The following is a 144,179-nucleotide window of genomic DNA, read 5'->3' as shown; positions in this document are numbered from 1 at the left end:
TGGCTTATATAGAGAGCATTTCATCTTGTTCATTTTGGCTGGTCATCACTGCATCACCTTCACTGATTGCATCAAATTTATCAGTTAAACTACTCAAGGTGTCAGGGCTGGAGTACTACCATCGTTCACCTCTCTTTTCTTAGAACTTCTATAAATCGGTTCCACTGAAATTGGTACTGGATTGCTGTTATGTTATTGACTGATGAGTCTTGTTCTGTAGCTTCATCTATAACATGAGATTATAATGATCTTGAAAGCAAGACAGGGGTTTATTTCATTCTCTTTTAAACTCTCCTATCAATATTTTTTGAATGAAAAAGGACAGTTTTCATCTTTACTTATGTTCTTTACTTATTAATCTTTTGGTTATCTTATCTAAACTACTTCCTGGGGACACCTGGGTAGCTCAGTGGTTGAGCATCTGCCTTTGGCTCAGATGATGATCATGGGGTCCTAGGATCGAGTCCTGCATCAGAGTCATAGCAGGAAGCCTGCTTCTCCCTCTGCCTATGTCTCTGCCTCTTTGTGTATGTCTCTCATGAATAAATAAAATCTTAAAAAAAATAAACTGCCTCCTAATCTTCTCTGCCATTATTTGAAGCTGATCTTCCTCAATGGTTTCTATAGGTTTGTTTGGCTGCTTTGCTCCCTCTGCCTTCTCATAGCAATTTGCTCGTCCTCATTAGAGTACTTAGAACACTATGTTATCTCTGTACTCTAGGAGTTCACAGTTTAGCAAGTAAGATACAAGCAATACAATTCAAATATCATGTAGTAGTAACATTTCAGAAAACACACTGTTTTTGAAATGCCATGAGGGCATAAAGATCCAATTAATTTTTCCAAGACAGTATCAGCAGAAAAGGGCTCATAAAAAAAAAAAAAAGATACACTTGTACAACTGTGTAAAAGGAGTCTTGAAGAGTAAATATGAATTCTGTGGCAAAGTAACACTGGAGGGGAGATGCTGAAGAAGAGGAGGACAGAAGTAGAGATACAATTGAACTAAAACCCAGGCAAATAGAATGAATGAGAGAAGACTATTGACTGCCATGAAAACCAAATAGCTCTATAGGCTGAAGCACAGGCTACCTGGTCAAGATGGTTGAAGAACATTTGAAATGGGCCAGGACCAAGTTAGTTCCTGGAATGTCTCACCGTGTTTTCAGAGTGAGCAGTGGCCCAAGGTGATTTAGAGCTAGCTCTGAATCAGAGGGCAATAAAAATTCTTGCTGGCACACTGACTTTTCCTACCACCCTAAATTTATTTACCCTCTGGAAAACAAGCTAGGGTGAATTGCACATGGTAACAATGGAAAAAATGAAATAGTTTCAGCCCAACTAAGTGTCTGGTTGTGCCTGTTCCTTTTGAAGCTTAATTATAACCATCAAAAGAAGCTTCTATAATGTTAGCTAACACTACAATACCAGGGGAAAGTTCGCCAAAGTCTTAAAATCACAAGGAAGCAGTGTTGCCCAGGTCAGGAGATCTAGTTCAAACAAATCATTACTCAGTTTCCCCTAAATTTAGGGGCAAAGCGTCTGCAAGATTTTTACTTCTAAATTCTCTAATCCCATTATATCGGCTATCTACATTCTTTCCCAAGCCTATCGATTCTGGGGATTGGGGGACAAGCTACCTGAGGGAAGAATAAGTGAGAGTGCCTCCCCATTGCTTAACAAAGTTTAGCCAATAAAATTAAAGAGCTTTTAACTCAGGATTCAAGGTTCTTCTGTGATCTGGCTACCTTCTGTCTCAATTTCATCCCCCAGTATCCTTGCTGAACAGCAGAGGCTCAAACCACTAAAATCCTGAGTACTATCTCTTCCTATACTTTTGCCCACTAATATTTTCTAAAACACATTGTTGCTACTTCTGCCTATCAGAATCCAACTCAACTTTCCCAACTAAGCTAAGGTAAAGCCTATACTAAAACATTTTCTGCAGTTTCTCAGGAAGGAATCAATTTTTCTCTTCTAACTCATATTAAAATAAATATAAGCATTTTATTTATAATAAAAAGCATTTTTACCTTTCATGGCATATAGCATGGAGTATATTCTAAGTCTATACCTACCTTATAGAAGTTATTCATTATTACTTAAGATACTATATAATCTTTGAGAGTAGAGGTTTATTAGACATATGCCAATCAAAAATAGTAGGAACTATAACTAAGAGTTGAATAATAGTAAGAAAAATAGGCAAAGCTAAGTAGCTATGTTTGGTGAAGAATCAATGTTTCTATGATTCATTGTGTTTGGTTATGTTGCATATAGAGGGCAATGTCTATGACTTGGCCTCGTTGCCTGTGTATAAGAGAAACAATCCTGTATCTATCAGATAGTACAATCCAGTAACTCCTTATCCTCTTAATTCTGATGCAGGTAAATTTTGCACCATACCTTTTATTACAAATTGTTTTATGTAAGATAGTCCCAGTTGATATAACACATTACCTCTATGTATAATAACTTACACAAGAGGAAGTGCTTCTCAATTGTGTAAAGACCAGGTGACTATCTCTGATTTACATACATCCTTTTTCCAAGCAGTGGTGAAGAGACCCAGTCTCCTTTTATTTTGGGCTTTCTTATGTGGCTTAAATTTGCTATGCTCATTTGCATCAAGGTAGTAGGAGAAAGAAAAATATTGTGGGGCACCTGGATGGCTCGGTTAGTTAAGTGTCCAACTCTTGTTTTTGACTCAGGTCATGATATCAGGGTGATGAGATAGAGCCCCATGTTGGGCTCCAAGCCCGCACAGAGTCTCTTTGAAATTCTCTCTCCCTCTGGACTCCCACTCATTCTCTCTCTTTCTCTGTCTAAAATAAATAATAAAAATCTTTTTAAAATAAAAGAAAAATACTGTGAAGGGTTCACACGTGATTCTTCATCAACTTGGCTTTAAAGTGAAACATCAATCATCGCTGAGAACTAGTCACATGATTACACTTAAATCCAAGAAGGGTAGAAAAACCAATTTCCTTGTTGGGCTTTCCCTTCCCGGCAATGGTTCTATATTCTATCAGTGGAGTATGAATTTTGTAGATAATTAGTCCTGATGGCTACCAGATAACCATGCATACCTGTTTTCCCACTCTTAGGACATACACACTTGACTTCCCATAAGAGGCATTCTAAAGTGTTATCCAATCATTGCAACCAGCAAAAAGTCCTGATTTCTGAGAGGAGCTCTTTATGGAGACCTATACATTGTAAGGTATGCTGCCAAGGCCTATCTCCTCTCCTATACTAATACATAACGGAGCTTGAACCGGGTCACCACAATTCAGGCCCCTATTCAGAACACAAGAGTGATGAGATTCACATGCCTATCACTGGCACAAAGCACTGCCCAAATCTGCTTACCTGGACTAGTGAAGTCTCCTGGCCTGGTAGTGGGGCACAGTCTTTGACAACACTCTGATTTTATTACCTAAAGAAATGCCCTCTTCCCTAGTTCTTGGCAGTTTTTGGCTCTGCCCTCTGATAAGGATCTTATTTGCCTTTCCCCCACCAAGAACCAATCTAAGCCAGGGATGCCTGCATGGCTCAGCTGTTGAGCGACTGCCTTCAGCTCAGGTTGTGATCCCTGGTTCCTGGGATGGAGTCCCACATCAGGTTCCCACTGTGGGGGGCCTGCTTCTCCCTCTGCCTACGTCTCTGGCTCTCTCTGTGTCTCTCATGAATAAATAAATAAAATCTTAAAAAAAAAAAAAAGACCAATCTAAGCTAGGGTTTGGAAACACATTTACCCCTGGGGCTACACTACTTTCAAACGTACTTCTCCATGGTCAAGTTCAGAGGCTTAAAGTTTCTTTAAGGGAAGTGATTCTTTTATCTTGGCTTATAGTTTCTCTGGCAATTCAATTTGAAAAAAAGAAAAAAAATAGTTTCTTTAGCAATACAAATACTCAAAATTTAGAAGTTTCCTGAACTAATTCCTTTTACTTGTTTCCATTCTGGGGAGTACGTTCAAAGTCCTTTACTATAACTGAGGCCTACTTTATGCCTTTTCTTTCTTAATCTCCAGTCTTCAGCTCTAAGTTTAAGGGAGGATAGTTTGTGTCCATCTGAAATAATGAGCTTAGGTGGGAAAGTCTTATCTTTAATATGATCGTGGCAACAAACCTAAATGACTTTTTCAATGGAGAAAATGCACATGGCTTTTGTTACTAAGGGGCTTTCTCATTTTATTTCTTACCATGAGAGGTCTAGAAACAAAAAGCTTCTTAATTTCCTTGGAAGCCTCACATTTCTGGGTGTTTTCTCTGTGCCCTTTAATTTTTACTAGTAAGCCTCCAAATACTTTTCTCAACTCAAGTCTTTCTTATCATATGTTAAAATAAGAAAATAAAAACCGGGGGGGTCCTGAGTGGCTCATTCAGTTAAGCATCCAACTCTTGGTTTTGTCTGAGGTCATGATCTCAGGGTCATGAACATGCAGCCCCTCATCAGGCTCTGTGTTCAGCACAGGATCTGCTTGAGATTCTCTCTCTCTCCCTTTGCCCCTCCCCCTGCCCATGCTCTCTCTCTCTCAAATAATAAATAAAAAAAATCTTAAAAAAAATCAGAATACACTCTCACTGTGACTCTTTCTGATCCTCTTCAGAAAGAATTACAGTGCTGAGGAGGCATATGGGGTTGCTCTTGATTCATCATGGTGTGGCAGTTGTAAAACCCAGTCTCAAAGTTGTTCACATTCTTCCCATCAAGCAGTAAGGTCCATAGCCTGTATCCTTCAGCCTGGGCAAGTTTGGGAGTTTGTCAGTCACTAGAGTATGCCAGAAGTGAGGCTGTGCAAGCTCTGAGGATAGGTCATATAAGTCACCACAATGTGTACCTGGCTGTCTTGGAATGCTTACTCTTGGGATGTTCCTCATTGGCGTGCACATTGAATAGATTTGAAGTGTGCCTTTTGTTCAATAAAGTGTTAGGCAAAATGATGCGTAAAGAACCCAAAAAATTAAGGGGCACTTGGGTGATTCAGTTGGTTAAGCATCTGCCTTTGACTCAGGTCCTGATCCCAGGGTCTGGCACTGAGCCCCATTTTGGGCTCCCTGCTCAGCTGGGAGTCTGCTTCTCTCTGCCCCTCCCTCTGCTCATGTGCTCTCTCTTTTTCTCTCAGAAAATTAAATAAATCTAAAAAAAAAAATAACCCAAAACCTTTTTGATGACATTGAACAACCCTAGACTGAAGGAGACAGGAAGAAATGAAGAGGTCATGTTTTGTGTAATATGGTATAAAACATCAATGGGCAAGAGGCAGCCTCTGAAAACTACTCATCTTTAAACACAGGCCATTTTTTTGTGAGGTGTGTGTTTTTGATGGGTAAGGGTGAGAAGATAACACAGAATGAATAACCAAGAGACCAGAGGATAGGACTGAAAACAGAGAATTACTCCCAGGTAGCAGTGTGGGTCTTTATCAAAAACTAGCAACTTGTGCCCAATTAGCTTCACAATTAGTGAAGATCTATAATGAAGAAGTGGCATGGTAAAAATTATATTTAGACCGAAAGATTCTGGCTGAGTGCACTGTGCTGATGTGTAATGTTGAATGCATGCTGAAAGAGTGGAAGCAGGGATAGTAATTAGAAGATTATTGTAATAATTCAAAAGAAATAAGACAGTGGCTATACTGAGGAATTAACAGGGTGGTGATGAAAAGTGGTTAGCTTTGGGGTATATTTTGAAGATGGAGCCAAAAGACTTTGCTGACGGATCAGATGCTGGGTGTGAGAAAAAGAGTGCAGTCAAGGATGATTATAAGGTTTTTGGCTTAACGACTGGAAAAACTGGAGTTACCATTTTACGAGCTGGTGAACAATGAGGAAGAAACAATTGAGGAGGGACAGAATGTCAGGAGCTCGGTTTGGGACACAGTAATTTTGAGATTTTGGTTGGATATTCAAGTAAAAGTGCTGAGTGGGCTGTGGGATACAAGACTCTGGATTTTGGGGAAGAAGTACAGATTGGGGTACAATCTGCTAGTGGGTAAGATCGCTAAGAGAATAAATATGGGTAAAATCCAGAATGGGTCCAAAGGCTGAGAAGCTGCCATTGCCACTCGAGGAAGTAAACTCAGAGAAGCTGAGATGGAGCATCTTGGAAGTGTGATGGGGGAAAAATGTCCTTCCTAGAGGAAGAAGATTTTAATTGCATGAAATGTTGTTGATATGTCCACGGAAGTGAGGATTAATCAATAATGGAACATTATTCAGTCCTAAAAAGGAAGGAAATCTTGCCATTTCCAATAACACATTATCGATATCATTCTTCATATTGGTCATTCATGTCCTCTCTCTTTTTGTTTTCAGTCAGGTGGACTAGAATTTTCTCAGTTTTATTAATCTTCTCAAAGAACTAGCTTTTGATTTTGTTGCTTTTTCTGTACTGATTTTGTTTTTTTTCACTTCATTACTTGAAAGTGGAATTTTCAGGAGCAGGAAAGGAGATTTTCAGGAGCAGGAAGCATATTCACCACAGGCATGGGGGAGGCACCATCTGCAGGTTGATGGTAGTGAAAGGCCAGCATGGGTCTTTCAGGATTGCTTCTATTTTCTCTAAGAGGAAGTTCTGAGAGTGAGGATGCTGAATGAGACACACATAGTGCTTTCTGACTTGAATTCAGCTTTGTTTAACATTGACCTTGATGACCTCACTTTATTTCCTTTTCCCCATTTGATGGTTATAGTTTTGACATACTTTGTACTTTTAATTTTTCATTACACCTTTATATTTCTTTTGTAATGTGACTTTTTAACAGTTTTCCTTTTTTTGTACAAGGAGAGATTCTAGTTCTATATTTATTGCAATGATTCCTCTTTTAATTATTTCTAACATCTTAACTATTTGCATTTTGAAAAAATCAGATTTGGTGCATTTTGAAAAAATCAGATTTGGTGCTCTGGTTGTCACAGACAAATTAATTGAGTTTGAATATTTCAGATAGGAGTTGTAGCTGAGACCAAGACTACATTTCAGAACACAAGAATACTTGTGAAAATGTGAGAAAAGTAGAACTGCTGCAATTTTGTCTATTTCTCTATAAAATAAAGTATTCTTATACACTCACTTTTCTTTATGTATGTCAGTCAAAAAAGCACACACATACACACACACACAAAACCACAGGAAATAAGTGCTGGTGAGGATGTGGAGAAAAAGGAACGGTTGTTCACTGTTGATAGGAATGCAGACTGGTACAGCCACTGTGGAAAACAGTATGGAGTTTCCTCAAAAAAAAAAAAAAACTAACTAAAAATAGAACTACCCTATAATACAATAATCATACTACTGGGTATTTACCCCCAAATTGCAAAAACACTAATTCAAAAGGATACATGCAACCCTATGTTTATTATAGCATTATTTACAAACTACAGAAGCAACCCAAGTGTCCATCAATAGATGAATGGATAAGGAAGATGTGGTATATAGTTACAATGAATATTATTCAGCCATAAAAAAAATGAAAATTTGCCATTTGCAACAACATGAATTGAGCCAGAGAGTATAATGCTAAGTAAAATAAGTCAGTCAGAGAAAAACAAATACCATATATTTCACTCATATGTGGAATTTAAAAAACAAAACAAATGAGCAAAGCAAAAAAGAGAGAGACAAACCAAGAAACAGACTCTTAGCTAAAGACAAACGATTGATGGTTACCAGAGGGCAGGTGGGTGGGGGTTGGGTGAAATAGGTGATGAGGATTAAAGAGTACACTTACCATGATAAAAAAAAATTAAATTAAAAAATCTCATTCATTGAGTTGTCTCATTTTGAATCTCAAAATTCTGTGAGATACTCATCAACAGGTAAGGTATTATCTTATTTTACATATGATACAACCATGTGCAATAACTGACTATCAAGGTTGTAAATAGCTTGATGATAGATACTAACCATCTAGTATTTCCTAGAATCAGCCCAAAGGGCACTACATTGACACAATATCAGCTTGCAGAATTCTTATGTGGAAGACAAAATATGTAGTCCCTTAACAGATGTGTTATGAAGGTATATAGATGCTCCCAGGAAAGGTATGATGATTCTTCCCCTTACTCAGGAGTTATTCTGTAAGTGTGAACTCTGTAGAACTTCACCGAAAAAAAGACACAAAACTTCTGCTTGACTCATTAGGATGCAACCCTGCAATATAGGACTTTTCCTCTCCTAAAACTTAGTCACAATGCTAACAAGTCATAATTTCCCATGGAATGCTGATGTAGGAGGAGGTTCAGTAAATGTGTAATCATTGGAGCTAAGTTATTATTACACACACATATGAAAGTCTTGCTTTTTTTTTTTTTTTTAAAGATTTATTTATTTATTTATTTGTTCTTGAGAGATAGAAGGAGAGACAGAGCCAGAGACACAGGCAGAGACAGAGCCAGAGACACAGGCAGAGGGAGAAGCAGGCTCCATGCACCGGGAGCCCGATGTGGGATTCGATCCCGGGTCTCCAGGATCGCGCCCTGGGCCAAAGGCAGGCGCCAAACCGCTGCGCCACCCAGGGATCCCCGAAAGTCTTGCTTTGATATTATATTCGTCTTTCCTTAAGAACAGTCTCCTGAGTCCCTCTCTCAATGCCAGAAACGGCAAAAGGAAATTGAGCAAGGCCCTGACCACAGCAATGTACACATTCCATTCTTATTTTTGGTCACACGGGTATTTCAACAAAAAAAAGAAATTAAGAAGAACTGTTTAGTCATGTCAATGTATAAATACCTTCTATTTGATAGTCCTAGTGGCTCCTAAGATATATTATATCAAAAACTAAATTCCTCTTGATTGCTATTGAATCTGCATTTTTCCATGTCTTCTTATTTGATTAATAGTATTATGGATGAGGGATCATCTCAGACTTTGATTTGATTTATATCTATACCTTGTCTTTATATCTGATCATTATTCAGTCACTAAGATGGCATCTTCTTCCTTAGTAATATTTCTAAGAAGGAGGAATCATAAACCATGAAGTTGGCAAAGATCTGATTTCAAAGATCCAATAGTAATCATATAGATGGTGAATATGTCACATAGTGCAGAAAATTCTGAATATATGAGTACTCTATAACTTTTAAATCAATTCCAAATATTTAGTGGCTTTTCCCATTTTCCAATCATTCCTTGATAATTACTTCTGTCATTTTCCGAATCCTGCTAGTAAGGGCCCGATCTACTTACAAGCAAGTTTGAGAAAAGTTGAAATCTTCAAAATATAAAGCTGAAATTCTCCATCTACCAAAGGACCAGATAATCTGAGGAAGTTCCTCCTTCCTACTCCTGTTTTTATGCAATTGCCATTGTGATGATGGGAGATGAAACAAGACAATCTAAGAATGCTCTGCTCCATCTTAGTTTAAAAAATACTGTGAAAATGTTTTAGAACCAAACATCATATTAGCATTTATGACTTCAATGGTGTGGTACAGCTCAGGTGACTAATTCTTTATTCATTTGTTGAATAAGCACCTACATTATGCCAAGCACTAGACTGGGGATAGGAAATGTAACAATAAACACCAATATGCAACGTCCCCTGCTCCCCTGAAGCTCATGGTCTAGTTATGGAAAAAGAGGTTAGTAAAATTATCCTCGTGATATGTGCTTAATTTTCTGAAATACAGACATTTATCAGTATGAAAGGTCCAATAAACAGGTCAGATTTAGTTTGGGACTCAGGAAAAATATTCAGAAAGAGAAGGAAGCCTGAGAAAAAGCTTCCTATCTCACATGGGTCCTCCTTTTCCTCCCCATAACTACAAGCAAAAATACTGTAATCTCCTATTTTATTCCCAGATCTGGCTTCCATCCTATAGTTATTTCTTCTGGGAGTTGGACTGTGACTCACACATTTCTGCTTCCTCTGGATACTACCCAAAGGACAATATCAACCTCAGTTTAGCTGCAGGCCTTAAGAGATCCTTCTCCCTCCCAGCTCCTCCTGGAGAGCCTGCCTCTCAGGTGCTATTTTGGGATTGGAAGAATCGGATACCTACAGAATCTGTTCTCTTCAGGTCACTGATCAAACTCTGTTTTGCCTCAAGTGGCACAGTTGCATGCTTATAGAAGATCAACATAATTCCTAAGGGCTGAGAAACATTTTAGTTCTATAAAGCTTGCACCTAGGTACAATTTTCCTGCAAACTCTGTAAGGGCAGTCATTAAACCTTTGCTTGAGTATTCTTAAGACCGGGACTGGACTCCTTTTCAGGGAAGCCCATTCCACTGTTAGATAACACAATTAGATAAATCCTCCTTAATTTTAATTGAGACCTGCCTTCCTGATGATTCAGTTATCTTAATTTCCACCTTGAAGCCACACAGATCACAGTGTGTCTTTCTGTCCCTTCATAGGCTCTTTCCCTCTCTTCCCCTCTCTTCCTTCCTCCTTTCTTCATTCTTTGTTTCTTTCTTTTCTAAACATATTTCATGCTCTATATAAATATTCTTCTCTACAGGCTAAATATCTGTAGTTTTGCCTTTTATTTTTAATTAAACATTTTTTTAAGACTTTGTTTTTTAAAGTAATCTCTACACACAGCATGGGGCTGGAACTTACAGCCCGGAGATCAGAAGTCACATGCTCTACCTACCAAGCCAGCCAGGTGCCCCTGCAGTTTTGCCTTTTAAAAATGGAATATCTTCTAGTACTTTCATTATTTTGATCAAATTTTTCTATACTATTTCCAAATGTCCTGTTTTTCATAAAGTTTCATACCCATGTGTATATACATACAAATATATGTAATATTCCTATATATATAATCTGATATATATTATGAAATATGTAATATTCCAGAAGCTACTTCATCAAAATAGAACTTAACACAGCTATCGGTTTCCACAGTTCTATTTTGATGAAATAGAAACTGGGGTTGTGAGATGGATCCCCATCTTCAAGCTGCGAGCTGAGCATGGAGCCTGCTTGAGATTCTCTCATCACCCTCTCCCTCTAACCTTCCACCATCACCACCCCCCCATTTGTGTGTGTATGTGTGCGCGCGCACGCGTGCTCGCAAGGTCTCTTTCTCTAAAAAAAAGAAAAAGTCATAAGAAATTAACTTGACTTTTTTGTCTTCTGTCCTGTGAATTATTGCCCTACCTATCATAACCACAACTACTTGGAGCAGAATTTTATTACAGTTTGGGCTCTAATAGTCCTCAGGAAGGACCTCTTTCCAACCATCACAACACCAAATAACCTAGAATTTTTGTAATAACTAAGGATAAATTCATTCTTCAACTTGTTCTCATTCATCATTAATTTAGAAGAATATGTATTTTTAAAATTTTTTAATTCTAATTAATTAACATATAGTGTTATATTAGTTTCAGGTGAACAATACAGAGCTTGAACAATTCCTTACATCACCTGGCGCTCATCGAAATAAAAACCCTCCTTAATCCTCATCAACTGTTAACCCATCCCCCACACCCCTCTCCTCTGGTAATGGTTACCAGTTTGTTCTCCACAGTTAAGAGTCAGTTTCTTAATTTGTCTCCTCCTCTCTCTTTTTTAACCCTTTGCTTGTTTTGTTTCTTAAACTCCACATATAAGTGAAATCATATGGTATTTGTCTTTTTCTGACTTATTTTGCTTAGCATTATACTCTCTAGCTCATCTATGTTGTTGCAAACAGCAAGATTCCATTCTTTCTGATGGCTGAGTAACATTCCATTGAATATATGTACAATATTTTCTTTATCCATTGATCAATTGATGGACACTTAGGCAGCTTCCACAGTTTGGCTATTGTAAACTATGCTGCTATAAACATAGGGGTCCATGTATCCCCTTGAATTAGTGTTTTTGTTTTCTTTGGGTAAATCCTAGTAGTGTAATAGTAAAAAAAAAGCATGAAGCATAAATAAAAATAAGGTAAGCTATGTAATATTAAAATTACTATTAATCAAAATTTTAGAATATTAGTAAACTAGTAAAACAGGTAAAGTAAAAGAGAAAATATTTCCAACATACATATCCAACAAGTGGCTCACAGAAATACATGAAGAACTCCTACAGATGATAAGAAAAATACAACTGCCCAATGGAAAACATGTGCAAAATAAAGGAAGAAGTTATCAAAAAACTAATAAATTATGCATCATCTCCATTATCCTTTACATTTCAGTTGTTTACCACTGGTTTTTTAAAAATTTTTTATTGGAGTTCAATTTGCCAACATATAGCCTAATACCCAGTGCTCATCCCTCCAAGTGCCCCCCTCAGTGCCCATCACCCAGTCACCCAACCCCCTGCCCACCTCCCCTTCCACTACCCCTGTTCATTTCCAGAGTTAGGTGTGTCTCATGTTTTGTCACCCTCACTGATATTTTCACTCCTTTCCCTTTATTCCCTTTCACTAATTTTTATATTCTCCAAATGAATGAGACCATATAATGTTTGCCCTTTTCCGATTGACTTACTTCACTCAGCATAATACCCTGCAGGTCCCTCCAGGTCAAAGCAAATGGTGGGTATTTGTCATTTCTAATGGCTGAGTAATATTCCATTGTATACATAAGCCACATCTTCTTTATCCATTCATCTTTCAATGGACACCGAGGCTCCTTCCACAGATTGGCTATTGTGGATATTGCTGCTATAAACATTGGGGTGCAGGTGTCCCGGCGTTTCACTGCATCTGTATCTTTGGGGTAAATCCCCAGCAGTGCAATTGCTGGGTCATAGGGCAGATCTTTTTTTAACTCTTTGAGGAACCTCCACACAGTTTTCCAGAGTGGCTGCACCAGTTCACATTCCCACCAACAGTGCAAGAGGGTTCCCCTTTCTCCATATCCTCTCCAATATTTGTTGTTTCCTGTCTTGTTAATTTTCCCGATTTTCACTGGTGTGAGGTGGTATCTCATTGTACCACTAGTTTTTGATCTAATGTTATAATAAATCCTGCTCTTTTGCTAAGGTGAAGCACTTAAGAAAAAAATAAATCGGTTCCTTGGATTATATTTACTTTCAAACAGTCTTCATCCTGTTTCTTTCATATAACACGTTGCTCTCCTAAATTTTTTGGCTATTTTAGAGACTAGCATACATTTCAGTTTTCCTATTTTAATTTCAAACTCAAAATGTACAGTTCTAGCCATACTTCTCTTTGATCTGACATAGAATCAATTTCCCCTAATCATCTGCATACTGTTATTTGCAAGTTTATTGTCTTGCTGTTTGATCTATATATTAAGGGCTTATTTTGTTTCTCTATTCTTTTTTTCTGTGGTGTGAAGTTTGGGATTAAATGGGGATTGCACACATTTAGAATAGAATTTCTTTTTCTATGGCATATTGACCTGCTTATCCATTACTTCTCACTTCAAAAGTAGCATGTGTAGTATGATCCCATTTTTAGTTCTATCACACTTTTTAAAAAAAGATTTTATTTATTTGACAGAGAGAGCACAAATAGGCAGAATTGGCAGGCAGAGGGAGAGGGAGAAGCAGACAGCCTGGTGCGGGCTGAATGTGGAGCTGGATCCCAGGACTCTGGGATCCCAACCTGAGCCTAAGGGAGCTGCTTAACCAACTGAGCCATCCAGGTGCCCCAGTTCTATCACACTCTTAACCTACATATTTAGTCATTAAGAGAGAAAGAGGAAGTGTTGGAAAGATTTGCATCTAAAATTCATGACAGTAAATCTTGGCTGTAATGTTTTGTTTGGTTTTACTTTTTTAAATTAAAATTTCCTCTTCTGTATTTCTGAATTCTTCTTGAAGAGTATATATTACTATTTCAAAGCAAAATCATTTTAAAATACAAATTTAACACTTAAGGAAAGTGAACCATGGTGTAAATTGGTCTTGTGGTTTGCATGGTATTTCAATGAACCTCTTTGGCTGCCTACACATACCAGAACTCTCAAGTAATTCCTAATTTGTGTATATATACAAAATATGTATCAGCCATCAGAAAGAATGAAATCTTGCCATTTGCAACAACATAGGTAGAGCTAGAGTGTATAATGATGGATGATCAATTTTTAGTCAAGTCTGTCTCTTTGAGTTGATTAGCTTTCTTTGGGTCAGGAAAAAATGAACTCTGCAGAATTACATGAGTAATATTTAGTCTGTTAGGTAGAAACATTTACCAACTCTTATCCAATATGAGACCTGAATAAGAGCTCCGCATGCACTATGTTAGGAGATTTCACCGTCTTGGGGAAGAAAATAGATAAATAACATCAGGAATTGCTGAAATCTCTCTTCACCCCAAACTGTTTCCCTTAAATAGATTCAGAAACAGGAATTCCTATGGAAGGAGTGAAGGAGAGCTCTCTTGCTCCTTCATAAGGCTTTGTTTGCATTTGCTACTCACCTGGACATCCCTATTTAAACTTTTCCGGAACGTCACTTCTCCTCAAAATCAGCAGTGTGCTGTTATTTTCATCATTTGAAATGATGAGAAATCTGTAGCTCCTGGAGCGTTAGCAACTTGCCCAAATCACATTGTTGCTATGCGATGAGCGGGCCAAAAAGGCTACGCAGTTATTGGTTTAACCGGCAGGCAGTATGCTACTGCCACCTTCTGGAAAAGTAGAGTATGTTACAAGTCCTACAAGAGCTTATGAATGAGGTCAGGCCTTTTAGGCTGTGCCTGTGGCAGATGAAGTAAATGTCTTACAAGTCATACTAGGATATATGTTTATATATAACACACAAAAGATAATGGTTTTTAAACAGTTCATGTTTAAAAATGATTTATAGAATGGTTTATAAATGATTATAGAATAGAGGCAGGATTATGGTTGAGAGACTAGAATGGAAGTAATAGTTAAGAAGAATATAAAAATAACCCACCAAAACATGATGAAGACTTGCATTAAATAAATATTCATGGGTCTAATTTATATCTAGGATGAAATAAGAAATTATATAAAAGTTGCATATTGAAATTGAGTTTGAGTGAGAAAAGAGAGACATTGACTTTCATTAAATCAAAACGCATGGAGAAAAAAAAAACAACAAAAAAAACAAAAACAAAAAACAAAACGCATGGAGAAGTCCATTTAGAAAGAAAAAAAGGACTTATATTAGCTATATCATTAAAGATTCTAGAAGCCCATGAGATTAAGATGTGTAGTATCTGATACTAAGTTTATGGGTGCAGTCTCATTGTGTGAACACTTGAGTTATAAGTATACAGACAATAGAGCAATTATAGATGTAAGTGGGATTATGAAGCAGAGAAAGATGGGGAAAGAGAAGTTGGCAATGACAGAAGCTTAGGACAGATCAACAATTAGAGCATATAGAATAAAGATTGTGACAGAGGGAGTTCAAAATTCAAAACAGTTGCTAGAGAGAATAAGAGAGCGAGCACAGGCAGTGGCTGCCAGAGTGAGGAATGCTAGGGGCAAAAGTTCTTTTATGTTGGCAGTGAGAGGATATAAGCAGCAATGGTCAGCTCTTAGAGGATGCACTGAAAGGAGGGAAGTCTTACACTTAGATAAACATGCTGCCCTCCTTTCTTTCTTTGGAAATGTCTACTGTCAAATGACAGAAAAATACCATTATTAAAGTCCTTTTTACTGTTGTGAATGGCACCTTTAAGTAAATGCTTTATTATCCACTACAATTTTTGTATTATTACAGAATGCAAGTCTTATCTTTTGGAAATCTTTTAAAAATATTGATTGAGTTATTTGAGACAGAGTATGTGCATACACATGAGTGCAAGGAGGAGGAGGAGCAGATGGAGAGGAGAGGCAGAAAGAGTGAGAAAATTTTCTAACAGATTCCCCACTGAATGTGGAGCCCTATGTGGATCTCAAGTCCTGAGATCATGACCTGAACAAAATCAAGAGTCAGACACTTAACTGACTGAGCCATCCAGACGCTCCAAGAATTCTTTTAAAAAGTAGAATAACAACTACTAAATACATTGACAAAAGTACTCCAGACTTCAGAATGTAGTATCAAAGGAAAATCATTTTATTTAAAATGATAAATCTTTCATGATAAAATGATGATAAATAAAATGATTTATCTTTCATGTTTCTAACTTTTTATTAAAACTATATTCTGGATGTCAAAAAAGTTAGAAACATGAAAGATAAATCAAGCTTGTAGAGACAAAAATTAAAATGTTTGAGATGAAAAAAAATCTCCTGTATAACATTCATGGCAGTTTAATCATTACAGAAGAAAAAATTCGGAAACATGAACTCAAGGCAAAGTGTTAGAAAACAATCCTCCCTGGAGTCCTGTGTGTTCCTGCGTGGCCCAGGACTCAGAATAGTGGAAAGAGACCTGCTATAAAGATAGAGAATATTTCATTTCCTCAGGGCAATTTGCTTTTCATATTCTAAAGATGATAGACCAAAATTATTTTTCCCTTTTTTACTGGAGCCATGTGTCTGCTTAGTAGTTAAGGTCAAAGAGCTAATGGAACAGATGAAAACTCTGACCATAGTTTCACAAGGATATTCAGAGGCAGAAGAGATGCTCTTCCCAAGGTAGCAGAGAGCAAGCTGGCTGAAGGGAGAGAGCGTATTAGAGTATATTAGTGTGTATTAGTCTCCTCTCCATATTAGGAATGCATAGGAATATAGGAATATATATATATATATATATATAAACAAGGATGATAGATAAAATAATTTTAAATATAAAACAAGGATATATATATATATATATATATATATATATATATATATATATATAACCCAAAGAAGAGCATGTCCTGATAGATTTCAGAGGTTAAAATGTGTCAAGAGAATAAAAAAAAAAAAAACAGTGGGATATTCATGAACACTACTGACATAGGCCTCCTATGGAGAAGAGTGGGGCTTGTGGGTTGGGTGTGTGTAAGTGCCAGAGGTGTGTAAATGCCTCTGTCTGAATGCTGAGTTCAACAGAGAGGTTTGCAGTAAGTGGGTGACACAAATGGCTGGGAAGAGCATGATGCTCCTTAGTTCCTAATAACTGTTTTTTAAGAAATGCCATAGGAATATAGAAGAAATTTCTCTTGTGTTCCTTGGAAAACAACTTGGAGCATTTGTACCATAGATTACTACACTGTTCCCAGTATCAAGAGGCTGATGAATCCCAATATTTGTCTTTGACTTTTGGCTCAAATGTTCATTTTGTTCTACTTTTGAGAATTGAGACACAGATTCTTGGACCAAGGATAAATCAGGCTTTCAGAAAAGTATTTATTAGGGAGGGAAGAGGTCTAAGGAACCTTCAGTTATCTGATACAAGCTCAGCAGGGGCAGGTCTCTGTCACTATCACATGTTAGTAGGGATGAATTGCAAGAGAAGGATTGTCATGATGGAAAGAAAAAAATATTCTCTGGCATCCAAGTCCACTCAGCATTTTCCATCATTTTGAAACCTAATTTTCCCATGAGACTTCCTAAAGGAAAGAATCAGAATCAACATTTCATGAATAAAATGTCAGAACTACAAAAACTTTTAAAAATTATTTTATCTATCATCCTTGTTTTATATTTAAGGAAACTAAGAGTCAGAGCATGAAGGAAAGGGACGACAAATAAAAGCCAGGTTATTGGATTTCCTGCCCGGTTACCCTTCAATGATTCTAAGATGCTATGGAAGATATTGTGACCTATGCTACAATCTCTTTGTAAATAAATTTTTCAATAAGGTCTGAGAGTGTGATCTACAAGACCCATCAATCCTCATCTTATTCTGTTAACACTCTCATGCTTTGGCCCAATTCCTCATGACTGGGGATGATGTGGGGTTTACACATTTCTGTCATTGCTCCTTTTACAAAATTACAAAATGATTGTTGGGTTGAGGGCTCCAGTCTGATGCCAAGAGGAGAATTTTACTCCCTGTGAGCTGTACTGGCTTACACAGAGATCAATCTGAAGCCATAGTTTTGTGAGATCTCAGTGTCTAATCACTGGTAATCATGTCCTATATGTCTAAAAACCTAAACACTGATTCTTAGCAAAAGGATCCAAACCTGCAGTCACCTCATCCTAGCTCAGAGTTTCAGGCATGTAAGAGATTGAAGGTATCTGGGAGAAGGCAAGCCAGAGGACCTGAAACAGCACAGAGTACAGGGAGTCTGCTTTCTACCCCAGCGGGCTTTCTATTATTACCACATGCTTTTCTGAGTGGAGACTGATTAGCATCTGTGCAAACTGAAACAAATTACTGGCTTTGAGGCGGATGCACTTGGTAGAAGAGTCACGTAGTAACTGCTGTGGACTAAGCTTGTCTTTGTTCTCTTCTTTCTCCCCCAAACAGTACTCACATGCTCTCAATACAGAAGATGCAGGGGTTTTCATAGGTTACAAAATCAGTGCCACAGATGGGTTGATATAAATCAGGGCAGGGGTTCACTGTTCCAGTGAACCAACTCAAGTCTACTTTCTTATACGGACATTTCACCTGAAAATCAGTTGAAAAAAATAATAATGGTTACAATTGCTCTCACAGACAGGTAGATAACCGCTGGACTTGATTAGGAAAATCTAAACACAGTCAGGATCCCATCACAATCACACAAAGCTCTTACAGCTGCCCCTCCACAAACCAGTATAGGAAGGACAATTGATGTTCTTCCATCTGACAACCACGATGCCCTTATTGTGAGGGGCTTCCTGACAGTAACTGGGCACAGAGGCCTGCTACTCTACAAAGTAGACAAAGAAGAGTGGATAAACAGCATATATTGGGGAATATAGCTTCTTTCTCAATCTCCTTTATTTCCAGAATATTAGACATGAGAATAGTCTTAGGGATTTTCTGTGCCAACTGGGCAAAAAGCCCTGAAAGCCCATAATTGGAAAAGGGGCTTCTCTGAAATCCATATGCTTTGATTTAAAATACTTACCATTTTTTATCCATTTTCAAAATCCCCAAGTCAATTCTTTTCTCAAAGTTGTGAAATGTGAAAGCAGTTAGCATAATGCCTTGACTTTGTAGAGAAAACGAAAAACAAAGAGACATGTCTCATCAGGGACCCGAACCCCTGTAGGCTCATGATGCTGGTGTCAATGGCAGCTTGAAGCAGTGACTCAGGGTTGCTGGAACTTGAGTTCTGGGGGCTCTATGAGTATCTGAGACAGATTGATAACATACCTCTGATACAAGGTGGGAGGGAGTTTTGGCTGAATGTGTAGAGAAAGAGGGTTCATATTTGAGCTTAGAAACTCTTCTCTTTCTTTCCATATGCAACACCACCAGCATGGCCAGGCCCCATCATCTACCTCTTGTATATCTGTCACCCAATTAATCCCCCCACTTCCTCTGTTCTCCTGGAAATAGTTGGTGCTCAAAAATATATCCTAGGCAGTAGGGAGGGTTCTCTGGTTGTCAAACGATCAAATCTTGGTGTGGTTCTCAGTTTGGACACTCTACTCGGGGCTCTTGTACCTGCAGTGTACCTGCCCGTTCATGTGAGTGGACTCTGTAGAATGCCAAGATGCCATTCCTGAAATAAGGTTATAACACAGTAATTCTAAAGAAAACTCAGATTAGACTGTCAATCCTGAGAAATAGAGTGGAAGAGTACCTTAACAGTTCCATGTGGTGGCCACCAGTTTCGACGGCCTGAAACTAAGACATAATTGAAAATAGTTGCAGAGTATAATATCTGGTGAATCCTAGCTTAATCTGTTGGCAGAATTAAAGAATTCTAATTTATTACCAAGGAAGCTTGCAATATGAAAACATGGTTTTATCTATACATGCATTCATTTCCTCCCCCGCAAAAATGTGGAATAACTCTTCTACTCCTGATTGATAATCAGTAAGCAATCACTGCTCTCATAAATGTTGCCAGTCCAGTATACCAAATACGTTTTTGATTAATAGTAGCTAGCTTGGGCTTGAGAGGATTCAGGACCAGTAGTCAATATGTAAAAAAAAAAAAACATTAAGAAATGCTGGAACTTTAAAGAGATCATTAGCCCAATCTCTGTATTTTACAGAGGGAAAAGACTCTTGCTAATGCCCAGGAATTTCTGGTAATACATGAAAATTCAAGCTCTTCAGTTCTTAAGGCTAGGTATCTTTAAAACTCCCTATAGGACTCTTCTCTAAAAGAGGACAAAAAAGGTAACACCAATTCAAATTCATGGCAAAGTATTTTTAAAAGTTTTGAGTCTTTGAGATGTGCTGTGGACATATTACCAATCACTTTAACATCATACCTCACTGAAGCCCCCAAGCCCTCTGGTCCCCATGAGTTAAGTTTTATAATCTGTACTAATAGATGGGAAACAAAGGCCCTTACACTTGGCTCAGAGTCTTTTCTTGGGACCACACTCCATTGGCTTTCTCTCTATAGATACAGATACATATAGTAAAATGATACTCTTACATAAATAAATAGAAAATAATTCTAAAGCATTCTTTTGGATTACAATATCAAGCTCACAAATCAACCATACATAACTGCCAGAACCAGTCAAATTACTCACCAGAAGATAATGCCCAATGTATCAAGATGAAGAACAAAAGTGAGCAGAATACTGGAAGATACTTGGCCATTTTTCCTCCTGGTGTGTGTATCCTTAGAATGATGCTTTGAGATATTGCCTCAGGATGTTCCCCTCTAGAACAATCACCAGAGCAAAGTAATCAAGATATAAAGATGATCTGTGAAGTGAATATCCACCTCTAGCCTTCCCACTGTAGCCACTGTATAACACGCCTGGAAAGCCTATCATTTCTCCCTTCCCCAAGAACAAATGTTCAGAAAAGCTTAACTTGGTTAGTCATAAATAAAAATATAGAACTCAATGATAGATCTGTGACTACTTAGAAGACAGAAGTAAATCAGACGTTACTCTTTGGACAGAATTATATTATTTTAGTGTGGAAGTGTTTTAAGTGTCTTGACAAGGTGACCCGTTACCTGAAGATTCACCCCAATTTTTTACGAAGAAAATGATAAGGCCATTAGAGGCTTCTAGATAGTAAGGCTTTCTCAACAGAGGAAGCAGGTCTGTACTAGTTCATGAAGCAGAGACTACCCCTTTGTAGTAGGACAAAGATAATATTTTAGGCATAGGTGGCTGTGCTGAGAATCTTCTGACATGGAATGCTTATCTTTTTTGGAGCACTCTGACAGAGTACATAGGGAGAAATGCTGTTCCATCTCATGGGGGCCCCAAAGTTATTTTCATCTAGACATCCAGCAAGGGAGAAGTCAGTGAGCAAGTGGTCTTGTGGGATCCCTTGTAGCAGACTTTCCAACCCTAGAGAATGGTATAGGACAGTTCTAGGCCTGACCAATGGACCACCTTGAACTCCCCTATTTTCTAATCCTACAAAAGTGACCTGGTCCTCCCTATGTGCTCTGGTGGCCTTCATCACTGTGCTGTAGCATATATGAATAGGCATCTGACATAAACTCTTTCCCAGAGACTACGGTGTGATCTGTGATATCTGAGACACAGTAAAGTCTCCAGGGTATTCTACTCCCCAAGATGGTTGGAGGTTCTTGGCACAGGCTCTGGAGCTGTCTATCCTGCATGCTCCTGGGACAATCTAGGACATGTTTTTGCTAAGCATACGCATCTCTTCCTGACATCGTCCCTGGATTCCTGCAGGAACGGAGCAGCAATAGTGGTCGATCTAGCTGTACTACAGCAGGATGCCAGATGCCTGCTTCCCTGCCACATATATCCCCTTTGACCCACCTCAGAAAGAAGAGAAAAGGAAGAGAGATGTAACATCTTCTTTTGTGGCTCGTGCCTCTTTTGAGAAGCAGGTAGGAGGGCTTCGGGAGTGGGTAGGGTAGCTATGTAGGAGAGAGAAGGCACTGAGGCATTGTGTGCTGGGAGGAGCAGGCCCCGGAGGCCCAATATTCAGGGTAAATCAGAGTCAAACCTCAGCAGGAGGCATTGGGAAAGGAAGCACAGAGCTTCCTAGAAGCCTTGGGGGTAGGAATGGATCACTGGACACTGGACAGGGCAGCCCTGGACAGGCAATCCAAACAGGCAATGCATGAGGAAAGAGCATAGCAGAAAAAGCAGAGTATGTTCCACAATAAGAATGATACCTGTGACCAGCGTGAAAAATATAGAAATAGCTGCATAAGAAAGGAGGCTGGTGATGCATGAGGGCTCTGGACGCCATTTGCATTTGGTCCAGCCTTTCTCTTGAATTGATCCAGAGCCTTTGCAACTTTGTAACCTGGAAGATTTGTGGTCATGGCTGAGTTTCCTCTTGCTGTCTGAACTTCCTGCCTCCATCTTCCTTCTTGTAAAGAATAGTTGTTCTTATACCAAGGAAATAAGTGAACTTGAGAAAACTGGAAAAATGGAAATTAAAAAAAAGAAATAAAAAGACGCGAAATCTGAAAACCCAGAGATAACTGTTAAACATGTATTGGATATTAGGGTTCCATTTTTAAAAAATTAAAGTTTTGTAGTACTGTATATTGTTTTCTGCCTTTTCCACTTAGAAATGTACTGTGACATTTTCTTGATTTTTAAGTGTAGTCATACAGTATATAAATTTAGGTGCCTGGTACCATATGCTGTCACATATATGGGTTTTTATATATTAATATTCTCCCATTGTTGCTCAATTAGATTGATTCTAGTTTTCATTATTATTAGCATTGCTAGAATAAATAAATTTTTATTTACTTCAGTTAATTTATTTCTTATTAACTTTAATAAATGTGCTTAAAAACAAACTGACTGGAAAATTCCAGAAAGGACCTGACTAACCTAGAATATGAAAGAGGTGTTTTTCACCCAATCTGTGGACTCCACGCGTATAATCTAACGTGGAGCATTTTGAAATACAATGCCACCTTACTAAGTGAATCATCTGTCATCTAGTTCAGAGAGATAGAGGGACTCCATTGCATAAAAAACATTACAGAAGAAAAAGTAAAACATCAAAGGAAAGGAATGAGGCTAAAATATCTATAGCTTTTCCAAACTCCCACAAATTCCAGTTGAATAATATTGGGTGAGGAGAATATATAAGATTAAGGAATCACACCTCTCTCAGAGAATCCTGAGTCTATGACTTCCTCATCATCTGTTATACCCAGGGCTTAATTCTAAAAGCTATAACGTGGAGCTTTTTCCTGGGTGGCAGTCTTCTCTTCCTAGCTATGAAATGATTTGATTTGTGGTCATGGCTGAGTTTCCTCCTGTTACCTGAACTTTCCGCCTCCATCTTTCTTTTCATTCTCAAAACCCACACCTTACTGTACAATCCAAAGCAGGTGCTTATCACCTTTCAAGGATACCAAAATCTTCTACAGGATTTAACATACAACTCCACTGTTCTCTGCAGAAAGGAAAGTTTTAGCTCCACTGCTCAAATTACAGAGCTTTCTTGTCTAGCCCATTCTGTTAACCAATTATCTTACCACCAGAGCACTGAGCTGCTTTCCTGTACGTCCCAATAGCTGTCCTTCCCTCACAGAATAGCCACCACACAAATGTCAGTCCAGGCTATAGGATAAAGCCTTTTTCTTCTCAAGGATTTTTTGGAAGCCATAGGACAGCATTAGCCAGACTCACATAATCTCCTGCCCTGGTCTTGAGCATTGATTTGGGTAACAGAATTCCTGACCTGTTCTTTTGGCCTCAATAACCGTCACATTCCTCTCACCCTGACAAACATTTAGACAGGCTTCTAACTGATCATTTACTTTAGAAATCTTATCGTTATAAATTCTTTCTCTGGTGCCTCGAGATGTAATTCTTTTTGGAAGCCCCTGGCCAGTTTTACAACCCAGAAAGGTCTTTCTTGAGGACCCAGGAAGGATCCCTTTGAAATGCAGCCATCAGGAAAGACTGTGCAGATTCTCTCCTAGTTTCTGTGAAAGGGCGGAAGCTAACTTCTTGTGGACACTTTGCTCTAAGTTGCGAAAACTATTTCTGTCATAAAGATATGAGAAGTTTATATTTCCTTCAGATAAAGCCAATGAGCTAACACAGCATGCCTATGATTTTCCTCTAATCTCCTCTGTTGCTTTCTCACTAACTCACCCAGACCTTAAGAATCCTCCTCCCTTTTTTTTTTTTTTTTTCCTCCAACAGCACTAATCTCATTCTGAGCTCAGGCTTCTCTTACCTATTCTAACAGCACTGGACATGCCTTCCTTACCTATTTAATTTTGTCTGATGCAATCTTCGTTTTAACAGGAGCATCCCACATGCCCAATAAGTCAAATTTTCTTGTCTCTTTTCTTTGGACTGAATCACTGTTTTGTTGCAATATCCTAGATTTCTTTTTAAGACCAATGCTCAACCACATATACAAGTGTCAGCCTTCCTATCTTGTGTACCTGCAATTCTAGCATAAAACGGAAGCACTTACTTCTCGTTAGTCTTACTTCTTTCTTTTATTGCCCATTTGTTTGCTCTTTAGCATTCATAGGTCCTCCCTGAACTACCCACTCACTGGCCTGCTGTTCCCTGTTGGTAACTTCTGATTGCTACTGCCTGTCCCCTAGGATTAACCAAGAAGTGGAATTGAGACAGGTCAAGGTTTCCTTTTATTGTCTGCATCCTTTGTTCTCCCTAAAACTCCCACCCCTGGCTATACAGATGTACATGAATTTGTGTTCGAAAAGGATGGAGAAAGGAAAATCTTTAAATGGAATTACCGACAAGGGGGAGAAGGTAAAAAGCTTGTAAGATAGAGATGAGTTTCTTCAAAGAGGAGAAGGAAAATGAGTAATCCTTAAGGCAAGGCTCTGATGGCGAGCTCACCTAGTGTCTGATCTGATTCCTCTTCCCTTAGGCTTCTATTTCTTTTCAAAGACTGATTTGCTTTTCTTCATTTCATTTTGGGGCAGCAAATCCTCTCCACAATCTCTTATGGGATGTCTGGAGGAGAGGCTCTGGCCATCTAAATCGTGAGGGCCCAGCTTAAGCGTGGGCACTTTGAGTCAACTCTTTGTGGTGTTCTGATCAGTGTGAGTTGAAGACATCCCACTTTCTTTTCAGGGTTGTTCCTGAGAAACACACATAGACACACACTTCTGCTTGCCAAAATTAAACATTAATCCTCAAATGGTACAAGTTTTCAAATTATATATTGTGACCCTTCAGTGGGTTGTAAAATTTATTTTGCTACCACCACTATTTTAAAATAAAATATAGTGGGATCCCTGGGTGGCGCAGCGGTTTGGCGCCTGCCTTTGGCTCAGGGCGCGATCCTGGAGACCCGGGATCGAATCCCACGTGGGGCTCCCGGTGCATGGAGCCTGCTTCTCCCTCTGCCTGTGTCTCTGCCTCTCTCTCTCTCTGTGACTATCATAAATAAATAAAAATTAAAATAAAATATAGTAAAATGGAATGAATAGAGTAGAATAACATACAAATTACAATGTAACTTCAACAGTGTGTTTGTTTTTCTAGGTGGTGAAGTAGATTATATTTTTTTCCCTGTGAGTCACATTCAATAAAGTTTAAAAACCCCAAGAATAAATCTACAAGGAAATAAAAATTTGCTATCTGAAAGCTCTGTACCTTTATACCTCTGTATCTGCTATCTGTGCCTCTTGCAAGAAGAAAATAAGGGTGTGTTGGCTTTGTTCTTTTTACGTTTCCTGCCAAAAGCCAGATAGAGTGCTTTGTTCTTAGCAATTCAACAAGCATTTCTATGTCCCTACTTGAAACCCTTCTGTCTTCCCCTTCATAGTTACTAGAACATCAGAGGCACTTAATAAGCTTGTTTCTTGAAGGACTTAAAGAAAACTTCCTCCAGTTGCAACATACCATATTATCCCCAAGAATCAAACTAACTGTACCAGCATTTGGGAAAAGCAAAGTGTTGTGGTAAGTGTTTCAAATGACACATTGATGTTATGAAAAGTCTAAGCCCTCAGGTGTTGTATAGTCTAATGGGGTTGGCATAGAGGAAAAAAGCAGATGAGAAATTGTAATTCAAAATGTACCATGAAAATAGGTTTTCAAATCAAGTAGTAGCATTATTAATGCTGGATAAATGTGGATACATATTTGTTTTAAGGCATAGGATGTGCTCTATCTTAATAGTTTTCCCCTAATATTGGTATACAGTAATATACATTTTACAAGAAGCACTGCATTGAGAGGATTCCACAAATTATAGTACTCTTGTTTCTTTTCATTTAGCTCAAAATACTTTTAGTTTCTCATTTGATTTCTTCTTTGACTCAGGGTTTATTTATTGCTGTGATATATACTTTCCAAATATTGAGGATTTTCCAGAGATTTTTTTTCTTATTCAATACAGTTGTGGTCAGAGGACATATGCCATATGACTTGAATTCTTTTAAATTTATTGATATTTGTTTTATGGCCAAGAAAGTGGTCTATCTTGGTAAATATTTCATGTGTACTTAAGAAAAATGTTTACACTGCTGTTGTTGAGAGGAGTGTTCTCAGGTCATGTGGTTGATATTATTGTTCAATTCTGCTACACGATTGTTAATACTCTTATTCATTTTTGAGAGATGGATATTGAAATAACTGGTATGATCATGGATTTGTTTATTTTTCCTTGCACTTGGATTCATTCTTTTATTTGCAAATCTTGAAGTTCTGAAGTTCTGTATTGAGGTTCATAAACATTTAAGATTTTTATATCTCCTTACTTGACAACTTTATCATTATAAAATTTATTTCTCATCCTTTGAATTATTCTTTGCTCTAAAATTTATTTTGCTCATATTAACATTGCCATTCCCGCTTTCTTTTGGCTAATATTAACATGGTAAACTTATCTTATCCTTTTATTTGTATCCTATTTGTGCTTTTAATTTATTGATTAATTAATTTATAAGGATTTTGTCTGAAAGTAATCGCTACACCCAACATGGGGTTTGAACTCACAACCCTGAGATGAAGAGTTGTATGCTCTATTAACTGAGCCAGCTGGGCACCCCTGTACTTTTTTTTTAAAGTGTATTTCTTGTAAACACACTTGCTTTTTTTTTTTTTAATCTAGCCTTGCTTTTTAAAAAATTCCGTCTAGCAATCTCTTCCTTTAATTGGAATGTTTAGACCATTCATATTTAATATGATGACTGATATACTTAATGTCAGGGTTAATTTTATATGTCAACTTGGCTTGTGCCCAGACATTTGGTCAGACACCAGCTGAGATGTTACTATGAAGATATTTTTCAGATACGGTCAACATTTAAATTAGTAGATCTCATTATTATTGTTTGTAATTAAATTATTTATTACTTAAGGTCAACATCCATGTACCCACCATTCTAGTGATGAGTTGGAATGGCTATCATCCTAAAAGGCTCCCCCATGTTATTGCCTGCTATACACTGAATATTTATGTCTCCATCAAATTCTTATGTTGAAGACTAGTTGCCAATGTGTTGGTATTATGAGGTAGGACTTTTGGGTGGTGATTAGGTCATGAAGGCAGAGTCCAGAGAGCTCCCTTTCCCCTTCTGCCATGTGAGGACACAGCAAGAAGACAGTTCTCACCAGACACTGAATCTTCTGGTACCTTGATCTTGGACTTGCCAGACTCTAGAACTACGAGAAACAAATGTTTGCTCTTTAAGCCTCCCAGTTTATGGTATTTTTGTTGCAGCAGCCCAAATAGACTAAGGCACTGCCTTAGTCACAGACTCTATTCTGATTTATATGTTCATCACTCACATGCATATTTAATAGTTTTACTACCTATAAATGTCTCCTTAAAAAAGATATTTTAGCTTTTAGGATTTCCTTTTTGGGACTGAAAATTCTGCCTCTTGACTGCCTTCAGACTTGAGTGGCAACATCAATACTCCCCTCAGTCTCCAGCCTGCTGAACTACTTACCAGGTTCCATAATCACATGAGCCAATTAAAGTAAATCTTTTCCTTTTTCTCTTTTCTCTGTCTCTTTCTCTCTCTACACCCACATTCACATGCACACAAAACACATAATTTGGTTTTCCTGAAGAACCCTAACTAACACAATGACGTTGAGTCTACCATTTTGCCACTTGCTTTTTTATCATTCCAATCTGTTTTTCCCCTCAACCTCCTTTCTTTGTCTTCTTTTGCACACATGAATATAAGTAGCTTCTCATAGTGTACCTTTAAGTAGTATTATACCAGTTAACTAAGCACAGAATCTTAGAATATTTTCATTTGTCTCTTCTATTGTCACATTGTCATGCATTTTATTTTCACATATGAAAAGTAAAAATAAAGTTCTGGCAATTTAGCTACTATGGATGAAATTATGTCCCCTCCAAATACGAATGTGAAAACACTAACCCCCATTGTGACTGTCTTTGGAGATAGGGCTTTAGGCAGCAATTTAGGTTAAATGAGATCATAAGATTCAGGTCTTCCTTCAGTTCTTATTGTACCTTTAACAATTCTTGATTATATAGTCTTTTTATATTGTATAGTAATCAACTCTTCAAAAGAGTGTCTCTGACTAGTCTACAAACTCCTTAATGGCATGGATTCTTTGCCCATTTGCATTGCCTTTTTCTACACAACACATTGCTTGACCTATAGTGATCTTTCTATGTGTGTTGTTAGAAAAGACACACAACTCTACAAAATAGCTGGCAAGCATTTGGCCAATCTTTACTAAAAAAGCATCATGCTTAGAGAACCTGGATGGCTCAGTCAGTTAAGCATCCAACTCTTGATTTTGGCTCAGGTCATGATCTTCAGATTTTGAGATTGAGCCCTGCACTGGGCTCTGTGCTTGGCAGGGAATCTGCTTGAGGTTCTCCCTGTCTCCCCCCGCCCCACCCCGCATGCATGATGTCTCTCTCCTTCTCAAATGAACTATAAATCTTTAAAAAAAAAAAAAAGAGCATTGTGCTTTGGACAGATGAACTTATAGGGCATAACTTTGTTCCTATTTAAAGACTTAGTGTTAGAAAATTCTCTTTACTAAGGAAAAATATCTCCCTTTGGATGTTAGATTAATGACATGACTTTCCCTATGGAACACCAGAAATGAGAAAGCTCTGATCTCTATCTTATGATACTCCTGCATATGCCCTCATCTTTCCTAGCTACCTTGAACTTTCCTTGGGCCTTTTGTGACTTCAACAATTTAATCAGATTATATGGTTCTTAATATCTCCCCAACGTGATCAACAAAATGCCTTCTTTGTGGTTGCCATTTGTGACTGAGTCCTCTTTAAATAGATATCTAATGTCTAAATACATTCCTGGTCTGATTAGTTGATAATATTATGAATTCTTACTCTATCTTTCTCCAAAGCTGAATTATACACTTTTTATTATTGTTGCTAAAGGTACTAATATAAGACTTGTGGTCAGATCCATCCCTTGACCCATGTTTGCTTAAAAATCATGAGGTTTTTTTTTTTTTAAATGGGATTCTAAGAGTAGATTCTTCTCTCACCAGTGTGCATACAATCTTCCAGTTCTCAACCTGAGTAACAATAGAGGAAATCTTTCTGTGTAACTCATTGAGGGAAATGACCATAGACATTCTCCTTAACAGTCACATCCAGAGACAAACTTGAAAGATTTCTGCTAAGAATCTTTTATTGAAGAATCAAATCCACATATTTGCCCCCATAACCATTTAAAGAGATTGGTTCTCTACATGGAATCTGCCAAAGGGAACCTGGGATCCAAATCTCAGCACTGTCCATGCTTGGCCAAAAAGATTGTACCACGACTCTTCCTACAAGAAAAATCATTTTTTTTAAAAGGAAAGTTTTAGAGATCTTAAATTGAAATTTTAATATTCTTAGATCAAGCCAGCCAAATGAGCACAGAGCATGAAAGGTGAATAATTATTAGCTGAACTCCAGCATGGTGGAAAAAAGAATTTAATGTAGTCAAAGCCAGTATCAGAACCCCCCAAAAATCTATAAATATCTCTGTTACCTGCCATATAATAATATTATGATGTTGATCAAGTCTCCTTTTCCAGCTTCAGTTCCTTTCTACCACTTTCTTTCTCTTGCCCTCTCTCTCTCTTTCTCACTTTTTACTTCTTTTTGTAAAATATTATAATTAACAGGCAGCCTGGGTGGCTCAGCAGTTTAGCGCCACCTTCAGCCCAGGGCCTGATCCTGGAGACCCAGGATTGAGTCCTGTGTCAGGAGCTTGCTTCTCCCTCTGCCTGTGTCTCTGCCTCTCTCTCTCTCTCTCTCTCTCTGGGTCTCTCATGAATAAATAAATAAAATCTTAAAAAAATATTATAATTATCAGTGAACCATGTGACTGTTAACACTTTGTAGGAGCATCTCACTTAATTAGGTAGCTATGATGGTTTCTGGCTCTGCAGGAAAGGCTGTTTTTGCAAATAGTACATTAAATTCAGAACTTACACAACAGCATTGCAAAACAAACATTTGTTGGAATAGCTTTTTCCATCAGATCCACAGAGAGGTCTGTAGTCCATGGTACATATATCAGAATATTTGGTGCACTCAATATCCTTCAGTCCAAAAAAAGGAAAAAAAGAAAGAACAACCTCAAATTATTAAATCATAGAAAATAAACTGTTTTAAGGCCTATGAGAAGTCACTTAGCCCTCAATCTCATATGCAAAAAGACATATCTTCTTTAATTTCCAAAATCTGACCCAGTAATGGTGACAATCTTGTCACAGTAAGACATAGCTTAGCTTGAGGTTAGGGCTTCCCTCCCAACTCATTCTCCACAGGGAACTGGTAAATAGAGTACATCCAGTGGATTCTATCTTGTACTTAATTTCCAAACCAGTCCTCTCCTTGTCACACTGTTATCCACTTTATTTAGGCCCTCCTTATGTCTTGCCTGCATAGTTGCAGATGTCTGCCAGTTTGCTGCCCAATGTCTATGCTTAGCTAAGATTTCAGTCACCTGCCACATTGATGTCAGAGTGATTCTTTAAAAACCAATTTGTTGTTTGTTTATTATCAGATCTTGTTTTTTGATTAGGTAACTAATTCCCCATCTACAGAATATCCCCTTATAAGCTGTGCTTACCTCTCTCATCTGCTTGACCTGTAACTCCAACTAAATTTGAATTCCCAGAGTGTTTCGTGCTCTCCTAAACATCCCTGTGCCTTCGCTTACGCTGTTTTTCTGTCTCGCCTGACCTTACCCACTGTGTCCAACACAACAACTCCTAAGACTCCTAGTCCTCCTTAGAAGTCAGTTTAACTCTTTTCATAACAGTTTCTTGACAACATTTATCTCTCTTACCCATCAAATTGAGTCAGATGTCACTCCTTAAAATGAACTGTCTTTACTACCACAGCACCATATTTTTATTTCTCTTGTCACATCAAACTGTATTGAAATTATTGACATCCACTCACATAGTTCTTTACTCCTGAATTGTCTTTATAGTTGTTCTTGAAATTTTTTTTTGTTTTTTAAAAAATAACTTCCTTTATTGTTATGAGAGTGTCCTTAAGTCCCTAATGTCCTCTTCTTAATCTGCTAATTAGCTGCAACATTAGAAAACAACCACATCTATACCAAACTGCCCCAGTTAAGGGGTTATGAGTAAAATTTGTGGAGTCTTCCTCTGGAGAAGTAAATTAACTATGCTCATGTCTTTTGTTTGGCTGGCCTTATAACTTATCTATGACTATACATACTCATAGATAATTTCTAGAATGTCTATTTTAAAACTTTCATAAAGTGAGGAATTATTGTAACCCTTCATATTAGGAATAAATGAAACTTCCTTGTATACTTACACATGCAGTATCCTGAAGTTTCCTGACTTCAAATTCTTTGTTTCTGAAAGAAGATTTTATTGAATAGGTAATTCATTACTTGGCATTTTACAACCTACAGAGTAAAATACAATCATATGTCATTCTGTGTTGCCTGTTTTGTAGTGAGAATGAGGCGCTCTGGTTAATATTCTACCCGGGTTGATGAATATTGACCATTAACACCTTCATGTATGATCATTTTGTAAACAAATAAAAATATAAGAAAGTAAGATCAACTCTAAGAGGAGATTGGGCATTTAAAAAATTAGTTCATAAATATTCAGATGAAAATTAAAGGCATAGTATAGTGTGAAAAAATTTTTGCAGTTAAGAAAAAAATATATTCAAATTCATTTCTGGCACTTATAGTCTGTAATTTTGTTACAGTCACTTCTTTCTATAAGATTTCTGTCTTCTTTTTTTTTTTTTTTTTTTTTTTTTTTAATTTTTTATGTATTTATGATAGTCACAGAGAGAGAGAGAGAGGCAGAGACACAGGCGGAGGGAGAAGCAGGCTCCATGCGCCGGGAGCCTGATGTGGGATTCGATCCCGGGTCTCCAGGATCGCGCCCTGGGCCAAAGGCAGGCGCCAAACCGCTGCACCACCCAGGGATCCCAGATTTCTGTCTTCTAAGAGGAGGCTATGAGATGATAAAATCAGTAAGCTCTCATCAGTCTTTAGTCTCTTGCATTTTTATTAGTACCCGAGTTTGCATATCCTGAGAGACTTTATTCTGAATAACACTTGTTGTTACACTTGACTATAAATTTTCAGAAGGATTAGAAAAGAAGGAGAAAATGATGAGAAGGAAGAAGAGCTCATTTCTGTAAATATTCAGTCTGTATTAGCTGTATAGCTAAGATTTGATGTGTTTTATCACAGTGAATCCTAAACACTATTAAATTTCTATATTATAGATGAGGATACTGAAGCATGTAGCAAATTGGTTTTTCTTTTTTGCCTAGTGTCACACATCTTTTTTTTTTTTTTTTTTGTCACACATCTTCTAAGTGTAATCTGGATTCTAGACCAGATACGTGACAACAAAGCCCATGATTTTGATGTAATGAATTCAAATTCCTGGAATGGCTGGTAATAACTATTCTTTCATTTTCCTAGAAGCTGAGATGTTTACAGTTAGCAACTCATAATTTGTGGGGCTGCTGGTGGTAGGGGTCTCAACTATCCATTTGTACTCTCAATCTCCTCCCTAGACTTTTCCAGATAATTGTAAGAAGCAACATGGATTTTCTCTGGGGTATGAAAGATAGATCAAAGTCTTGTAAAGTACCTGTGGCAATTATTCAATAGGAAAGACACAACAGAAAATTATGGAACTTTGACCAAGATACATTTTCTGCCTGAGACTCAGCTTCCTCAAATGTAATGTGAGAATAAAAATGTCTATAGGTAACGCTAATGGCTGAGGAACAGTATATAATGTGAATGAGAATTTGGCTGGATAGCAAAGAAATATCTAGCTAAATTAATTAATTAATTAATTTTAACAAAGTAATGTCCAAAGGGTATTGGAAGAGCATGACAAAAGGTAGGATTTATCAAACCACCTTGTTGGAAACCAAGCAGGTTTTGGCCAATGTGGACTTTGTGATCTTAAAAAAAAAAAGAGGGGATACAAACTGAGTATGATACTTACAGAGTTTGTGCGCAAAACATGCATTCATTACTGTAAGTGTTATGATCTGTGCCACATATTGGTTGCAGGTGCCTTGGGCATGCAATCTGAGAGCCTTTTCCTTTGTAGCTGGAGCAGTCCACCTATAATTGGAACAAAAAACAATGGCCCACATTGTCTTCCTTCCATTCTATAGTCTTTCTCGTATCAAGTTGGTCAGAGAGAAAAGAGTGGAAAGAGTACTAGCCTCTTCAACTTTTTAGCAAACAACTAGAAGACCTTACATGGATCAGATGCTGTGCTACACAACTAGATCAGACATGAAACATTAGAGGTAACTGTTTAAGAAGGAAATGTTAGTCTCTCCTTTTCGAGTTACAGTGAGAATACGATGGAATACTGAAAGTGAAAAATACTCAGAAAAGTTTAAAATGTCACCTAAAGGTAACAGTTTACTTTATCAGCTGTTCACCTTTTGCAAAGAGATTCCTTTTGTGAACTTCTAAGAAAGAAACACCACCAGGAAAAGTGGAGTAACAATGGTTTTACCTCCCTAGGAATTATTTCCATTCACAGTGAGCCAGTTTAGCTCCTTTCACAGCTCCATTTACACATCAGCTCTGGTATCATTTTTACCAAGACCCCACAGAGAAGTTTACACTCACCTCTCTTCCTATTGCTTGTCATCAAAAGAGAGTGGCATGCGGTGCATTTGAATAAAAGGAATCAGAGAAAGAACAAATTCCATAGTTAGAGGTGCAAGACTGAATTCATTGTTCACAGTGACTAAAACCTATTTCTGACATCCTTTGCCCAGGCCAGACCTAAGAGAGTTCACTTCTTTAGTCAGGACCAATTCAGGATGAATCAGTATGTGATTCTGATTAAAACAAAACAAAAAAACAAAACACAAAAACACAACACAACACCAGGGAAATTCCTGGTCTTTGGAGAAAGGGCTGTCATAGGTATCCAGGAATTTCTGTGAGCATGTCCAGGATAGGGTTGAGTTAAAGTCTCAAAGCTGCATAAGTTCTTTCTGAAAGGCAAGTCATAAGCCTGATGTCTTGATCAGGAACTGAGCAGGTTTCCCACAGTTCTTTTATTCTTTTCTTTTTTATTATTATTAAGTATAGCCAAGGCAGTATGTTACATTAGTTTCAGGTGAACAACATAGTGATTTGACAAGTCTACACTACTGACTATATTCCCTATGCTGTACCTTTTATTCCCATGACAATCTTTTTATTCTTCTTCTCCATCTCTCTTCCTCTTTTACGAGGTCTGACTGCCACCCTCTCTTTGCTAATCAGGCCAATTCAGTTAATTTTTCAATTTTCTTCTGACTTTAACATTCTATTATTATTGAAGATTGAACAAACTGCAGTTAACATAAAGTCATTATCATTGAAAGGAATCCTAACTTACCAGGTGGAGGGTCAGCCCATGCGGTGGCTACAAGAGCAAAGATGGCAAAAACAGTGAGACTCTTCATAGTGATGATAAGTGAGGGTGGCAGGGACATGCTGCTCTGAGGCACACATACACGTATATATACATATATGCACAAGGGAGGGTCTCATCTTCAACAAGACTGACCTGTACAATGATGACTGGTTGTTAATCCAAGCTAGAGTGTTAATTTCATTTGTCGAGGAAAGCTTCCTTATTTCCTTGATTTATGGGCAGCTGAAATCGTTGTACCCTGAACTCACCTACCTGAACTGTCTTGCATAATAATCCTCTGGTTTCTTAGCAAATACAACAGCATGTCTATATTTGAGAACCAGTAGAATCATAGGTGGGGTAAAGAGACATTAGATGAAATGCACAAAAGTTGAAATAGGAAATAGGAGCAATGAGAACATTTCATGAAAATGCACAGTAAAACACAATATGAATACTAAGTACTGTAATACCTTTTCTGGAGTTTGAAGATAATTTACAGTGTTTTATGAAAGCTTGTTGAATGACTAAAAGAAACTTGTGAAATATGCAGACCAGGATTATTGCTACTTAGCAGATGGGACAACAAACACAGAAAGTTTAAGAGTTTTCTATTTAGTCAGAGTTAACAGTTGGAAAAGCCAGTTCTCCAGAATCCTAGACCTATACTTCTCTCATAATTTTTTTTTTTTTTTTTTTTACTGAGATAGGCTACTTCAGTAACAACAACCAATATTTATACTTAAAATCCAATTTTTAGTATAGTGTCTCATGCTTCTTAAGATCATAACCATGATATTCTGTTTAACACATTCTCCTGCGCCCATATCTATATATGTACGTCCACCCACATAACTGACATTTTTTCAATAGTGATTGAAGGCCTGGCCTAATGATTTCTAATTACTTAGCACTTTCATCTCCATTACCTCATGTGAAGACATCAGCTCTCCAGAAGATAGAGTTAATGTGGATTTAAGATACAGTTAATTCTCAAAGGACAAACTCAAAGATTGGAGGAGTTAAGCAAATTGCCCAAAGCAGACAGCAAGTAAGTGATAGAATCTTGACCCAAACCAGATTTTCCAATTTCAGAACTTATGACCTTCCAGTAACTGGTTGTATTTGTTTCTAATTTTTTAAGTTGTGTCCCACTCATTCATACTTTCCATTCTCCAATACCACCTCTTTTTCTCAGAAATAATTCTATAATTTTGGCTTGTGCTATTGTGAAATTTGAATACTTCTACTGTATCCATATTTCAGTGCTTCTTCAGCATTTGAAATATGTATACTACAATGAGATGTGCTCCAGAAACTTTTCTTAATGGGATAAATGATCTTCTTCCCAAGTCATAGTGGAGCACCTGCTTAGAGTGATCAAATTCTGAGTAGATAACAGAAATGAGAAAAATGGCTCAGTCATAGTAAAGCTGGAAATGTCAGGAGCAAGCACCTGGGTCTGTGCCTTTCAAACTTTTCATTATTGTTATTTAATTAAGAAATGGAACTTCCCCTCCTTCCTGAATGTAATTTTGTGAGGCAAGCAAGAAATGAAACAGATCTTTTAAAAAGGCAGACACTAAATAGAAACAAGACAGAATTAAAGAGTCCCTACGTTTCCACCACACAAATCCATGCAAATCCATTTGGAAACTGATCTAGAACACACACACGACAGGAAGTGAGGCCCTGGGAGGGAGAGTATCTTGTCCACTCAATGGACACTCAGTGAAACAGATCCCCAGACCACTCAGTGAAACAGATCTCCAGATTCTAGTACAAGATTTGCTCTGTTATGCCATATCTTCTCACACCATTACACCGCCCTATGTCACCATGGGATTTCTGCTCCTACTTGCTTTCCCAGAGAACATGAGGAACAATCTGCCACCTGGGTCCTAGACTCCATTCTCTACTGCTTACTAGATATCCTCTTCCTGATATCCCATAGGATCTTCCAGTTCAACATGTTCCTAGAAGGCCTTGTTGCTAAATCTCATTTTTAATGTTTCTCTCCAGTTTCACTTTGTTAATATCTATCAGTAGCAACTCAATCCAGGAAAATTTAGTAATCTTCATTTCATCTCTGATTTTCACACTCACATCCAATCTCTAACCAATTACGTTTTAATTTGTATCTGTATCTTCCTCTCCAGGAAGAATATAAGTGTTTTTTCTTAGTTTGTTTGCTTTATTATTATTATTTTTTAACTTCAGAGTTCAAGAATAATAGCTTATAAATCTACCTCCAAAAAAAAAAATCTACCTCTCACGTTTCTTCCTTTTGGGATGACTGAAATATTAACCCTGTCAACAAATTCTAAGAAGACTGCATTTTTCTTTCCTCCTTTTGCTACCTACTCAATAACTATCTAAGGACAATGCTCAACATCACTCAGCATCAGGGAAATACAAATCAAACCCACAATGAGATACCACCTCACACGGGTCAGAATGGCTAAATTTTACAACAGGAAACAACAGATGTTGGCAAAGATGTGGAGAATGAGGAACCCATTTACACTGTTGGTGGGAATGCAAACTTGTAGCCACTCTGGAAAATAGTATGAAGATTCTTCAAAAAGTTAAAAATTGAACTACCCTATGACCCAGCAATTTCATTACTAGATTTTTATACAAAGGATACAAACATAGTGATTCAAAGGGGCACATGCACCCTAAAGTTTATAGCAGCAATGTGCACAACAGCCAAACTATGGAAAAAGCCCAGATGTCCATCAACAGATGAATGGATAAAGATGTGAGATATATATATACCCATATATGTATATATAAATATACATACATATATGTATGTATACATATACATACATATACATATATATAATAGAGTGTTACTCAGTCATCAAAAAGGAATGAAATCTTGCCATTTGCAACAATGTGGATGGAACTAGAGAGTATCGTGCTAAGTGAAAGAAGTCAGAGAAAGACAAATACCATATGATTTCACTCATATGTGAAATATAAGAAACAAAACAGATGAACATAGGGAAAAGGAAGGAAAAATAAAAAAAAACAGAGAGGGAGACAAATAATAAGAGACTCTTAACTATAGGAAACAAACAGAGTTGTTGTAGGGGAGGCAGGTGGGGGCATGGGGTAACTGGGTGATGGGCATTAAGAAGGGCATTTGATGGAATAAGCACTGGGTGTTATATGCAACTGATGAATCACTAAATTCTACCTCTGAAACTAATAACACACTATACAGTAATTAAATTGAATTCAAATAAAAAGAAATTTTAAAAAATGTGTAGGATTATGTAAACTCAATACCATCACAACACATTGTCCAGATCAAAAGTTACTTTAAAGTGACTTCAAATCCATTCCTATTTCCAGTTCCTTAACAGGTTTAAGGTTTTATTTCAGAAAAAGCGTTGGTTGTGATTCTAGGGTAGCCAGTCCTAGGGGTGGATGTTCTCTGTGCATGAATTCTTAACAATCTCCAATATGATCTGACGCCTAGTAGGGGTGAGTTTTGATCAATAATGTAGATATACAACATTATCTATTCCCTCTTTTTCTCTAAAATTATGTCTAATTCCAAATCTTCTGTCAGGTTTTGGGAACATTTGGTCTCATTCATTATTGAGATTGGTGAGGATCTGAGATGGTTACACAGTGCACAAGAACATGAGGAGAGACCCTCTAATCTCTGGACAGTCATGGCTGCTGCCTGCATCCTGATGGTCCAAGCCAGACATAAATGGTTCCCTTCCCTGAGGTAGTTCCCTGATTCTGTGCCACCTATGGGAGGGGGTGATTTTTGGTTGAGATTGAGAACTCTTGAATCCAGGGTTCAGCAGATACCTTTTATAGTCATACACTCAGTAGTCTTTTGCCTTTTGAAGATGCTACCAAGCAGCAGTGTTAGTGTTAGAACTTTGTCCCTTTCATTTCTCTTGAAAATTTTATTGCTTCTACTTTAGTTACTTTCCAAAGCACACAAGCCATTAAGAATATTTTCTTGCCTATTATTTATGCTTTTGTCAGTTTTACTCAAATATCCTCTAAGGCAAAAGTACACACTGTTTTCTTTTAGCTTTGTGTTAAGGGGGAAGGAAAGATACAGGGAAAACTAGTTAATAGCTTTTTAACCATTGCTTTTATTGTTGATGTGTTATTATTTCTTGTTTGACATATTGACATTAAAATGACTATCAACATTCCATTCCTCTTTAGAATATTATCTTGTGTTTTTAAGTAAATGCTAATCTGGGGTCATGTAGCTCCACCAGCAATCCTCCAGTGGGCACTTATAATTGGAACTCCTTCAATTGTCTACTCCTCTTTTGAGTGCATAGGAACAGCCCCTGGGTAGAGAACGATGTGGCATTTCCTGCATGATTTAGCCATGCCTGTCCTGTGACCAAAGGTTGGGACTTAAGCAAATATCCTCTGTGAACACAACTTGTCCATAACTCATTTTTAGAGACCTTGGCAACAGGAGTTCTGGCAACTTTGTCACTTAAAATTCTAGGAGCAAAATGGATCCAGAGCTAAGAATATGAGAGTTGAAAACTTTTCACTTTATTACTGCTCCTAAGACTTCTTTCATGTTTCATGTTTAAGTCAAGCCATTGGAATTCACTTTTCATTATTAATCCCATTTCTATATGTTAAAAAAATCAGCATGTGTACTTTCTTCTGTCATATGTTCCATAGATCTGGAATTGAATTATTCCACAAATAAACAGAAGTGACCATTTCTGTAGATAATGAGCAATTTTCTGGATCACTAGATGCAAAATCCATTTCTCTGTCTGAAAACATATCGGATAGATAATATTTGTATGAAGATGGAACTGGGGTTCATGAAGCCAGAGGGAATGGTGTAAGGAACACAAGATTAAAAAACACTTGAATTTGTATTTCTGATTTCGACCCACTTGGGTAAGCTCAGAAAATCACTTTCCCTCTCCAAGCTTCAGATTTCCATCTATGAAACATGTTGCATAAATCATATCTAATTTTTCTCTAGCTCTGTCAATTTGAGATATTATCAACCTGAAATAAAATGATCTTTTCCTGATTGCAATCTTATCAGGACATGTTACATATTTAGCTGATAAAAATCAATTAATTAGCTGAAAGTACAATGTCAATCACAACAGTCCACTTCACAGTGTATTTTTCTGGGGTCATGCTACTCCTTGCATTTCTCTTTAGCTGCAGCTTTTGCTAGTTTCTGAGAAAAGACCTCATGAATTTAGCCTTTTAGGCCAGGAGGAGAAGGGGAGATATATCTTATAAGATCATATTTTCATATAACTTGTTTGTTACAGCTATTAGCGTCAGCAATATTTTATTTGTACCAGGAAGGGAATGCAGTTCCTTCTCTAAGTTCCTCGAAAAATAATGGTCCTCTTTTATTCTTGTAGGCTTTATGCCATTGACCAGAACTGAGAGTTTCCATCCAATATTCCCTTTTAAAACTCTTATCTTAAGGGTCTGGTTTTACTCAACAACTTTTAATAAGCAATTGTTCCATGCCAGGCATTGATTGTACTAGGCACTGGGGATATAAACATGGACATTAAATGGTGTCTTCTCTTTAAAAAGTCAGTCTAGTGAGAGAGATGTACTTCTAAATAAGCAAGTACACAACAGTGACAGCAGGCCATGCAGGTATGAGGACTAGATGTTATGGGAGCATATCAAAAGAATAACTAATTTTTATTCTTTTATTTAAAAATATTTATTTTTAGAGAAAGAGAGAGAGAGAGTATGCACAAGTAGGGATGGGAGGGAGGAGCAGAGGCAAAGGGAAAGAGAAAAACTTAAGCAGGCTCCACACCCAGCAAGGAGCCAGATGTAAGGCTCAATTTCACGACCCTCAGATCATGACCTAGGCCGAAATCAAGAGTCAGATGCTTTACCGATGGAGCCACCCAGGTGCTCCTAACTAATTTGTATTCTAAGAGGAAAGGGGTCATGTAAGGTTTCCAGAAAAAAGCTGTACCTTCAATGAGCAATAGCAAATTAGAATTTGGAGGGATGGACCTTGTGAGTTGGAAGGAAAACTGGGAGAAGGACCAGGGGTGGATAAAAAGAAGATGTTAGGAAGGGACATTTAGGAAGAAGTTCAAGAAAATTATTCAAGGTAGAAGGGAGAGAGGACAATGTAAGAGTGGAGGCTAGAGAGATGAACGGAGGCCTTGTATGTTAGGAAGAGTGTGGAGTTCACCTTGGGAGCTGGAGAAACCACTTACAGGTTTTAAAAATAATGCCATCAGATCTGGACTTCAGACCATTATTCTGCCCACAGTAAAGAATGCAGTGGAAGGGAGAAGACAGAGGCAAGAAGATCATTTATAAGGGTGCTGTGTTCAATCATCAAGTGATGATAATGGCTTGAACCAGACTTATCCATGGTGACTGACTCTATGGGGGATAAAAAGGGTGGGGATAGACAGAAGCCAATGCCTAGACAGGTTTGTCTCACTTTGCTTTCTTCTAGTACAGTGTGGTTACTTAGTAGGAGTTTTCAAAAATTCAAACTGGGGAATTAAATATATCAGTGTTTTGAAGAGGTCATTTGAAGTTTTTTTTTAAAAATAGAGAGCTGTAAAGGATGGAGACAAGCAAGTCTGTTCAGAGGTCATTAGAAAAGTCCATTAGAGAGAAAAAGAGCGTCTAAAATACAAAGCGTCAAATATTACAAGTACTGTAACAGATTAGAATGGCAAAAGCACACTTTATTTTCTGATAGCTTTGTGACAGAGGGCAAGGAAAAATACAAGGAAAACTAGTTAGTAGCAAAGAATCATCTAGAGGAAGACAGCACATCATCCCTCAAAATAATATGGAAGGAGCTCTATGGTCATAGGAATTTCCATCAAGGATGACAAATATTTATTTTGACTTTTTTCCTGGGACTAATCCTCATTTGACAAAGTCTTCCTCTCTGTTCTCTCCTCATACTCAAAGAATGAGTTATAGTCACAGGTTATTTAGATAGAACTTTAATTTCAATGCTGGAAAGAAAAAGGCACCTGTGTGCCATAATGGCATCAGAGAAAGAACAAGAATATCTTGCTATGCCTTTTTTCCAGGAGGTAAACAGATAGCACTCATCACTGTAAAGGCCTCAGGACATATTCACTTCATTTACCATCACATCTCTGTATAACACATGAGACTGGCCTTGATCAAAATCAACCAAGAAGGCCACAAAGAATATTGGATTGGGGTACAAATCTGAGTCTTACTGTGTGCTTTGTTCAGCTTCAAGCACATATTAAATGTTTAGAAATGTCCATATTTATTATTTTCTATTATTCTATTTTCTTCTAGTTCTATTTTTATTCTCTATTATCATGGAGTGAGAAATGTGTTTGGTGCTTAAGAGCATAAAAGAAGGCCAAGAGACCAGTAAGTTACAAAGAAGGACAAGAGACAGATTCTTACCCACTACTGAGTTAGAGCCCACAGGTCAAACCTGGCCCACCACCTGTTTTTATAAATATACTACTACTGGACCACAGCCATGTATATTTATTTACGTAATTTAAATTCATTATTTATGCAACAGCATCATTGAGTGGTTTGTGACAGAGGCCTTATATCCCACAAAGCCTATGATATTTATACTTTGGCTGTTTACAGAGAAAGTTTGCCTACCTGTAGCCTAGACAAGTGCTCTCCTAGGGTGTTTCTGAAGCCTTGAGAGAGGAAAATTTCAGGTGAGTTCCTTACATGAGAAAATAAGGAGTTTGATACTGTTAGATCTCTGAAAATCCATATTATGAATATAGAATCTGAAACAGCATCAGTTATAGAGAAATGTGTAAGTCTGTGATTGTAACCAATAAGATGTGTTAAAGTTTTGCTTTTTCACTTCTGACTCAGGATCATTTATCACTTCCAGGGCTAGAATTTTAGGGCTGGTTTGTGACGTAGGTCTGGTTTTCATTTGCCTCCCATCCACTGAACCAATAACTCAAGAAGCAAGTAAAAAATTAGTTCACTTGAAAAAAAAATTAGTTTACTTCATATTTAATGCAGCTTTTTTGTTGTGACCATTTTGACACAGATGACATTTTATATTCACCTCTACTTTAGGTGAAATAAACTTCCACATTCACATTCAACCCCAATCCTTGTACCCCCATTCTAACATCTAGTTTTCTTGGTCCCCATCCCATTCCTGATGTCTGCACCTCCCCACTCTACCCTTGAGCATCCCTGAGTCACTGGGTCTTTCTCCATCCCCTTGTCTCATCCCATTCCAGACCATCCTATCCTCTACCTCACCCAAATCCTAACCCACACTTTCTCTGGTGCTCAGAATGATTATCAAGGATTGTTTAAGTCTTAAGTGTGAGATAACAAAAATCTTCTGTGCATATTACCTAATAATCATAACCATCATAAAAATACTAATGAAAGAATGTAAAGGGTTTGTTTATAACTCAGTAAAATGTTCAAAATGACACGAAAAAAGAACTACTTATAAAAAAATAGTAGGTCTTAGCCATGGTATAACAGAGTTTCTGGATTTCCTAGAACTACCCAGGAAGGAGATACAATCTCATGTTGCAGATTCTCTAAACCCTTCCCTTACATCCTGGAATTGCCAAAGAAAATAGCAACAATGTTTTCTCACTTTTTTTTTTTCGGAAATGACAGTATTTTCATGCTTGAAAAATGATTTACAAGACTTCTTTTTTTTTCTGTTTTCTTAAGGATAACATAGAGAAAAACCCAGTGTAGAACTGATTTTCAGTTACAAAGGACAAAGATCACAAAATCCTACTATAATTACCCTAGAGACAACTTCTCTAAAAGAAAAGGGAAGAAGTAAAAAATACAAAATCAACTTCCCAAATCCAAGTAGAACTGTCATTCTGGGTATAGTTCTTCTATAGCTGAGAACAACTTTAACTGTGATAGAGTCTATATAGATTTCTCCTGCTAGGATGTGTTCAGCACCAACTGAATATCTGTAAGTGAACAACGTAACTGGGTATGGTCATAGGAGGCCAATATCAGGATGCTGAGTGTGACAGAGTTTCAGCCCTGAGGCAGGGGCTTACAAGCCATCCCACCCTATCCCTACCTGCTGCTTGTATTCCCTGGCTGATTCCTCATGTGCATGAGCTCACTGTCTGGTTTAGTGGCCTCTAGCTATATGTAGATAGGTATTAAGCAGTTGAAATGCAGTTGGTCAAAACAGATATGCTGTAAATATAAAATACATATACTAATATATCAAAGACCTGGTTAAAAGAAAAGTTTATATTGATTCTATTTTGAAATGATAATAGTTTTGACATATTGAGCTACATACAATTTTTATTAAAGTTGATTTTACCCATTTTCTTTTGTATCTACTAGAAAATAGGAGGTGACACGTGATTTGAATTCTATTTCTCATGGACAGTACTGCTCTAGAGACAATTGACACACTGGTAATTCTCATTTCCTTTGTCTTGCCCCAGACCATGGGTCCAAGGTCCTGTCAAGAGGCAACATGACTGAATATGAGAAACTACTGGTTTGTGTCTTTGGATCGTTTCTGCAGCAGTAGTTACTCTCTGTGGAAGTACACAAGCTGGACAGGAGAGCTGGTAAGGTGACAGCTACTGAAGGTAATTCATAGCTGGTTTGACCTTATACAGCTCTTGAATACTGGGGAGCCCATACCTCCCTCTTCTAGACACTCCTTCCCAACTATGACAGCAAATTGAATCTGAAAAAAAAAGTGAGCATTCTGTGTCCACCAATAGCTTAGCAAGACAAAAGGGTAGAGTTTTTTGGCTTCTGTAAAAAACAAAAATAAAACAAAACAAAAAACAAAAAACTCCACAACATTCCTATTATCCAGGCAGTGAGAAGGAATCCCAGAAATGGTGTTCTGCTGGGTTTACGTTTATTGAACAAGTAGTTGAACAGACAGCATTGTGATCAGGAGATTTTCACGCACAGACAGATGGAGATGTCTCTATGCCCTCAGATCACAGAATCTAGGAGGAAAGAGGATGGGAAAGACTGCAAGTCAGTGAGTTCATTCCCCCAACAGCTTTGTATTATTTTCTATAGTAAATAAGACAACCGCTGAAGAATTATTTGTCTATACAGATGGTGAGGGTTAGGCGAGTCAGAATTGGGCATATATTTTCCCTCATGGCTTTCACCAATTCTTCCATCATTTGTCCTAGAAGAGAAGATGGATAGGTTAGGTGCTAGAAACTGAATATTATAGAAATGTGGGCTACATATTTATAGGTATACTGTAATCAAAGAAATCCATAGATCCCTGCAATCTGCCAAGAACTCACCACTTACCATCACTTTCACATTTTATTCAATTGATTCAATGAGTCCTGAGCAACTAGTATACATTACCTGTGGAGGGAGATACAAATACTAACTCTGCCTTTGATCATGTGTGATCCTCATGGTAATGAAAAGATGTAGGTGTCAGTAACATACCACAGAGGAGGGAACAGAGCTCCAGAGAAGGTCAGTGGCTTGCCAAGGTCTCACACTGGGTCAGAACTTAAATCTAATTCCTCCAACACTAATGCTTTACTACTATAGTTTGTTTTAGGCCATTAGAATTTAATCATCTACCTTCCTTGCCTGAATCATCCAATATTCATACACTCTTGAAAATCAACATCTAAAGTTTTTTTTAAAAAGAAGGTAAGGGCCTCAGGAAGTTTTTATCCATATAACTGCACATTGTCAGCCAGTACAACTGGAGCATCAGTAGCATTATCATTCCAAACTCAGACTTCCATTTAGTTCTTACTTCCACCCTAGGAGATTTCCTTTGATTTGAGGTTCACAATCTATGGTTTTGTTATATCTCTGAAAATCTTTGTCACGGAATTGAGAATAGTCATTTATTATTTCACAGAATGATATTGGTATTTTCCTTAACATAGAAATTTCCTTAAAAAATAAAAATAAAAAATAAAAATAAATTTCCTTTCATGCTAGCTAATTTTTATTTAATTGAGATATATACTTCCTCTTCTAGAGTCCCTGGTTTTCAGAATTTCCTGACAACTCAGGGATGGTGGCAGAGCATAAGCTTGAAGCCAGAAGATCTGCACCAGACCCAAAACATAAGGTTGAATAATTTTGATAATTGCAGGATCTCCCACAGGCTGATTTTCTGTGAAATGAGAAAGATAATAATCCTTGTCCTAATCACAGGTCTACATGAGGGTGCACACAGGAAAGAGCACATAAAATTCCGAGTTACATCAATCTTAGTAGTACTGAGTAATAGAAAATACTTAGATACTAAGCATCATTACGCCATTCTAGGATCTTCAGTCTATTTTTCCAGGAAAGTTGTGACTGTCTGGCCTTTTTTAAAATTCATTCTTCAGATTCCAGACTCTCTTGGAGAACATTTCAATACAGAAGCAAAGTTCAGGCAATTGGTTTCAACCTCAAGGATATGCATGCATAATAGTCATTAGAGCAATGCTGGGCCATGACCCACTTGGACCACCTTGGTGTATCGAAGATCATACCACTGAATCATACAGAGGGAACTGAACCCATGCTAAGGACACCTTTTGTTCTAATGATTTATTCCATCATCTAATACCATAAATAAGTCCTGTCTGCTACATCATTCTAGTGAAAAGAAAACATCCAAAAATGAAAAAGAAGAAACCCTCTTACAAAATCTTTTATGCTTAGCCCTGTCAAGATTCTTCTTTATTTTAATAAATACATCTTATCAGTATTATCCTATGACAAATTTCTCATAAAGTAGTTTTTGTCAAGTTGTCTACATGGGATTACAGCAAGATGTAGTCTAAAGTGTGGTCTTTAGGATTCACATAAAGGTTATTTTCAGTCCTGAGTTATATGTAATCAGGTATATTTGTGAGATGGGAGAGATACTATATTCTGTTAATAAAATAAGGAACAAACCACTAAGATTTTTATGGTCTTCTGCTTTCACCCCAATACTCTGCTTACTTCACCTGGCCTTTTAGCAGCTAATGTAAAACCAAAAACACTTAGTTTACATCTCTTGTTTTTCCAGTTTCCCATATCAAGACTCACTGAGTAGTTCTTTTGAATGTGGCTCATCTAGTATTGCTTAGGAGCCCTAAATCTGGCAATTCCCTTATTGCCAGAGCTTTTTGTAGTAGTGGAATGGAATGAAAACAGTTGTGAATAATAATAAATATTTACTTAGTAAATGTACTCTATTACAATATTTTATTTTTATTGAATATAAATATATTTTAACATCAAATATAAAGTTATTAAACTATAACTCACTATAATTATTAAAAATACATAAGCACTGTGCCAGGTCTGTTTCTCTAAGTTTACACTATGGACTCTTCTTTTTGTCTAAGTTCATACTTTGGTCTCTTTGGCATAAGAATAATAGTGATAATAATAACAAATGCCATTAGTTTGTAGACACTGTGCCAAATGCTTAAAAGTTAATATTTATTGAGGATTTTCAATAACTTAGTGAGACCTTTGGTCTAGATCTTTGATTTGCCAAAGGTCTCATATATGAGGAATATACAAAACTGGAATTTAAACCCATATTTACCTGGAAACAAACATTTTCTCTTGTTTGAAAATGCCTATATTTTCCCCTAAGTTATATACCATCTTGCCTGGGGAAGAGCATCCTCAAATGCAATCAAGAGGGAGAATGGCAAACCTGATAATGTTTATCAAAACATCCTTCTGGGATTTAAATGAAAAGGCCAGATTTTCATGTTGGGAAACAGTTGAATGCAGTGTGAAGCGCAAGAATATGGGAGTTACACAGAAATAGTTGAAATTCGGTTCTGTCACTCTGTGACCTCTTGCAATCTTTTCTTATCTTTTTATGGTAAATCACATACTTTGCCAAAGTGTTATGTTAGGAACATTGCTCATAATCTATTAATGATCCCAGTTAACAGTAAACATTTAAAAATATTAACTATTACAATTTTATTCCCACATATTGCAGTGATTACTTATCTTTACAATGAAGGATGTGACCAATTCTGGGGTTACCTGACCCAGTATCACTTCCCTAGCCAGAGAAATGTCCATCATTTGGTGGCAGACACAGAAACAGAACCAACTCACTCTGGCAGTATCATCATAAACACAGTGTACTTACAGATGCTGGAACAGGGAGCGATGTTGTTTCTGGAATGTTCTCTTCACACTTCCCTTCACTGCGTATGTGTGTATTAGTTTGACGTATTCTGAAACAGAACAGAGGAAATTAAAAAGATGGGAAAATTCACAGTTACAATGAGAAAAAACAAACAAGGATCAACGTGGGTGAAATCTGGGCATTAAATCAGAACTGAAATGAAAGGTAAGACCCAGGATCTGAATTCAACTACTTTCCAGTAGGGATCACCCAGGTTTTGTCTCTCTCTTCATATTCAGTTCCAGATTCTTTCCTCAGTGCTGGATTCATTCCATCACATTTTATTCACCTATATACTCATGAAATCGTTCAATGTTAGAAAAAACTTGGGGACCATCTATTCCAAAAGCCATCGTTTTACAAATAGAAAAACTGGATCCCTTTGAGAAGCTTCACCGTACTGATACCGATAATGTGGGATTACAAAATACAATACATATATATATAATAAAATATATAAAATATATATAGAATATGGATTATATAAAATACAATAAAACATCATCATATAGTATGAATTTTATAGCTGGAAAAAGTCTTAAAAGGTATGCATTTTTTAAAGATTTTATTTATTCATGAGAGACACAGAGAGAGAAAGGGACCTAGGCAGAGAGAGAAGCAGGCTCCCTGAGGGGAGCTCAATGTGGGACTCAATCCCAGGACCCTGGGATCATGCCCTGAGCTGAAGGTAGATGCTCAACCACTGAGCCACCAAGGCATCCCAAAAAGTATGCATTTTAATGCTTCTCTCTTAAGAAATATTGCATATCAAACATCTGCTTGTTTGCTTCTGGTACTGGGAAACTCACTGTCTATCAAGGTAGTTTGACTTGTCTTTGGACACTGCTCAAGTTGAAATGACTTCCCCCAAAGACCACAGAAATCAATACTATTTCCCCTTGCCAGGGATAGTCTGGATTTCCCCACCATAAAATATACTACCAGTTCCTTTAGCTAAAAAATACGTCCTGAAGCATGATTTATTAATATTTTTGCCATCGAAGTTTCTGACTCTAAAGTTCCCTTGACTAGAGTATCACTTGATATGGGTTTCCACAGTTAATGGAATGCTTAAAGAACACTGGATGGATAATTTAGGCCCTGACATTTACAATAAAGGGAAGTTGGAGAATTTCTGGCCTGAAGATAAGGCATATATAGTAACAAATTCCTGAATGGTTCCATACATATACTAAATGGAGATCTCTTAATTTTTAAAACTCTTAAGATCCATGGATGGATTTAAAGAGGCTTGTGTGCCCATAAATATTATGTGCACAAATTGTTAATGTAGCTTCATTTTCTTTTTTTTCTTTTCTTTTCTTTTTTCTTTTCTTTTCTTTTCTTTTCTTTTCTTTTCTTTTCTTTTCTTTTCTTTTCTTTTCTTCTTTTTTCTTTTCTTTTCTGGAAAGAGGTAGCTTTCTCCATACCATCAAAGAAATTTTAAGCCCCCAAATGTTTAAACAACTACTGTCTTGGATATAAGAGTAGTGCAGTGGAGAGAAAAGAGAACTGTAGTTAGATCCCATCTGATCTACTTTCTAGCTCTGTGACTTTAAACAAATTACTTGGACTCTCTGAGGCTCAGATTAGTTCTCTGTACAATGAAAATAATACCATGTCGAGAGGATTCAGTGAGAGGAATGTGCAAGTGTCTTAACTACAGATGTCAGAACACACAGGGCACTCATATTTAGATGTTATTCTAAGTATATGAACTGTAGAGCGTCCCATCCTCACATTCTGGGCTTTGCTTATGGTGTCCTCAGAAGGCAAGAACAGCATGGACTATAATGTAAATCTGGGTGGGGTGGAGTGGGGTGGAGGTGGGATGGAAAAGTCAAGATTTGTCACCACGCTTTCACTTGAAGCTGGTCAAACATAAGGCATGTCAATGGAGGTGAGGGTAAGACAGTATGTAAACAGAAAAGTACCAACCAAAGCTAAAACCTATAATGATAGTATTAAAACAAATCCCTTATATTTAATCTCAAATAAAAATGGCAATTCTTCTCAAAAACCCAGTGAAGTCAGCTGGCCCAGAGAATGGTCTACACTTGTCCAATGGAAAAAATGAATCTGAGAATGATGAAATAATATGCCCACAGATGCACAGACAATAATAAATCTGAGCACCCACTCCAAGTCCACCATTTGTTCCAGGATGCTTTATCTTGAATGATACCACTTCTGCTTCAAGAAGAAGACTTGGAGAGGATGGGAAATATGTGACTATCAGGTAGTCATAAGGCCCAGTAGAAATTATAGGCTGGGCTGACTCAACATAGCAATGATTCTCAACCTTTTTTCTTTTTCTTTCTTTCTTTCTTTCTTTCTTTCTTTCTTTCTTTCTTTCTTTCTTTCTTTCTTTCTTTCTTTCTTTTCATGAGACACAGATTGAGAGAGAGAGAGAGAGAGAGAGAGAGGCAGAGACACAGGCAGAGGGAGAAGCAGGCTCCATGCAGGGAGCCCGACACAGGACTCGATCCCAGGTCTCCAGGATCACACCCTGGGCCGAAGGCGGTGCTAAACTGCTGAGCCACCTGGGCTGCCCCTTTTTTCTTTTTACATCATGAATGGACAATGTTCACATTCCCGTGAGTGTATATGGGCTAATAGACACTTTCTCTAATTGTTGTAACCTCACCACTTTCTTTTCCACTCAGTAAAGTATATAAGCAATTTAATCAAAAGGATAACCTCTCTATTTTATATTTGAATAAGATCATCCACAAAATTTGAATTTTTAGCTGCTAGGATTAGTAAATTGGTGCAACACACCTCAAATTGATATGAGTGTAGATCTGTGGGGCATCACCATAGTCAAGAACTCTACGCTTGAAGATATAATAGTGCAACTTATATACTTACAGGTTTTCATGACAGAGCATGCAGGGATTGTTGTATGTCTGGCCATCATCACCACAGACAGGCTGTAAATTTTTTGGGCAAAGATAACCCATCTTTGGCAATACTCGGTAGTGTTTGCACATCTCAGAATCCTGAAGAAGTAAAACATAAATCAGATTTATTCAATGGCACTCAAGAGAGATGGGCTTGGAAAAAATCTTTTGATTTCCTCAATCACATCTGAAACATTAGTAAGAGAACTGTAGCACAGATCATAGAAACTCACTATTTAAAAATCAACAACACACAAATAATTCATGACTTAAAGTGATCATAATGGAATGTAGAAAGGTTTTAAATTGAATGGTAATGAAAATATAAACTATCAAATCACAGCAGCTAATGCAGAGATTTGAGGGAAAGTTATAACTAAATACATAATTGGCAAAGAAGAAAGTTTTCAGATCAATGATCTAAACTTCCATGTCAAGAAGTCAGTAAATAATAAACAACTTAAGCTCAAAGAAAACAGAAGACAATAATAATACAGAATAGAAATTTATGAAATAAAAAACAGAACAAAGCCAAACACTGGTTGTTTAAAAAGATTAATAAACTTATAAGCCATTTGCAAAACTGATTGAAAGGCAAGAAATATACATTACCAATATGAAAAATAAAAAGAGGGTTTCACTATATGGAGACCATTAAAACAATAATGTGGAAATGTTATAGCTGTATCCCAATAAACTTGGTAACTTAGATTAAATTTAAAAATTCCTTAAGGAGCACCTGGGTGGCTCAGTGGTTGAGCATCTGCCTTTGGTTCAGGTTGTGATCCTGGGGTTCTGGGGTCAAGTCCCACATCAGGTTCCCCACAGGGAGCCTGCTTCTCCCTCTTCCTATGTCTCTGCCTCTCTGCATCTCTCATGAATAAATAAGAATCTTTAAAAAAAATTTTTTACATTCCTTGAAAATCACTTTTTTGAAACAGAAGAAATAGAAAATTTAATAGTACCATATGTGTAGGCATTCATTCCAGAGGCATAAAGAAGTACCTGTTTGCTAGTTTATTTGTTTTGATAAATAATTCAAACATCCAGGGGTGCCTGGGTGGCTCAGTTCATTGAGCGGCTGACTATTGCTTTCTGCTCAGGTCAGGATCTCAGGGTCATGAGATGGATCCCCGCTTTAGGCTCCACACTCAGTGTGGAGTCTGCTTGTCCCTATTCTTCCCCTTCTACCCCGTCCCCATTATTTCTCTTATGAGAGAGAGAGGGAGAGAGAGAGAGAGAGAGAGAGACAGAGACAGAGACAGAGAGAGAGATTGAGCACATGCACTTATGCACATGCATGCAATTGGGGACAGGAGCAGAGGGGGAGAGCAAGGGGCTTTGACAGGTGGATAGATCCAGGGTCTGCTCTGAAGGTGGAGTCAACCATAAATGGTTCAGAGTTGGTATATTACATAAGAAAATACTAAAGATCCCCCTCTCTCTAAAATAAAATAGATAACATCTTAAAAAAATAATTCAAACATCCAATGGAGTGCTTTAGATTATGGTGAGTTCCATACTGATAGATATTCAGGGAGAATTTAGACAAACACCTTTTATGCATCGCTGGCAAAGGTAGGACTAAACCAGATATATCCTTAATATTATTTCAGGTATATGCTGCTACAAGGTTCAAAACTACATTACAAAGAAACAACAACAGGCTACCTCTCCTTTTTTCTTACATGGTACAACAACTCTGAAACAATTATGGTTGATTCCACCTTCAGAGCAGACTCAGGATCCAACCACCTCTCATTACTTCTACCATTACTACCATGTATAAACTGGCATCATCTCTCCATTGATTATTGCTATGACTAACTCACTGTCCAGATTTTGCTCTTGCCTCCCTGTAGTGTATTTTCAACATACCAGGCAGAGTTATTCTTTTTAAAAATAAATCAGATCACATCACTCCTCTTCTTAAAATCTTCATTCAGAATAAAAAGTCAGTATCTTTAATATGGTCTACAAAATCCTGTATAATATGGCCTCCTGTTACTCTAATGACTTCCTCTTCTATGGCTCTCTCTGAGGTCACTCTAGTTCAAATACACTGGATTCCTTGATGTCCTTTGACTCCTTCCTTGGGGCTCTGCTATTCTTTTCTTGGAATCCTGTCCTCTTACTTAACACATATGGCATCAATCCCTTTAGACCTTGGTATAAATGTTGCCTCAGAGTGCTTTTCTACATAGGCTACTTAAAATTGTACCCCCTCACCCTGATCCTAGTATTTATTATATCATTATTTTATTTCATTTTCACCTTGGAGTTATATCTTATTTGTTCACATTATCTAGTATCAATATTCTTCAAATACAAACTCCATGAATGTAGAGAGTTCTGTTTGCTTTGCTTCTGTTCTCATACACATGAATAATGCTTGGAAAACAGTAGGTGTTCAATAAACACCTAGAATGAATGAATGAATGAATGGATGACAAAATGAATAATGAATATGGTTCTCTTCTCCAAGAGAAAGCTCAGCTCAAAAGCAGATGGTACATTAGGAAGAACCTTGAGGCCCCTGGTCTGCTGGCAGTATCTTATTTCTTGACCTAGGTGCTAATAACACAAGTGTGGGCACTTTGTGATATTGCAGTTAGCCTCATGATATTGCATTTACACTCATGATAAGCATACTTCTTCTATATGACTATTATACTTCAGTAGAATGTTTTTTAAAGATGAACAGATTTTATTATTTGTAATAGTCAAGATATGGAAATGACCTAAGTGCCCATCACTGGATAAGTGGATAAAGAATATATGTCACCTTCCGCCCCACCCGTACACACACACAGACACTCCACTGAAATATTATTCAACGAGAATAATTATTCTTTCACTGAATATTATTCAATGAGAAAGATGGAAACCCTGTCACTTATAACAATTTAGATGAATCTTTAGGACATTATGCTAAATGAGGTAAGTCAGAGAAAGACAAATACTGTATGATATCTCTTACATGATATCATAAGATGCAAACTCAGAAACAGAGTATAGAATGGTGGTTACCAGGGAATGGGATTTGGGGAAATGGGAGATGTTGGTCAAAGGGTACAAACTTTCACTTACTAGATGAATAAGTTCTGGGGTATAATACGTGGTGATTATATCTAATGATACTGTATTATATCCTTAAAAAGGTAAGTCTTAATATCAAATGTTCTCACCACATACACAAAAATGATAATTATGTAAGGTGATGGCACTAGTCACTAACGCTACAGTGGTATCATTTTGCAACATGAAAGTGTACTAAATTGGGGCACCTGGGTGGTTCAATAAGTTAAGCTTCTACGTTCAACTCAGGTCATGATTCCAGAGTCCTAGGATCAAGCCCTACATTGGGCTCCCTGCTCACCAGGGAGTCTGCTTCTCCCTCTCCCATTGCCTCTCTCCACAAACTTGTGTGTACTCTCTTTCTCGCTCTCAAATAAATAAATAAAATCTTTTTTTTTTTAAAGTGTACTAAATCAACACACTGACATTTTAAATTTACACTGTGTTATATTTCAATTATGTCTCAATAAAGCTAGAGGAAAAAAAGAACAGATTTTGTGAATATTTTCTCTTCATGTTTATGGGACTCCTAGGGTAGCATCTAATTTTCTAGAAATATGTAATTAATATGTAGTTCACTAGTGCAACTCATCTACTATCCTGCTTAAATTGGGCAAATAATAAGATAAAATTCATGTTTGACACTTTTCTTTCTCTTTTTTCTGGGTCATCAGACTAGCTGCTAAAGTTTCACTTTTAGAGGCCAATTTGATACTGTACTTTATGAATATTCCTCATGCTCTCCTATTCCCTTTCTTTCTTCTATTCCTGACCTTGGCAAAGCTCTAAAAAAGCAAACCTGTTAGGCTAATTTACACTAAGGTGTATGTTACTGATGGCCATGAGCTTGCATTTTGAATAAATGAGCTTTAACCACTGTGAATTGCTGATTGGTGGAATTTCACCAGTGTGAACATGCTCCACACACCCTTCTAGGCTATGGGCAAGAGGGTTGGTTTGGGGAGAGGGAGAGAGAGGGGGCTGAGTGAAGAGTCTTTTTGGCCTGATGAAATTCACAATCGAGGTTCCTAACTATTAATATGACCATATGTGCAATAAATCACCTTCATGACACACCTATATGTTAATTTTTCAATAATGTACTATATTGGCTTGGAACAGGGCTAATAACCTAAAAGAGCACAGAATAATGCATTGATGAGTAATCCCAGAACTCTCACTGAGCATGAAATACATAAAAAGGGTTTGGAGCTATACTGTATTACTCTTTCCTTTTTTTTTCTTTATAAAAAGATTGTATTTATTTATGAAACACAGAGAGAGAGAGAGAGAGAGGCAGAGACATAGGCAGAGGGAGAAGCAGGCTCCATGCAGGAAGCCTGATGTGGGACTCGATCCCTGGACTCCAGGATCATGCCCTGAGCCAAAGGCAGACGCTCAACCACTGAGCGCTACCCAAGAGACCCTGTATTATACTTTCCGAAGACTTTCTATGGAAATGAAGCTCATGGAAGGCGAGTGGCAACAGACTCCAAACATAAATGCATTAATATGGGGAATATGAATAATAGTGAAAGGGAATATAAAGGAAGGGAAAAGAACTGTTGGGAAATATCAGGAAGGGAGACTGAACATAAAGACTCCTAACTCGGGGAAACGAACTAGGGGTGGTGGAAGGGGAGGAGGGCGGGTGTTGGAGGGGAATGGGTGATGGGTACTGAGGTGGACACTTGATGGGATGAGCACTGGGTGTTTTTCTGTATGTTGGAAAATTGAACACCAATAAAAATTAATTAAAAAAAAATAAATAAAAAATAAAAAATAAAAAAAATAAAAAAAATGCATTAATAACTGGCTTTTCAGGAGTAGTCATTCTTACCAGAGAAGAACTGGAGGAAGTTGGGCTGTTTTCCTCCATAAATCTAACGTGGGATGGTTTTTTTCTATATCTTGCCCTTTCCAAAGCTTCTTTTTCACTACAGAAGAAGATAAAAAGTAACTTAAAGTTATAGCCACAAAGACTATCACCTACAACTTCCAGTGGGAAGCTAAGCAATCCTAAATAAAGTATGATAGAAACCAGAACATCAACCAGAGGACAATGATGTAAAGAAAAGTACACAATGGGGAACTGCTTTAGGGCACTCATCACTTAGTAGATCTATGACTTTGAACAGGTTGCTTAAATTCCTTGAGCTTAGCTTTTCTGGAACATAAAATGAAGGTAGTATTGGTAATTGCTGTTTCTAGGAACATACTACAAAGAGCTAAAAAAGAATACTGATGATTTTGATTGTGTTTACAGTGTTTTCATAACCACCATCATCAGTATCTATCATGTCCATTGGTCCCCAAATATGGTTATTTATCAAAGTAACTCAGAAACCCCTTCTAAACAACAAATTCCTTAGCCTTGAATTTTATGCCAAATACATTTTTGATGTAAAAATTTGTATTTCTGAAAAAGACTTCCCTGTTGAGTCTGATCTAGTTATGAAAAAAAGATTTGGAAGAATTTCTTGTAGCTATGATCCTGAGAGTTGAAAAAAAATTTTTTTTTCCGGTGCCACAGCTAGTAAATATCTGGGTTAGAATTCATATCTGGATTTCCTGTCTCCTATATCAGGTGTTCTCAACTTAAGGGCCTTGAATCTAAAGATTTATTTTAAGGATACCATGGATTCATGAGCATACACGTTTAATCCGCAGCTTCTAAAGGTGCAGTTCCCATGGGTCCTGTTCCCATGCTTTAATAAAAACAACCTTTACACCAAAAAATAAAAATTGAAAAATTAAAAAAATAACAATGCAATTACCCCACTAGCTGGAAGGGTAACAGAGTCCTCTTACTCACATGACAGCTCTGCACATGTGGCACTTGTTTTTGTATAATTCTCCATCAGCACCACTCACAGGGTCATTCTCCCGAGTGCATATGAGCTGGCCATTCCTCACGTACTGCCGAAAGTTACTGCACTCATCCTAGAAAATGAGAAAGGGAAAGTGAACAGGATTCTTCCCGTTTCTAAAAAAAAAAAAGAAGAAGAAACCCATAGTTTTAGAAAGTCCTTTCTTAGCTCTGAGTTCAGAATCATTGCACTTATCTTGGCAGTGGAGGCCAAGGAATGCCCAGACTTTAAACTTTCCATTCCCCACTTCATTCCAAACCTCTCTGCCTGGGTCCTGGAAATGCAGAGGGGAACACTTGATGGAGCTTGTCTCCTTCCTCCTTTCCTTCCTTGCTTCCTTTCCCTCATTTTCCACATGAGCTGTTCTCTTGACCAAAGGGCAATATTATAGGAATCTAATGCTACAAATATGATTATCACTGCAAAGTACTGAATGAAGATGTCTTCTTTGCAGCCTTGAAAAGTAAATAGAAAAGGCAAATCACACATGCACATTATCAATTGGTTGATGCTAAGAAAACTATCTGGAGGAAATAGAAAAGACATCAAGGAGAGAAGCTAAAGGGAAGGATTTGAAATTAGCTTATATTACCTGAATTGTAAAAATCAGTGTCAACAAGCTACCTGAAGCCTCATTACACCTTTCGTGTCAGAGGAAAGCACGTAATTGAGGTGGTAAGGAATTTTGCACACTATTTTTCTTTTTTTTTTTTTAAGATTTTATTTATTTATTCATGAGAGACACAGACACACACACACACAGAGACAGAGAGAGACAGAGACAGAGACACAGGCAGAGGGAGAAGCAGGCTCCACACAGGGAGCCCGACATAGGACTCGATCCCGGGTCTCCAGGATCAGGCCCTGGGCTGAAAGTGGCGCTAAACCGCTGAGCCACCCGGGCTGCCCTACACACTATTTTTCAATCTGTATTTCTCCCAAAGAGAGAATAGAGCAACAATTGACACACAGTGTGGGCAAATCCTCTACAAAACTGAGAAAAATATTAAACCTTAAAGCCAGATAAAAATGTTGTTATAACCAAAATGAAATACTAGCAAAGTCTATTTTCTTTGAAGCAAAACATTGGTATTTTTATTATCCAAAAACTGGAGGAGAATGTCAGATTCTGAGGATGAAAGGGAAAGCAGTTATCTTCGCATCTTTTAAGAAATGACCTTTGCATCGTCTGAGGGCTTGGCACTTGAATTTTCTTCGTCATTCTTTTTTCTTTCGCTCGCTTCTCGCTGGCTAAAGAATTAAAAAGGATAGGATTTTTTAAATAGGGTTCTTACTGAATTTTTTTTTTACTCAGCTTTTTAAATGAAGTATTTCTTCAATTCTAAACCTTAGCAAATCTAACACTGTTTTCTCATATCTCAAAAAAATATATCTGAAATACTTTTTTTAAATTAGTGATTCTTAATTCTTGAAATTTTCATAGTGCATTTATGGCAATGCTATCAACTTTAATAAATTCAGTTACCACACTGTCATCCAGAATCTTATGCTCCTAGAAGACCATTGCATTTTTTTTCCTTAATAAAATATTTGTATGGCTCTCATACAGAGTTGCTTCATCTTTCTTTTCTCTTTTTCATATTAAATGAAAACTGAACTCTCCAATATTTTCTTTATGTAGTTATATTGCTTTAAAGTTTATAAATGTTAAAAAATATAATCTTAAATCCTTGAGAAAACTCTATTATGTAGAAATTGTTTCCTATACATACAAGAGGAAGTGAGGCACTGCAAAGCGAACTGGCATGTCTCCCATTACTCACCTGATGTACTTCCTCTTTGAAAGCCAGGGACTTTGACACTATACAATAGCTATCTCCCTGTCTCAGATATTCTAGGTATGATTATGCTTCCTATCACAAAAATAAAAATTTCTTGTGAGATTGTTTTGGAAGCTCACTATCCTCTTCTAAAGTGAAGACCTCGTATGTTTTTAATGTGCAATGACCAGGGCCTAAAGTTTCAAATTAAAAAGATCTGTCTCTTCACAAATAAGCACAAAATATCAAACTGATTGATAAGCCTCTTCACGTACAAGATGCTCTGACACATAGCACACTTGTTGACGTGCATCTTGCCATCTGGACCTTGAACAGGGTTATTTTCTCTGGTGCAGATAAGCTTCCCCTCTCTCACCATACTCCGGAATTCGTGGCACTGATCCTGCCAAGAGGAACAGAGAAAAGATGTTGCCATGATAGTCTGATCTCTAAAACTTAGAACATAATTTGTGAGATGTAAACTCATAATATTTGAGGAGGGAAATAAAATCTAGAGAAAACAAAATTTTAGAGATGGAGTGTATGTCAAGGCATTTTATTCAATATCTGCTTAGGAAGTTAGAATCTTCTCAAAAGCATCCCCCTCAAATAATTACCCTGTCCCAGTGGAATTTCACTACTGCCTCAGGCAGTCTGTACTATGGAAATACAATTCTTAGCAGGCTGAGCCCCAAACCTGTCTCCCTGAAGCTGTATTCATTACTCCACACATAAAAAGCCCTAGAATGAACCAACAGGTGCTCTTTTGGCAAGACATTTATCTATGTTCCTCAAGAACAAAATAATTTTTAAAAAAATCAAGACTCCATTATTATATGCCAGGCATTTTGTTGTATGCTTTAACGAACTTCCTTTGCTTGTCACAAAAAACCTAGAAGATAAACACTCATTATTCTCATTTTATAGACAAGAAAATAAAGCTCAGAGAGATTAAGTAAATCAATGTTGGAACTGTGATCAGAAATCTGCTAACAAACTTTCTTATTTTCTGAGCTTTCACCTGGCAGAGAATACTACTAAACACTTGTAAGAAGATAAAGCTGCCTTTTATAGTCATTGAAAAATAAGAACTTTAAAAAGAGGACAATGGAACTGAGTCCACAGGATCTCTGATGAAATTTTTAGACATCAATAGAGATTTGTCATAAACTACCTGCAAGCTCAAAGAGCCAAAGGAGAGATATGGGGAGATTATCTTGAAAAAATACTGCTCGTAACCTAGATGGCAGTTTCCTTTCTTTCTTTCTTTCTTTCTTTCTTTCTTTCTTTCTTTCTTTCTTTCTTTCTTCTTTCTTTCTTTCTCTTCTTTCTTTCTTTCTTTCTTTCTTTCTTTCTTTCTTTCTTTCTTTCTTTCTTTCTTTCTTGATTTTATCTATTTACTTTGGACAGAGAGAAAGAGAGAGAGAGAGAGGGAGCATGGGGTGGGGGAGGAGCAGAGGGAGAGGGACAAGAAGACTCCAAGTTGAGCACAGAGCCCGACATGGAGCTCAACTCCATCACCATGAGATCATGACCTGAGCTGAAATCAAGAGTCAGACGCTCAACCAACTGAACCTTCCAGGTGCCCCTTTCCTTTCTTTAAATCATGATACCCATGAACAACTCCATATCTACTTTTATCTGCAGCATTAAAAAATGTTCTCTGGAATTGAAAACTTGATCAAAATATTAAATGTCTACAGCCATCATTTTGGAAGTTGTTAGTATCAGTTCCTTTTCCAGCTACACAAAATACTATGTGTATATATGTGTGTGTGTGTGTATGTGTGTTTATGATAGCACCCATCTGCCCATAATGCATTCTTTGCTTTATAAGTGCAATCTCCAGCTCTTATTACCTGTGTGTAGTTAACTTCTCTGAGTTTTTCTCAACTGAAAAACTGCAACAATATCACCTACTGCATGGATTTAGGGAGGGCTTATTTATCTTTTTACTGAAGTGTAACTGACATACAATATTATGTAAGTTTTAGGTATATAGCATAGGGATTTGACATTTGCACATTTTGCAAAATGGTCACCCCAATAAATTTAGTTACTGTTACCATACAATGTTAATACAATGTTACTGACTGTATTCTCCATTTGTATATCTCCATGACATTTATTCTAGAACTGAAAGTTTGTACTGGGAAGGTGTTCTATATAGATAAATGTTTTTATGACTTTTCCTGCATAGTCGACTATTTGGACTTGTGTGTACACAGGCAAGCTAAGGAATGAATATTGTTTGTGAGCCTCATGCTGTATGAATAACCTTGGGAGCCTCATTGTTTAAAACATATTATCTGGTCTCCACATCAGAACTGGACCTTCTGTTCTAGATGCCAGGAGTTATAAATCTTGTCTCATACCCCCTCCTGTTCCAGACCGGGCTGGCCCCTCTGGCATGGAATCCAGGAGGGGAGGCAGATAGACATAGCCAAGGCTCCTTGAAAATGCAGAAACATGGTAACATAGAAATGCAGCTCACTGAAAACTGCAGGTAGGTACACGAATGTTTAATTTCAAACCCTACAATTTGCCCTGTACATATGGCCCTTATGGGGATGGTCTCCCCCAGGCCTCTCAGTTGGGACTCCAGCCTGGCTGTTATCCACAGGGCTTCCCCAGCTAATGAAGTTGGATGTTGTAAGTACCTGATTTGATGTAACTTTGCCTTATTTTCATTTATTGCCTACTATTACCTTCATCTATGTATATAATCCTTTGCTCTTTTGTTCCTGTTAGGTTTCTATAATAATAATAATAATAATAATAATTAATAATAATAATAAAAGTTTTCTTTCCTTTTTGAAACTGAAACATGACTATTGTAAATCTTTTGTTCAAAACAGAGGTTAAAATATGATGATGTATGTGCTTTGTAAAAAGTTTTACTATGCATATGTAGGTAAGACCATAGCTCTCTTTTTGCCACACAAACACACAAAATGTCTGGATATTTTTCATATATGAATAGAGTATTTTTTGTTCAAAATTTCTCAAATAGATATTAAAAAAGAAAAATAGTGACCAAGATTATAAATAGAATAGACAGCCTATAGAGATCATTTGAAGTGGTATAACAGAATCCTTTCTCAAGGCCATTCATTTACCAAAAAGCATAACAGATATTCCCAACATATTTTTTAAAAAGGAAAATTACTATTAATGGTTCATTTTGTAAGGCAATATAGACCTACTGAAAAATTCCCTCATTAATGGGAAAATTTCCTGGGGAAAATTTATGATTTCTCTTTTCTTTCTTCCTCTCACTTTTTAAAAAGTGGAATAGCTTATTTATTTATTTATGTTATTTTAAAAATAATTTCAGAGGTAGAATTTGTGATTCATCAGTTGCATACGACACAGAATGCTCATTACATCAAGTGCCCTCCTTAATGCCAATCACCCAATTACCCCTTCCCTCTATCTACCTCTCCTCCAGCAACCTTCACTTTGTTTCCTAGTGTTCAGTGTCTCATGGTTTGCCTCTTTCTCAATTTTCATCTTATCTTATGTTTTCTTCCCTTCCCCTATGATGTTCTCTTCTCTAACTGGAGTCCCTGGATGGATTAGAAGAGATTGTGCTGTGCCATATTCTATATGTTAGTGTTGTAAAGCATTAAACATTATTTTTAAAGCCCATATTGAATAGAAGATGGTACTGGAATACCTAGTCAGGAATTTATCATCTGGAGCTCCAAGTTTTTGATATTTGTTATTTTGTTTGTAATTTTGGTATCTATTTGCTTAATTATTTGCTATAAAACTTAAGAGAAGAGGGGTGCCCTCAGCCACTTAAGTGTCCAACTCTTGGTTTTGGCTTGGGTCAAGATCTCATGGATTGGGAGACTGAGCCCCACACCAAGTTCCATGCTCAGTGAGGAGCCTGCTTAAAGATTCCATCCTTATGCCCCTCCCACCACCCATATGCACGTGCTCTCTTTTGCTCAAATAAATAAATAAATAAATCTTTTTTAAAAAATAAAGAAGAAATCCACTTAATAATTGCAATAAGTTGACGACTGTCATTGGTCCTGTAAACACGTGGTAAATGCATCAGAGTTGCTTTCAGGACATTGAATAGAACGCTATTTCTTTGCAAGACCTTGCCATGCTTTGCTGTTCATCATCAAACACACAATGTGTAGGACACAGCAGACATTCCATAAATAGTTGCTGAATGAATTAACCTTACAGCCAAGCATCCAGCTTTAAGTATTAGTTGTCTAACACACACTACCTGGTTTTCATTACTCTTTTCTCCTGTGTTTCTCAAGTTGTCCTCCTCTTTCTTTTTTCTTTCTGCTGCTTCCCTTTCCCTTGAAGAAAAAAATGCAAAAATACCATTTCAGCCAAAGTGAACAAACACCTCATTAATAATTAGATCTGTTTTTAAAAAGAAGTCATTTTCTCAAACTGATGAGAAATTATTATTATACTTCAATATTCGCAATTAAAGTCCCATTTTTGAAAATACTCACAGTTTGTCCTTACACATAGCACACTTATTGCCATGTGTCTTGCCATCTGGACCCCGGACAGGGTCACTTTCTCGGGTGCAGATAAGTTTTCCATTTTTCATTTGGCTTCTAAACTCATCACACGTGTCCTAAGAAGAAGAAAGATTACAGTGTAAATGACTGATTTCACATAGTATTAGGGCTTGAAAATTTGAAGATTTTGATTCAAGAGTCAGGCAGCCACTGACTGGGTGGCTATACTTGCTGGGAGGCAGTATAATGATTTACAAACATGTCAACATTCTAATTCCTGGAACCTGTAAGTATGTAGCCTTACATGGTAAGGAAATATTAAGGTTGAAGATAGAATTAAGATTGCTAATTAGACCTTAAAATGGAAAGATTATTCTGAATTATCTGGGTAGCTAGTGTAATCACAAAGTTTCTCATGAGTGAAAGAGGAAGGCAGGAAAGTCAGTATCAGAGTGATGCAGCCTGAAAACAATTCAACCGGCCACTGAGGATTTTAAAGGTGGCCACAAGGCAAAGAATGCAGGCAGCCTCTAGAAGTTAGAAAAGGCAATGAAACAGATCTTCCTTAGAGCCTTCACAAAGAAACACAGCCTTACTGATGCCTTGGTTTTAATACAATGAGACCCATTTAGGGCTTCCGAACTCCAGAAATGCATGATAAAAATTTGTGTTGGTTTAGCCACTGTTGATAGGAATTTGTTACAGCAGCTGAGCCTCATTCTCCCCATCTACAATATAAAGTTAAAAAATGTATTTGACCAGGTGGTTGTGACAATAAAACAGACAACTATTTATAAAAGTGCTTTGCAATATATTAGACTGAAAGATTTCCATTTGGCATTAAATTTCTACATTGAACAAGTTACTAGCAATATTGACATTTAGGATGGCTTCTAACCTTCTTAGGGCAAAGATCTTGGTTGGCAACAGTGACTCTCTCTTTCCATATTTTTGATTGCCAAGTATTGACTTACAGAAAGACCATTCTTGTCAAAATCTAGTTAATGACTTACCTTTTCTGATGCTGATTCAGTCTCATTTGATCTGTAGCCAGAATGCTTATTTTTTTCCCCTGCTTCTCTTTCCCTGAAAGAGAAAAGAGTCGATAGTCATCCTGTTAGCCCAAACTCAGGTTTGGAAGTAGCCTTAGAGTTTGGGTACCCTAAACCATCTCCTTCCCAGAGAATCTCTGTGCATCCATAAGGCAGACAGCTGCTCAGTTATTAGTAAGGAGGCTTCCTCATCACAGGGTACATAAGGTAGATATTATAAGAAAGTCAACTCAAGTAATTCCAAAGTTCCCTTTATTTGTGTCCAGATTTATCTCTGTCTAACTTCTGCCCTCCAGTCTTACTTCACAATTCCAGGACAAGACAGAACAAGTTTGCTGAATCCATTACATCTTCTCAATATTAAACCCATCAGATATTTAGAGGCAAGTTTCAGGTCTTAAGCCCAGTGTTCATCCATTCATTATAAGTTGTGGCTTTTCATTCTTCACCAACTCACCATTCTAGTGACTTGATGAGTAAGGCAATACATTAGAATATTATTTCTTATAGCATGGAGCCCAAGAGAGAGAAAAGACAAGTAATCTAGAAAGTACCTTAGGATCATGTTGTTGTTGTTGTTTTTAATCTCTTACTTTTCTGGTAAAATATTTATGTCTGTGGCACCCTAAGTTTTTGTGGCTTTAAGAAACACCTGTGAGATTTTTTAAAATTCAGATCCACTGACCATCCCAACAGGTTTACTGTCAATTTCTAGACTGGGACTCTGTAGACTGATTTTCATTCTGATGCAGTTGGCCCAGGATCCAAATACTGCAAAATTCTAATATACTTATCCCTCTTTCAAAGTTTCACTTGGTTTTGTACACAAAACAAACATGTGTATGAATGTATATAACATGAATACATATGTTTTTTTAGAGAGTTCCCTTTTGTGTAGTAAAATGATAGTAAAATATATCCTGAAAATACAAACATATATAAAATCATGACATTTTAAACAAGTACCGTTAGAAAAAAAGGGCACTGGAATGCTTCAGTTTAATGGAATGCTAGTCATAATCATGGCTCTGATCAAAAGCATCCAGTAACTTCTAATCACAGATAGAATAAAATCCAATGTCCTTCTCTTGGGCTAAAATAACCTTATTTGATCTCCCCAAATTCATTTTCTGCAATTTTCCATGCAATAATTTTAAGACATGATGACCTCCTCTCTGTGTCTTGAGCTTGGTAATTTTATATCTTCAGAAGCTTGCATTGATTCTTGCTCTGTCTGAAACTTTCTTCCTCCAGATGTCTAGATGTTTCACTTCACTCACTTTTTACAGGTGTCCCTCACATGTTAGGCCTTCCCTGAACACCATAAACAAAGCAGCAATTTCAATCTCTCTCTGTTGACTTACTATTCTTTATTTTTATTACTATCTGGCCTTGTGCTATGTAGTTATTTGCTTATTTATTCATTATCTGTCTTTTCTATATTTACAGTTCCACAGCAGGAAGTTTGTCTTGTTCATGTGAAGAATGCTTGTCCGTGAGTAGTGCCAATTACATAGCAGACAGTCAAAAATCATTTATTATCAGATCAATGATTTCCAAAGATTGCTAGGTATATTCCAGTTGTGTTGTGTTTTGTTAAATACTCCAGCTAGTGTCTTATAGATGAAACTGATTGTATCAGCAAAAATGTTATCTTCACAATTTCTGCATTTCAGGATCATCATTTGTTCCTGAATAAAATTATCTACTCTTAATATGTGATGCAAAAAGAAACAAATTCATAAGTGAAAAGCTATCTCAATTATATTAATCATATTTGCAAGTGGAAGGTTGCAAAAGAACAACACAGTATAAGCATAAGAGATCACAACAGTTATTATTTATTACTATCCATGCTGATATGTACTACTTACTGAACACTAATGATGGTATTAAGAGTGACAGTTCACATTTATTGCATGCCTACTTTGTGCAAGGCACTGTATTAAGAGTTTTACATGGTAATTCTCATTTAACTTTCAGAAGAAACATTATATGGCTACGATATTATTGTTGCCTCTACCCCCATTATAAATAGGAAACTAAAAAAGTGAAATAACCTATTCCAGATGAAGCTAAATTCATCTGATGCTAAAACCCTAGCACTGCTCTATTCTACTCCCCTGCTTCTATTAAAGAATTTTCAAAATGTGAATGAACTTTAGGCTGGTATTCAGAGGAACCGGATTCTAGTTTCAGCTCTGAAGTTCACTCCCCTATGAGACCTTGAACTTAAAATTTTTTTTCAGCTTTTGTTATCTGTAAAATCCACCATTTCATTTAATTAAATTTTCTCACATGGCCTATGCTATCACAAGATTGTAATTTCTTTTTAAGGAAAAAGGTGTTTGTGTGGAGAAGCATTACATATTATTAAATAGGTATCAATTAAATGCCATAATAGCATTGTGATGTATGCATAAAATTTTAGAACTATGAGTACCCATCAAGGTCACCTGGAAAACTACCTTAATATACAGCAGTGGTTATGTTGTAACACTTGCCTCAGTAACATAAATCAAGCTTGGCTGAGTTGGATTAAAAAGCACTCCAATTCAGTACCATTCACCATGGGAAAATAGAAGAAACATACCCTAGATTATACAATAAATGTGTGGCACCCATATAAGAAACAACCTTCTTGAACTACGCTGCTCAGCTATCCCAAATGACCTTCACAAATTCTGCATAGGATTTAGGTATTATATGTGCTAAAGCACAATTTTCTACCATGATGTACTTATAGGTCACAGAATTATGACAGAAAATGGAGTAGGAATCAGACATTGAGTAGCTGCCATTGCTAGGCCTTGTTGTTCCTCAGAGGATGTAAGGGAAAGAGACAATATTTGGGAATTAACAGAAAGAGCAATTTTCCTGGAGGAAGCTGTAACTAAATGAGAAATAGCCAGTCATTCAGGAGGAAGTGGTGACTATCCTTTAGACTGCCAGTTGAAAGAAGTACTTACAGTATCTCTTTACACATGGTACACTTATTGTTGTAAGACTTGCCATCAGCATCACGCACAGGATCACGCTCCCGAGTACAGCTGAGTTTTCCATTTTGCAATTTGTCCCGATACTCTGCACACTGGTCCTGAAAAAGGAGAGGAGAGTAGGTCTCCAGACTACCTGGGCTATTGCATTACTGTTAACTTTGTTCAGCAATTTGAGTAAGGAAAGTTCTTATTTACCTCCTCTTATATATAACTTCTAGCACTGCTTTCTACAGAGAGGGGACTGGAATCACCCATATTCTAAGACGCCAGTTGTCATGGATAATAATGTTGCTTTTAAGGCTTTATGCAGGGAAATTATAAAGCGGACTGGGACTTAATCGTATAGATGAAGGGTCAGCAAACTAGAGCCTACAGGACTAATTTGTCCTGTTGCCTGTTTTTATATATGGGACTTTATAAATAAAACGTGAAATGCCCTCACTCATTCAGGTATATCTACGGCTGTTTTCTGACAACAGTGGCAGAACTGAATGGAAGCAACACAGACTATACAACTCAGAATGCCTAAAATGTTTGCTATTTGGTCTTTACAGGAAAAAAAAAATCTGACCTCTGGGGTAGGTAGAAGGGAGAAAGGAATGCTGGAGGAAAGTATAAAGTTATGCAAACGCCAAAGAAGACAGGCTCCAGCAAACTCTGAAGACTGACAAAGGGCCTTACCAGCTCTACCCCATGAGAGTGAGGATGTAGCCTCCTTAAGGAGACAGAGAAAAACGGAACAGCCCGAATTTATCAAAGACATATGTTGAGCCTGTGTCAGATCTGGAAGCAAACAGTCTTGATATCCCAAGGTCATAAGAGGAGAGATCAAGCAGCTGTAATCTTACGCAGTGGTGTCCCCGTGCCCAAGGAATTGCTGTCATTCTGATCCTTAAAAGTGTCTCAGGAAATGTGCTAAAAATTTGCCGAAACTATTTTATTCTCTCCTTATAAGAGTACTGTTGAATAAGGGGAGCTAGAGTCCAGTGAGATGAAGTAATTTAGTCCATGCTGCACAAGTCCTACAGGCAGGGGCAGGGCCGTACCACAAACCATCTGCCTCGGAAAACCGTGCTGTTTTATGCTGTCTTGGATCAACAGAAAATATGCCTCTGAAAATATGCCTCAGTGGCTCCACTGAGGGAAAGAGAGAATAAGAGAAAATGAAGAGCATGTGATGCTGATGTGGCACATCTCCATGTTTATACCACTTTCTCTCCTGTGATCAATTATTGGCATGAGAGCCACATTATGTAAAAAGCAGTCCGGAGACTGGGATGAGGTCATTATATTAATTCTTTCCGGGTTTAAAGATGTCAAAATGATGCCCAGAGGGATGAAAAATTGCTGAGTTATCACCCTCCAGGTTGGGGGGAAGCTCCCCTGTTCTTCCAAGGACATTTTCAAACCAGCAAGACGTACGTTCCACTTTACCATAGGCTCTGTCATGGCACCAATGTCCACGGCCACCTGGATTGGGGACATTAAAGATCCTCTCACCTGAGCTTTTCCTTCTCCACCACTGCCGCCACCACCGTGGGAACTGTGCCCAGCAGCATTTCTCTGATCTTCCTCTTCTTTTCTCTTTCTTTCTTCATCTTCTTTCTGGCTGGAAATTAGAAAGGGGGAGGTAGGAATAATAGATTACAGAGAGTGGAGAGCATTTCTGCGAATTCCTCATCCTCTGACCAAATTAGATGTGTATAGAATTCACCAGCATTTACTGAACATCTACCATGTTGCAGGCCCTCCCCTGAAAACAGAAAGACGAATTATGTGGCGACTTTCTGCCTGGAAGAGCTCTCACCGATGTTGAGGAAAACCAACATGTATATAAACATAAGCAAGACCACAGGAGTGATTTATTAGCACTTCATAAATGCTCACTGTGACTCTCCAGCTGGATTTTTCTCAAACACCTCAGAGTCAAGAGATCCAGCAATAATTACCTTCTCCACCAAATGTGCCCTGGCTCCTGGAATCTCTACCTTTCATGGAGAATGAAACATCAGAGCTGTCTCTGCTCCCTACCTCTCAGCTCCCACAGCCGTTGCTGCCACAACACTGATTTCACATCTCACCTTCTCTCCTATTAATATCTATCACTCTGGTTACTGCTTCCAGACTCCTGCAACCCCCCACCCCCACCCCTCCACTTGTAGCATTTGGAATCTTAGTCCCTTTCTTCCCTTTTTTCCCTTTTTTACTGCTCACACATGAATCTTCCCAAAGGAACCATATTTATGCCACTTACTCTCCCACCTGAAAAGCTTTAGCAGCTTCCCACAATATATAGAATCAGCTTCAAAATCCTCAATCTAGCATCCAAACTCAGCTAAGTTGTACCTAAACTAAATGACTTGCTCTTTACTGTTCATACTGTTTCCTTAATTTTAGAGCTTTACCTATGCTTTTTCTTTCTTCTCTCATCTGTTCCTGGGCTATTCACATCTTATCCAAATCATAAAGTACAATTCTACTACCCTATAAAATTTCCTATTAACTCTCCCTTCTCTAAAGTACCACAACACATTGTATACATCATTTATCATTTAGAAATTTCTCCTTCATATTTTTAAAAGATGTATTTATTTATTTTAGAGAAAGAATGGGAGGAAGAGGAGAGGGGAGGGAGAGAAGCAGACTCTTCAGAGTGCAGAGCCCGATGTGGGGCTTGATCCCAGGATCCTAAGATCATGACCTGAGCCTAAACCAAGAGTTGGATGCTGAACTGACTGAGTCATCTGGGTGCCATTCCTCCTTCATATTTTATTTATTTTTTTTTTTTAATTTTTTTTTAATTTTATTTATTTTACGATAGGCACACAGTGAGAGAGAGAGAAGCAGAGACATAGGCAGAGGGAGAAGCAGGCTCCATGCACCGGGAGCCTGATGTGGGATTCGATCCCGGGTCTCCAGGATCGCGCCCCGGGCCAAAGGCAGGCGCCAAACCGCTGCGCCACCCAGGGATCCCCCTCCTTCATATTTTATTAACTTGTACCCATGTCTAATCCTTAGTCAACTCTATGGTTTCTGAGAAGACTATTTATGTCATGCATTAGTGTACAATCATTATTCAGATTGCACATTGTAGATGTTCAGTAAATGGATATTGAATGACAGAAATATTTTATGTGTACTTCTGAGATTTGCATTAAAAACTATTTTTCATTTTGTGAAAAATGTGATATTTTCAAAAATGTAGGTAGAAAAGTTATCTTCCCAGAGGTAATTAAAAGATAATCTAGAGAAGGGATCCATCAGATAGCAAAGGACTTAAAATTTTATCAAGAAAATATTGTGATCTATTAATAGATAGCCTTTACTTCAGAATTTATTGAGCATGTAATACCCTAGTCATATATTGTCTATTTCTAGAATTGTGAATCTTGGCTTCTATAAGGAAAGATTTGACTGAAAATACTCTACAGATAATCATTTCCTCCTTTCATATGTAAAGAAAAGACAAACACAATAGGTATTATCTTCCTGGCTCTCTGCATCCCTAACTCTGCCAACCCACAGCAGGAACTTCATTTGTGCACTCACAAGACAGCTTTACACATGGCACACTTGTTGCCGTGGGTCTTGCCATCTGGGCCACGCACGGGATCATTTTCTCGTGTGCAGAAAAGATTTCCATTTTGTACAAGACTCCGAAATTCACTGCATGTATCCTAAAGGAGGAAAAAAGGCAAAAGCATTAGTATTTTCTTATAAATACTTTATTGGGTTCCTTCCAAGTGCTTTCTAGAAAGAACAGAAAATGACCTATGGATATTTTTCTTCCTGGTAATTGTCTCATCTCATTCAATTCCTACTAAACATGCATGGCTTAAAAAGAAGTTTCTCTTTTTTTTCCCCTTGTGATCTAGCCCCTAAATCCAAACTGAATCTGCACTCACATGTAAGTAAGAATCCCTTAATAAACTGGGTTCTTTGAGAACTTGGCCACTCATCTTTGATGGGGGGTAGCAAATGACCACAAACCTGAAAAAGACTACTTAGAATAAGTCTTTTCGAAACCAAGAAAATACTATCCCAGATAACTCACGTGCGCAATGTATTATTTTCCCAAAATTCTGGTACCAGAAATAATTAAAGATAGAACACAACTGATGTGACCAAATGTGGCCATCCAAAGCTGCATAGTGGGTTAGGAATAATGCTTGATTTGGCATCTGGTAGTCTATATTTGAATGCTTTTGTTTCCATTTTTCAACTTTGAGAACTTTGAAATAGGAAGATGTGGATTATGATGTCAATAATCCCACTGCCTTTGTTTTTGTTTTTGTTTTAATATTTTATTTATTTATTCATGAGAGACATAGAGAGAGAGAGGGGCAGAGACACAGGCAGAGGGAGAAGCAGGCTCCATGCGGGTTGCCCGACAACGTGGGACTTGATCCAGGGACTTCAGGATCATGCCTGGGGCCGAAGGCGGTGCCAAACCACTGAGCCACCCGGGCTGCCCTCCCACTGCCTTTGTAAGCAAGTTATTCCTCTCTCAGGATTTTAAATCTTCATTTAAAAATATGAGAATGAAGTAAATCAAATGTGTGCAAGCTATGGCCTGAAAGCAAAATCTGGCCCATCACCTAGTTTTGCAAATAAAGTCTTATTGGAACACAGTCATGCCCATTTATCTGCATATTATCTACGGCTGCTTTATAGCCACAACAGCAGAGTTGTGACAGAGACTGAATGGCCACAACCTAGAATGTCTACTATCTGGTCGCTTAAGAAAATTTTATCAATTCCTAGACTAGATGAACCTTGAATTCTCTTACATAGGCTTTCAGTAATTCTATGTTGTTGTGGTTATTTTATTTTTTTATTTTTATTTTTTTATATACTATTTTTAAAAAAGATTTTATTCATTTATTCATGAGAGACACACAGAGAGAGGCAGAGACACAGGCAGAGGGAGAAGCAGGCTCCATGCAGGGAGCCCATGCGGGACCCGATCCCAGGTCTCCAGGATCAGGCCCTGGGCTGAAAGCGGCGCTAAACCACTGAGCCACCTGGGCTGCCCTGTTGTGGTTGTTTTATAGAGAAACTGCAAAACCTCATCATTCAGTGTAGTATTAATCTTCCAGGATAACTACCTTTTCAGCTTCTCTCTTAGCTCTTGTTCTGGATTCAGCTTCTTCTTTTTCTTTTGCTTCTTGCTGGCTGTTAGAGACAGGAAGGAGGAGAATCACTCCTAGCACCCAATACATATTATCCATATTATCCTAAAGGGGAAAATCTCTCTAGATAGAAATATCCCTTTACTTCCATACCTCTACCAACTGAACTTGGGAATAGGAAGGTAAATGCACACCTCTCCATATTGTTTTTTGTTTTTAATGTTGCTTAAAGAATAAGACACACGTGTCATGGCAAACCAGTAAACAAATTTTTAGCACTACTTTTTTCTGGAAAATAAAGATATTGTCCTTCTCCCCAGAAAGCAGTGAGGGTGCTTGAAAATATTGACTAGATGTTAGCAAATGTTCAATGTGTTAGCTCCTAACGATCACATCTTTGGATTATTCGTGGTAGTATATACACAGAGAACAGGTATCCCAGGTCTTGTATGCCATTAACTCAGAGGAATTTGCCCTGAGCACATGGAACAATTCATGTACGTTTTAGAAAATGGAGAATACCTCAAAGACATGCACCAAGTATATGGCTTTATAATCATAATTCCTTGTGCTCCATGCAGAGATAGCTTCCATATCTACTTCCTGGAGAAAACCTTCAATCTGACCTCCCTTGCCTGTGCCAGGCCCATCTCCTCCCACATGCAGCAGCAGTGGCTGCTGTTCTACTCACAAGAAGGCCTCACACATAGAGCACGTGTTGCCATGCATTTTCCCATCTGGGCCTTCAATGGGGTCATTCTCTCTGGTGCAGGGCAGGCGTCCGTTTCTCACATAGTTACGGTATTCACTGCACAGCTCCTGCCAAATGAGCGTGGATTTAAGAATTGGGTAATGAAATACTGGAGACCGCCTCCACTTACCCCTCTGAAAACTATACTAGAATGCCCCCCAAACATAGTGGATACATCAAAATGGTGATGTAGAAGGTCAACCCTAAGTCAAGATGCTTTTCAGAGGCCTAGCTCACACATTTCTGGAATGTAAAATTACTGCTACCGATCTGTAGAAAACCTGCAAGCCAACTCAAATATGATTCTGGGCTAGGTACTGTGAGATATATAAAGATGAATTATCTACTGTTCCTTTTAGGGAAAAAAAAAGCGGGATTGGCAGAATAATAGCTTCTACTCCCCAAATTGTCCAAGTCTTAATACTCAGGCCCTGTGAATATATTATCTTACAGGGCAAAAGAGACTTCACAGATGTAATTAGTTAAGAACTTTGAGATGGGGAGATCCTTCTGGATTATCCTAGTGTCTCCAGTGTAACTGCAGGGGCCAGTTCTTACGATTGGAAGAGTCAGACAGGAGAGAATAAGAGGGAGTTACAACTACAGAAGAACAGTCAGAGATGTGATATTGTTGGCTTTAAAGATGATGGAAGGGGTCCAAGAGCTAAGAAGCATACGTGGCTTCCAGAAGGTAGAAAAAGCAAAGAGACAAAGTCTCCCCTAGAGATTCCAGAAAGGAACTCAGCCCACCAACCCTTAGATTTAGTTCAGTCAGATCCAGGTCAGACTTCTAATGTAAAGAGCCAAAGATAATAAGTTTGTGTTGCTTTAGACCAGCAGGTTTGTGGCAATCTGTTAGAGTAATCATAAAAACCAAATATAGAGTATTTAGAGTCTTTGGAGCAAATGTATAGAAGCATCGATGAGTTAGAATAAAACAAATTATATAATTGAGAAATAAAGGAAAATGGCTGGCATAATATATGGTAGAGCTATTAAGTATATTGTATAAATGGGGGAAACATTTGGAGAGCAGCAAATACTTATTCTGAGCCATGAAAAGTGGCCAAATTTTGACAGATAGAAGAAAGGGATAGTCATGTCTGAGTATGGGCCATACAGAAAGGAAAGTTCATTGTATGTATAATTTTGAAGACTTAAGACATGTGAAGGACTATGCTGATATACATGGATAAGTTCCTTGGGACTTCTTAAAAATAATACACTTAATAAGATTTTATTATTTTATAAGTGAAGAAACGACACAAAACTATCTGCCTTTCTGGTTGGAAGACACAGGCAGTATTTGAGCCTTGGCAGTTTAAGTCCAGAATTAAGGTTTTTAACTGTAATGTGACTGAGTCTACAAGATGGGACACCTTGAATCAATGCTTGGCATGTTGAAGAAGCAACAAGGTGGCCAGTATAGCTGGCACAAGGGTGGCAAGGGGTAGAAAGTAGGAAATGCGGTCTGAGAGGTGGCAGGGGTCTGGTCATACATGGCACTGTAGGCCACTGGAAGGACCTTGGTGCTTACTCTAAGATGAGAAGCCATGGGTGGCATAACCTGCCTTATGTTTTTAAATAATTACTTTGGTTTCTGAGTTGAGGGTAGATTGTAGGGAACAAAGGTAAGAGCAGAGAGAACAGTAAGAAGTCAGGTCTTTAAATTATAAAGGGATACAGGAGAGGAGAAATGAAGACCTGAAGCATACCCTGCAGGAATCTTGCAAATGGTGACAGGGTGCAAATTCTTAAGGTGCATGATGGGCATTATAGCCAGAACTTGTGTTCCAGTTGCTAGCTTTCAAGTTATGAACTATATGTATTTCCTAACTTCTTATCTGAGCCTCTGAGTCCTATTCTATAAAATACACACAATAATACACACCTTGACCTGTTACTACAAAGATCAGTCCTAAAATTGCTATACCACATGGCTTATAGCTGCAGCTAAATAATTAATAGCCACCACCACCATCATCACTATCATCATCATCATCATGTGAGAATGCAAACCCGAGGCTCATATATGCTGTTAAGTAACCTTCCCCAAACCTCACAGAGAATTAATTGGGATTAAAACTTAGGGTTGCTTGTTTTGTTTTGTTTTGTTTTGTTTGTTTTGAACGAAGCATCCTTATATAAAAAGATAGAGAGAAAAATCTGAAATCTGCCTCTATTGGTTTATATTCATATAACAAGATATAGCCATCCATATACACTTCTTTTCTGGCATAATACAATTTACATAATCAGTGGACAAAATAGTGACTGACCTCTCCTAAAACGCACAAGCAACTAAATCAGATTTGGTGTGTCTAAACTGAATGGGAAGAAGGAATCTCCTTATCCACGAGGATCCAGATACATGTTCTTAGTCTGTGAAGTCACTAAGGACACTGGGATAAGGAGACGGGAGCGGGAGGCCTGCACAGGGGAATGGAAGAGTTACGTGGTTCTAATGTCTGAAACGACTACCTGTACTGCTTCTCTCTTCGACTTCTCAGCCTTTACTTTCTCCTTTCCTTCCTTGCCATTATTTTTCTTCTCTTCTTCTTCTTCAAGTTTGCTACAATTAAAAACAAAGATACAGGCTAAGTACAATTTCCTATTCTCTTTGATAATGTATTTAAAAAGGTATGAAGATCTTCCAGACAAGGTCAGATTTACTCTTCTTTACAAATTTATCTAGTCTAAGAGATGATACCCCTGTGCCCAGTAACACAGATAATAAACAGAATAATAATAAAATATAAACTTTCTTTAAAAAAATAAAACTAGCATGTTTTTATCAGCGTGTGACCCTCAAGTAGTCTTTATCCCACCAGCCAGTGACTTCAATGATCTGAAAGAAACCACAAATGCCTTGATGTTTAAAAACTGTGCAACTTTTCCTATGTAAATAACAACCATATCGGTGACAAAAGCCAGAGGTGATACCAAGGCAGATAATGGGTCAAAATAATGTTTCATTATAAAATTAAAATTTTAGATATTATTTTAAGGGAATTAATGTTCAAGTTGAAGTTCAAGTTTTACAATAATGATCCAAATCCAGGAAGATTCAACAATTAATATTTTGATGTTGATCATGAGCCTATGCTTCTGGCTTCCTTGCCATTTTCTATTGATCTGTAGCTTATCAAAGCTGGAAAATCTGTAGCATTGACTACACCACATCCAGTTATCACCATGGACCAGCATGGACCAGTGGAGCAAGTGAGAGAAGAACTTTGATTTCCTGAATCTCAGACCACTTTGTACACTACTGGCCCAGTCTGTCGATTTCTCCTTTAAGGAACTATGAGCATATACCTGAGATGGGACAAGGACATGTGAAAGTTAAGTTTTAATACTAACTTTGCACCTTTTACAACAGGTATTATTTAAATATTTTTCTTAACATTTACTTTAGCGTGAGACTCTGTAGAGGATTAGGAATCTAAGAAGGAGGAGAAGCAGAGGAAGAAATCATCAATTTCTCCTATACTGTCTCACACAATGGAGCTCTGGTCCCACTCACCAAAACAATGGCCTACAAGTCCCTGGATTTGCCTTTCAAAGAAGATATTTCAATAAACATCTCTTGCATGGGCTTGCCCCTTAGGGGTTTTACTCTCTAACTAAACCACTTATCGAAGTATTTATTCCACTTGTGCATGGTAATATCTCTGAAAATGAATGCAATCCTCTCCTTTCCATTTCTCATTCTGGTTATTTTAACCTTGCCTACTGGCCTCATAAACTTCTGTCTGACTGGTTTTCCCATAGTCAATAGCTGAATATATTCACAGAATCATAAAATATCAGGGGTGAGAGACAAAGATATTACTGCATTCAGATCATCAAATTTCTCTTCTCAGTTACGGATGATGATTATCAAGTATTAAAAACATAATAGCACTAAATTAAGACTTTCCCATGACTTAACTAGAGGATAGAAGGATAACTGAATAGAGAATCACTGTGTGTTTTAGTATTACTTCATGTCTTATCCATGTGCTTTTAAACTTGTAGCATACAAGCCATGGTATATATTCTACAGATTTCTGAGGAAGCTGAGACTCAGATGTGAGCAATGATGAAGAGATTCAGTGGGACAGGTGAGGGTAGGTACTCACAATACACTTGCACACATGGCACACTTGTTTCCATGCATTTTGCCATCAGGGCCACGGACAGGGTCATTCTCCCTGGTGCATATAAGCATTCCATTTCTCACTTGCTTCCGAAATTCACTGCAGAGCTCCTGGAAAATATTTTCTCAGAATGACCATCTACCCTTCCTACACCTTTGCCTCTTCTGAGGAGTAAGTGATGCAGAGTAAGAAGAAAAGCAAAAAATGTTGACAGGTAGCAGTAAATTGGCAAGTATTTACAAAGCTTCTGCCATGGACTCAAACTTGTCCTTGCACTACAGTAGATCTGAAAATATTCATCATCATCGTTCTGAGGCTGCTTATACTCCAGGTGCAGAAGAAGGCTGACAAAATTAGCAGAGAACAATATACACCTTTGTGTTATGTTACATATCACAGTCTATAAAAACTATGAAAGATCACAGGTGAAGGGGTTCCATGGACCTAGAACAGGAGGCTTCCTGGAGGGACCGAGAAGATTACTGAGCCTCCATGAGAAAGAAGGGCATCCTGCCATTTGCAACTACTTGGATAAAACTAGACGATACTCTGCTAAGTAAAATAAATGAGACAAAAAATACTGTATGATCTCACTCATGTGGAATCTGAGAAAGCTGAACTCATAGAAACAGAAAGTAGAGTGGTATTTGCCAGGGGCTCGGGGTTGGTGGGGGAAATAGGGAGATGCTGGTCAAATGGGCTAAATTTCCAGTTATAAGATGAATTAAGTTCTGGAGATCTGCTGTAGAGCATGGTAACTATAGTTAACAATACAACAGTATATTATATAGTATGCTTGAAAGTTGCTAAGAGAGTAAATCCTAAATGTTCTCACCACAAAAAAGAAATGTATTTATGTAATTATGTGATGTGATGGAAGTGTTAGGTAAGACTATGGAAGTATCATTTTACAACATATAGGTGTATCAAATCAACACAATATATACCTTAAACTTACATGGTTTTGTATGTTAATTATATTTCAATAAAGCAGTAAAAAATTAAAAGAAGAATATGTGCAAAATAATTGGTGGATCTCACTTTGTCTTTAGAAGGCTGAGAAAGAAAAGAAAAACATGCTCAGACTATGAAATAAAGATATATTTGAAATAAAGATATGGAAGAGAGAACAAGTATGGCCCTTGGAGAAACTAATACCTTTCTGGGAGCTCTTTGATGAAGTAGAGGGATAGGAGGTATAGATTTCAAACAGGAGAGGTACAAGGGGAGTAGAAAGAAGGAGAAATGTGTTAAGACTAATTGGAAAATCTAAGATGATTTGGCAGCTGATCGGATATTATGGATAAAACAAGTGTTCAACTCTAAATTACCAATAAAAAGATGGTGTCAACTAACAGAAAATTAATGAGAAAATGAGTCAGTTTAAGGGTTGACTTTCAAACTGTGTCAACTCTTCCCAAATAAATATTAGGCTTATGTTTTGCATTTGTTAGGAAGTAAAGAACATAAAGATAATTCTTGTTTATGGTCATTATATGAGAGTAATCCAACATCCCATACAGACAGATTCTGTTGTGCTACTTGTACCAACAGAAATCTAAGAAAGGCCAATTATGGAGAGTATACCTCACAAAGTAAGTTAGCCCTCTACTTTTTATAAAATGAAACTCAAAATCTGAATTATCATGCAATAAAATTGGTGCTCTAGAAACTTCTAATCTAGGCCCCTTTTCAGGTGAAAGGCTTTTTGTTTTTATTCATTTCAGGCATGACAATTGAAAAGGAAAACATTTCTGCTAGTGAGATATCTAGGATACTTTAAAGCAAAAAAAAAAAAAAAATTGTCAAGGCATAGTATTAGCAGTCCTGAGAAAAATTACCTTTGTAGCTTCTCTTTTAGCCTTTGCTTTTGCTCTTTCTTCTTGCTGACTATTAGGATCAGGGGAAGAAAAAGAGAGAAAAAGAAGAAATGAGTCTTAGTAGAGTAGATTATTAATATTTATAGGTTGATAATTCGTTACTTTGACAATTTTCAAATTGTCACTCGCAAAGATCCACTCACAGCAGTTTGTAATTCTATTGGCTAATAAACTGAATTCACTTCACCTCAAGAGAATAGTATGCAAGAAAAAGTCCCTTAATAAGTAAACCCTTATAGCTCCCTCAGCAAGTACACTGCAGTAATGCCTTCCTATTGCTGATTGTTTTGCATCTGCAACAGCTCTCTATAAAGTCAATATTTGGCTTCTGGGAGGCAGTATAGCATGGTGGTTAACAGGACAGAGTCTAGAGCCAAACTGCATAAGGAACACAAGAAATGTCTAAACCTCTCTGAATCTTCCTCATCTTTAAATGGGAAAGGGAGAGCGGGGTAAAGAAGTAGTACCATATTCTTCTCCTAGGATTTTCATGAGCATTAAGTGAATTGATACATGTAAAGCAACCAGGGTAAATAACTGGCACATAATGAAATGACTGACAGAGTGATATAAGGGATTGGTATCATCATCATTGTAATTATTAAAAGTGAGACACTCCAAAAAAAAAGGCATATGATGGAAACGGTGCGGGGGTGATAGCTCTTAACCATTTTAGGTAACTAACAGTATTGCAAATGAACTTTCCATAATTGGATCTCTAATATAAACAATTTAATCCTGTTGTATAGGCGTAAAAAAACTAAACATGTAAAAGTTTTCATTTTAAAATGTAAAAATGAAAAAAAAATAAATAAAATGTAAAAATGTTTAATATGTAAAAATGTAGTATTTCAATCAACATAAGACTTGCTCATTGATCAAATGAAAATATTTTTTAAAAGGTGAAAAGGCAGGGTGTCTGGGTGGCTCAGTCAGTTAAGCATCTGCCTTTAGCTCAGGTTATGACCTGAAGGTCCTGGCATTGAGCCCCAAGTCCCACATCCTACGCAGCAGAAAGTCTGCTTCTCCTTCTCCCTCTACCCTTTCCCCCAACTTGTGCACTCTTTCTAATAGCTAAGTAAAATATTTTTAAAAAGATGAAAAGACAGTTGCATATCATATGAGAGTGTGCAAGAAAAGACTATGAAGAGAAAAATGATTCTTAAAAAAGCCAATAGCTTTTGCTAACATACCCATAAAATATGACATAATAAAACTTTCTTTTTGACAAGGAATTTTTATAGTGATGGGAAGAAATTACTAAAATAGCTCCAAAACTGTGAAGTTTCTCATACTTCTTTATATGGAAACTGCTCTATCCTTTACCATGAGTCTAAGTTGATTAAAAGATTTAACAAGTGTTTTCTTTCCATACTGGGAAATTATCAGAGGAAGCAGCAGAGCTGACCACTAGGTGGCAGGATTACTTCCTTGCCACGGAAATATTATTGTAGAGGGTGAAGAAATCCAGACAGAAACAAGCCTAAATACAGGCAAATAAAATGAAATGCCATAATTTATAATGGCATTGCTAAGTGGTTATATTGTGTCTACAGCATACAGTGGAAAACATCACTCTCTTCATTTTTTTTTCCTGCACTGATATTTCTGATATTTCTATTATTCTCAACTTCTCTGGGCCTTTATTTTGTCATCTGTTACTTGTGATAATACAATAAAGACCTACTTCATATATTTGCTGCAAAGATTAAATGAGATTAGGTAGAAACGCGTTTAGCAAGTATATGCCAATTACTCGCATTCAGTAAATTTTGGCTATGCAGATTTGGATTTTAGTACTTCCATGTGCAAACACTATGCAACAAATCTTCAGGATCTCTCCACCAGGGAAGACTGAATGACTGAATCCTTTCAGAGATACTGAGTATATAGAAAATCAACTGGAGTATCCCTTGGGACAAAGATAAAAAACCTTAAGGGATATTGTAGACTTTTGTTTGAGAGGACACATCATGTCACTTATTCTACGGTTATATTTTACTCCCCTGTACATGAGCATCCAACTTTTACCATTTCTAAAGCAGACTTTACCTACTTCAACTATTACAAAGTTCATCTTGATGTTGCACCCATATCTATGCCCCTATGGCTGTCATTCGTTTTAATTCTACTCATTGAGATCACACAGAATGAATAAGAAGAAAGGTAGTAAACTAAAAGAAACAAAAAATTTCTCCTAAAATTGTCCATGTACCATAATGATATTTTATCTGTAATCTCATCCATTTCCTATTTTAGCTTAATAATCCTTCAGCAAACTAAAAGCAATTAGAATGGTTATCATAGAGTATTCTCTCCTGTGAATTAAAACATCTTGAGTTACCTCTAAAATGTCCTGAAAGAAATTATTATGGATCTCTTTAGATCACAATAATCGTCATCTGAAAGCTATCCACTTGCTTTTTGGCTTTGCATTTTCCTGTGTGTGTTTTTTTTTTTTAATTTAGTTTAAATGTGACACCCTAAAATGACCAATTGTTTGAAAGCTTCCCTCAGTTCCTTCTGTCTCTCCTTCAGGAGTCCTGAGCTCTACTCACAAGAAGGCTTCACACATGGAGCATGTGTTGCCATGCATTTTCCCATCTGGGCCTTTGATGGGGTCATTCTCTCGTGTGCAGAGAAGCTGTCCATTCCTCCTTACTTTTCGGTATTCAGAGCACAATTCCTGTGAAATTGAGGAAGGGAGTTTGAGGTTTTGAACACAGGTTGGATCTGCCTGGAAAAATAGCTGCAGTTTAGACTTTTTTTCTTAAATGAGGATCTGCAGTGGGCTTATTTTAGAATAGTTCTTAACTGGGAAGACATGACTATTTTTAAATGGTAAAAGTTATAAACTCTCAACCTAGAAATAGTCACATATGCGCATGAGTATATGCTCACATATAAATAAACACAAAGTGTTTGTAGAAATGTTTCCTACAATTTCAGGGGATTTATGAGTTTCCTGAATGCCATCTGTGGAGCCCAGGTCCACATGCCTCTGACTTTTGAGGAGTTCCCCTCACCTCAAAGGAAGCTGTGTTCTCAGATTGTCTCTTATTTCTTGACTCACTTTCCTTCTTTTTCTTTTCTTCCTCTTCTGCTTGGCTAAAAAAAGAATGATTAAAAGAGATCGGTAAGGATCATATAGAATGTCCAGACTGAAAGTGACCTCACATATCATTTAATCATTACAGTTAATACTTATTAAATTCTGGGGCTCCTGGGTGGCTCAGTCAGTTAAGTGTCTGCCTTCGGCTCAGGTCATGATCCCAGGGTCCTGGGATTGAGTCCCAGCCCCAGGTTGTCAGGCTCCCTGCTGAGCAGGGAGTCTGCTTCTCCCTCTCCTTTTGTTCCTCCCCACGATTCATATTCTCTTTCTCTTAAATTAATTAATTAATTAATTAAATCTAAAGCAACAATAACAACAACCTTATTAAATTTTTACTATGTGCCTAGCCTGGGGGGTCATTCCATGAAATCTTCCCAACTGTATGTTGCAAAACTACTATTATAACCCTACATACAGATGACAAGAAAACTGACAGACAGAATGGATTGCTTTCCCAAGGACACAGAACTAATGTACACAACAGATTTAAACCTAATCCAGGGGAAGTTTTTTGATCTTCCACTACTCACGACTTCTAATACTCAGTATTTCTGATTACTATCTAGCTTTGCTTTAATCTGCCAGTAACTTCTCTACCTATATCATCCTTGAAACCCCACTAGGTCATTCTACCCTTGAAGTCCTCAAACTGTTCGGAAGTTGCTTCTGGCACTGAGCCAGACCCTTTCCAGAGCTTTTACTCATTGTTCCCACTTTCAACTACAGAGACAACTTCAAAGTAGTGTTGATCCCACATTTAAAAACAAAATCTACTTGGGTATTTCATGACCATGACACCCCCTTGCTAACTGTCCCAAGCCTTAACAGTCTTCAAAGGGCATGGTTTTTATTCATTTCTTCTAAATATGTTTTTGTTTTCCTACTGAAGTGGTCTTCTCATAATGGAACAAAGAAATGGAACAGAAAGTTAATCTGAACTCACTGCTTGCATTTTCTAGAATCCCTTCCATAATAACAACAGTTGTCTGGTAGAAGAGAGATGTTGAACATGTAGTCACACATGTCAATTTACAGCTGTTACCTGTGCTTAGTGCTACGAAGCAAAGTCCTGATCACCCTGAGGGAGAAACTGTGGGGTTAGGGATGCAGCTATTCAAGCTGGTGAGACACATGGGAGACCAGATTCTCATGATTCCTATTCCAAGTCATTCCCCCAGATCCTGTGTATGAACTAATGTACCATTTTGTGTATTGATTATGTTTGCTTTGTGATTTGTTGTGTGATTTCAGATGACTTCACAGCCTGCTCTGCAAGGGTAAGATCCTTGTTTTACATCCTGTACACCTTAACAGGGACTCAACCAGGGATTGATATGCAGGAATTATTCTTTGGAGTTGATTAGGAGTGACAACACCATGATGGCAAGATATGTGGTTCTTAACTTCCCTTCCCCTCACGAGAACAACTAACCTCTATTCAAAAGCATGACATGCCTGAGAAAATCCTAGAACACAGGGGCGAGGTGGCAGTACCCACTGTACCTCAGAGACCAAGACAGACTGCATTAGAAGGGTAAGAGAAGCAGCTACATGTGGACCTCATTGCCCCTCTCTCAGATCAGAGCAGGCATTATTCTCTGATCCTTATGACGTTGTGCAAAAATGCCATTGACAAGAAACAAATATAACTAAAGAAATAAAATATAACAAAGTTAAAATTCAAAAATAAAAAATGAAGCAGAAAGGACAAAACTCTCCCTCATTTGCCCAGGTGCAGCACTACTCACAAGAACACCTCACACATGGAGCACGTGTTGCCATACATCTTCCCGTCTGGGCCCTGGATGGGGTCGTTCTCTCTAGTGCAGGGGAGTCTCCCATTTCTCACGAGCTTGCGGTATTCATTGCACAGCTCCTGCCAAGAAAGAGAAAGCAAGGTGGGGATACATTTTATTCCTATTCCAAGCAGAAGATTGGAACATAACCATTGGCAGAAACTAATATTATGCTTCTCTGACACGAGAATTTTAGTTGTGTTTCTTTCAAATGTAAAATTTAACTCAACAAACAGACTCATCACTTGATAAGAGATGAGAACAAGTGAGACACAACAGAATGTCACAATGTAATAAAAGAGGTAGACAAATAAACTCCACTATAATCTAAACAGAATAAAATAAGTGCGGGGGGTGCATGGGTGGCTCAATCCATTAATGGTCTGCCTTTGGCTCAGGGCATGATCCCAGGGTCCAGGGATTGAGCCCCATGTAAGCCTTCGTGATCAGTGTAGGGGTCTGCTTCTCCCTTTGCCCCTCCACCTGCTCATTCTCTCTCTCTCAAATAAATAAAATCTTAAAAAAATTTTTAAAGAATAAAATAAGAGCAAACATACAGGTACAAGAAAATCTGAGAACACAGAGGTTGGGACCATGAGATACGATTATGAAAACTGGGGAAGATATCATGTAACAACAAGAATAATTTGAGTGAGACTAAAGAGTAAACAGGATTTTCGTGGGTAAGAAGGGGATTGGGGAATATGCATATGAGACTGTAAAATTAGGAAACAAAGTAGGAAACCACATAAGCATAGCAGAACATGAATTTCCAAATGAAGGTAAGCCAAGTAAGAAGGAAGATATGGAGATTGAGGTATATCCTGTAGTTGATGATGAGCCATTTGTGGTTTTTAAGCAGAGCAGTATTGTGATCTGATTATTAATATTTGAAGCTTTACTCTAGCTATGTTAGGGTGGATAGTTGGATAAAGGAAAGAATAGCATCTAGAAGGAAAAGTAGGAGACCTTCATCTTCTAAATAATAGGCAATAATGACTTATAGAAGCCTATGAGAACAAATAATGTAACATTTCAGAGGTAAAAAAAAATCAGGCTTTCTGTGTGCAGAATGAAGGTATTTTTATCCCAATTCAGATGTGAAATTTAAAAAATTCACATGTAGAAAATATACATATAGAATCTCTAGAAAGTGGTTTGCAAAAGCTAGCATAATCTGTAAGTGATGAAACCAGGACTAGAACCTAGTTTTTTCAGACTTCAAATAAGTTCTTTTTACTCTACAGGGTTTGTCTTAGAAGCAGCAAGAATTGATCAAGATCCCATGGCATTCATCTCAGTGCCATCTCGGATTAAAGGGTTATTCCCGGCAGTTTTTGCTGGATGATATTCCACCCTTTATTTGGCTCTGAAATATGTTCAAATTAGAGTGTCAAGTAGGACTCAATGGGTGGATTCCACTCACTGCATATAAGGGTGTTTTTTCAGATTCTCTTTTACTTCTTTCTTCCACTTCAGCCTTTTTCTTTTCTTCAGCTTCTGCTTGGCTAAATGAGAGAGAAAATGAGAAGAATCCATTGGACCAAACACTGGCAATTATTTGTCCACATTCTTGCATTGCTAATCTGTCCTCCCCCCCACCCCCCTTAGGAAGAGCAATTTTGTCCTTTTATCACTATATACCAAAGAGAGGCAACAAAACAGCCTCCAGTATGGTAAGATACCATAACTTCTTCATTGTTTTTGCTTAATACTGAAAGATAGTGATTGTAGATCTGGAAAGCTTGCTTTCTATAAAATACCTTTCTTGCCTGTGGTCAGAAAAGAAATACTATCAATGTCCATCAAGGAGATATTGAAACTAGTGCCATCATGAAATAGAGAAAGTGGCTTTTACAAAGCATATCAACTGGTTCCCTCATTTCACAGAGAGAAGGTGAGGCAGAGAGGGCTTTGGCTATACTCTTAGGACACAACTACCACTGATCAAGGTCTTTCCTCTCAAGTCTATTGTCTATTACATCATGCACACCCTAGCTTTTTAAATTCACTATTCATGGCTATGTTATCTAAAGACAAAATACAGTATAGGTGGAAAAAGGCCAATAATTTCCATACACTGATAAACCAAATGAACCTATATCTGCTTTGCACAAAAGAATTATATTGCATGTACAGTTAACTGATGCCATTTCAACCACACAAAACAAAAGGCCACAGATTAGAAGTGTAAACCAATGACTTAATCTGAGTTCAATCAAATAAACTGGGAGCAGTTCCAAATTTTGAAAGTCAACTGTCAATTCTAACTTACTGAGAAATGTCACATTACATAAAGTAATATGTACTTTAATTTTATAAGAGTTCATGATTGTTTCATGGGCAACATTAACTCTAATAATCAGTATCTGCATTAAGTGCTTACGTTGGGCCCTAACCTCTCTGGAAGATGAGATACCTGTGAATTTGTACCACAGGTTCACCTATGAAGCTTCCACAGTAGGGAGAATGTGGTATTTGCACAAGCTCATGGCTGTTGGGATGTTCCACTGGGATGTTTGCTTTAAGAGAGCGAGTGTCAGGGAAGCAGACATATAGGAGTAAAGAGCTCTAGGTGCTTACTCCCAGAGCTGTTGCTAGCATTCTCAGTGTAAGTATTCAACTCCCTCCCCTACTTCAAACCACAGGTTCCCCATTTACAAAAGTAGTTAGTTATATTAGACTCTTTGTAAGGTCCCTTCTCTCTTTGGCATTCTTTAGACACTCTGACATTCTATACTCACTAGAAGGCTTGACACATGGAACACAAGTTTCCATGCATTTTCCCATCTGGGCCACGGACAGGGTCATTTTCTCTGGTACAGAAAAACATTCCATTCTTTGCATGATCCTGATATTCACTGCAGAGCTTCTAAATAATGAAAATGAGACAGTTTAGATATAGTTCTCTATTCTGATTATATATTTTTAAAAGATTTTATTTATTTGAGAGAGAGAGAGTGTGTGTGTGTGTGTGAGAGAGAGTGAGCAGGGGGGAGGGTCAGAGGGAGAGGGAGAGTGAGAATCTCCATGTTGAGCATGGAGCCTGACACGAGACTCAATCTCATGACCCTGAGATCATGACCTAAGCCAAAATCAAGAGTCAGATACTTTACCAACTGAGCCACCCACATGCCTTCTGTTTATACATTTTAGATGTGCTAATTAAAGATATCAGAGAAGAGAAACTAAAGAAAAAAAAATTACACTTTCAGGATTTAGGATCATCCTGAAATTTTGTGATACTTCCCTTGGTGTAATATTCACCCATTTAAGTATTCAACACATGTATTAAGGGGGTATAAATATAAATGTGATTTCTACTCCAGTGGAAATGACAAGGAACGGCAAAAAGCTAAGAGATATGACACAGGACTGAGTTAAATGGATACAATACAAAGGGAAGAATGACTCATGGAACTACAGAGAAGGGTTTATAGCTGAGTTATATAACTCTAGGATGTGTCCAGGTAAACCGTGTGGTAAATAGGTCCTCCAAGACCAATTATGACATATATGCAAAGACAGAGGGCCATAAAAAACTACTTTATCTTGAGATAATCTATTATTGCCCAGAATAAAGAATTAGCTGGGTAAAGAGAGGAAGGTTTGGGAAGTGGTCAAAAAGGAGACCATGAAGATAAGTCAAAACTAGATGACTGAACTTTGAAAGGGATTTGGACTTTATTCTTAGGAAATTAGAAAATGATAAATAGAGAAGAGAAGATCGTAAGCAAATCTGTATTTTAGAAAGACCACCCAGACAGATTTGTGAGGATTTGAGTGATTGGAGACTGAAGTTCAAGAAACTATAGAAAAAAATATGGAAAGGGAGGGAGGAAGGGAGATAGGGAGGTGGAAGCAAGGGAAGAGAAGAAGAGAGACAAAGAGGAAGGAAGAAACTGGAAATGAAAGATAAAAGGATTGTTTTGATTTGAGAACTAAAATTAAAGGATTGAGGGAAAAAAATCAGTTGAAAGTGAGACAGACAATAGGATGCAATCACATGAAAGTAGAAGGGGGAACCAATGAAGTAGGCTGTTTTATGAAACTGTGAACTCCACACTACAGAAGGTAGGCTAACTCACTGTAAAAAATAAGTTAAATAGGGTTTATTCATAGAGTGAAATGGTCCAAATATCCTCTAGGATACCTTCAAATATTAGCTTTTCATATGGCCACTGAGTTGTGAAAATATTTCCCACTCTATAAAAGCAATGTGGAAAATGAATTGAATCTTGAGGATTGAGGAAGATGTTGGCGCAAGGCATAGAGACCTGGCAGGATGCTAATGCATCAGTGCAAAGGAAATCTATTAGATACATAAAATAAATTGGTAGTAGGAGAGAAAAAGACAAATGAATAGTTAAGAGATGCTTAGAAAGTAGAATGTGGTATGATTTTAAAGGAAGCAGACTAAAATGTTACATTGAAGACCTCCAAAACAACTACCACACAAATTAAACTTCGAATTCAGATAATGCTTTGATATGTTATCTTCATTTAAAAACAATTCTACTAATAATGGTTAGCTCCAAATACAGCTATTTGGAGCTAGAAATTGTAGTGTTATAATTATTCTTCTAAATCTTATGAAATAATAATGATAAATAACTTTCCAGAAAATCCATCAGTAATGGAGGAAAAACAAACCAATACTGAAAATGCATGTTAGAGTAAAATGCACACATACACCACAAAAGTCAGAACTAAATTGATCAAAGTAGTCTTCACCTCAATTTCTCTCTTAACTTTGACTTTTTCTTCAGTCTTTTTCAGATTTTCATGTGCTTTATTTTTTTCTTCTGAAAAAAGCTGTTTACTGGGGAAAAAAAACAAAAATAAATACATGAATACAGATGCTTCAAATCCTCACGTTATAAAATAGTCATTTAGGTGCAGGTGGAAGAATAAGAATAGCCACGTGTTCTTGAGTTCTAGAATAAACACGTTCCAATCATCTTATGGCTCCTTATTAGGTTGAGATCTTCACTCTTTCTCCAAAGAATCCCTTTTATTTTGTCTTCATGTTTGCCCTTCCTCTCACTGCAATGACTTTTTTTGTCATCTTGTCTTCTTTTAAATCTCCTCAGCTTAAATTCTACCTTCTTTAAGAAGACATTCTAGACCTCAAAGTGGAAGAGAACTATATATCTGTTATTGTATTTTCATACCTGAATATTCTCTTAAGGGATAGTTCTCACTCTATCTTGTAATGTGTGTGTGTGTGTGTGTCTCTGTGTGTGTGTGTGTGTGTGTGTCCATGGCTTATTTCTGCTATTTAACTTTAAGCTTCTTGAGAGGAAGGATCTTCATTCATACATTTACTCAACATTTGGCTTGTAATTACTTTTTGTCAAGTGCTGGCCTGGTGCTATAGTGGCATATAAAACAGACCCATATCCTATGTTCTCAGAACTCAGAAAGCTAGTCAACAAATAGTCATAGAAATAATTACATAATTACCAGCTGTGATGATTGCTATGAAATAAAATGATTAAGAGTTATAAAAATCGATTTCAATTAGGAATTTCAGGAGATCTTATCCAAAAGAAGGGTAATTTTGAAATGCCACAGTAGAGACATTAGCTGGTCAAGAGTGAGACAAACTGGCAGTAGGCCAGTTTAAAGGAAAGGGCTTAGAGAGTTCAAGGATCTGAAAAAAAGGATGGGACCTTGTCTGAGACATCTTCATAAATGCCATAATTTATATGCTGTGGGATTTGCCCTTCCTCTCCCCCGCCCCCCCACCTCCTTCAGATGCCTGAGATGAAAAGATAAAGTTAATCCAAGTCACATATAAACATGAAGTTTTTGTGGGCATCAAAATCTATTCTGTCACACTGGGATAATTACTACAGGAAAACGGCCAAAGTCTTGGTACCTGCTTTCACCCTCATTCTGTATAGACTGTCTTGTAAAAAGGCTTACAGAGGTGTTGGGAGGAAATATTAAGAAGTATGCTGAAATCCAGTCTTCTAACCGGAAAATAGAATCCATCTGTACTCAGAAACAGACACACATCACTAGGATCTACTTACTAAGTGATATCATGATTTTAGAGGACAGCAAATTGCTCAAAAATTTTCAACAACAAAGCTGCATCTCAACATTGTTCTTATTCGTCATTCCCATCAAGCTCCACTTTACCCATCCAGTCACTCCAAAGAAAACCACATCTATACTCACAAAATTTCAGCACACAAGGCACATTTATTGCCATGCATCCTGCCATCAGGGCCACGAATTGGGTCACTCTCCCGTGTACAGTAAAGTCTTCCATTCCTCACTTGGGTTTCATATTCTTTACAAAAATCCTGCAAAATGATAAGTAATTACATATAGCACTCTTCTACTCTTTAACATAGAAAATGCATGTCATGGATTTATAGTCAAAGAATGTTGTGTCTAGAAGGTATGGGTAAACATATAAAATATTAATGAGAATTAATAAGAAATAGTAATTATGTTATGAAATTACTTGGTACATGTTTCTACTATGTGGTATATTTATTAAAAGAAAAAAGAGCAGTGAGGCACCTGGGTGGCTCAGTCAGTTAAGTCACTGACTCTTGGTTTGGCTCAGGTCATGATGTCAGTATCTTGAAACGGAGCCCCTACTGGGCTCTGCACTCAGCAGGGAGTCTGCTTCTCTCCCTCCCTCTCCCTCTACCCCTCCCCCTGCTCCTGCATACTCTGTCTCATAAATAAATAAATAAATAAATAAATAAGCATTTTTTTTTTAAGGATAGAAGAACCTTATAAAAGAATAAGACTAAGCAAATATCTCCTAAAACTAGATAGCTCTTAACTTCCAAATTTATGAATAAAGGATTATTAGAAAAAAAAAAAGGTCTTTCAGGAGAGAGATAACAAAATGGAGCTGCCAAGACAAAATTAAAAAGTTGCCAACAAAGCAGAATAGGGGATCTATAAGATGAGATGCTTAAATATTATTTAATGTGGGTCAAATCAAGAATAATCCTATCTGGTTTGCAAGGAAAGTTAATAAGGTGGCATCCATCGTCCTCTGTGAATGTGTGGCCTCCTGTACTGATGTTCATTTTTATGTGCTCTGCCTCATTTATGGATTTCCATTCCTAACATAGTAGGTAGGAAGCACAGAGAGAGAGTCTAATTTTCCTTTACTCCCCACTGGAGAAAGGTCAAACACCAAGACTAAAATTTAAATTTAAATTTAAAAGGCTGTGACTTTCCCAAATAACCCAAGAAAGGTTTGTACCCAGATTTCCCAATGCTTTAATTCAGTACTTTCAGGTTTTTCTCTGTTTGGAAAATTCTTCTATTTGAATTGAAGGCTATACTTCATATTTACATCCGTATTTATATCTATATCTATCCCAAATTACTCTAAATTTAGGAATCTCTATGTCAAGAAACATGTTTTGTGATAGCATATATTACTACATAACATACAAAACAAAGCCTACAAAAAAATGCTTCTCTAAGCCTTTTTCAACTTCCCATTTCAGCCAAGAAAAAAAAAAAAAACATAAAGAGTATGGTTTGAGGAATGCTTAGGTGGCTCAGTGGTTAAGTGTCTGCCTTCAGCTCAGGGTGTGATCCTGGAGTTCCAGGATCAAGTCCCACATCGGGCTCCCTGCATGCAGCCTGCTTCTCCCTCTGCCTGTGTCTCTGTCTCTCATGAATAAATAAATAAAATCTTGAAAAAAAAAAAAAAGAGTATGGTTTGAAGCTGGAAGAGCTGAGCAGCTAAACGTTGCCTCTAACTCCCTGGGAGGTCACAGCAAAGGCCCATCACCTTAGAGACATCAATCTTATCACCTATACAATGAAGTTTTTGTATAGATGCTCTTTAGGGCCTTTTCTAGAAAGATGTCCTATTCTCAATTTTTTAAATAATAACTGATAGTTCATTAGGATACTTTTAAAAAGAATCCTAATAAGACTCCTAATAGGAAGATATTTGTTTTTGGAGGAGCAATGGGTGTGCTCCAAACTTCCTGGTTGTAATAATCTAGGAATAAAGACACAGAAGACAATCCCTGATAATCACAGCATGGTAATAAAATTACTGTTCAATGGTTCCCATAAAAGAAACAATGATAATGTCAGTTTATAAGTTGTGATTCATGCAAGGAGATTCTGAAGAAAAGCTTTTGTGAGCAAGACAAAGACAGGTTAATTATGGGGCAGATATTGAGCCATCACTGTAAAGCAGTCGTGTTCAACACAGTCCTGTCCAGCAATCCCACCAAAACAATGACCCTAGCCACAGAGAAAAAGAGGGAAAAATAAATAAGATCTGATGATAGATAATGGAAAAGAACTGTCTGTGTTTATAGAGAAATAAGATGCTTAATATTACAAAATGATGCCAAAGTTTTGGACTGAAGTTTAACCACCAAAAGAATTGCTTTTCAAATCTCAGTTATTGTTGAACAAATTAGTGATGCCTGAATGCTCCATGTTTCTTCATTCAAACTCCGTTGGACTCCCTATTTAGGGTGGGAAATTTGCTTGATTGAATAGCATTATGAAGTAGAAGTTCAGTCCTTGACTATTAAAAACTGGACCTGTGTCTCTCCTTAGGAAAACATATGCCCATCATCCACAAAAATAGTATACTTGTTGTAGAGTTTCTCCCAATGGAATAGGGGTCCCCAAATGTGAGGCATTCTGGATCGAGTGGGGGCTCGTGGTGCAGGCAGTGAAAGAAGGCAGAACAAAAGAAAAGTTTGGCGAATACACCACAAAGGAGGGTAGGAAGGATAACAAAGTAAAGGCTGTCTGCTATGAGGCAGTGGGTGGGGGCTGTATTGGGAAATATCAGGAAGGGAGACAGAACATAAAGACTCCTAACTCTGGGAAACGAACTAGGGGTGGTGGAAGGGGAGGAGGGCGGGTGTTGGAGGGGAATGGGTGACGGGCACTGAGGCGGACACTTGACGGGATGAGCACTGGGTGTTTTTCTGTATGTTGGTAAATTGAACACCAATAAAAATTAATTTAAAAAAAAATAAAGGGGGAAGGTAAGTAGGCATGGGAATGTATGGAATTCTCCTTTTTTGGTATGTATGTCTGGGTATAAGGAGCCCTTTGGTTAGTTAGGGCTGATGGATCTTTTGAGGTGACCACCTATGGGCCTGTTCATATTCAGCCAGGGGATTACTGTGGGTCCTTTTACCTTAATCAAGTTTCTGTTTTTCAAGCCCATTGCCCAAAAGAGGCCTCTACACTTGTATTAGCACAAGAGGGCACAGCGTGTGGACTCACATTTCAACAAGAAAGTAAAATTGAAATCATTTATCCAACCTTCTTAATTTGGGACAAAGAAATTGAGGCCCAGAAAGAAGAGATGATTTGGTCAGTTTCACACAACCAGAGCATAACAAAACTATGGGTAAAACTAAGTTGCTCTGAATTCTCAGCAAAAAGCTAGTCATTTAGCAAAGTAACTGCTATCACTCTCAGTGAAAGTAGGGTTTAATAACGTTGGTGATTTAGGAAATCCAAGCTGTATGACCTGCAATGTTTATTCAATTACCTAAAGGAATAATTTTTTATACTAAACAATTAAATTACATAACAATTTGAAAAAACTTAATTTTAAGGGTACTTTGAAAACCAATCTCAATATCTGTTTTGATATTTTTGTTTAAACAGAAGCAAGATCTTTATAAATGCAAGCATCACTGAATGCAATAACCGTAATGGAAAAATGAATTACTCCATTTTGTATCAATGGGATCAGACATAAAATGCACCAGTGGATGCATTGTTTAAAAGACTCTAGAATTATTTTAAAGTTATTCATGTCTAATTTTTTAATGTTACATTAAAAAAATATTCAAAGCAAAATTAATCTACACTAAACCAGAGAAATCCGGTGGAAATTAAGCAGAATTAAATTTGTATATTTCCTGATTTACATTTTCTTTCCTTTTTTTCTTAAAAATAGCATATTTTGAGCTTTAGTTAGGAAATGCCATTTTATATTTAAATCTAATGATTAGTATACCTGAAATAGTCAACCTGGAACGTTTGAAATTGAGGGAAACAATTTATCGTGAAAATTGAGGACAATGACATTATTGAATTCCTCAAAGATTCAAGCCTAATTTTGTTAACACTTTGGCCACAAGGCCAAAATATGTTGGTGAGTAATTTACCTTTTCGGCACTTCTTCGAATTCTGGCTTCACTTGCTCTCTTGGCATTTTCTTGAGCTTCTTTTAAGCTGTTAAGAAAGAGAACAGCTGGTCAGTTTATGGCTCAATCATATTTTTGGTGTCCAATTCTGTGCTAGGCACTTTCCTATCCTTGGCCATAACTTGTGAAACCAATCGATTTACCTGACACAGCCTTTTCCCTGTCTTGAATTCTAGCCAGAAAATTGCCAAAGATAAGGAAGGGTGTGAAACTGACTCACTGACAGTCAATTAGAAGCTTTGTACTCTAAGAGTAGATGGGTGTGACTCCTTGATTGACAAACAGAAGATTGTCCGGAAAATTCCCTTTAACTGGCAGAACCAAGAGCTTTTTAACACAACGCTGTGACAAGGGTGAAACCAAATTGAGCATTTGAGGTATTGCCGTCCACACCCTTATGCAAACTTTTTCTATACCTTGTAAAGTATTTGTTTGCCTTCATGTAAGATCACCACTGTTAAAAAAAAAAAAAGCCACATTGAACTGAGCTTCTAAGTCCTCTCATATCTGTTACCTAATTACATTCTCATCCCAGAGACAGGCATTATTAGTTCTACAAAGGAAGAAACCAAGAGTTAAACCAAGAGGTCAAATTCTCTTTTTTAGCTAGTGCATGAAAACAAACAGAAAGTCACAGAACTGGGGAAGGTTGGAACACTATAGACACATGTCTTCTAGATAAGAAAGTAGAAATTAGGCTTATTTCCTGTCTGGAAACCAGAGATAATCACTGTTTTGTAAACCTGATAGGACCTGCCCTTGAATTCTCTAACCAGCACACTGTAATTTTCAAAGGCAGGTGTGAAATTTATTGATCTGTTAAATCTTTCTCTGTCTTGATTTAAAAAATCCATGGATATAACTGGAGCACTTTAAAGCCTGCTGACATACAGATTAGAGAGTTTATACCTTGTTTAACTGCCGGAATATTAAAGACTCATTGGATCTTCTCCACATTGCAGCCTCAGTACTCAAGATGACAGGCACTCAGAGAAAGTTAACCCTATTCTTCCCTTTCCTAAAGTTCCACCTTTTATATTCATTTTTTCACCTTTTATATTCATAATGAAGGCAGCCACATGACACTATTGTTATTATTATTAATTTAAATTAGATTGTCTCTTTTAGTAAGAGTCTCTATACATATTCAAATAAAGCAATGCACATCAAAAGACCAAACTAGATTATTCTAGGAAAGTGTTTTCTAAATTTTAAAATACTGTACCTTATAAAACACCATGCATTGTCCTATCATTGTAATCAAGCATATTAAGCGTTTTGAATTTAATAATTAACATAATCACCTTATCTATGCCTTTTAAGAAACTCTAGCAGATGAAAGAACTAAAAATAAAAGAAGCCACTCAGAAAGCAAGGACTATTTCAACTTATGAAGACAAAGAATTGTATGTTTCATGAAAAGGACTGTATCTCTCTGTGGAGCAGTTCTCAGGACAGCACCAAGTGCATCCTCATCAAGTCCACCTACTTGGTCTGCTTGGGGATGGTAATACTTACAAAAGCTCGGCACACATGGCACACTTATTGCCATGTGTTTTTCCATCAGAGCCAAGGACTGGATCATTTTCCCTCGTGCATACAAGTCTTCCATCCTTCACATAAGGCCGAAAAGCACTACATACATCCTGAGGAACAGGGAAAAGAACTTAACATTCACCATCCTGATTGTAGTGCTTTCCACACTGTTTTCAGAAATTTTATAGTACTCAATGCTTCTCTGCCCAATGCACATTACCTGCCTAGAGCAGTGACAGATGCCTAGAGGTAGCTTATTAAGTATTGCATAATTCATGTGGTTTTATATGGTGCTCATTTACTTATTCATTTATTAGTAAACAGAGATACCCTAATATGTGCTAGAACTAAGGCAGAACATAGTCCTTGCACTCAATTTGCTCACAATGTACTTGATGACACAAAGAGACTTAAAATATGATGTGCTAACTCTCCTGGTAGGTGCTCTAGGAGCATAGAAAGGGCACCAAACTTTGACTTAGGAGAACATTCAGCTAGAAAAAATCAAGTGTGACATATTTTTTTTTTCCTATCATCACAGGGGCACAGAATGTTAGCATGGGAAAAAGCTATTTATTTCAAAAAAAAAAAAAAAAAAGCTATTTATTTCAAATTTCATTTTTAGATATGGAAACCCTGGTACAGTATGGGTAAGTAATTTGCCCAAGGTCTCCCGACAGCAAGTGACAGTGCTAGGGTTTCAATTCAGATTAAGTGACTGAAGACTGAAGCGTAATGCCCTTTCTTCTACAAGTGTAGTTTCCTTTTGATTGATTGATTGACTTATTTCTTTTTTTCACTGAAAGCAGAAATAGAGCTGAGAAGTCTAACTACCAAAGTAACCTGCTCCAGTTTCAGGAACTATCAACTGCTTTTCATCTAAACAAGCAGTGACCCATTTCAAATAGAGCAAGAGTTGTTTCCTTCCTAACACTCCACCAAAGAAGGTCTCCCACTATTTTGACACTTGTCCTCACCTGCTCTGGATTATTGGTCTCACATTCGCCTTCACTTTTTATGCCAACTTGAGACCTGGATTTACTGGAATTGAAAGTAAGTAGACACAGTTTAGTATCACAGAACTTCTTACCATTCAAAAAATAATTTATTTTCATTGTATTATGATTATCCCTTGCCCTTGAAAACAGGTGTCACCTTGCATTCTTTTTTTTTTTTTTTTTACTTACTGTTTCTAATGAGAGCCTATGTTTATAACTTGGAGTTGAAGAAATAGAATCACGTTGGAGGGTTAACAAGAGTCAGACCTGTAAAAATTATTTCTACAATTTTCTTTCCTGCATCTAGGGAGGATCCATATAAGAGAAGGAAAAAGTACACCTTGTAACCAGATATCAGATGTCCCCAAAGAACTATCCTGTTGATGATGTTGTTTCAAAGATATGAATTCAAGTTTATAGGACCTAACATCCCACTATACTATTCTTTGTTTGGGCTATGCTGACTGATATATTTTAGTTGTCATGGAAAGTACCTAAAGTCCCAAGAATTAAGTTTATTCAGTCTAATTGAGCTTTATCTCTATCTGAAAACAGAACCATAATACACTTCCTACTTTTTAAAAGGTCAGGCAGCTTAAAACCACAGTCTTTGTATAACATTAAAAAAAAAAGGAAAATGAAGTCACTAAGAGTGTTATGAAAAAATTTATATCAAAAGATATCATCTGAGGGAAACAAAAAAAATTGAATCCCAATGTTACTGCAGTATCTCCTAGTAGACAAAGTTAAGGAAGAAACACAATGTGCAGTATGTCTCTCACTACATAATGAAAGAAATACACCAGAAATTAGGGTGAGAAACTTAGACCTGAAGAAATTTAAAGAATCTATCACAGAATCCCCCACATAAAACATAGTAGTAATTACATGTTCAATGTGTTCATAATAATATTACAAAATACTATCTAATAAAACCTATCTGTTCTCCCTATGTTTATTTGTGCTTTCCATTTATGTTGATCACTGGTGAGAGGTAAAGGCATAATTTCAGAGTGAATCTCTGAAAATGCAATAATACAAGGCATCAGAATGATTTAATTCGGTTGTGTTTTGGTAAAGATAGTTATTACAAGGAGAGGTAAAGCTTGTAGAACCTTGAAGACTGAATATTTATAACATCTTTTATCAGCTTTAAGCACTGGTTGTATTTATATTTGCAAAAACTGAAGAGCAGACTATTCAAGACTGATGCCACAAGCCAGAATCTGTGAAGCAGGTATGCTATCTTGCTGATAGAAGACCGCTGACAACCAAATTTAGCTTTGAAGGTGGAGAAAGAATCAAATGGGGAAAAATATTGGACAGTGAGATGCTTAAGCCATGTGACAGAGGTCAGATAAATGGAAAGAAGCTCAATATTAAAAGTTCCAATATCTACTCCACTATTATAAATTATCAGGCACTTAGTAAAAAAATCATTTGATGATTAAACAATTATCTGTGAAAAAAGATATACTCCTAGATAGATAGACAGAAATAGATGTCTGTATGCGTATGGATGTATGTGTGTATAAGCGAGTATATATACATAGATGTGTGCTTATTGTGCATGTAGGTAGATATATAGATTTAGATATATCAGATGTATGTCTACTTCACAGAGACACTGACAACTATCTGATAAACTGCCTACAGAAGTGCTTTGTAAAATATAAAGTAAGGCATTACCCATTTTTTCCTTAAGAATTATAAAAGGAGTGGTCCTAATAATTTACTAATGGCTCATTCCCACAAAATGAATTGATATTCCAAAGCCTGTAGGGGCACCTGCATGACTCAGTTGGTTAAGTGTCTGCCTTTGGCTCAGGTGGTGATCTCAGGGTCCTGGGGTCTAGCCCCACCATCCCCCCCCTCCCCTGCTCAGCAGGGAGCCTGCTTCTCCCTCTCCATTTGCCCCTTCCCCTGCTCATACTCTCTCTCAAATAAATAAATAAATAAATAAATAAATAAATAAATAAATAATCTTAAAATATTAGACTGTAAGAAAAAAATGTGTCATGTAATTATACAGAGAGCATGCTTTGGGGAGAAAGCCCGCTGCAGATACTCACGCATTCTCAGCACACAGCGCACATTTGTTGCTATACGTTTTCCCATCTGTGCCACAAACGGCTGCATTATCAAAAGTACAGATAAAATCTCCATTTCTCTCTCCTTTCCTGAAATCATCGCAATTCAACTGCAAGAGATATTACCAAGGAACATCAAAATATAAGAGATAAAATATTCCTTAGATACTTAAATAGGTTAATATTTTAAACCTACAACAATATAACTTACTGAGAACAAAACAGATTGAGGAGACTGTAGTGCACGAATAACATCATGAATAATAAAACATAGCCCAAGAACAGAGATACAATTAGGTTTTAGGAGAAAGAATTTCTTTCTTTTTTTTTTTTAAATTTTTATTTATTTATGATAGTCACAGAGAGAGAGAGAGAGAGAGAGAGAGAGAAAGAGAGAGAGAGAGAGAGAGAGGCAGACAAAGAAGCAGGCTCCATGCACCGGGAGCCCGATGTGGGATTTGATCCCGTGTCTCCAGGATCGCGCCCTGGGCCAAAGGCAGGCGCCAAACTGCTGCGCCACCCAGGGATCCCAGGAGAAAGAATTTCTACTTGATTTTGGTCACTTGTTATCTGGGTGAGGTAGGCCAAGTCACCTTTCTGAAACTCAGCATACTGTTTGTCAAATCCTGCCTGCCTTCTCTGCAGAGTGGTAATGAGGTCCGGTAGATAATGGGTATGAAAGCTCTTGGTAAAAAATAAGCTGCAATTGAGTTTTTATTATTATAGATTAGGGTACTGATCAGGAGCCAGATTGAATTGTTCATAATTCTAACTCTGTCACATACTGGCTGTGTGATGTGGGAGTTTCTTAACCCCTCTGTTTTGGTGTCCTTATTTGCAAAATGTGTACAATATTACTAACCTCTCAGCATTTTAAAGAGGTCTCAGGGTATGAATACATGCACAGCATTTAGAATAGCATATCATAACCATTTATAGCTATTATTGTTGCTGTTCTTATTTAAACATTTTCCTCACTAACAAGCCAATAAAATGAAACATGTTTTGAGGATGATGGAAGAAATCCCCAACTCTCAGTTCTAATAATATGACACATACTCAGAAACATACCAGTATGGTGAGGAAAACAACTACACTCAGTGGTAACTGGAGACTAGGGTTTGATTCTCCCATCTGCCACCCACTCACTCCACCTCTTTGAACCCCACTTTCAATATCTGACAAATGGAAATTTACATCCCATCTATACTAGTGATTTGTGCTGAGGATCAAATGAATACTTTTGAACCCTTATTTGGCAACACTATTGTGACATGAGCTAACTAAAGAAGTCCTAGACTTAACTTGAATTTAATTTCTACCTAAAATTAAAGAATGAAAATGGAGAATTATTTAGTTATTATATCTCATGACAAAATAAAATTTTGATGTTATTGTCCTAACAAAAATATTTTAAATATTGCTATTTAAACACTTATGGAACACTTAGAATAGAGACCAGTGGCCTAGTATGTCAAACAATACAAAGAATAAAAGAACAATTGATACAAGTATATAATGAGTTTGTGAACCAAAAGTTTACATTGAGGAGTACTTCCAAAAGACAAAAAAGGAAAAAGAATTTAAAAGAGAAAAAGAAAAGCAATGGAGCATATACCACTATTCATCTCATATGTTTGGGAAGAAGTTAAAATAGAGTGAAAACAGGATTAAGTAATGGCTATGTGTGTGATTTCATTTGTTCGGTTGTTCATTTGTTTCTCAAAATCCACTATACATTTTACAAGGCTCTGGGCTTCTACTAGACTAAGACCCTGCCACAGCAAAAACCAACAAACAAAAAATGGAATATATGCTTTAAGGAACTTACATTCTAATAAGAAGATAAAAGCCATAAATATGATAATATTAAAGTATAATAAATGCTATTTAAAAATATTGAACGATAACTAGAAGAGTGGCTATTTTAAATACAGTATCAAGAAAGATCTCTCTGTAAAGGTAACATTTGAGGTGAAATGTGATTAATGAGGAGAAGTCAGCCACTAAAGATCTGAAGAAAGGACATTACAGGCATAGAGAACTGCAATTGCAAAGGACTTGGTTTTTTGTGTGTTTTGTTTCTTTGTTTGTTTTCTAAAGATTTATTTATCCATTCATGAGAGACACAGAGAGAGAGGCAGAGGGAAAAGCAGGCTCCACGCAGGGAGCCCGACGTGGGACTTGATCCCAGGACTCCAGGATCATGCCCCGGCCGAAGGCAGGCGCCAAGAAGACAGGCGCCAAACCGCTGAGCCACCCAGGGATCCCCCAGTTGCAAAGGATTTGTGACAAGAACTAGATTATCCCGTTTAAGGGGGCACAAAGAAGTGTGGCTGAAGCATAAGGAAAAAGTAGGATCGCTGCTGGTTTTCTCTCTAAGGTCATTTCTGGAGAAACTACAGAGGCATGGGTGATATGGATTGATTTTATTACCTTGGGACATCACTGCTATCCCCCTTCACCAGCAAAAGCAACAGCAGCTTACTAGGTCACAGGTGTTGGCAGGGCGATGACAGGCCAGGTCAAAAGCCAGCTGTGAGGTGATGAGCACAGGTGTGGGTATTTACTACTCCACCTCCTCTTCCCCCTCTACACTCCAAGGCTGGTAGGTCACAAGCTACAGAAAACACCTCTTCTTAATGCTAGCAGTTTTTGAGAGCTTACAGCTGGATTCCCCACCTGGTGGAGTGGCAATGAACTGGAGGCACAACACTGGCTCCAGTTCTGATCTAGGCTTTATCCCTTTTCCTGTCCTTACACTAATCAGGAGAGGCAGAGCCTTAAACACCATCTCACTCACTGTAGCAGAAAAAAATAACTAAAGCTATTATGGAATCTTAAGGTAGAAATATCTGTATATGTGAGGAACACAACAACATAAAAGAAATATGGTAATATAATATTCAGTATCGGTTGAAGCAGAATTATAAGAATGCATAGAAAAATAATTTTTCAAGAGTGTAACTATGCTTTAGGGAGAGAAAAAAACGGCAATATGAAACAACAGAAAAAGATATAATGGGGAAAAAGTGGAAGTTTTAGACATGGAAAATATTTAAATGGTAATAAATAAAACAATATAAAGAATGAAAGTAGCATAGGTACAAATACCTAATGAATTTGTGAACCAGAAGATTAGATCCAGAAACTCCCAGAGAAGGCAATGATAAAGGAAAATGCATTTAAAATAGAAGAGAAAATTTAAAGAACCTGGTGAATAGAATCAGAGGTCCCAAGGAGACAAATATATATAGGAAAAATATTTGAAGAAATAGGGTACATTTCTAGAATTAATGAAAAACAAACAAAAAAAAAAAAACAAGAGAAATCAAGAAATACCCATAATAACTCAAAGATAGAATCTGGTCAATAACAAATTGAAGGAGTTTAGGGAATTTTAACCAAATGAGAGCAGGTTAACATATATTAGGGGAGAAGATATAGATATTAACAATAAACAAAGACATTAGCAATAGTGATTATAAATAATTATAAATATGGATATTTGGTTAAGGGTACTCATAATAAGAGCAGAAATAGATATGCAACCTTTAACTCCTCATCAGAGAAAATCTGAAAAGAAGAAACTACTTTTAAAATAATTTTTTAAAAGTCTGATAACTGAAAATATGAAAAATTAGAAGAACCAAGTCACAGTACAACAGAAATAAACTGTAAATGGACTAAACACATAAATTAAAATATAGTTTGTGGCTGGATTTTAAAACAGAATCAAACCAGGTATGGATGATAAAAGTTAAAATTAAAAACCACACAGATATTAAAACAATAGGATAAGATACAAGGTAAAAATGAATAAGAAGGCAGATGTAGTAATATTAATACTCAAATTATAGAATTCAGTCCAAAATGCATCATAAGTGACAAAGGACACTATTTAAAGTAAAAGGAAAAACAGAACATGAAGGCATAATAATCACTGAGCATTAATTCACAGGCTCTACCTCTGTCAGACTACAACCAAAAAAAAGTGATAGAATTAGATAAATCAGTAACTGGACTTACAGATTTTAGCACATACTTCTCAGAAATTGATAGATCAAGTAGAAAAAATTAAGATGCCATTAGATTTTTACATCAAACTACCACCACCAAGAAATGGCAAATAACCATTTTTTTCCAAGGCATAGGAAACATTTGGAAAATTCCAAAGGACTGACGTATGGTCTATGTTCTCTGCCCAAAATTCAATAAAAATAAAATTAATTTAAAATAGACAAAATAATTATATTTTAAAATCAAAGAATGTATTACTTGGAATGGAGGAAAATTAAGGAATGTTTGGCAAAGAGTAACAATTGGAAATACTTCAAGCACAAATCTTGGGATATATGATCATTAATATCTACACATCCCCTTGTCATGGAATCTTAAAAGTTAAAATTTTTAAATGAAGTATTTCTCAATCTGTTATAAAATGTGCATCAGAACAAACATAAAGAAACAGGAATAAGACACGGATAACAAAACAATAGAAGATTAACAAAAAAGCTGATATTCAGATTTCTATGATTATTGATAAGAGAGAAGATGGAAATAAAAATACATGCAATGATCATTGAAAATAACTGTATAAACATTGAGATATACATACAATAAGGATGTATTATGAGTATCCAGATGCTGAAACTTCTGAAAACCAAAATGGAGATGTGTCTACCAGAAAAAAGTGTAAAATACCTACAGTGGTTTAATAAGAAAAGCTGAACAGACCAATAAGCATTAGTCTAATTGATATACTGGTCTGAGATATTCCCTTCCCAAAATGCCCAAGTCCTAATAGCTTTAAAATCCATTTTTCTAAACTGTTAAGAAAAAAGGAAAACTTGTATTGAGTAAAGATAATTTACAAGTTATTCCAAAAATGGAAAAAGTACGTGATGTGAAAAACAATTGCAGACAGTTCTATTGGGGTTTTACTTACATACCATAAAATTCAAAAATTTTAAGTGTACAATTCAATGATTTTTTGGGTAAATTTATGGCGTTTTACAACCATGACCATAACCCAGTTTTAGAATATTTCCATCACCCTAAGAGTTTTCCCAGTTCCCAGCGCTAGCCTTGGGTAACTACAGGATTTTCTGACTATAAATTTACCTTTTCTGGATACTTCTTATAAATGGAATCATAAATATGCAGTTGTTTGATTCTGGTTTCTTTCACTTTGCATAATGTTTCTGAGGTTCATCCATGTCATTCACAGTATCAGTGGTACTTTCCTTTTATTTCTGAATAATACTTCATTCTATAAATGTAGCTCATTTTGTTTATTCATCACCAATGGAATTCAGACATTTAGATTATTTCATTTTGGATTATGAAAAGATTGCTGTTATGAATATATTCACATGCATGGCTTTGTATAGACATTATGTTTTCATTTCAATGAGGTTGATTCCTAGGACCAAATTTGCTAGGTCATATAGTAAATTTATGTTTCACTTCTTAAGAAGTAGTCAAACTGTCTTCCAACTTAGTTATACTCTTTTTTTTTCTTTTTCTTTTTCTTTTTTCTTAGTTATACTCTTAAGTGCGCCTTCCTGCCATCTGTGTTTCCAGTTTGTCCACAACCGTAACGACATTTTGTATTTTCTGTCTTTATCATTACAGCCATTCTTGTGGATGTGTAATGGCACCTCACTGTGATTTGTTTTTAGGATTTTATTTATTTATTCATAGAGACAGAGAGAGAGGCAGAGAGAGAAGCAGGCATCATACAGAGAGCCTGACGTCGGACTCGATCCAGGGCCTCCAGGATCACACCCTGGGCTGCAGGCAGCGCTAAACTGCTGCCCTGGGCTGCCCGTCAATGTGATTTTAATATGCATTTTCCTACATAATAATAATGTAAAACATGTTTTTAAGTGCTCACTAGCCGTTTAAGATGCTTTTAGTGCAATAGCTGGAGTTGTTTGTTAATGGAGTTGTTTTCTTAGAATTTAGTTGTGAGAGTTCCTTATATATTGTTGATAGAAGACTTTCACCTCCTCTATGACTATGTTCTCCCCATCCATACTTGCTTTTCTATTGTCTCAATGATTTCATTTCAAGTCAAAATGTTTGTGCAGGCACACTTTGGAGACATTGCAGTTTGGTTCCAAACCACCACAACAGGCAAATATTGCAATAAGGCAAGTCAAATGAATTTTTTAGTTTTCTAGCACATGCAAAAGTTAAGCTTACACTATACTGTATTCTATTTTTTTTTAAAGATTTTATTTATTTATTCATGAGAGACACAGAGAGAAAGGCAGAGACACAGGCAGAGGGAGGGGCAGGCTCCCTGCAGCAAGCCTGATGCAGGACTTGATCTAGGACTCCAGGAGCATGACCTGAGCCAAAGGCAGACGCTCAACCACTGAGCCACCCAGGTGCCCCTATGCTGTGGTCTATTAAGGGTGCAATAGCATTATGTCTAGAAAACACAATGTACATACCTTAATTAAAAGATACCTTTTTTTTTTTTTTGCTAAAAAAATTCTAATCATCATCTGAGCTTTCAGTGAGTTTTCCATCTTTTTGCTGGTCAAAGGTCTTGTCTTGATGTTGATGGCTGCTCACTGATCAGGGTGGTGGTAGCTGAATGCTGGCGTGGCTATCGCAATTTCTTAAAGCAAGACAACAATGAAGCGTGCCACAGCACTGAACTCTTCCTTTTATAAATGACTTTTGTGGTATGTGATGCCGTTTGACTGCATTTTATGCACACCAGAACTTCCTTCAAAATTGGAGTCAATCTTCTTAAATCCTGCCACTGCTTTATCAAATAAGTTATGGAATACTCTAAATCTTTGGTTGTCATTTCAACAATCTTCACAGCATCTTCACCAGAAATAGATTCCAGCTCAAGAGACCACTTTCTTTGCTTGCATAAAAAGTGACACATTGGGGTGCCTAGGTGGTTCAGTGGGTTAAGTGTCTGACTCTTGGTTCTGGCTCAGGTCATGATCTTAGGCTTATGGGATGGAGCCTTGTGTCGGCCTCCACATCTCCCTCTGCACCTCCTCACCACACTCTCTCACTCTCTCCAATAAATGAATAAATGTTTTTTTAAAGTGACTCCTCATACCTTCAAGTATTATCATGAGATTGCAGCAATTGAGTCACACTCATGTCCCGCTTTTAGTTCTAGTTCTCTTAATATTTCCACCACACCTACAGTTGCTTCCTCTGCTGAAGTCCTAAATCCCTCAAAGTCATCCATGAAGGTTGGAATCAACTTCTAAACTCCTGTTTATATTGATGCTATATCTTGACCTTTTCCTATGAATCATGAATGTTCATAATAACATCTAGAACAGTGAATCCTTTATAGAGGTTTTTGATTTACTTTGCCTAAAGCCATCAGAGAAATTGCTGTCTATAGCAGCTAGAGCCTAACACAATATATTTCTTAAACAATAAGACTTAAAAGTCAAAATTAATCCTTGATCCATGGGCTGCAGAATGGATGTTGCAATAGCGGCCACGAAAACAACACTAATCTCATTGTACTTTCCCATTGAAGATCACTGATCACAGATAACCACAACAAATTTATAACAATGAAATTTTGAAATATTATGAGAATTACCATAACGTGACACAGAGACATGAAGTGAGCAACTGCTATTGGAAAAATGGTATCAATAGACTTGTTTGACGCAGGACTGCCACAAATTTTCAATTTGTAAAACACATCTGAGAAGCAGAATAAAGCAAAGTGCAATAAAATGAAGTATGCTTGTAATTTTGATGAAGTGCAACTTGTTAATTTTGTGTTTATGGATCATGCTTCTGGTTTCATACATAAAAACTCTAATTCAAATTCATTAATTTATTCTGTTATGTTTTAGTCCAGAAAGGTTATAGCTATGGCTCTTAATAATCCATTTTGAGTTAATTTTTGTGTATGATAGAAAATCTAAGTTTATTTTTACGGATATTAAATTTTCCAAGCATTTGTTTATCTTGGCAAGTCTGTCAAATATTTGACCATAAATCTAAAGAATATCAATTCTATTCCACTGCACTGATTTTTATGCCTGTCCTTGCGCTAATAACACACTGCACCATGTGTTATAAACACATTTTGAAGTCAGTTACTGTTAGGTGTCCCATCATTCCTATACAAATATTAAAATCAGCTTGTCAATTTCTACCGGAAAAAGTCTGCCAGGATTTTTGTAGGACTATGTTGAGTTTATAGATTATTTTGGGAGAATTGCCATCTTGATAATAATTTTTGGATTGTTCAGGGATGCCTGGGTGGCTCAGTGGTTGAGCATCTGCCTTTGGCCCAGGACATGATACTAGAGTCCTAGGATCCAGTCCCACATCGGGCTCCCTGCATGGAGCCTGCTTCTCTCCTTGCCTCTCTCTCTCTGTGTCTCTCATGAATAAATAAATAAAATCTTAAAAAAAAATTTTTTGGATTGTTCATTGCTAGTATACAGAAATACAACTGAGTCTGCATTATTGGTTTTGTATACTGAAATCTTATTGAACTCATCTATTAGTTCTGGTTTCTTTTTATGGATAATTAGGATTTTCTATACATAGTATCATGTCCCTGCAATGAAAAGCAATTACTTTCCTTCCAAGCAGAATGTCTTTAATTAATTAAGAAATTTTGCCTTATTATATTGGCTAACCCTCCAGTTCAAGGTTGCATAGAAGTGGTATATTGAATAAAAGTGGTGAGAGCAATCATCTTTGCTTTCTTACCAATCTTAAGATAAAAATATTCACTCCCCAACCATTAAGTATGATGTTCTCTATAGCTTTATCATAGATATCCTTTATCAGCTGAGAAAGTTTTATCTATTGGTAGTTTTGTGCATGTGCATGTGTGTGTGTGTACGTGTGTGTGTGTGAGAAAGACAGAGAGAGAGAGAGACAGAGAGAAGGAAAGAGAAAAAGAAAGAGAAAGAGAGGCAGAGAGCGTTTTTATCCTGAATGAGTGTTGGATTTTGTTAAATGCCTTTTCTGCATCTATTGAAATAATGATGTAGTTTTACCCTTTATCAGTATGGTGTATTGGATTTTCTATTGTTAAACCAACCTTTCTTTCCTAGAATAATTCCCACTTGGTCATGGTTTTATCTTTTTTTGTTGTTGTTGTGTATTCTGTTTGCTAATATTTTGTTAACCATTTTTCTGTATGTTTAGAGTAATATTTGTCAGTAGTCTTCTGTTGTGGTATCTTCCTTTGCATTTTGTATCAAAATAATACTGCCTGGTAACTGCTACTTCTATTTCCTGAATGAGTCTATAAAAGATTAATATTATTTCTTCTTTCAATATTTGGTGGGGAGTCTTTCTTTGACTTAATCATGGATTGAATTTGTTTACTTGCTATACATCTATCTTGATTTTCTATTTCTTCTGGGTCATTTTTTAGTAATTCATGTATTTCTAGGAATTTTTCCATTTCATGTCAGTTGTTAACTTTTTTTGTCACAAATTTATTCGTAATATTCTACTATAATCCTTATAATTTCTCTAGGGTATACATTGATATTTTATATTTCATTCCCTATTTTGGTAATTTTTGTCTTTGCTCTCTCACTTTTTTTTAAGGTCAGTTTGTCTAAAGGTTTGTCAGCTTTGTTAATCTTCTGAAAGAACCAATATTTGGTTTATTAACTTTCCGTTGTCTTAATGTTTTGTATTTTATTGATTTCTACCTGTAATCTTTATTATGCTCCTCCTTCTGCTCATTTGAGGTTTAGTTTGCTTGTCTTTTTCTAAGTTTCTTAATGTAGAAGTTTTGATTATTAATTTGTGACCTTTCTTCTTCTCTGACTTAGGCATTTAAAGCACTATGCGATGCTTTAGCTAAACTCATTTCTTGAATTGTGTTTTGTGTTTTTATTCAGTTCAAATTATATTCTGATTTCTCTCAAGATTGTTTCTTTTATCCATCAGTTATTTAGAAGTATGCTGTTTACTGTCCAAATATTTGGGTATTTCCTTAATTTCTTCCTCTTGTTGATTTTCTATTCAATTCTATTTTTCAAATTTTAATTCTTTTAAATTTATTAAAATATATTTTATATCCTAATATTTAGTTATTTTGTAGAATGTTTCATTGTTCCTTAAAAATAATGTCATTGGGGAAACATTTTATATTTTAGTCAGTTCCTAGTGTTGTTCAAGTATTCTATATCTTTGATGATATTTTGTCTAGTTGTCCTGTCAATTTTTAAAAGCAGAATATTAAAATTTCTAACTATTATTGTTGAATTATCCATTTCTTCATTTAATTATAGCATATCTAGTCTCATATATTTTGAGCCTCTGTTAGAAGGAGCATATATATATTTATGATTGTTATATCTCCTGATGTATTAATACTTTTAAATTATAAAAATGTCCCTATTTGTCTCCAGTAATATTATTTGTCTTAATATCTATTTTGTCAGATGGTAATGTAGCAAATCCTCCTCTCTCATTTTATATTTGGCATGGTAGTATCATTTATCATTTCATACTCCTTGTGTCTTTGGATTTAAGGAGGATCTATTGGAGATAGTTTAGAATTGCTTTGTTTATCTTACAACAATCTCCACTTTTTGATTGGAATGTGTAAATCATTTACATTTAGTATAATTATTGATATAGTTATATTTAGATTTGCTATGTTTCTGTTTTCAATGTGCTCTTATCTTTTTTTACTTCTTTATTCCTCCACCGCTGTCTTCTTTTTGGTTAAATATTTCTAGTGTGTCTTTTTAATTCTTCTGTTGATTTTATATATTTGTTATATATGTCATTTTCTTTCCAGTTACTCTAGCAATTGTAATATGCCTCCTAATTTATCACAAGCTATTACAGATTAATATCCAATTCTGGTAAAATATAGAAGCTTTGCCCCAACACAGCTCTATTTCCTTTATTCCCCTTTGTGCTACAGTTATCTTGCTTTATATAATATTATATATTTAAAAGAAACTAGGTGAGGGGCACCTGGCTGGCCCAGTCAGTAGAGCATGTGACTTTTGATCTTGGAGTCATGACTTCAAGTCCCATGTCAGGTGTAGAGATTACTTGAAAAGTAAATCTTTAAAAAGTTTTTTTTTTTTAAATAAAAGAAACGAGGTGAAAATATAAAATACTTTATATTTATAAAGTAGTTCATATTAACACATATATTTACCATTTCTAATGCTTTTCATTTCTTTCTGTAAATCCAAGTTACCAGCCAGAAGTAATTTCCTTTCCACTAAAGGACTTACTATTACTTGTAAGACAGGTCTGAAGGTAAAAAATTCTCTCATTTTTCATTGATTTGGAAATATCTTTATTCAACTTAATTTTATAGATTAATTTTGGTGGATATAGAATATTGATAAACATTTGTTTTTCTTTCAGCACTTTAAGCATGCCTTTCCATTGTCTTCTGGCCTTCATTATTTTTTTTTAAATTTTTATTTATCTATGATAGTCACATCAGAGAGAGAGAGAGAGAGGCAGAGACACCGGCAGAGGGAGAAGCAGGCTCCATGCACCGGGAGCCCGACGTGGGACTAGATCCCGGGTCTCCAGGATCGCGCCCTGGGCCAAAGGCAGGCGCCAAACCGCTGCACCACCAAGGGATCCCTGGCCTTCATTATTTTAGATGAGAAGCCAGTCATTAATTGTAACCGTTATATAGAATGTGTCATTTTGCTTTTTTTTTTTTCCTCTTGATTTCAACATTTTGACTGTGATAGGCCTAAGTTTTGATCTCTTTATATTTATCCTATTTGGGACTTGCTGAAATTCTTGAATATACTGAGTAATTTTTAAAAATCAAATGATACATTTTAGGCCATTATTTCTTGAAATAGTTTTTCTGTCTATTTTTTCTCTCCTTTATTTTTGGTATTTCTATTGCCTATGTTTTGGCATGCTTGCCACCTCAGAGACCGTGACTCCATTTTTCATCAATATTTTTTCTCTACTTCTATTGTTAAGGTTTATTGATCTTTCTACAAATTTACTAATTCTTGCTTATGCACCCCCAAAGCTACTTTTGAACATCTCTAATGAATTTTTTATTTGAGTTATGCTTGTCAACTACAGAATTTCTATTTGAAATATATATCTTTGTCTATGTCCATCTCTATTTACTGAAAATTTCTATTTGTTTACTTATTGTTATTATACTTTCCTTTAATGATTCAAATATGGTTTTCTTTCATATTTGAACATTTTTAAAACAGCTGCTTCAAGTCTGTGAAATCTAACATCCAGAGGCACTTAGATAGTTTCCATTGACTTTTCTTTCCCTCTGAGTATAGGTTATACCTTCCATTGACTTTGCATGTTTCATAATTTTTGTTGAAGGTTGGAAATTTTGGATAATGATTTCACTAAAAAAAATTTTTTTTTGCTATTTGCTTACTTATTTTATTGCTTACTTGCATCTTTGGCTGGGCTAACTCTCTGATATCTTGCTATCCCCTAGTATGCAGCTATCAGTGTTGTCTGCTATGGAAATGTTTATAGCAGTTGGCCAACAATTAGACACAGTTTTTGCTCAAACACCTCAGGCTAGTAAAGCTTCCATTGCCTGCAATTAGGCCTGTATATACTGGGTAGGGCACTCAAAATTCTGGATATATTTACATTTAGCCCAGCATTTACTTTCCACTGGGATTGTTTTCATTTGTGCTTGCTTGCTTGCTTTTCAAAAAAAGGTGGTTTTATTAAAGCACAAGGACAGGACCTGTGGGCAGAAAGAGCTGCTTCATGTGTGTTTTCTAAGTGCTTGTGCACAGTCTTATGGTCAGCTAAAACTTTGTGAATTGCTTGGTCCCTCTTTGCTCTCTGCTGCCCATGTATGAAGACTCAGCCAGAAATATGCTTGCCTCAACCATGCTACAAATTCAGGCCACTGTCTTTATTCTTAGTGAATGAAGATCATGGCATCCAATGAAAACATCTCTGGATATGATGTTGCCCACTACTCTAAATTACTTTAATAAGGACGGTGCAGTTGCTAACCCTCAGAGTAGCCTGCCCTATGAAAGCAGACCCTCCATACCAATCAAGCAACAGGAGTAAGATGGCAATATCCCTAAACAAGAACATCACAGATCCTCACCATCATCATTGTTTCAATTCAAAATTTAGCATTTTTCAAACATAAATGCTAGTCAAATTGACATAGACTATTTGTCAATTTCCAGAGTGCTATAACAGTTGTTTTGGTCAGTTTTGTCTCAATTTATAGTTGTTTTCTGGATAAAGGATTTGCTGATCTCCTTATTCAGCCACAGCCTTAGGTGCTACTTCTCAGGGTAATTTTATATTGATTTCAAAACCAGACAAAAATAATTAAAAAGAGAAAAGTATACACTCATTTTACTTATGAAAATAGTTTCAAATTTTCTAAATAAAATACTAACTATTCAAATTAAAGAGTGTATTAAAAATGTATTATGGTTAGGTATGATTTACCCTAAGAAAACATTAATAGTTTAACATTAGCAAATTTATCAAGAAATTTATTACATTAATAGACTTAAAAAGAAAAAGTCAGAAAATTATTTCGACAGCTATAGAAGACATTTGATTTTCATTAAAACAGATTCAGGAGATTAAGAATAGAAAGGAATTTTCTAAACCTGCTAAAGTTTATTTAAAAATACCCACAGTAAACATACTTAATGGAGAAACCTTAGATATATATTCCTTTTTAATATATGAAGATAAGGCAATCTGATGTTCATTATTATCATTATTATTATTATTGTTTAACTATGGAATTCTAGATTCTGGCCAATGATATAAGAAAAGGAGAAGATATAATGGAGTGATAAAATGGAAAAGGAAGTTATAAAACACCTATTATCTCCTATTATGCAGATAATGTGATCAACTACCAAGAAAAAATGATGAGTTAATAGATAAACTATCAGAATTAACAGAAGATATAATAAAGCTATTCAATGTAAGATCAACCTGTAGAAACCAATAGAATTTCTCTATACCAACAATAACCAGATAGAAATAGCATAAACAACAAAAAAACAAACAAAATATCAGTAAAATTACAAATTTTCTAGGTATTAGCAAAAAGTATAAAAATCTGTGGAAAACGCTTAATAGATTTCATAAAGTACACAGAAATTATTATGAATAGTATTAATGATAAGGTATTCTGTGCTCTTGAGTTGGGCAAATTAATATTAAAAAGTCAATTTTACTCAAATTTATTTATAAATTCTTTTTTTTTAATTTATTTTTATTTTTTTTTTATTTATAAATTCTTTGTACCCCTAATCACTTCAGGTTTCCAAACTCAAGTTGGATTTTTCATAAACTCAATAAACTTTTTATTTCTAATATACAAGAAAATATACATCTATGTATAGGTAGGTCAACTTGGAGAAAGATGATTTAAGAAAGGTGACCTGCTTAACTAGTTATTAAAGGAATGAGCTCATCTGAATAAGGAGCTCAGAAATTCACATATACACACATATGAACATGATATCCTACACAGTTGGCAACCTAACTCAATGAGAAACATTGAATAAATTAGTCAATTAAAAAATGAAAGTCCCTAGATGGACCAAATACATTAAAGATTGTGAGGAATTGAACTATGGGTGATAGAAATGAAAATGGTGAAAAGAAGTCATATTTGAGATACACTTTGGAGACAATACCAATGAGAGTTGTTGATGGATTGGATATTAGAGTTGGAAAGTTAAAAAAATGACATGTTAGTGAAGAAGGAATTGATGATGCAAGAGAGAAAGGATGTCTGTAGTAGGAGGAAAATTCTTGAACAAGAAGAGCACCTTATCCTGAAAGTGAGCCTCAGGGTTGATTTTTGATGGGAGGAATCTAAGCAGAGAAAGTGGGTAGATTTTTCTCTCTTATGGTGAAGAGAAAGTAACAACAAAAACAGTTTAATTACATGAGCGCATTCAGACACAAACAAGTAAAAATCTAAGCAGAAATTACGCGAAAGGCCCACAATCAAATGTGAACAACCTTAATTTATAAGTATTTACCTCGGTAGCAAAACAAGTAACCATAAGAACTTAAGAGGTAAAAATCATAATATAGGCATGAAATGAAAACAGAAAGGTATAAAGGTTCAGAATTCCAAAATTTTCTTCCTTAAAAATCTTATTTGATCAAATTTAGTAAATGTGTGTCTACACGTGAAAACATCTGACTAGCAAATTTAGAAATACTTTTGTTAGAATTGGTATGGGTGTGTATTTCATTTTTTTGTTTGTCATTTGCTTGTATTTTATATCTTAAAACATCATGATCAGTTTTTCTTGAAGGAGAAAGATGGGGAGGAGAGGATGGAGAAGGAGAATAGATCTTAGTGAATGAGTCCGTCTCTAAATGTGACAAAGCAGAATTGGAATTTACCAGGAAACTTTTCTGACCTCCACAGATTTTGTAAAACACAGAAGCTGCTTGCTTTTGCTCAGATAAAGGATTTGCAGTGATAGGCCAATTGAGGGGTGACTGTGTTACTCTTTTAAAAGTGAGACTGGTTGAGTTAAAGCAAAGAATTTGGTTGAGTAGATTTACTGTGGAAACTGAGATTCTCAGACATTCCTGAGTAACGTTTACAGGGAAAAATTTTAGCGTGGTTAATCCAGGGATGTTATGGTAATTTGGGTGTGCCTCCTCTGACTGATCACTTTAATTATGTGTCAGGGAGAGGAGAGGAGGAAGAGAAAGAAGATATGGGAGAAGAAGCTACCTGGGAGATTGGAGAGATATGAGTAGTTGTGAGGATTCCTAGTGATAACCCCCGGCTTTGTCAACAGCTTACTGTGACGGAGTGTAAGCTAGAAATGTCCCTCAATCTGGGTCTAGCATTTTAATTTTTTTGTAGAAATAAAAAAATTGTATAAATTAAGAAAATTACAAAGTAAAATCATTGTGTGGTGTCTTGCATCTGTACAGTTTCTTTCATTTTATTCCCTTATTATTAAAAAATTTAATAAATTTATTAATAACATTTTTTTAACCACAGAATACTCTTCTGAAACAAATATTAGCCTGTATTCCAATCTGCAAAATAGATGTAAACAAGCAACTTTAGGTGAGTTAGGGAAACTCTCTAGGTGTCAGAAAGAACATGCAGGAGAATGTGAAGGAAAAAAAGAAAAAATAAAATGAATCAGACACCTGCTAACATATGTTGAATACTGTATCTGGCTTTTAAGAGTTAGTTTCTCATTTGATCCATATTCCATCTCACAGATGAAAAAATTGAGACCCAGAGAGAGAGACATAAATTGTCCCAGTGACACAGAGTGTAAGAATTCTGACATTTGAACTTAGTTCTAAAGTTCCATGACGGCTCTTGTTGAAGCTGAGGCAGGCCAGGAGGGATGAGAAATGGCCATGGAAGGCAGATCTCACACTCCCTCACTCCACCTCCTAGTGTCTGTCAGTGCCCAAAGTGGTTTCTGAGAGTCGGGTCATGGGTTGGGCATATGGACAAGCTGTACCAGATATTTAGCCCACCCCTGGACTAAGCCATGTTCCCTCCCTTCTAAGTAGTTGGCTTCACAACAGGTATGACCTAGTAATTAGGAAACAAACAAACAGTTCTAAGTAGAGTCAAACATAATCTTGAAAGCAGATATGACAAGTTGACTTCAGATAATCTCACCTTGTCTGAGGCAGTGGCCCGGGAGGCTCTCGTTAAATAACTGGCCCTTTTCTGGGATTTTGCTTCTTTCTCCCTGAAAGAGAGTGGGAAGTAGCATAGCTTAGACATGCTTTCCCAATTTCAAGGATAATAATATACATGTCAAACTTAATTTTGACTCTTATCCTCAGCTAACTCTAGTATATCAGAAGTAGAGGTAGATATGTGCAGAAATGACCTAAGTTACCATAAACTCTTCTCAGTGCTGAAAAAAATCTCAGACATGGCTCTACAGAAAGCAGGAATCTCTTCTTTTAACTGCACAACCAACAGACTAGTCCTCCACCCATTTAACTGCTTCCAACATCCCGGTGGTCACCAACTCTAAAAGCCATCTCTACCATCATTGGAATAGTCTCTTTGAAGGACTATATTCACACTGAACCAAAATCTATCTGCCTGTTTTGGTTCTGGTTCTAAACTCTAAGGTCCCACAGAGCAAATTCAGACATGTGAAGATAGTTTTTATGCCTTGTACATCTCCTTTCCAGTATTAGAAACCAAGTTTACTCCAACATAATTTAAATAGGTAACAAAAATAATAATTGAGTGATTTCAAAGAGATAAACTACCTTGTATGTTTCAAGACATTTTATTTTTGTTTTAAATTATTTGTCAGTAAATATACTATATTCATATTCATAGTTTTAGTCTCCTATCAGGGCATCCCATATAACAAGAAGGAAGTTTTATAATAAATAATATATCTGCTGGTTTACATTCAGCTTTCAAGAGAATAAGAGAATTGCTCAGCTTGCCCTGGGTCTCCCCCATCCCCATCCCCTAAGTCTTGCCCTTTTCTTCCAACCTCCACAATTTCTTCACTAGGAGCAGCATGATGATTACAGCTTCATTATCCCAAACTTATTGACTATGTCAAATTAAATCCCCTGAGACATACCACTTGGCATTTAAAAAGCTAATTATAACATAATTATCTTAAATGGATAAGCTTAGTATTGGCTTGGTATCAGTGTTGAAGTTTTGATAGTGGTCGGAAAACAAAGATGACCTCCTTGTTCAAAAACAAACTAGAACACTTTGAGTTGAGGATTTTTGGTTGATGCCAAGCCTTCTTCCACCTTTGGGTGTCCCTGAAGAGAAGGAAACCAAACTAACAAGCATTGCATACATGTCGGTGAACTTTCAGGACACTCACCCTTCCGGAGCTGCGGGGAGGTGGAATCTAAAATCAATTCTTTAGACCATCTTATCCTAGTGTAATCCTAGATGTCTAGAGGAACTGGCAGCTCATAGGGTCAGGGTGTGTCCTGCTTAAATCCTTCTACTGGTTGGCTGCCATAAGGAGAGTTTGATATCATTCCTAGGGGGCTTTTCTCAGGCCTGAGTATACAACAGAGTCAGGGCTTAAGAGACCCAAGAATTCTTTTTTCCCAGAGTTAGGAAACTCAAAGTGGAACTACATCTTCAAAAGACTATTAAGTGCTACAGAAGGTATTAACTCTGGATCCTCTGGAATGTTTTGGAATGCCATTTGAGTGATTATTAAAATTTTTTCAAGTAGGTGGCATTTATCCAACTTCACCTGAAAATTGGTGTCAGACTGATCTGCTAAGCATTTTTATTTAACCTTTCAGATTCAGAAAAATATATTTGACAGAATATAAAAAGAATACATTCACTAGTCCAGAGGATAGCTGGTAACTCAAACACTTAAAGAGAGATTTTACTCACAACATCATTTTGCAGGTGGCACATCTATTGATGAATGCTATTCCATCGGGGCTTTGAAAAAGTTTTTTATCTTGGGAACAAAATAATTTTCCATTTTTCATCAATGCCCGATATTCATTACATGTTTCCTAAGGAAAAGATGAAAAAAAGCGTGTTTACTGAAATCTCATCAAAGCAAGACTTTACCTTCTAAGAACTTCCTTGAGCAATATTATTTAATGACCAATACTTGCTTTGTAGGAAGGCATTCACTCAATTGACACAAATAATCACAATCAAAAACAATGACTGGATCATCTGTTGGAGATTGCAAATATACTTAAAAAGCATTCATCCAAAAACAATTAGTGAAATGGAAAGACCTGACCTTTATTCCAGGGTTGTCATTTACAAGCCCAATAGCCTTAGCGAATTATCTTCTCAATGGCTAACTTACCCTGTCTGTAAAAACAGAGGATACAATTTCATATGTTCCGTATGTATTATGAGGATTAAGTATTGTAAGCATGTAAAACTTTCAAAGTGCTTGATACATAGTAATAATATTTTACATTATCCTCCTCCCCCTTTCTTTCTCCTTTATTATTGTTGTTGTTATTATTATTGGAATATGACACATATAAAATACCTAGCACACAGTAGGTCAATACTAATTGCTGTCAAAAGGAACATGAAAAGATTGCTGAAAAGGTTAATTCAATATATTTCATGGAAGGCTTGCTATATGTCACTCTTTTCTAGGAACTTAAAACCAATGGTGCATTTGCATTAGCTCTCAAAGTACTGATTTAATGATATATTTCCTATTAGTTTAGAAAATCCACTGGGTCTTTATTTATTTTTTTTTTTAATTTTTTTTTTTTAATTTTATTTATTTATGATAGGCACACAGTGAGAGAGAGAGAAGCAGAGACATAGGCAGAGGGAGAAGCAGGCTCCATGCACCGGGAGCCCGACGTGGGATTCGATCCCGGGTCTCCAGGATCGCGCCCCGGGCCAAAGGCAAGCGCCAAACCGCTGCGCCACCCAGGGATCCCTCCACTGGGTCTTTAAAGCAAGCCTTTGGAATCTAAGTTTTGTGAGTTTTTTGGTTTTATTTTGATTTTGCAAAAAAAAAAAAAAAACTGCTTCAAGGTGTTTGCATCAGGAAAAAAGAAATTAGGGTGCCGGGGTTGCTCATTTGGTTAAGCAGCTGCCTTTGGCTCAAATCATGATCCCAGGGTCTTGGGATCGAGTTCTGCACTGGGCTCCCTGCTCAGTGGCAAGTTTGCTTCTCCCTCTGCCCTTCCACCCACATGTGTTTTTTTTTTTTTCTCTCTCTCTCTCCTCCCTCTCTCCCTCAAATAAATACATAAATAAAAATATTTTTAAAAAATAGAAAAGAAGCAATAAATTATTATTATTTTGAAAAGAAGAAAGAAATTAAATCAAGCCTTTGCTCTAAATCTGACAAATACAACCTCTTTTAAAGAACTGATTATAGAATTCTGTCCAGCCTCAAAATTAATAAGTTAGGAAACAACAAGTGTTGGTGGGAATGTGGAAAAAGGGGAAACCTAGTACACTACTGGTGGGAATGCAAGCTGGTGCAACCACTCTGGAAAACAGTACAGAGATTCCTCAAAAAGTTAAAAGTAGAGCTACCCTACAATGCAGCAGTTACACTACCAGGTATATATCCCTAAGATATGAATGCAGTGATAGGAAGGGGCACCTGTCCCTCAATGTTTATAGCAGCAGTATGCACAACAGCCAAACTATGGAAAGAGCCCAGATGTCCATCAACAGATGAATGGATAAAGAAGACGTCTATCTATCTGTCTATCTATCTATCTATCTATCTATCTATCTATCTATCCATCCATCCACAACAGAATATTACTCAGCCATCAAAAAATGAAATCTTGTCATTTGCGATGGAGCTAGAGTGTATTATGCTAAGCGAAATAAGTCTATCAGAGAAAAACAATTATCATATAATTTCACTCATGTGTAGAATTTAAGAAATAAAACAGGAGCACAGAGGAAGGGAGGGAAAAAATAAGTTGTAATCAGAGAGGGAGACAAACATAAAAGACTGTTAACCATAGGAAACAAACTGAGGGGTGCTGGAGGGAAGGAGTTTGGGGATGGAATAACTGCATGATGGGCATTACGGAGAGCACATCACATGATGTAATGAGCACTGGGTGTTAACAAACCACTGAACTCTACCCCTGAAACAATAATATACTATATGTTAATTGAATTAAAAAAAAGAATTCTGTCCAGCTTCCTATATCTTTATAATAATCATTCAATCAGCCAACAAAAACTCATTATGATATTAATTTACTTTGTTAGGTGCCACGGGTATAGCTAGGTGCATGGATATGGCACTAAGGCAGAAGCATTCTTGCCTAAACTGTGCTTACTGTCGAATGGATTATGATGTACTTCACCTCGCCTCTTAAACATGGGACGCAGTTGGTAGCACTTGCAGAATGATTAATGGTGAAGAAGAAGAAATAAATAATATCAGAGACCAGCCCTGGGAAATTTTGCTCATGGTGACCTACTAAAATATCTCTAATACTTTTATCACCACCCAGTGATCTTATCTGAGTAGTATAGCAATAATTTTGGGCAACAGCCTGACGACTGGGCCTCTTGAGATGTGTCTCAGTCTCTGGTTTTACAGTTTTTTTTTTTTTTTAAGATTTTACTTATTTATTCATGAGAGACACAGAGAAAGAGAGGCAGAGACATAGGCAGAGGGAGAAGCAGGCTCCATGCAGGGAGCCCGAAGCAGGACTCGATCCCAGGACCTGGGGATCATGCCCTGAGCTGAAGGCAGACACTAAACCACTGAGCCACCCACGTGTCCCTCTGATTCTATGGTATCTTATGCCAACATTGCAAGTTACTGCTCAGCTCACCAGATATAACTGATTCTATAAAGTCTAGATAAAACTTTGTCATAGAATCAGAGAAGAGTCTGGTGTTTTTTTGTGATAGAATAATATACCTTGTGAGGCAGGTCTTAAAGAAAGTATTGAAAACAAAGATTTATGAAACATTAGAATGAAGCTTTTAAAAGGTTTTAGTGGCCAGTTGAAAAAGAACATTACCAATTAGGATAATTCCTGCATTGGACTTCTCCAGTGTCACAATGAGATGAATGCCTAATTCCTAGAAAGACCCACTTTTTTTTTTTTTTTTTAACAGATGGACAACCAAGACCCAGAGAGAAGGTCAAGATTAATTAGTTTAAGTAGTTAAGATAGAATACAATGCTGTTTTTCTCAGTTACAAAATAATCCAACGTATTCTTTTGGCAAAAACAGGAAAAGGCCATACAAATTGAAAGCAGGAGGTGGGTTTTCTCTCAGGAGGTTTCTCTCGGAAACAACGTCCTCTCAATTACCGATGAGGGAGGGTTGAAACAGGAACAGATCTACACCAAAACAGCATCCTGAGGTAGGGGGATGACTTTTCAGCAAGTGTTTACTTGCAGTCCACCTTCTAGTCTTTGGCTTATTTCCATTTTGTTTTGTTATTGTTGCTGTTGCTTGTGTTTTCTTCCGGTGTCTCAGAACAACTCAAGCCCTCCACGGCCCAACTCCTTCCTTCACTGGCTGGGATGTACCCATTGGCCTCTACTGTCCCTCCTCCAATAGCACAATAAAATCCCCCAGGAGCTGGCATCAACCGCACTCTGTGTTAGAGCACTAACAAGGTCCTTTTGGCTTTATAATAACCCTTCTGTGATGACAAATTCAAGTATATGGTAAAGATCCTTGGAGATCACCACAGTACTTTTCCATGCTGTGCTGGCTCATGATTATATCATTCAACATGCTTTTCTGGCACCAGTAAGAACTCAATCTACTGAATTTGGAAAATAAAAATTCCAGCACTGTAAGAAAGACTAAATCAATACTTTTAACTTCTGACAAAATTTACATAGATGGTTGTAAGAAATATTTCCAGACACATAGTTATTTCTTTGTGTTCTTCTTGTTCATACCAGCATCAAGGGTGGCTACATTTATTTTAAAAATATTTTCCAGTGAAATAGATTTTAATGGTATAAAAAGTCACAGTTGCAAAATTAGAAATATCCACCAGAATCACCACCCATTATCAAAGACTCTGAAAAAGAAGATTATGGCTTTATGCACAGTAAGATTTACACAATACTCTTCTTTTGCTAGTAAGCAACTAACATGCTAGTAAGCATGTTTTTTGATTCCCCCAAATCCAACTTTTTTTCTACTCTACTCTACTACCCTACTTATCCCATAGAGGTTTCTTGAGCCTCTTCTTACACAGCAAATTTAGATGAAATAATATAAGCTATGATGAAATTTCCTAGAACATTCCTGAAATGTTTCTTTAAAAAATTGTTACAGAAAAAATATAGCAAGAGAGTATTTTAACAATAGTTCTATGAGTTTCATTATAGAAAAGGGTTGTTTTATTGTTTTATCATTTTAATGTTCATAGCTTTTAAGAGACATAGCCCATATTTGCTATATATCTAGCACTGTTTAAGTGCTGTATTAATGGCATAGGTATGTGTGTGTGTGTGTGTGTGTGTGTGTGTGTGTGTGTGTTTGGCTCTGGACTTATTTTTTCCAAATTGATAAAAAATAACTTCTATAGGAAATTTTTCTTTTATTGTTTAAACCAAAGATTTCTAAGTGTTGGCTAAGCACCCTCCTGAATCAAGGCCTCTACCATTCCAGGTTCTTCTATCTTCAGGACTTACTCCCTTCAGATCCTTGTTCTAATACTATCTTTTCAGAGCAAACTTACTTGACTATCCTAAGAAGAACTGATACCACCTCCATCCTCAGAAATTCCTATCTTCCTTCCTCCTTCATTTTCCTCTTAGCACTAATCATTATTTAATGTGCTATATATTTTACTAATTTCTTTATTAACTTATCTGTTTTCCTCCACTAAGGTGTAAGTTCCCCCAAGGACAGGATTCTTGTCTATTTTCCTTATTTTCCAATATCCCCAACAACTCAAACAGGGTCTGACTGATAGATGACAGATGCTCACTAAATATTTAGTGAATGAAATATATACACTGACTATATACAAGGTCCAGACAACCCCTTTATCCACAACGACCACAAGAACACTTATTTCTGCTTTCTATGTCTGTCATGACTTGTCAGTTGTTAAATCGAATAATACTAGTTCACTGGTTTGTTTTTGGAATTTTAGAGCACTCCTTTAGCATGACAGATTGCCTCTTGCAGACATCCACCATCATTAATCCATGGATAGATGTGTGTGTGTTTGCATGTCCATGAGTGATTCATGTCTTTCTTCATAAAGACCTGTTTCTGTATTTTTAACAAAAGCTATTAGTACCTATCAGTATAATATGTATGTATTATTAATGCGAAGGTGTTGGCCACAGGCCATTTTACTTTAGAGATCTTGGAATGGATTCAATGAACAGAAAAAGCAGGACTAACCTGATTTTCATCCTCACTGGCAGCATCTGGGACAAAAATACAGAAACTAAAGTTAAGGGAATGTAAACTATTCAACAAATAAACAATTCACTCAGTGCAGTGCCTGCTTATTTTAATGGTGGCACATTATAAAACCACAAATTATTTTTGAACACATTAAAATTTACCATGGCAAACAAAATGAGGGGACTGCACCAGGAAACCAGTACATATGTTCACAGAGGTCTAGTCACTCATAAAGGTCTAATTACTTTGGAAAATAATACTCGTACTTTTTTACCCCCCTCAAAATATTTAATTTCAAAGAGATCCTTTCACAGCAAAGTAAAAAGACTTCTTTTAAAATTATAATATAACAAATATCGAATAGCATATCAATTATAATTTAAAAGTATAATTAATGTAGCATAAAGTTTATATTATATATACTCATAAAATGAAATATTTTGAAATCTGTCAACTCTGTCTCCTTATTACCGCTACAAAAATCAGAGGTCTGACAAAAATTAAGATTCATTAAAATCATAGGCTATTATACTGTTTCATTAACAGACTGCTTTTTGTATGTACACACTTATCTTAGGAAAGTGAGCATCATTTATGTATAATGATCTTCTGACTCTGAGACCTTCCTTTAAAAAATACAAATGCTTCAGAGCAAGACTGAGTTTGGCAACTCATGTTCCCTTCAAATTCAAACAGCAAAAAACAAAAACAAAAACAAAAACAAAAACAAAAACACACACAAAAAAAAACCAAATTCAAACAGCAGCTACAAAAACCTACCTTCTACTTCCCACAAAAGTCTCTTAGCCTTTAGGAGAAATGCTTTCAACCCATTTAGGATTTGATAACACAAAATAAAATATTGCTAGAAGGTACTACTACTTTAAAATAAGAATAGATGATTGAAGTTGACTTTTTAATAGCTAGTTTATAAATATAGTATTATTCTTTATAAAATATACGTCTAAGTTTTAAATATCTATTATATATGTAATTCTTGTCAGTATGAATTGATATGCTTGGTGAGGGGAAGATGGAGAAGAATCTATTAGCTTTTCAGAACTAATATAGATTTAATAGAAAGAATTCTCATGGATAAAAATTCAGATTACATCAAACTACTTGCCACTTTTAAAGATAACAACATACTTATTAAGCCACATATATAATTCTTCAAAACTCTGTGTCTGGCAAGATATTTCAAGATTATACACACACACGTACATATATACATACAAACATATTAAGAGTAAGGGGAAGGAGACAAGTCCTTGACCAGGACTTTGCCATGTGTGGCAAGAGGCTTAGATTATATGCAAATTGCTCACCTTGTATGAGGCAAAGAGCCAGGGTCAGAAGCATTGGCACTTTGGCTATCTTCATGTTGAAGATGATGTAAGTCGGTTACAAGTCTGATCCTTGCATTGCTCACCAGCTGGTGCTCTAAGACTGAACCCATGGAGATGCAGCTCACTTTTTATATACTGGCAAATACTGGTGACACCCACAACAACAACCAACATTACAAAACCAGTTGTTCTGGGTCATGCTACACTTAATATACCACATCAATTTAGTTTCCATCCTTCAGTATCCTGTCAAGGAGGCAGATTTGAACAGATAGTGTCTATTTCCACAGTTCTAATACATTTTCATGATACCTCTCCCAAAAGGCAATAGATTGAGCCCAAGAACTTTATTAATGTTTAAAACTCCATACCTCTATGTAAAAACTGAATTTTTCACCAGAACCAGACATATAACTTTGCAGACAAACATGTTTCTAACTGGGCTCCTTTCATAAATGGGTGGGGAGGGACGAAGGCAGATGGGCTATCCTATTAGTCAGGTAGAGACTTACAGATTCTCACATCTGGAGAGAGTTGCTTATAGTAAGAGAAGCTAAATTCTAGTTGCTTCCATCTGCAAGTGTTTTGAAGTGTCTCAATCCAGTGCCACAGATAATGTACAAGTTAGAGTTAACAAGCCAAAGAGATAACCCAGCAAGATTTTAATTTTGAGTACAGGGGGAGACCAAAATTCAGAGAAGGAACAATGACTTTTCCAAGAGCACACAGTTTAGATGGAAGAGGCAGGGGTGGTACTTTTAACTCCATATACTGCTTCCATCACACATTAGTAAAGGTAGAAACCATGTGAAATCAAAGCTTATACATAACACTTAAAGATTCTTTTATTAAAAAAAAACTTTTATTTATTTATGAGAGACACAGAGAGAGAGAAAGGCAGGGACATGGGCAGAGGGAGAAGCAGGCTCCCTGCAGGCAGCCCAGTGTGGGACTTGATCCTGGGACTCCTGGATCACTCCCTGACCCAAAGGCAGATGCTCAACTGTTGAGCCACCGAGGCGTCCCAATACTTAAAAAATTCTTTTTTTTTTCAGAAATATTACTTGATATTTTATATGTAATTGATAATTCAAGTTTCTTTTTTTTTGTAAATTTATTTTTTATTGGTGTTCAATTAGCCAACATATAGAATAACACCCAGTGCTCATCCCATCAAGTGCCCCCCTCAGTGCCCATCACCCAGTCACCCCCACCCCCCGCCCACCTCCCCTTCCACCACCCCTAGTTCATTTCCCAGAGTTAGGAGTCTCTCATGTTTCTGTCTCCCTTTCTGATATTTCCCACTCATTTTTCCACCTTTCCCCTTCCAATACTTAAAAATTATTTTTTTTTTCAATACTTAAAAATTCTTAATCTGAAGGACATTTTCTATTCTAAAGTCTTATCTTTTGGTGTAATCAAACATGGTAATTATAAGCATTAGAGACTCAAGCTTTAACTTCCCACAGCCCATCACTCCCCAAACTATATTTTGAAAAATTTGGCTTCATCAGTTTTCCCCTAAATTAAGTTTACTCCTGTATTGACTCACTGTTTAGTCTCCTATGAAGGAAAGAAAGAATAAAATATTTTAAAATACAAATATATCAATGTAACATTTTTCCAGTGAAAGTATCTTCTCCTTAGTTCCTTCTTCCATTTTATTTTTTTATTTTTATTTTTTTTTCCTTCTTCCATTTTACAAGTAATGCCTTTTGTCTACCAGCTTATTCTGTTCTAATAGCTCATGAAAGCACCTGAATAATTATGCAAAAATGACCGAAGCCAGAGCCAAATGGTTTGACTCCAGTACTCCAAAGGGTATCCACATCCACAGTGGGAAAGTCAGGGACTTAATGGGATCAATGTCCTTTGAAAGATTCTTCCAGAAAACAGATCTAAGGCTACCTAATTTGGGGATGATGTTAATATTCTGAATACCATCAAAGCCAGAGTATATCCTTTTCTTTTTTTGTGTGAAATAACTTATTTCCTATAAAAGTGTAATCATTGGTTTCAAGGTCTGTGCTTTGTTTCTTTCCAATGGTTTAGTAAATGAATGTCTATGGAAAGCAAGCTCAAACTACTTTACTGTTACAGATTAGAAAATTAATATCCATCATAGCTTAATAGAAAGAGAATGGAACAAGGAGTCAGGAAATTTGTTTCTATTCCTGTCTTTGCAACTGCACAGCGTAATGGAAATGACCTTGGCTTTGGCGCATGGTACACGTAGTGAACAAATCTTGACTCACAGGTTACTAGCTATGTTGCCTTGGGCAAGTCATTTATTTTTTCTCCGCCTCAGTTTCCCAATATGCTAAATAGGAGTAATGAAATTACACTGTATAATTGTTGTAAGAGTTAGAGGTAATTCGTGTGTGTGTCTGTGTGTGTAAGACTCAGGCCAATTTTGAATACAGTGATAAGTTTTACTGTTAATGCATGCTGGTTTTGAATTTTTATGTCATTACAATGATGTAGTTGTATTATTGGGTTATTTCTAAGATACCAAGAAAAGTCAACATGTCGTGGACATTGACTTCATCAACGGATTTTAAGCTTCCTCAGCAAGCAATAACACTCCCAACACATTCTGAAGTGAAATTAAAAAGTCAAAGTTCTCTTTTTCATTTTGTTATTCTGTTCTAAACTACAATACCTAAAACAAACCAAAGCATTTGCTGTTTAAAATTTATCAAAGTTATTGCAAGATTTCAATCACCATTGATTAGCTTAGCTTTCTCTGTAAAAGTGTCTTCTGAGTATTGACACACTGGTCCTAATTTTTAATTTTTTATCTGCTCTGTCAGATTATATGAAAAGAGTCCCAAGAATACACTCTATCATTGGTAGTAAGAAAGTTTAGCGCCTTACCATAGAATTGGTGAGCTGTGAAATATGCTCAGATGAACCCTAAACCTAGCCCAATGGACAGTATTCCCACGAGTGGAAGTGGTGTGGGGGTAAAACAAAAGAACCAAGCAATTACTGTAGCTCTAAAGAATCTCTGCTATGAGGAAAGGTTGAGGAGTTGGTCTCCTTACTGGAAAAGTGCTCCTCACCAACACCCAGTATATCCTGAAATGATGAATAAGAGGTCTGGAACTGAGAGCCATTTCTATGAGGAAAGGGAGCCAAAAGAAGATTCAATGAGCACCCCCAATATCGGAAGGACAGCTAGCTGTCTCTTGGTATGAGGACTCTTTCTTCATTTCCTTTCAGGAATGTTTTAAATCCAGAGGTGATTCATTACATACTCTACTAATCACTCCATGTTTCTGAAAACCACAAAATGTAAATTCAGATGAATGGGATTGAGGTTTTAGGAAACTGGGGTTTGGGTTATCAGAGTACTTTTATTGTGTGTGGTTCTGAAAACAGTTTCTTCTTTATTGTTATTTTACAATGTACCATGAAAATCTCTTTCATGCACAGGAGGGACAATGTCCTACTAACAGAATACTGTAGCTGGATCAAAAGGCTGCTGTTAGCAATAGTGACATCTAAAGCAAGTATCAACTTAAGGTTAAAGCACAGCGCCTGGCAAATAAATGCCTGTCAGGGAAAGCAAGGCCAGCAATATTCTCATCAAAGAAATCAGAGTTGCATGACAAAGGCAATAAGATAATGGGATATTGTGTAAGCCCTTTCGGCCCCTACCACAATTCCTGACTTCCCTGACCCCTGTTGTCCCTTGAGGAGAATGGATCCTGTACATCTCACTGTATCCAATGCAAACTACCCATTTTCTGTTTTCTCCTTAGCTCTTCCTGAGCCCTTGACATATCTCCACATTCTCTCATCATCTCCTCACTGTCCAAGTGCCTTTCCTTTTTTTTTTTTTGTTTGAAGTCTTTATTTAAATTCTAATTAGTTGGGGCACCATGGTTTAATAAGTTAAGTGTATCTGCCTTCAGCTCAGGTCATGATCTCAGGGTCCTGGGGTTGAGCCCCAAGTCTGGTTCCCTGCTCACCTGGGACTCTGCTTCTCCCTCTCACTCTCCCTTTGTGCTCTCCCTCCCCCTCTCTCCCTCTCTCCCTCGCTCAAATGAATAAATAAAATATTTTTAAAAAATAAATTCTAATTAATTAATATTGACTTCAGGAGTAGGATTGACTCATCATTTACATATAACACCCAGTGCTCATTCCAAACAAGTGCCCTTAGGAAAAAAAAAAAAAGAAAGAAAATCAAACAAGTGCCCTTCTTAATACCCATTGCCCATTTAGCCCATCCCCCACTTACCTCCTTTCTAGTAACCCTCTGTTCTCTATAGTTAAGAGTCTCTTATGGTTTGTTTCCCACTCTCTTTGTTCCCCCTCCCCTATCCCTATGTTCATCTATTTTATTCTTAAATTCCACATGTGAGTGAAATCATATGGTATTTGTCTTTCTGTGACTGACTTATTTCACTTAGCATAATACTCTCTAGCCCCATCCACATCCTTACAAATGGCAAGACTTCATTCTTTTTGATGGCTGAGTAATATTCCATTGTGTATATATACCACACCTCTTTTATCCATTCATCACTTGATAGCCATTTGGGCTCTTTCTATAATTTGGCTATTGTTCATAATGCCGCTATAAACATCAGGGTGTATGTGTCCCTTTGAATCAGTATTTTTGTATCCGAAGTGCCTTTCCTGTAAGTCGTCCTGCTAGTCTTTGGGGGGAATCCAGGAGGTACCTCTGTCCATTTTCTTTTTGCTTCCCTAGGCATGTAATCCCCCACCAGGTGGTTTTCTGCAGCCCACTCGTGGCTTTCAGACTTCACCCAGGATCCTGGCTTGTTCTCATAGTTTCCCTTCATTTTCAGACTTGCCCTGCTTTTCTTGCTTTACCTCATCTTCTGGATGTCCCTCATCATCTACCTTCCTTCATTCTGGAGCCCTCCCTCATGCCCTGATCTCCCCGCCCCCCCCGCCTCCTTTCAACTTTCCTTCCTCACCCAATTTTCCTTCATCTTCAGGCTCTACTTCATATTTTGGCTTAGCCTCACTTTTCTTTTTGGATTGTCTTCCTTTTCATTGTAGAATTTTTTCTATGTTGAGATTTCCCCTTCTTTTCCTGTCTTGCAGGAATTGTGGACTGGTTTTCACCTTCCCCTCTAGCCTTGCTAGCTGGGGACTGAAGCCAGAGCTGTGGGTCCAGGCAGGCACCAAGTTCTAGGGCTCAGGAAGTCTGTGTGCCTCCCCCTCCAACCGCGTCCCTCCTCCCCAGCCCCCTGCAGTGCAGACCCAACAGCCAGGCAGGCATACTTTTCCTTAAATTCCAAATGCCTTCTTTTTTTCTTCACTTCTTTTTAATTATTCATCAAACATATAGAGCCTTTTTTCGTCTCATCACAAAGGAATGGAACTAGATTTTAAGAAATACAAACTTTACAATTCAGAACATGTATCAAGTGGCCCAGAATCTAAATTCATATCAAGGATATTGACACAGAGGGAAGCGATGAGAAAATTATAAAAGTAAACAAGGTAAGGTAACCAGTAGTGCTACTGAGGGCAAAGGTTATTCCCCATATCCGAAGTTATCAGACTACTGTTCAAATCTCTTTTTCTATGTAGGTATCCTTGATGATCACAATAGTTTAATAAATAACTATATTATAGATAAAATCACATTGCGCATCTTTCAAAACAAACTGCCATTATTAGCTCTCTTGATTTGTTTATGCAATGATGTGAGGTAGTAGGTGTTTTCCTTTTCTTACCTGCCCCAAATGGTACATGAATGAGCCCCAGAGCAGGAACTAGCATGGAAAGTAATCTCGGCCTTGTCACTTTCTCACCTTGTACACCCAATGTGGCTAACCCAGGGAGTTCAGAGAGAATCCAGACAAATGGTGCTATAAACTAGGGAGAGCATGCTATTGTTAAAGTAGTTCATTCTTTGAATTCCTGCTCTCACACACTTATACAAATTCACATATGCACACACAAACACACACACACACCCACAATGACTAGGGCAAAAACAAGTGTGTTGTGATCATGATTGGGAAGTATATGTCGGGCAGCCCCTGTGGCTGAGCGGTTTAGCACTGCCTTCGGCCCAGGTCGTGATCCTGGAGACCCGGAATCGAGTCCCACGTCAAGCTCCCTGCATGGAGCCCACTTCTCCCTCTGCCTGTGTCTCTGGCTCTCTCTCTCTCTCTCTCTCTCTCTCTCTCTGTGTGTCTCTAATAAAATAAATAAAATCTTAAAAAAAAAAAAAGAAAGAAAAGTATATATCCTAATACATATGAGAAGATGAAATAATTTATTTCTTCTTTTCTTTTCTTTTTTTAAAAAAGATTTTTTTTATTTATTCACGAAAGACATATTTTCTTAATTCTTGATTTCTTTTCCTATAATTCTATTTTCCCCCATTAATTTAGCAGGTCTGTATTCTCTTTTTTGAAAGACTCTAATTAGAAAATCAGCCTTTACCCATCCTCTTATCTTGCACTGTTCTGTTAACAGCTAACTTCACTCCCTCTGTGAGAATTCATTTTTGTTTGTCTACAAAAGCCAAGAAACTATAGAGATAAGCATCTCTTTTTATCTAAGAACAAGATGGGATGGGCACTGTTTGATCATAGACCCTGCTATTTATAGATATAATTGTTGCTTTTATTAGATTAGGATTAAGAAAACAAGAAAGTTTCAATATCTATTTTTTAACCAGATTTTTACATTTTGGTTTATATTTGGTTCTTAAATACAATATCCCTACAGTTGATGCTACTGGAACCTCTGCTACATGACTCCAAGCTGCCCATCACCTGAAAATTCAGTACATTCCAAAGTCTCCTAGGATTCATTCTGACTATAGAAAGACAGAGTTCATGGAGCTACAGTCCTTTGAAAAAAACCACAGTGAATTAAGCTTTAAGTAGCTACTAGAAGGAATTTTGGTGAAAGAATACTGCATATTTTATTTCTGAAAAATTTATATGTGTCTGTGCATACAGTAAGCAATAATTAAATTGTTATATTTATAAGCAAAATTTGGAAAATATAATTTATGTGGTTTTTTATTCATGTATCTTTATAAAATTATTGGCAAAGAAATACAAAACCTGCTAAGCATTTATTGCACACTTACTGACAGGTATAACAATAAACCTAAAGCTTAATTATTTCATTCCTTTTTTAAGGTAAAGAGCTTGAAGTTTGGTGAAATTCTGTAACTTCCCCAAAGTCATACAGCCTGTAAGCAGTAGTCTTTGCAACTGATAACAGCCGTTGCAAATAAAGGCAGTCAAACTTCAAAGCCCATGCCCTTAAATACTACACACTATAGAGACCCCATTACCTACACCTGTAGTTAACTTAGCTCAGACACTGAAATGTTGTGGTCTCAGCTGTGTCCCTCCAAAATTCATGTTTTGAAGCCTTAACTCTATCTAGTACCTCAAAATGTGACTGTATTTGAAAATAGGTCCTTTAAAGACATGATTACATTAAAATAAGACCATAAAATAAAATAAGGCCCTGACCCAAACTGACTGTGTCCTTATAAGAAGAAGAAATTTGGACACACAGAGAAATACCAGTGAGATGTGTGCACAGTGACTTATGCCAAGCCACCTGGCTTGTAGGTGGTTAAGCTGAGAGTCCTATCTAGGTCTTAAGACTTAAAATTTATTCAATCAAGTAACACATTGATTGTGTCATGCCCCAATCTTGGTTCATTAGACAGGAAAAGGCAATAAAGGAATGAATAGTAAGCATGAAATCAGAGAGTTCTCAGGTAAGGGACCAAATTCCTAAAATGTGATTTAAAAGTTAAAAATATAAGTCAAAAGTGAGGTGTTTAATGGTCTTCCAGTAGACTTCATAATACTCCCTACATGAGTACAACAAATGTTGACTAAATGCCTATATGTGCTTAGCACTCTTTGAGAGCCTCATTCAATATTTGTGAATAAAAAAGACATGATGTCTGATCTTTAAGAGATTATAATCCAGTGGAAGAGGTGGAAAATAATCATAGAAATCATTGTTCAATCAAATCTGTGAAAGTGCTTTTATTTTTTAAAGATTTTATTTATTTACTTTAGAGAGAGAGAGAGAACATTGAGTGGGGGCAAAGGCAGAGGGGAAGGGAAAGGCAAAGGGAGAGAGAATCTGAAGAAGATTCTGTGCTGAGCGTGGAGCCTGATGCAGGGCTTGATCTCACCACCGCAAGATCATGACCTGAGCCCAAACCAAGAGTCAGATGCTTAACTAAGCCCCCCAGGTGAACCGGTGTGAAAGTGGTTTTTAAAAAGACACCCATCGAGTAAAGCTAAGATATAACACAGGTTTTACCCTTGGAGGGGGACTCCCAATCAGGCTCAATTTTAAAAAATGAACTGGAATTAAAAAGGTATATAAACTCACCTATCTGAAAAATTCAGGTAGTCAGAATGAATCATTCCTTTTTTTTTTTTTTTTTTTTTTATGATAGTCACAGAGAGAGAGAGAGAGGCAGAGACACAGGTGGAGGAAGAAGCAGGCTCCATGCACCGGGAGCCCGATGTGGGATTCGATCCCGGGTCTCCAGGATCGCGCCCTGGGCCAAAGGCAGGCGCCAAACCGCTGCGCCACCCAGGGATCCCAGAATGAATCATTCCTTAAATAATTATGAGAATCAAAGTTTGGCTCTGGTAATTTCTTCTATCTGACATTTTTAGTTTTTACTCTATCACTAGTTATCTAGCCCAGAGACAGGAGTTGAAATTAAAATTGAATATGGGAATGCTTTTTAATTTAGTGGGCTTTTTGTTTATTTTGAGTGCTAACTCCTACATGATATTAATACATTCCAAATCCTTCCTAAAAATTGATTTAGTTAATAAAATATTTTTCCTTAGAAGTAATTTTAATATTTTGAGCAAGGAACTACAGCTCCTTGTAAATAGTGAACATTTATTTGCCAACCACATAAACAATCCTGGAAAATGCAATAACTAGCTTTAGTCTACAGTATAAAATAGGGGTAATTTTTTCTCTCCAATAGAAAATTCTACTTATGCTTCTTTAGCTCCTTTGGTCTCCCCAACTCTCAGCCATGTATTTGTATTTCAGGGAAACTGGTAACCTCTGCCTGTGTTTTTCTCTAGGTGTAGCTTACTTCTTATTTGTTCTCTCTGCTAGGATCACTGATCTGTACTACTTGATGTCTAATGTCAGAAAACCATGTCATTTTTCCATTTTCTTTTTCATTATTTCGGGGGGGGGGGGGGCGCGGGGCATATCCTTTCCTTGTTACTCCATTGTAACCAGAAGCATAAAGCTTACTTTGCTTTTAAGTGACATGTATTTTTCTCTTCCAATGCATTTGGTGTCCTTCAATTTTCTTTATTTCTCTCTGAATACATGCTTTTTTTTTTTTGTACTCTCAATGCTGTTTATTACTCAAGGATAGAAAAGAAGGACAGTGGTGCCAGACTGGCTCTGTCAGTAGAGCATGTGATTCTTGACCTTGGGGTTATGAGTTCAAGCCCTATGTTGAGCATAGAGATTACTTAAAAATAAAAATTAAAAAAATTAAAAAAAGAAAAGAACAGTAGAAAGTACTGAGAGTACAAAAGATTCCAGCCAAAATGAAATAAAATATTTCAGGACTTTCCTGAACCATTTCTTACAGGTGGAGCCAGACAATGTCTGGGTAGAGAAAATCAGTTCTCCAAATTGCCCCATAGAAGACCAGTGATTTTTTTGGAAATGTGAGACTTGCTGGCATTTTGACCTCAGGCAAACCATGATAAGAGTATCATTCACTTGACAGTATTGTTGAGCAGATTGAGATGATTACATGAAAAAGCTACAGCTACTATTATATTGGCTACAGTCCAAACCATATAGTGAAGACTACTTGAGAGCCAGGACATAAAACTTTGAAGTTGTGTTTAGCTTTGTAGTGATACTACTTGGGTTCAGAAACTGGCTTTTTTTGATGTGTGACCAGGGATAATTTACCTAAATTCTCTGCATCAATTACTTCACTGCTAAACTGAGAATTCTAATTGTGATTGCCATGAGGATTACATGATGTAATTTATGTAAAGTCTTTAGATGATGGAATATGGAGAGTGCACAATGTTAGATGTTATTAGAAATGTCTTCTTGTTAGCCTCTTGACAATACTGAATTATGGATCACAGTGGGGAAATCCAATTCTAGATTGGATAAAAATATTGAATATTTTATGGGAAGTGTCAAAAAACAGTGTCTAATTTTAGAGGCACAAACGAATAGTTTCCAGGGTGGAAGACTCATTTCTTCATTAGCACCCCTTCCTTTGGGCAGCTTATTGTATTCCAGGTGGTGAGGCCTGTGTGAAGAATTGGGTCATCCTCAATGAACAATAGCCACATGTGGTTGGATGACTGACAGGTTATCTGACACATGAAAAAGTGACACCTTTTCAAATAGGTCAGAAAACCAAACAGCTTATTCTAAGTTCTTGAATTTTCAAATATCTTCCCCCTTTAAAAGAGAGGAAATGTCTTATTACCCATCTAGGAATTGGAGTGGGGGAACTGCCTTTTCCTATTGTTATGAGTCCCTCTTAGACCTCTAACTCATTAGCAAGTTCATGAATATAGTTAAATAGTATTTAATGTAGAACTTGGGAGGCTGAATTTTAATTACTGTCCTCACTTTTAGCTGAAGTGGCACTGTGAACATGGATTAAATTCCTAAATTACTGATGAGGTGTGAGGCACACTGGAAAATGGACAATGGGGATAAAAAGAAGGCAGACCAATTAAATTTAACCCTAAAGTTGGGCACCAGGGTGGCTCAGTAGGTTAAGCATCCGACTCTTGATTTTGGCTCAGGTCATCGTCTAGGGTGGTGGGATAGAGCCCTGCAACAGGCTCCGTGCTCAGTGGGGAGTCGGTTTGGGATTCTCTCTCCCTCTCCATCTCCTCTTGCCCCTCCCCTTGCCCATGCTCTCTCAATCTCTTGCAAATAAATAAATAAATGAATAAATAAATCTTTTTTTAAAAAGTAAACCCTAAAATAAACTATGGACTCTGGGTGATAATGATGTGTCAAGATAGATTCATCAATTGTAATGAATGCATCATTCTGGTGGGGATGTTGATAATGAGGGAGGCCCTGCATGTGTGGGGGCAGGAGATATATGGGAAACCTCTGTACCTTCCACTCAGTTTTGCTCTGAATCTAAAGTATCTCTGATAAATAAAACCTATTACATAAAAAATTTTTTTAAAACATTGTCTTCAAAGGCAGCAATACCTGGAACAAGCAGCATTCTGTAGATAGTGAATTAACTGATGACCCTTTTGATCAAAACATTCTGTTATTAAGTCACTTAGGGAACAGCTATGAAAAAAAAGTATGAGATTTAGAGTAAAAAACTGGGTCTCCTAACTTATCCATGTGATTTTAAACGTGTTTATTTAGATCTTTAAGTCCATTTTCTCATTTAAAACATACAAATAGTATTGCCATCTACAAATTAGTTTTGTCATGAAGTTAAAATTAAGTAAGACTGGAAGTACTTCATGAGCTATAAGGTGCTAAGCAAAAGCTCATTGTTGTTCTTGATCCATACTGGCCTCAATGTGTATCTTGATCATATTCACTCATAAGGCTAACTCATTACATCTGAAAAATCTTTTAAAAAGGGGAGTGAGGGATGCCTGGGTTGCTCAACAGTTGAGCGTCTGCCTTTGGGTCAGGGAGTGATCCAGGAGTTCCAGGATCAAGTCCCACATCGGGCTCCCTGCAGGGGGTCTGCTTCTCCCTCTGCCTATGTCTCTGCCTCTCTCTCTGTATCTCTCATGAATAAATAAATAAAATCTTTTAAAAAATGAAAATAAAAAAATAAAGAAGGGGAATGAGAAATAAGGAAGGAAGAGCTAACACTTTTTTTTGCCCTTAAATTTATTAATATATGCAATTCTAACTAAAGTTAGCTCTTAAAAAATACAATTTGTTGTCATCTGGGTGTGGTTGTATTGTAAGATGCCACTGCTCTGAGGGTGGCTAGCAGTGGCACCAGGCCAAATCCATTGTGGGTGTGGAGACATCTAGAATAATAAAGTATCACTCCACCCAGCTGTCTGTCACCTAATTAACTGGTGTGCTCTGAAAACAACTCTTGGGAGTCACAGTAATCTCTCATCTTAAAGTTGTGATGCAATGGAAAATGGCAGCCTACTTATGGCGGAAATGCAGAATATACTCCAACGTTTGTTTTCTGGTAAGTGAGGCAAATGGGAGACAACTGGGCTTTGTAATTCCTGTGGAAGTTCACCCTTGATTCCTTGCCCACATGGATTACATTTCTGAGCTCAGCAGTAAGTGCTTACATAACTAAAACTGCTTAGCCCTAGGCCTCCTCTCTAGAAAGAAAAAAAAAATGAATATTGCAAGGCAAAAGAGATACCTTTGCCAGACCACAATTTTCCTTCCATTTATCATAGAATTAAACAGTGAGGGTATATATAGCAATGAGCTCTGTTAGAAAAGAAAAAAAAAAGAAGGAAAGAAAGAGGGGAAACCTGTCAGGTTAGTCCCTGACAAGAAAACACACTCAGCCCTCTTGAGTGAGTGTACAGTCTGAGAGAATTCAGTATCCAAAGAACTGATGGGTCTTGGCATATTCTAGTACATTCAGATATCTTCATTTTATCAGTGTAAGGCCGATGAGGGGAAGCCATAGATTCAAGGACAGACATCTAGTGAGTGGCAAAGCCAGAACTCATTCTACATCTCCTGACTTCCAGCCCCATGTGCTTTCTTTCACATCACGTTTTCAATCACCTGCTCATGCTTGATTTTGGAATTGACTCTTCCTTCATCACCCTGTATTTTGAGAATAAACCAAGACTCATCTCATATACAGAATTCTGTGTAATGGGTTTGAACTCTAGGTTATATTTTTATTAGCTTTACTCTATCTTAACTGGAGGCAATTTTGTCTCCCTAACCTCCCCCAACCCCCCCGCCCCACCGCCCTTGCAACCTGGGGACATTTTGCAATGTCTGGAGATGTTTTTACTTGTTACAATTAGGGGTGTTCTATGGCACTAGTGGATAGTGGCCAGGGATGTTGTTAAACATACTGCAATGCACAGGACAGCACCTCCCATGCCCAAGAAAGAACAACCCAATCCAAAATGCCAGTAGAGATGTTCAGAAACCCTGCTCTATGCTTCTTAACCAGAATTAATCTCAAAGTTTCATTAATTGTCCTGGCGATTAGACAGTTGCTTCTGGAACAAGAGATTATGCTATGACACACAGACGGTAAAAGGATACCAACAGAAAAGCCAAATAATGTTTATTTTTTTAATGATTTACTAGCTTAACCAGTTTTTTGTTGTTGTTGTTGCTGTTGTTGTTTGTTTGTTTGTTTGTTTGTTTTTACCTCTGATCCTAAAATTCGTATCTTCACTTGGGTGTAGAATGCATGCACAAATCCTGAATCCATCAGTAACCTGTCTTGGCCAGAGATACTTTCAACAGAAGATATAGAATACTGGATATTTTACTTTGGCCTTCTTTCTATCCCTTTCCTCCATGTTTTCCAATAATTATTTTGTCATTAGCATCTTTGCAGCCAAACTCCTCTGAGATCTACCTTCCAAGGATCTTCTCTGGCTGCTTACTTTTGCTGAAATTTCACCTAATTATTCAAAGTTGGTCACATTCTAAAAGTTTGTTCATTTTCTGATTCTCTTCACTGTTACAACCATGGCCTATCTCAAATTGGTACCCCAAAAGCCACTTCCCTAACTTCCTCTCTCCTTTCTCCTTTAGAACTTTCCTAGAAGTCTTCTGTGCTTTCTCTGGTGTTTACATTGTTTCTGTTTTGGCTATAATGAATTCAGTGCTTAAACAATAAAATTTGTTCAAATAAGATCATGAATGTGAGCATAACATACATAACAAATAAAAGAGTTTTGTTTTCAAGGAGTAAGGGAGGGAACTGTGTGTCTCACACCCAGTTTCCACTTCATTACAGAGAGGATAACTTTCTAATTTTTTAAGTTTTTATTTAAATTACAGTACAGCTAAGATACAGTGTAATATTAGTTTCAAGAGTACAACATAGCACTTCCATACATCACCCAGTGCTCATCACAGTAAGGGCACAGAGAGGATAACTTTCTAAGTCATCAGTGTATATATCCAGTATCTAGTAGAGGGAGTACATGTAAAGAAGTTATATACATATTTATTGATCAAAATGAAAGAGAGAAAAGATATAAACAGTTTGAAAATCACAGTGATGCCAAGTGTAGACTTTTCTCCCTGCTACATTTTCCCCACATCTCAGTTGTTCTTAGTATGTTGAATCTTGTATTAGTTGAATATTCCTCATATTATGAACAGTTGTATCTTTTCCTACTGATCATGTTACTCAGACTTGCTACCCTCTTTCTTCATTTCTAAAGTTCACTTCTCATTTTCCATTATCTCTATCAAGACAATTCATTCATTTGCTCACTTTAGTAACACATAAACTAAAATTATTCATTCGTTGATGAATATTAATTCATTCATTGATGAATGATTCACCGAATCATTACTTATCATCAACTTCAAAGTCTGTGGAAGTTACTAAAGATGAATCAGCTATAAACCTTTCCTTCAAGGGTCTTCTAATCTAATAGGGTAGATAAGGCTAATCCCCAGTATAGCTCTACGTGGAAATAAACAGGGATAACTGACAAAAGATAAAGTGCCATGGGAGTTTGGACTAGGAAAATTTACTATCAGCTGAAACATCTTGAGTCTCATTCTGCTGTATTTCTCATGGCTTTTTCTACCAGATATTTTTAAATAGCAAATATTTTAACAGGAACTCTGTGTGCTGGGTAAAAATTCTATTAAAATAAACATCTTGATTAACTATTTTGCTCCTTTTATTTTTTATTTTTAAAAGATTTTATTTATTTTTTGAGAGAGAGAAAGCACAAGCAGGAGAAGGGGCAGAGGGAGAGGGAGGAGCAGACTCCCCACTGAGTGTCCCAACTATTCTGCTTTAAATATTTGCTGAGTATACATAAATAGTGACATGCAAATTGAACAGTAATCTTATATATCTTTATAAGTTAGAAAATGTAATCAGTATAAATGGTTATCACTTATATATAATCAGTAAAAAAATATAAAAACTTGACCAAAGACAAGGCGTCTGGGTGGCTCAGTTGGTTAAATGGCCACCTTGGGCTTCTTGTCAGGATCCCAAGACTCTGGGATCCAGCACTAAGTAGTTGTTATCTTAATCCTGGGGCTCCCTGCTGAGCAAGGAGCCTGCTTCTCCCTCTCCCTTTGTCCCTTCCCCCTCCCTCACTACCCCCCCACCAATCAACCCTAATCCTTCCCCCTCTCCTCTCCACCATAAAATGAAAATTATTAGTTATTTCAAAAGAACACTGCATGTTTGTGGTTTTTAAATGTACCTGTATAGTTATGTATCTCTATTGACTGGTACCTGTCACTATCCAAACATTCAGCAGTGATAACATCTACTATGACGAATGCAGTAACAGATTTGTACTGCTAAGAAAAAGTTGCCACATGCTAGTTTTCTTTAACAATGCTGATTATCACAATGATAATACCTAGTATAGGAGAAACATTGGAAGTGGAAATCTAGAGACATGAACCACAACCTTGGCTACTAATTACAAGTCATCTGGCCTTAGGCAAGTTGCATTGTCCTCTTAGAAAAGAGATTACTCATTTATGCCATATTGAGTATAGACCAAAAACTCCTAATTTCAAATAATGACAATAATAGTAATTTTGTCTTGCATGATGCCAGAAATGTCTACAAAAAATTGCCCCATCCAATTTCTTTGAGGAAAAAGAAGCTCTAGGCTATTCTTTCAGAACAGGGAGGCATGGCTACTATCAGGGTGGACATGTGGTCCAAGGGTAGCCAATCCATAGGCTGGGTATTCTCTGAACAAGGACTTTGGCATAATAGGGGCACTGGGTATTATTTTAGCTAACTAATCGCCCTGCTGGAATTTGAGTAGTGTAATATGGAGAGAATCAACATACTGCTAAATGGAAAAAGAAATAAGATACAGAAAAGTAGCTGAGGCCAGGACAGTGGTGTCAGAAGAACTAGTGAAAGGGATGGCAAGAAAATCCATTGCTCCCAGAGATGAAGGCAGGTGTTTTAAGCATTGCAAATATACTGACACATTTCTCTACAAAGTATGGAATTCAGAATTGTAAAATTACCTAACTACCAAAGCATGTGCAGAGCAATCCCTTTATGACTATGCACTGACTATAATGAAATATCAAAACCTTAAAAAAATTCTGGCACCTTGTCTTTGAAGGTCCCTGAAGCACATTCTCCGGCTTTCCTATTGGATCATTTATTTGAACTGCTCTTGGTTGTGAACCAAAGCTTTTCCAGGGTCCCTCAAGGGTCCTTCTTTCTTTGATTGTGATAGAAACTATATAATATGAGGTTTAGCATCTTAAAACATCTTTAAGACTACAGTATTGTTAACTATAAGCACAATGTTGTATGGCAGATCTCTAGGACTTTTCCATCTTGCAGGACTAAAACTCTGTATCCACTGAACAACTCCCTGTCACCCCACCCCACCCCCTGGCACCCATCATTCTACTTTCTGTTTCTGTGAATTTCATCATCTTAGACTCCTCATATAAGTGGAAACATGCAGTATTTATCCTTCTGTGACTGTCCTGTTTCACTTAGCACAATGTCTTCAAGTTTCATTTATGTTATAGAATGTGACAGGATTTCCTTCTTGGGATGAACCAATATTCCATTGTATGTATATGCCACATTTTTCCCTCAAAATGCCTCAAAAACTTATGAGGGATTATTATCTCCATTTTAAAACTTGAAACTGAGGTTCAGATTCTTATCTCAAATTACAAAATTAGACAGTGGCATAGACTGCCTTCAAACCTAGAAATGTGTGACCACAGAGCCCAGGCTATTGTGCTGTCTTCCAAATGTAAAATTGCAACAGGTTGTTATCCCACACCTCTACTGAAAATATTAAAGTGATGTTTTTCAAAATACTTCCATATCTTTAGCCAGTACCTTCATATTTTTGTTCCAATGTGGGAGATAAATGAGAAAGGTATTATCATTTCCATTTTGCCAATACAGAAACCTAGGATCCCACCCAATTTGGAGACCATATAAAGCAAACCATTGCAGAGGAAAGGACACATGCTTGTCTCTTCCACTTACCAGGTATATGAACTTCTGCACTTTACTAATAAGGAGTTCCTATGTCAATAATGATATTGATCTCATAGAATAGTGCAAGGATTAAAATTAAATGAAAGCTAGCTCTATAACTGACAAATAAAAGATGTTCAATAGATGATCACTCTCTTCTTTTTTTCATTTCCAGATCCCACTCACCCTTTTTAAGAATTAAATCACACTCTGTTTAATATCCATCAAATTCTCCAAGGTCAAAGTATAATGTGAAATGCATGAAGTATGATTCATCATATAGTATTTCCTTAGATTTAAAGAGTGTCATTTTATCCAGGACTACTCATGTCTATTTCTGCTCACTTGCTAATTTATTTCCACCCCACCTTCTTCTACAAAGCATTTAAGGCAGAGAACTCAACTCAGATCAAAGTGCCAGGATATAATCAGTGACATAAACATGAGGAATCATTCTTTCAGTGGTTTCCTAACTTAAAAACCTGGGAAACGAACTAGGGGTGGTGGAAGGGGAGGAGGGCGGGGGGTGGAGGTGAATGGGTGACGGGCACTGGGGGGGCACTTGACGGGATGAGCACTGGGTGTTATTCTGTATGTTGGTAAATTGAACACCAATAAAAAATAAATTTATTTTAAAAAAAACTCCTTGTAGAAAAGGAAAGAAGGACTAATCTGAAAGCCAGATACATTTAGAATTGAGGACAATTTCATCATCCAAAAAGCTAGATTTCATGAAAATTGCCTTCTCTGAGTCTCAGTTTCCACTTCTGTGAATTGAGCAGGATTAGTTGATTTTTCATTTTTCTCCCAACTTCTATGATGCGATGTTATTATGGGAGCAGAACATCCATTAGGGAATCTAGCCGCTACCTTAAAACCAAAGTGGAGAGGAGTTCCAGCTGTTGCAAGACTTCCTGTCCACCTGGGAACACTCCCTCCCTGGCCTCCTCTAGCATATTGACTTGATCGCCCATTTGACGCATTATTTTAATGATTAAATTATGAGTTGTTTTTTGTTTTTATAGGTGTGTAGTTAACAGAGAAAACACATAGTTAATAGAGACTTATACATGTTCATAACTACAATATCCAATAGAGTGAAGACAGTGAATACTTACTTGCTGATAAGAGAAATTTCTTTTTGTATTCTTTCAGATTTAAAACTTTAAATAATTTAAGTCTGTTTACAATTGCACATTCCCTGGTTCACACAAAATAGTTTCTGTCATTAATGTTGTCTCCAGACACTGTAAAACCTTTTCACCTTAACTATTATGTTTGACACCTCCAATAGTCTCAAATCTTGCACAGTGATCTACATCCTACTACTGATCTACATTCCTATAACATTTATAAGCAGGGAAGAATTGCAAGTGAAAATAATGGGCTTAAAATTAAATCAGGTTCTTGATCCAGAATTCACTATTACCAGCCATTAAAGCAACAAAAAAAAAATATTAAAATTTCTGACTCTTGGCTTAGATTAAACTATTCTATAGTTATCATGAGGGTTGATTAGATAGTATCTGAAAATTTCTAGGCTATAATAGGTACTCAATAAATGGTAACTATTATTCATTCCACAAAATATTTAGGTATGTAGATTAGGAAAAAATCTTTTCACAGATATGACTTTCTATGTAGAAAATACAAATAAACAGACAAAAAAAACCCCTTTTAGAACCAATAAGTGATTATGGCAGAGGTGCAGGATACAAGATTAATACGCAAAAACCAAACACTTTTCTATATTCCAGCAATGAATAAATGGAATTTTAAATTAAAAACTCAACACTATTTATATTAGCACCCAGAGAAATGAAATACTTAGGTCTGAATATAACAAAATATGTACAAGACCTATATGAGGAAAACTACAAAACTATGGTGAATGAAATTAAAAAATTAAATAAAAAGATATCTTATGTTCATGAATAGGAAGACTCAATATTATCAAGATGTCAGTTCTTCCCATCTGGTCTACAGATTCAATGCAATCCAAATCAAAATTCCAGTAAATTATTTGTGGATATTAACAAAGTGATTCAAAAGTTTATATGAAGAAGCAGAAGACCCAGAATAGCAAATACACTGTTGAAGAAGTAAAACAAAGTGAAAAAAAAAAAAAACAAGTTGAAGGAGTGATGCTACCTGACTTCAAAACCTACTATCAAGCTACGGTAGTCAAAACAATGTGGTACAGCAATCAAAACAAAAGAACAAATAATCAACAAAAAGAACAAATTGATCAATGGAACAAATGGGGAGCCTAGAAATGTGGTACAGTAATCAAAACAAAAGAACAAATAATCAAACAAAAATAACAAATTGATCAATGGAACAAATGGGGAGCCTAGAAATAGACCCATATAAGTATGGGCAATGGATCACTGACAAAGGAGCAGTGGCAATACAAGGAAGCAAAGATAATCTTTTAAATAAGTGATGCTACAGGAGTGTCTGGGTGGCTCAGTTGGTTGGGCTTCTCACTCTTGATTTCAGCTCAGGTCATGATTTCAGAGTCTTGAGATCAAGCCCCATGTTGGGTTCTGTGCTGAGCACAGATTCTCTCTCTCCCTCTGCTCCTCTCACTGGCTCATGCAATCAATCAATCAATCAATCAAATCATTTAAATAAATGATGCTGAAAGAACTGAATATCCACAAGCCAAAAATAAAAACAAAAACCAAAAAAAAAAAAAAAAAAAAACGAAAAAAAAGAACCAGCCCAAACATCTTAATATAGACTTTATACTCTCACAAAGATTAACTCACACTAGATTACAGATCTAAATGTAAAATGATGCAAAACTTTATATAAAACTCCTAGAAAGTAACAGCAAAAAACCTAGATGACTTTGAATATGGGGATGACTTTTCATTTTTATTTTTTTAAGATTTATTTATTTATTTTAGAGAGAGAGCAGGGGAAGGGGTAGATGGAGAGGGAGGGAATCCTCAATTAGACACCCTGCTGAGCACAGAGCCAGACTCAGGGCTCAATCATGAGATCATG

The 144,179-nt window shown here is 36.9% G+C and overlaps 3 protein-coding genes across 3 annotated transcripts; all 3 read right to left on the bottom strand.

Moving 5' to 3' along the window:
- Nucleotides 1-17,341: 17,341 nt before the first annotated feature.
- SPINK14 (serine peptidase inhibitor Kazal type 14 (putative)) lies at nucleotides 17,342-20,503 on the bottom strand. The gene is made up of 4 exons (XM_041765387.1): nucleotides 20,434-20,503; nucleotides 19,524-19,567; nucleotides 18,261-18,397; nucleotides 17,342-17,387 (listed from the first exon to the last, which is right to left on the bottom strand). The coding sequence occupies exons 1-4, from the start codon at nucleotides 20,501-20,503 to the stop codon at nucleotides 17,342-17,344; spliced, it is 297 nt and encodes a 98-aa protein (XP_041621321.1).
- Nucleotides 20,504-29,459: 8,956 nt separating this feature from the next.
- On the bottom strand, nucleotides 29,460-34,866 carry LOC121497448 (double-headed protease inhibitor, submandibular gland). The gene is made up of 6 exons (XM_041767100.1): nucleotides 34,723-34,866; nucleotides 33,960-33,973; nucleotides 33,316-33,437; nucleotides 31,637-31,679; nucleotides 30,272-30,381; nucleotides 29,460-29,619 (listed from the first exon to the last, which is right to left on the bottom strand). Exons 1-6 carry the CDS (start codon nucleotides 34,817-34,819, stop codon nucleotides 29,574-29,576), a joined length of 432 nt encoding a protein of 143 aa, XP_041623034.1. The 5' UTR covers nucleotides 34,820-34,866; the 3' UTR covers nucleotides 29,460-29,573.
- A 9,739-nt stretch (nucleotides 34,867-44,605) lies between these two features.
- SPINK5 (serine peptidase inhibitor Kazal type 5) lies at nucleotides 44,606-124,040 on the bottom strand. The gene is made up of 33 exons (XM_041767289.1): nucleotides 123,935-124,040; nucleotides 122,601-122,626; nucleotides 117,124-117,251; nucleotides 115,390-115,462; nucleotides 98,718-98,845; nucleotides 96,625-96,688; nucleotides 95,630-95,757; nucleotides 94,073-94,139; nucleotides 90,108-90,235; nucleotides 88,653-88,740; nucleotides 86,663-86,790; nucleotides 85,345-85,426; nucleotides 83,871-83,998; nucleotides 82,037-82,118; nucleotides 81,569-81,696; nucleotides 78,972-79,020; nucleotides 77,113-77,240; nucleotides 75,470-75,560; nucleotides 72,929-73,056; nucleotides 72,214-72,280; nucleotides 70,655-70,782; nucleotides 68,606-68,714; nucleotides 67,076-67,203; nucleotides 64,068-64,140; nucleotides 63,043-63,170; nucleotides 62,802-62,880; nucleotides 58,828-58,955; nucleotides 57,950-58,022; nucleotides 56,717-56,844; nucleotides 55,742-55,838; nucleotides 50,792-50,922; nucleotides 47,882-47,969; nucleotides 44,606-44,926 (listed from the first exon to the last, which is right to left on the bottom strand). Exons 1-33 carry the CDS (start codon nucleotides 123,987-123,989, stop codon nucleotides 44,918-44,920), a joined length of 3,195 nt encoding a protein of 1,064 aa, XP_041623223.1. The 5' UTR covers nucleotides 123,990-124,040; the 3' UTR covers nucleotides 44,606-44,917.
- Nucleotides 124,041-144,179: the final 20,139 nt, after the last annotated feature.

The sequence above is a fragment of the Vulpes lagopus genome, chromosome 8 (assembly GCF_018345385.1).
Source record: "Vulpes lagopus strain Blue_001 chromosome 8, ASM1834538v1, whole genome shotgun sequence".
NCBI lineage: Eukaryota > Metazoa > Chordata > Mammalia > Carnivora > Canidae > Vulpes > Vulpes lagopus.
This window is presented reverse-complemented; position numbering and strand designations above follow the sequence as displayed.

Coding starts and splice junctions, on each gene's coding strand:
- SPINK14 (XM_041765387.1), bottom strand. CDS start 20,503: ATGGCCAAGTATCTTCCAGTATTCTGCTCACTTTTGTTCTTCATCTTG. Junction 18,398..19,523: donor CACCACATGGAACTGTTAAG/GTACTCTTCCAC, acceptor ACTGATTTTCAG/GTGAAATGTCCGTATAAGAA. Junction 17,388..18,260: donor ATCTTCTGTATTGAGAGCAT/GTGAGTACTGTT, acceptor TCTTTCCTTTAG/GAAGTCTCATGGGAAAATTA.
- LOC121497448 (XM_041767100.1), bottom strand. CDS start 34,819: ATGTCCCTGCCACCCTCACTTATCATCACTATGAAGAGTCTCACTGTT. Junction 31,680..33,315: donor ATGTTTTGCGCACAAACTCT/GTAAGTATCATA, acceptor ATCTTCTTTCAG/AAACAAAGAATTTGAAGTCA. Junction 29,620..30,271: donor TTGTTTTGCAATGCTGTTGT/GTAAGTTCTGAA, acceptor TTTTTCTTGTAG/GAAGAGTCGTGGTACAATCT.
- SPINK5 (XM_041767289.1), bottom strand. CDS start 123,989: ATGAAGATAGCCAAAGTGCCAATGCTTCTGACCCTGGCTCTTTGCCTC. Junction 94,140..95,629: donor GCCATGTGTGCCGAGCTTTT/GTAAGTATTACC, acceptor CTTTCTTAACAG/CTTAAAAGAAGCTCAAGAAA. Junction 62,881..63,042: donor GCTATGTGTAAGGACAAACT/GTGAGTATTTTC, acceptor TTTTTCTTCAAG/GGAAAGGGAAGCAGCAGAAA.